Source organism: Musa acuminata, chromosome BXJ2-7 (genome assembly GCF_036884655.1).
Source record: "Musa acuminata AAA Group cultivar baxijiao chromosome BXJ2-7, Cavendish_Baxijiao_AAA, whole genome shotgun sequence".
NCBI classification, from domain to species: domain Eukaryota; kingdom Viridiplantae; phylum Streptophyta; class Magnoliopsida; order Zingiberales; family Musaceae; genus Musa; species Musa acuminata.
The window spans coordinates 998,258-1,138,844 of record NC_088344.1 but is presented as its reverse complement, the minus strand read 5'-3'; the positions used below and the strand labels follow the sequence as shown (position 1 = coordinate 1,138,844).

Below are 140,587 nucleotides of genomic sequence, written 5' to 3'. Positions count from 1 at the left end.
AAGAATTTGGTTTGATCAGGCTAGCTTTTGGTTTGGGGATTAAGCAGAGCACCAGAATTGGCTGTAACCAACAAGTATATAGTCACGTAGAAAGCATGCATTCATGTAACTAAACCAAAGTACTATATGCTCTCCAATATACTATATTTTATAATCACCAAAAAAAATTCATGCAGAGCACCAGAATTGACGGAGACCAACTAGTATATAATCATGTAGAAAGCGTGTATTCATATTGCTAAAACAAAGTACATTGTGTCTCAAATACAACATCTATTATAATCAGAAAAAGATGTAACATTTTATTGATAATAAAGAGGAGGACCCAATCAAAGTTAATTGCACACATTTGACCATTACTATTTTCCGAAGGTGCCAAAGATGAAGATGAGAATTTTATACTTCTCCACACAGTGGTTTTTTCCTTTACACTGGATGCAATCAAGTGCTTGGATTTATTTTGGTGAATGAATACATGAACCCAACTGAAATGAAGATGACCAATTAGTTTTTCAGGAGTAATTGGGACATGAATTCATGTACTGTCCGCAAGGAGGATGGCCTCCAAGTGCCCATGTCACACTAGTGCTAGGATGGGTACCTATAGACAAAGGCAATGGACTTAGAAGCAGCAGGGTGGGTGCTGGTGCCACTGAACTTGATGAACAGTTGACAGTGTCAGTGTTTGATCATTTAAAGGATAATGGAAAGAGTGGCAGGTGACTAAGAATCCTGGCTTAGTGTCTCAGGCAAGTAACAACTGCAGTAATACCTATCACAATATTATGTGCCATAACTAATAGTTTAAAGTTGCCATCCCCTCTGAATAATTATCCTCTTGTAGCTTCACAGCTTTGAATAAATGATGGCAGACAAATGCAACGTATCAGGATCGTCGAGGGAGAGCGGCGTCAAATCTCTAGGTTTCCCTTTTCTTCTCCCTCTTCTTTCTTCTCCCTCGGCTACTATCACTCGGTAACGAGCGACGACGGCCGAAATCAACCATCACCGATCGATTTAAGATGGTAACAGAGCGGAAACAGCTCCAATCGACGATATCGTCCGATAGTGAGCAGTCTGCGTACCAGTATGCTGGCGGACCGATACGTAGCGCCCGGTACGGATGGTATTATTCGAAATTAAAAACCTTGATCAGAAGACAGTATTAATTGTTCAAATAACAACCACAACATTCCAATATCAATTGATCAGGATTATGAAGTAAATAGAGCTATGAGGTTGCAATAAATTTTCACTAATTCAAATGATATAAGATGTGCATGTAGAAACTCAGGAAAGTAGAGAATGCAACATTTAGCACCAAAAGTGAAACAAAAAAGTACCTGCAATGTCCTGCCCATCATAAGTTCCTCTATACACAATACCATATGTCCCCTGAGCTATAACATAGCGAATCTCCAGCTTAGATAGATCAATCTCCCATTCCTCCTTCGGCCCTTTGGCACCACCATTCTCTTTGCTCCATGCTTTGTTTATTTGCTTCTCCAACTCGATATCTAAGCTCTTCAAATCAATCTTGTCTGCTCTGAAGAACATATCGTTACTCCCAAAGCTTCTGAATCCCTTTAGTTTTGGTTTATCCCCCAAATCTTTCACTTCAGGACCCTTCTCTTTCTTTCTGCTGCCCAAATCCATGACGACAGATCAACCCAACAGTCCCAATGTCAAGACAGATGCAAAGGTACAGACGATCCGATCTTTTTGTACCCTTCAGTGGCTCCACATCACAACGCAAACGGATAAAGAATCGAAATAAACTCCCCTCAAAATCGCTCCTTTATCCCTCGATTACACGCTCTCCTACGCAGAATTTCCCCAACCAAACGCAATATCAATCAACTTAACCACCTCAGCTGAATTCGGCAACAACTCTCTTCAAGATCCGATCTTTACAGTTCTACTACCAGCGAGAAAAACGCAAGAAACACCGATCCGGCCGGAAGGAGGCAGGAAAGGGCAGCCAATTCAGCAAAGGTCAGCAACTCAGTTGGAAAACGAATCAACGACAACAACGCGAGCCTACAAGGAGGAGGAGGAGGCGGAGGAGTCAAAACAGGCGCAAGAAGAAAAAAGGACGAAGAAACAGCCGAATTCGTTGACGGAGGGCCGATCAAAAAGCCTCGGATGTGGCTTCCGATTGGCTCCTCCAATGCCTTTGCTTTGGCGGAAAGAGAAAGAGCGTGACATCACCTGGGGCGTCACCAGCAGCGCGCGACAAGGGGAGATGGCCGTGAGGTTGGAAATACTATGCGCCACGCAACCCGACTGCTTCCACGCACATCAGCAAGGAAAGAGGGAGAGGGAGAGGGAGAAGAGAGAAAAAGAAAACAAGGGCGAACCCACGAGACGAGAGAGGAGAGAGGAGTGGACAAGAGGGGGAAGCCATAAAGAGGTACGAATTAAGCCCTAATTCGACTCGGATTCTGATCATCTCAAACTACCTTAGAACAATGAGTCCACTTGGCAGCTCCCTATTGGCCCAAAGGTTGAGGCTCAACCTCTTTATAACAAAAACAAATCAAATCTTTGGTCGATCAAAAAAAGGAATCAATGTTTGTAATCTTATCCACACAATCAAATAGAGTGAATGAAATTTATTACCCTATCATTCTTGATCTCACAAGGGATATACGCCAAAAAAAAATTGGTAATGTAGATCCAAAATTCAAAACCTAAAAACCATGCACATCAAAGCCTAAAAATAAAATACTTATATAATAACCAAGACATCTCCTTAGACTTGGTCAAGTCAACTTTTTGAGACTAGTAATTTAATTGGCAGAATAGTTGACCAAATAATCACCAAAAAAAATGCACATAAATTATATGCAAGCGAAACCATTTACATTTACCATTATGAGGCCTTCAAAGTAGATGGACAAACACAAGACTTCTTCATTTATTTTTAAATAATAAATTATGATAACAAGATTTTATCATTGATTCTGGTCAAAAGATGAGATCTCAAGCCCTCAATCTAACCTAAATAAGTTAGGCAGCCCAACACTAAGTAATTTGTCCATGGGCAGACAATTGTGCACGGAAAGTATCATACTTTTAAAAGTATGGGACCTTTAAATGCAAGAAATATTTACCGAATTCAACTCAACAGGTAATATAAGAAGACTATAGAGGATGACATGATGATGATGACTTAGAATGAGTCTTGTGGCTCTCTGCTGATGTCTCAGCTAAAACGGGCAAGCACATCAGCCATGATGGACAAATGACTGTGCCAGGTTCTTGAGTCAAGCCTGAACCCTGGTTTTTCAACAGATTTGGTGGCATGGCAAGGAAACTTCTGGGACACAAGGAGATTTGATTATTCTGGTCTTGAAAGTTTCAGTCCAAATTGTACTCGAGAATAAGAGACTTACCATCTGAACCAAGATGGAGAAATGTGAAGAGAAACCCTGCAAAGACATGGAAGTAGATGTTAAGGTCTTTGATCATGCTCACAATATCTTGAGCAATCTCTTGAGGAATACACTTAGCACAACAATTTGTGCTTTTAGATTATTTTTCTTTCAACTTTATTTTCAATTCCTCACAATTTTACCTGCTATTTGCATTAATCGGAACATTAAATTAATATTATTATTAACACTTACATCACTTCTTGTGCAAGAAAGCTAGAGAAGATTTATGCTGGTAGGTAATTCTGCAACCTGCAAAAGCACGGGGATCCTGGTATTCAGAATATATTCTAGTATGAACCATAGGAAAAAAGACAACTGAGCATATTATTATTAACAATGACTCCGCTACAGTAAATTGAAGGTGAGCATATTCAGTCAACTTGTCAGTACAAAGTAGCCAAAAATCCATTGTTTGTAGATATGCATTTTCAACTGAAAAGGTGAGCATGGGATAAATGGCAGCATGAATTAAAGAATGCTGCATGAATCATGGTGTAGACTTCGATAAATTTTTTTTTGAATCAAAGAACTAGTCTGGATTATACAGATCGTTGAGGAAATTTTGTTAAACTCAAAGAATGCTGCATGTTCACTTATATTAGTGAAAACACATTAGTGGGTGGTACAAAAGAAAAAGGCAGGTAACCATTGCAGAAAAGATGGTGTGATCTTAAGTACACCATGAATGCAGTTTAGTGATACGGCATAGATAGTTTTATACAAAAATGATACCTGTACTTCCACATGCCTGGGATGACTTATGTGTTTCTCTGATAAGAGAGCATTTGTGCCACAGGAATCAGCAGCTTCATGTTGTGCTCCCACAAAAGATTCAACAAATTCATCTGGACCTTGGTATGTTCTCATACCTTGAAAAAAAGCAATCAGTGAACAAAAGAAAGGGGGGAAATTTTTTAGATTCTATAAATGTATTTTCAACAGACAATTTTCAATGAAATTTCCTAATTCAGAACTAATCCATACTCTAGCTGCATTGAAGCAGCAGCACAAGAATAGTTTGATGGATGGTAATGTTTTAATTTTTTTAGAAAAAAAGTATACGGAAAAAGCGTAAATATATATATCTCTCCGTGTATGAGAAGAAGATTTTGTTGGTTGTGCTTCCTAAGACAAAGCAAATATCCATCTTCCAAAAAAAAGGTAACCAGCTCTAAGATGATGGTAACATATGTAACAAACCTGAGATCTTCATTCAATTTGTGACCTTCTATCATGAAGGTACAGAATAAGAGTTGACCACCGAGCAGCAATTCTCACTAAAAACAGATGGCATTAAATATCATAATTAAACTGTGAAGTTAGTGTCATATGCATAATGCACATGTCTGCATGACAAAAAGATTAAGTATCAGCTATAATGCTGGAAAAGACCATTTGTCACCCATGGTAGACAATGGTACAGTTTACCTGGGTGGATGATCTAAAACATGGGGACATCAGGAATTGGAAATAGTTCCTGAAACATCATAGCTTGCACAGTTTACCTAGCACTACAGCATGACTGACAGCTTAAATACACTTTATAAGCCTTGAAAAGAGCCTATATTGATCTTTTTTAGTTTTTTATATTAACTGAACACTTTTATCTTCATATTAACCTAACATCAAATTTCCTTTTTTATGTAGAGACTCAAACAAATGAAAGAAAACAATGGTGCTGGATATTTCTGATGTAACATGAGTCCTGACTTTGTTTATGGAGAAGGCCAAACTACTCCCAAGACCTTCATAAGAAAAAGCAGAATGAAACCTCTCATTTCAAGTTTCTCCATTTCGCACTTTACAGTGTCATCACTAACTTCCAAATGACAATTTTTGCCAACTCCTATTAGGTTCGCATAATGTGAAATCAAAGATTGAATTTGTGGAACCTGCTCCTACTACTAAAATGAAAATTTAGATGTTTCAGGAACCTAAACATCTTTACTCACCTAAAGTCCACACACTTTTTGGCTAAGCTTGCAACAGCTAGATTCTCACATTCAAAAGAAATCGGAGGTTCGTCCATCACCCAATCCCTACCTACTTCAACACATAACTACAAGCAACAACAAGAGATCCGAAGAGCACCAAAACACACGAACAAAATAAGGATCAGTGACTTGTTGTTCGAGACATAAGGAACCTTTTAGGGCCAATCTATCCACCAATCCGGTGGGCGGCCTCGATGATGTCGGAGGCGTCGAGGTAGCTGGCCTATGCAGACGGCGGCAAGATACGGACGCTCTCATCGGCGAATCTAAGGTTCGAACTGGGAATTTGCGACGAGTTATGGACGCCATGAACGCCATCTTCTTCCTTCGCGTGCTCGTCTGGTCGGCGGCGATGTGTGGGCGAAGGGGAAGCGTAAAGGTGATCTCGGCCGTTGATTCATTACTGAGGGATTTGTTCCAGAGACATAAATACGTTTCCCATGCGTGACGCTACGCGTTTCCGTACCTGTCTTGTCATTGGATATAAAGAGTGGGATACTGAAGAAGCGGACCCACAAGTGGGTCGTGGTGGTTTCGAGGAAACGCTGAGATAAAGCCACGTGTGAAACTGACCCAAATGGATCCAATGATATAAGGCCACGCGAGTCTAACCAAGTGATGCGTTGACCTACGTGTGGGGCACACCCACAGTGGGTTCCATGAGCAAAGCCAACCATCGTCTTCCCCTATAAAAATCGACCATTCGTTGAGAGGAATATTTTATTATGTGTTGAATGTTTTGGATGACAGATATAAGAAAACTGAGAAGATAATAATAATTTCTACCAAACATCTACTTTAAATCTTTAAGCTGTGGAGGCGGCTGACCATTTCAATACGAAGACCCTTCAGTTGGCATTAGGCGTGGAGAAAGAGAATGGCCAACAACAGCTCCTTGTTCCGATCATGTCAACAATCAAATAACCATTGAATAGTCTCCCAGTCTGCGGTACAGAACAGGCTGTCACCCTTGAGACATTGACGGAGGAAAGGCCAAGCACTCTGTTAGGTGACCCCTGCTACATGATCATGCTGAGTATAATGTAACGATGTCTCAGGTCTGTCACATTGTTATCTGTTCTTTTAAGGTTTGATCAATGTGGTTTTTGGAGTAGGATCATGACAAATCTTCTACAGGGCATCGATTCAAGGAAAAAGCATTCATATAGCACTGCATGTCCCTGTCAATGGTAGCTACAATGTCATTTATTCTGCAATCACCGTGTGCAAAAGGAAGAAGAAGGATTCTAAGAAGCTTACGAGTCCTTATTCTCTGTTCAACGAACCTAAAAGTCCACAAATCATTGCAGTTTTTCCATCCAATTTGACATATGATAATCGTAAACACATGTAGCGGTCACCCACCGGTGGGTCTCAGTAGTGATGATGAACGGGCGGCGGCGGCGGTGGCGGAGGAGGTGGTGGTGGAGGCGGTGGGGGGTGCGCGATGCACCCGTTGGAGTCGCAGTACCTCGGCTTGGACAGGAAGGCCATGCACTGCTCCTCGGGCCTCTGGTCCGGACGGAACGGGAAGCAGTTCTTGCGATCGTCGTGGGTCTTGATCTTCAGGCAACTCGGTGGCTCCTCGCAGAAGTAGTTGTAGGAGTAGGTGAAGTTCTTCAGCCTCGGCAGGTCGCAGATGCTGCATGGTATCTTCCCCGAGAGCTTGTTGTGCGCCACGTCCAGCTGCTCCAGCTTCTTCATCTCCCCGATGCTCTCCGGCAGCGGGCCGACCAGGTGGTTGTAGCTCAGGTCGAGCACCCTCAGCTTCCTCAGCATCCCGATCTCCGGCGGTATGCACGCTCGGAGGCCGGTGTTCAGGATGATCAGCTCTCGGAGGGTCTCGTGCATGTTGCCGATGCTCTTGGGGAAGCAGCCACTGATCTGGTTGTTGGCGAAGACGAGCACCGACACGGGGGAGTTGCCGATGTTGTCGGGAATCGAGAAGGTGAAGTCGTTGTTGTTGATGAACAAGGCGTCGAGCTTGAGGTTGTAGACGCAGGAGGGGACGTCGCCGCAGAACCGGTTGTAGCGGATGTCGAGGTACTTGAGGCTGGGCAGCTCCAAGACGACGGAGGGGAACGACCCCTCCAACTGGTTGTTGCTCACGTCGAGCTCGTACAGGAGCTTCAAGCACTTGAAGGACGACGGCAGGGCGCCGCGGAACTTGTTGGAGTTGAGGTGGAAGAGCGCGAGGTCGGAGAGGAGGCCGAGCTCCTCCGGTAGCGTCCCCTCGAGGGTGCCGTGGTTGAGGTCGATGCCGGCGACGGTGAACTCGTGGGGGTTATCGAGGGCCGGCGCGCAGTACACGCCGGTGTAGTTGCAGACGTGCGGACCGCACCAATCGTGGGTCAAGTTCTTGGGGTCAGCCGTGATGGCGTGCTTCCATGCCTGCAGAGCCACGTAGGCCTTCTCCAGCCTCGGGTTGGGTGGGGGATAGTTCTCGGCCAGCGAGAGGAGGGGGAGAGAGAGGAAGAGGATGCATAACAAGCACCCGTGAAACCCTGTGCTGCTCATGGTTCCCCGATGAAGGAGATATGATGCCTGTCTTAGAGATTGGCTACGCTTATATACATGAGTCTTCCACTCTCTCATTGTCTGTGTTTCGGTGGAATGGTCGGGTATTGTATTCAGGAAATGAAGGTTGACCGACTTCTCCCTCCCATGGATAACAATATCTGGAGGAGAATGGGTGGGAGAAGGAACAGGAATCGGTCTCATGTCTTCCTTTGATGTGATGTGATACAACGACAGTCGTTGCATCATTCATTACCTTTGATGCATTCTATGGATCCAGGAAATTTCTTCTTGCCTTGCACCATGAAAGCAGAAACCAAACCCGAATATTTCATGTCAGTTTGTGCGATCTTGCCTGAGACAAATGGCCATGAATGAAAAGGAAGTAGCGTTTGTTCTTATGTTCGAAATGGATTATCGACATCTGAGTGCATTTTGGTAGCCATAGTCGTGAGCCTCCGATTTGTTTATGCGATACGATATGATCTCCAACAACAAAGATTACAAACATAGGACACTATAGTATATATATATATCTACCTACCAATGATTGAGTAGACGTTTCATACACGCATTAGACAGCAATCGAAGCCATCCCATGCCAGTTTAATCCATCGTCAGCAAGCCATCTACTAACTCTTCTTCTTCTTCCTTTTGTTCTTAGCTTATGATCTTGACTCAAACCTACCATGCATCAAATATGCTCCAATAGCATGAACATAAAATAGCAGACTCGGTAAGCTTGGGCATGTCGACAGATCAGTAATCATCGTTGGGTAACCCAATCGGGGAAGGTCTCTTCTTATCAGGCTTAATCGTTGGATGATGTCGCAAATCATGCTGAGGATGAGTTCAGCCATCAAATATATATATGTATGCTTTGGGGGATAAAGTGGATGCTAGCTATCATCAAATATATGCTTAGGATGGTAGCTCTGAAGAGATCAATTCAATCAAATCACCGAGTCATCACCTCACTTCCAGAATGATTCTTTTCGACGGTCAGACCAATTCAAGTTTCTTGTTATCGCCTTTCTAGCCGATGATGAAGACACTGACCATAGTTAACGTACGTCCCACAAAGTTAGTATTCGATTAACGATTGTGGTTAATCGATCATTGTCACGAATATATCAGCATCATCAGCCGTCACGAATCATGGAGTGGGAGGAGGAGGAGGAGTTCTTCCTGGAAGAATAGTTTATGTGGAATCAATCGGGTCTGGAGTAGTTGTCAGTCTTCCTGTTTATAGTGGGTGGTCGTGTTCATGCATTTACAGGGTTGGTAGCCGATCCTTGTTGCATGCTGTGGTCAGTGAGATCCGTGCATCTGTTGTTGATGCCCAATATGAGTCATGATGATGCGATCATAGTAACTTTCTTGGTTGGACTGACTCTATGTGGTTTGTCACTCACCACAAACCATTTATAATGTTTTTTTTTATCCATTTAAGTTGAATATTCTTAAATATAAGAAATATTTTTTATATATATTAATCGTATTTAAAAGTATTTTACTTTGTGTTATTTTTAGATGATAGTGGATTAGAACTTTTCTTAGGTGTATGCCTTTTATCATTTGTAGATGATACTATAATAAATTATAATGTGCAGAATACATTTTTATGAACTGATTATATATATATATATATATATATTCATCCCAAACACTAACTTAAGTATCGAAGAGACTATATCAAAATCTCATCCGACCTCAATCTTCTTGTAAATCAGTATCATATCGAGCATCCGAACACTCGTTAATCGAGAGCTTTTTACACTTACGTACCGGTCCGAACCAAATATGAGTAATTCAAAAGATGATCGACATCTACCCTAACAATTATCATCGTCATCGATAAGACTGGTTTAATTAGGATGGTAAGTAAAGATGCTATGCATCATCAAGCCTTTAATCTACGAGCAATCCAACTCAATCATCTTTAATTCTTTCAACTATTTTCTACAGTAAATCTTTTAAAATTGCTATAAGAGTCTGCCATAACTCTTGGATGTGTCAACGTTGATATCATTTCATGGCAAACATGGATTATGGTACTTCCACGTTTCATGCGTGCCATCATTCGGACGAACGGCACAAATGTTACTTTCACGTCACCGACGACACATCAACAAAATCACCAGCTTTATTCATCTAATTTTGATCGATGTGATTTCATGATCAATAGTTGGAAGCGGTTGGTGTGCAATTGCATCATAAATACGAGGACAAGAAGTTCTATAAAGCCTTCATTTCATGCGAGCCGAAGAGGAGGGCCCAAAGCCACCATTTTGGGTTGACTTTCCATCAAACACCTTTGCTCATCCAATTATTTTGTGATAGCAACTGTTCAACAATATACAAAAAGATACCTTTTTCTTTTTATCATTTTCATTTGATTTGGACTGACATTACTCCGTAGGAGAACGATTAATATCATATAAATTTTGATATTTACGAGACATATGAGTTAGAAAAACTCAATTAATGTAAAAAAAAATCAACTAATCATCGTCCATCCGACATATGCATTTTATGTGCCATCAAGTTAAAAAAATTGAAATAGAAGTTTACACCGTTAATTTGCCACAAGAGTCTAAAATAGTAAATTGTAGACCGTATGAAAAAAAGAACGATTGAGAGCTACCTCCTTGTATAATATTTTATAAGATATTCTCCCTCTTTATGATCAATACAAGAGCTCATTTTAACATAATATTAAAGAATTATTTTTTTTCACCACTCAGCATCCACATGAACTTATCTTAGCTTACTAATTCAAAAAATCTCTCATAGTCTTAGTCTTCATACAAGTAATATATCAAGAGCTAAACTTTTTTTTTTAATCTTGGAGACGCCTTAGATAATTATTCTCACTTGTGCAAGTATATTGGTAATATAATTAGAATCTCTCTCCTTGTGTCCTTAGTGAGTGAGTAGATTTGATTTAGACATCTTTGAATTATTTTTAATATTAGAATTTAAGAAAAAGATTTCAGAGATGATTTATGAAATATTTTTCAAATTAAAACTTTGACTTCAACTATATTACAACATAGAATCATTTTCAAGAACTGTTTTTTTATTTTTTTTATTTTTGTGGCATTCATAATTCTAATAAAAGCTTGTTGCATTGGATAGGAATAACTCATAGTTGATGAATTAAAGCATCACTAGAAGCTAAACAAATATTTTATTTTCAATTTATAATTTTATAGTGATTAAATGGCATTAATCCACATAAATTAATCTAAAATTTATAAAGACATTCATGATATCTATAAATTAAAAAAAAATATATAAGTGAAACATATTTCATAATGTATTAATGAAATTGTTCCTTAAATAACAAGATTTTTTTTTGAGGAGAAAAGAAATTTATATCATTGTTTAGATAATCCTAAATGGATTTGGAAACATTATTTAGGATTGCCGCTTGGGTTTGGGTTTCTACAAACTCTTTAGACCCACTCTCAGCGACTTACCGATGTCTATGAGCCGGACTATTAAGTTTGTGGGCCCCAACTTATTCGCAAATGGTACATAAGTAGGTACAAAACACAAGTACCGAAACATTATCCTTAATGTAAATCAAACGATTGAAACCCTAACCCTAAGGGGGTCGAGTGAGACTGGTGGCCGAAGCCGGTGGTGGTACGTCGTCCGGTGGAATCGCCGGAGGAGGAGCGACTTTGAGTATAACGGGAACACGGTCTTAAAAGCCGGTGAATACTTTATGGTACGGTCGTCAACCTGGAACCCGGCAATCCCACTCTCTACAGGTTCGAAATCGATCTTCCCTTGTTTGGGCCCTCACTTGTTGTTTTGCTTCCTGATGTACCACGAGGAAAGAGAGAATCTTGGAACTGCTAGGCTCTCTTTAGATTCGGGATTTGTTACATTCGTTGAAGACGGCTCGTTTTTGGTCAATGTTTTGCTCTTTATGTCATGTCGATGCCTTGTTATGTTCGATGCCAGACTTAAATTTGGATCTTGGATGCAACATTTTCAGAAAGATCGTTTATTTTATTTTCTAGTAGCCAATAGTTTATTCGGACATCCATTCCAGGAAAGGATATGTTTTGGAAGCATTGGAGCGTTATGGTTATGAGATGGGGCATCAAAATTATGATTCGAAAGCGCTTTTCCGTGAAGCTTGCATCTCACATCAAAATTATCTTTTAATTGTTACAAAATGTTAGACCAATGGTCTCTGGAAGACGTAGTTTGTTCATGAATTAGATAAACTACTAATTTTGCCTTTGCCATATGCGTGTAGTTTTTCTAGACCTCTCTCTGCATTTTGCTTTTTGCATCTACGGTAGGGTTTAAATACTAGTCTGATACTGGTTTTTGTAACCAATTGGACCAGTTGGTACTAGTATGTAATTGTATACAATAAAGTATTTAAAAATGAATGAGACATATATCGATATCCAGCTATATGCCTCGCTGCCAAGATTCGGATGGACTGGTGAACATCATTGCTTGTACAAAAGGATCCTTAATAGTGCGTGATTTAGAAGACATATTTTTCAGGTCCTCAATTACATTTTTTTTGAAAAAGTTTTAAGATGCCATCTTATCGTAGATATGTGAGAGATGCCTTCATTAGTCATTCTTGCACTGCCTTGGATTGTTTGATCGAAGCTTCTTCAGAATAATCTTTTTTTTTCGATGTGAAATCCTTTGAAATAAAAAGCAAGTAACAAACTGGTGACACTGTAGGAGCTTTTGAAGATCTGGTTCTAGATTTATGCCATTTCTAGAAGTGACAATTTTGTATCAGATTAAGTTATCCAGTGATAATTCAGACAGCATGGAAGAAGTGACAATTCGATAAGGAAGCTTTGAAGTCTGAGGTGACTGTCTTTTGAGAGTAGTCAGTTCCTATACTTGTCTCTCATTTTTATAGGACAGTTTAGTGGTCACGGAAGATCTCAGTGCCACTATCAGCTTATGGAACATGAGACTGGTAGGTATTAGTGCCTTCTTCTATTGCTTCACAGATGAATTTTGTGGCAGTAACGGTCTATTCCAATTGTCTGCAGACAACAGTTCATGAGTTCTTGTCATAGATTACTGCTGGTCAAAAAGTCTGGACCTTCAGAAACAAGTAACCATTGTGTTCTGTTGGAAACAGACCATCTATTTCAACTATTTGGATTCTTTGTTTATTCTTCTTTCCTTTCTTTAGTTCTTTCTTACTACTGCAAGTCACCATTCTAAGGACTCACAATGTTTAATATTGTGGTAGGTCAAAAACTTTGGGAGTTTCCATTCGGAACATAGTTCAAGGACTCTACATTCTGGGTGTTCCCAGTGCAGATAATTAATATCTTCCAAGTAAGGTACTTGCTGTGTGCAGTTTGGAAATTGTCTCATTATGCATCGATATATCAAGTTGTGTCTTCAAGTGATCTGCATCCTCATAAGAAATTAAACACTGAAGAATGTAGAGCTAGTGATGAAGATTCTCAGTGCATCAATGTATGATAAATAAATTGTTCCAGCATTTTCTATTTTATGCTGATTATGATTGTTCTTGTCCAACAAACCAGGTTATTTGATCTCCTCCTTTGAGTTGAGTTGACTCCTCTTTCAATGTTCACTGGTAAGGAAATTGTTGCACTTCTCTTGAAGCTCTGCATAACCTTTATTTTGGATCCTCTTCACTTAAATAAGGTTATTGGATTCTTACATGCAGGAACCAGCACTGCAACCATGCCTCACTATTTTGATAGGCAGATGCAAGAAGCTTGTTTGAAATAGCTTTGTTCATCTTCTCAATAGCTCAGTTCAAACTTCCATGCATTGGCAAGCACTTGATGAAAATTATAAAACTCTGTTCAGGTTCTAACACATGTTGGTAGGCAGACTGAGAGGAGTTATTATATGTTTTGTGGATACTATATGTAAGTTATTTATATAATTTATTTCATACACATTTCATAAGCTGGAATAGCTCAGTTGGTTAGAGCGTGTGGCTGTTAACCACAAGGTCGGAGGTTCAAGCCCTCCTTCTAGCGAATAAAGTATTTTACCATATTAATAAATATAAAATTTATATTAAAAAAATAATTTTGATATGAAAAATGTATCCATAAACTTCAGATGTTGTTTTTGTAAAATATAATTGAGAATTATTTTCCTTCTAACAAATTATCTAATAAAAGTTATAGAAGCAGATTAAAAAAATATATAAATTTTGATATGAAAACATATAGGTATCAATTTATTATTTTTTTTTTGTAAAACATGATTGTGAACTATTTTGCCTCTAAAAATATTTTCATGATTTAATAAATATCAAAGTTACAGAAGCATGTAAAAATAAGTATAACATATTCATTATATATGAAAATATGTTCATAAATATCAGATGTTGTCTTGACAAAACCTAATTGTGAATTAATTTTTAGAAATGACTTTGATATTACTTCATTAGATACAAAAAAAAAAAACTATTGCATGTTAATTTTATATGAAAACATATTCATAAATATCATATCTTGTTTTGGTAAAACATAACTTGCATTATTTTTCAGACATGACTTTGATATGATCCATCAAGAATTAGGGCTCAATGGATGGGTTTGGGAACCCCATGTGATCAGCTCCATCAAAAACTTGAAAGGCATCCATCCTAAAGTTGTGTGATTCTGATGTTTGTACTCTCAAATCTGAATACAAACATGCAATTTATCATCTGAAGTTTTTGGGCATACATACATACAATTGTGCAATATCCATCACACACACAAGATTTAGAGATCACTTCACAGGACAAGGATGATCTATGGATGGACACTGACACTTGCCTCTTGCAGCCACCAAAGCTTGGCTCACTTGCACTCTTGGTTTCTCCTTTTGCATGCCATGTGTGACACACACACAATGACTGTGCCATTTGCATGTCTTTGCTCTGTGCTTCCCACATCAGCTTCAAGTTCTTTCCATGCCAAATTAGTGCAGTTTGTATCCATGAATCCTTGTTGAGTGTCAAAGATTTAATGACACTTAATTCCTCCAGAAGAACTTCACAGACCTTAACCTTTACTAGCAAATCAAGGCTTTTACATCTTTTTGATATCACCATTATGTCTTTGAAATCAAGAAATGATTTGTGAATCCAATACTTGTAAAATCTAAGCTCTCTTCAGTTGTAAAATGGATCATAATTGAATTTATTATAGCATCCTCTGACTCATAATTGAAAATGTGTATATATTTCACCATCAGTATTCAGTACATCTGACTTCTCATGCTTCAGTAGAATCTCAGTTCTCACTAGCTTTCCATGCTATTTTCCTCTGCATATTATCGATTGCCTCAAGTGCATCATCAACCTATGAAATCAATCACCTTACACAAATCCTTGAGTGACCAGACTGAAAATTTAAATGACAACATATCGATCGGTATGCTTTCTTCTTTAATCAGCATCTGTAAAACTTTTTCGTATAAAGCTGAAAGAAAATGGATATTGGATTTCTTGTGCCTGTTGTTGGAGGTCAGTATTGTTTTGAATGGGGGAGTGTAGAACTGGACCACAGCAATTCAATGATCATGAAGCAAGAAAAAGGGAAGGCCACTGCACTGATCATGAAGCAAGAACTGGACCACAGCAAGTCAGGTTTTGCTGATTCTAGGGTTCCTAATGGCATGCATCCTTTTGAAATGAGCTCACAGTTGATGCATCACCTCCATTTTGGCTTGTTTGGCCCTTCCTCTATAGAAACATTATGTTTTCTCGATCAAAAGCTAAGCAAATAGAGGAGACAAATTGATGGAGCTTGTTCTTAATTAATCGATCAATCAAGCTAGATGTAATGACGCATGTATTGCACGATAAACTAAGATATACGCATGCACGCTGCACTAGAAAATTAACCATGCGCCCATCCTTGTACAAGAAGCCAAAAAAATTTGAAGAGGGAGGGAGGAGGAGCACACTCCATTTGATCCCCTCTTGGAAGCCATAAACTATATTGATCTCAACCTAGGTTAATTTGCTATCCATCTTGGAGTAATATACTTACATGTAGAAGCTATTACGTGCAGTACAATATCCATTAGTCTCAGCTACTTTGGGCTTTGGCTTAAATATATTTATTTTGTGTACCACCACCATCAACACTTGAGTTCTTTCCTTGTGAGAGATTTCTATTGCACCATCACTCTCAACACCTCATCCTCTATAAATCCAGATGGTGGGGGTGAGTGCTATGGGTGTGGCATACTCCTATCATGCTTCTTTCACTAGCTAGGGCATGATGTTTTACCTTTGTACTTTTGGTTTAGTCTGTTCCTCATGTGCTTTATGATGTGTTCATTCTTGGCTTTCTCCTATCCCCTTCATCTGGTCTAGGTTTCTTCTGGTTTGGTAGTTGCACCCACGCATCTTTTTCTTTCCTTTCTGATCTTTTTCTTGTTATCTCTCTTGAGATATAGTTTTCGGTAGAGTGATTGTTCTTGTGGTTGTATCCGATTAGATGTTTGTGAGATTTTAGTGTGTTTGTGGCAGGAGTGTAAAGGTCATAAAGCTTTAAATTTGTTTATTCTTTCTTTGTTTGTGTCTTTCAAGAATTCACATGGTTCTGCAACATCAATCTATCTTCACCTAAGATATGATTCATGCTAGCTTTCAATGATTCAGTCCTTGGCCCACCCTCCTTTTCCTTTCTGAATGGCTGGCATAAGTATCATAACATATGCCCTTGATCACAAGGCCTTTTCCTCTCTCTCTCTCTCTCTCTCTCTCTCTCTCTCTCTCTCTCTCTCTCATGCAACTATACTCCATACTTGTTTTGTGCCTGAGAAGTGCCCAAGGGAATGAGTGAAGCTGCCAGGCAAATCCTCATCAAGTAGAAAAGTTTATCAGGCAAATCTCACACTCCATAACTCACTATCACTATGACCTAACCCATGTATGTCTGGTCATAGTAATCATTTTAACACTTGCCCAACTAAACATTGGATATGATATATATATATATATATATATATATATATATATATATATATATATATATACCATAATTAATCTATTTGGGATATGACAGACATATACAAGGAAAATATGACTAACATTGTTTCAACCATACAGCTATGATCAGATTATTTATGAGGATATAATTTGTTGAAAACTATGTGAAGAATGTGTAGACTGTCATCTTAAACAAGTGAAAAGAATAGCTACTTGCTGTTTCTTTGTGACTTGCACTCAGCATATAGTAGCATATACTACCAAACTAATGATTTTTAGTTCATACAAACGAGTTCATGCTCTAACTTCAGCTGTATTGGTAGCATATACTACCAAACTAATGATTTTTAGTTCAGCTGCATGGATCAAAAGTCTTAACTTTTTCCAAGTTCGAGGCATAATCTTACATTTCTGTGGCCCATTTTTACACCAAGCAGATGCTGAAAGTTCCTCATCTAGTAATTTTCTTATTGCCAAGTTTATTCTTCTTTTTTTTTTTAATCTTGCAAGGATAGTAAAACGACCGCAGTTAGTATGAGGAAGAGATTAATCATAGCCCATGGCAAAGTATATGTACATTTTCATCAAAAAATCATGCTAATTTTGGTTGACTTTTCTGAAATGAAATAGAAAGCAAAAGACACCTGAAAGAAACCTGAGTGTACAACTGTATGAGCTTAGAACAAGTGCAAATCTTTTGCCGACATGTTTTCTTGTCTCTAACAACTCTCTCATTCCCTTTAATCTTTTTGTAGATTATAATTTCCTTGTTCCCAAAAGCAGATTCTCATCGGACACATCACTTTCTCAATTGCTCGAATTAGGCTGTTGATGGTGTGTACTGATTTCAGTATGCTGCCGTATAGGAAATCTGCACCAGGCAGCTGCTTTAAGCAATTGATAGAACAGCAGCAGCATCATATGAGGATGATGCTGCATAGTATAATGCGTAATGGGAATTGGGAAAGAACATGATGGATTAAGATGTAAAAATTATGTGTAATAAATCAAATTGGTGCATACATACATACATACCAACCAGACTCAAGTCCTTTAATGAATATTTTCTAAAGCAAATTTATCTTTATTCACTCAATTTTTTTGTTTTTTTTGTGAATGATCAACTCAAGTAAATCGAGTCGATCCAACAAGAATTGGTGAAGTATTTAGCAATTGAATTGGTGAATACTAATTTCTTTTGCATTGAAATTGTTATCAGTATGAAGTCTACCTCTTAACTATTGACTACTATATGTGCATAAAATCATAATGAGTTGACCGACCCATTGATTACAAAAGTTGTAATAGACAACAAAATGCAATGTTCATTGTAACCTATGAATTGTTTAGGAAAGCAAAGATTCCAAAGATGAATGAGTTTATTCTCTCCCATTCCCACCCAAGAGAGATCACATGTACTCGTTGATATGCTCTCCTCATCCTTAACCTAGTGAAGTGTGAAGCTCTGTGAGAACCACATGCAGGCCCAGGCAAGATGGTCCCATGCATCTCTCTCTCTCTCTCTCTCTCTCTCCAAGTTAATAAGCCCCAACATGCATGACATTATTCATTGTTGTCTTTTGATTCTGGACCACACTTTTGCACTATTCATAGTCTTCCTTTAGCCTTTAAAGCTAAACCAGACTACCAATGACAAGCATATACGATAATAAGCCTTTCCCCTTCCTTTGTCCTATATATTTTCCCTCATCACCTTCTTCCTCCTCCACAGCCGCCTTAGAGAAGAGCCATCCATCTTTCTATCTTGTGTGAGAGGGCCATGAGTTTTGATGGTGAGGGTGGTGCACCACGAGAAGCTCAAGCTGCCAGCATGATCTGATAACTCCATCCTCTTTTATCTTCCAGATCATGGATGAGGACATGCAGATCATGTTGCAGCTTCATCTACTGGTGGGGGCACCAAAACTATGTTTCGATCCCCAATTTCTTTCTCCCTCTAAACCTATTAATCGAGCTTTCATGAGAAACCTAACTTTAACCTCTCTCTCTCTCTCTCTCTCTCTCTCTCTCTCTCTCTCTCTCTCTCTCTGTGATCTGTGAGAGAGAGAGACAGAGAGAAGAGGTCGCTAAATTGGAATCCATCACTCTTGCTTTTTATTATTCTTTATGCTGATCTTGTTGATTCTTTGTGACGCAAAGATGACCCACCCGCAAGTTTGAGAGGTCGGCCTTGAGAGCTGAACCTACAAATTATCCTCTGTGAGTGCTTATTATATTTCATGCTCTGATGAATTGATTTGACCACCATATTTTGCACTATATATTCTCTTAGACAAAGATTTGTTATTCCTCCAGTAGTTTCTTTGAATTGCAACAGGTACAGAGTAAAACCCTAAGTTTCATTTATCAACAACATATGTCAGAAATCTCATTTACCATAGCATGTATTTTTCCATGTCTTCTCACCTTTTAATTTGCTCTCCTCAGCACCAACATTTGCATGCAAATTTTGTATTGTGACTTCATGAATATACTATAATCTGAATGATATGATCCATTTGTTGCACTTTGTGCTCATATTATCTGTTGCAGATGCTGCAGTCCCACAGGTTCTCAATTTGATTGCCTGACCTAATTTATGATGAACAACATGGACTTAGTATAGTTGCAGTTAATCTATTAGAACTGGGATTTGTTACTGCAAACTACATGCTTCAACCTAGCACTTACCAGTTACCATTTTTTTTCCCTCTTCTTTCTGAAGCCTTACATGATCACTAGTTTGATAGATCAGAAAGAGGACAGATATTGTACAGCTCTCTCTCTCTCTCTTCTGCATTCATTTTCCTGAGGTACATACAAATATGTGGTTTTGTTCTCTAGTACTCATTCAATGAGCTTGTCTCTCATCTCAAAGGTGCTCATTGATGTTAATTTGTTGCTTCTCTGACAACCTTGGATCTCTATTCTCTTGCTTGCTACAAGTGTGCCAAGGAGTCCATCAATCTCTGCATGATTTATTTGTCTGATGTCCACGCATCAGTCACTGCATGCTAATTTACCAGTGGGAGATAAATGCTGATTAGGTATATATATATCCTGCTCTCATGTAGTGTTGTTCGCTTCCTGCAGCTGAGTTTTGCTTCCATGCAATCCAAAAAGCCTGTGAAACCTCCCTTGAGCTCATCACCAAAATGGTATGGCTATATTCATATGCCTGCACAAGTTTCTTCTCATGGCTTCTCATTACTTTTAGTTCCCTGTGAGATGGTAGTGACTCGAGCATCAAAACATAAGAGGAATGCCGAAAGCCAAACACGAATGCCAAAGGTAAGAGGATCAGATAAAATGTGACATGCATGCATGTCATACTTTAGAGCCAAAATATCCAATTTCCTGATATCATTTTTCAGCCTGATGGATGCATATTGCACCGGCATTTTTCTTTGTAAGGGTTAAAAGAAATCAGTAACTAATGACGGTCGTATCTCATATAAACTTCATGCGAGATGGTTTGGATCATAATCTAGCTTTGCTATCGATCTCGGCTTGTTTAAGAGTTACTTAGTTGTCGACGGAGTAAAATTCGATTCGAGAAATCATGTGAAGTGATTACCATCTTTAACCATTAGAAAGGATCCTTGGCTTGGTGTTTGTACGTTTATCGATCCAAGTAGGAGGCCAACATTAGATTCAAACAAGACACCGAAGAAGGCCATTCATTCATATGATACCTAAATTCGAACAAAGTTTCACTCCACTTGTTTAAGAGGGCTTTTCTTCAGCTCACAACAGCTATGAACTTAAGATTTGGTATTTGTTCTTACCGAATAAACATTTTTTAGTTGGCTGGCTCGATCATAGTCGAACTCAATTCGAAGAAACATGTACGATAAGATCGGAACTTGATGTGTTTGCAGCACAACAATGTGATTTATTGTATTGTCAACAAATATAAGGCAGTATGATTGATTGTAGGTGGATATCTCAAATGCTCGAGGTAGGTAGGTGATCGATCATGCTTCATAGGTTTCGATCCCTCCATGTTCCAAGCATGATTCCTGCTATTGAAATTTGCAGTGAGTATCAAAAGAATTCTTTTCTCTCCTTATAGTCACGAAGTAGATAACGCGCACGAAGCATGTTGATCTTCATCAACACTAAACGAAAAGAATAAAATGGTATCTACTTTAATGTAAATAATATTGAAACGATTGGTTCGTCCGATAACTAAGAATTTGAACACATAAAATGATGAAATTATCCTCTGAACAAAAAATAATCCAAAATTTATGGAACTTTGAATAGATAGATCCGTGTGTCGGTAGTGAGTTAAGGAGATGAACCAAATAAGTAGGATAAAAATACTAAATGAAAGAAAGTAGCTCAATTGACATCATGAACACATTGTGATGGAAATTCTACTTACAGAACTCCACCATCTACCTTAAGACATCACAGGGTGTTGTGAAAGGAAAAGGATGAAGTTGAATATGATATCTAGGAAATAGTTCCTAAAGAATTTGATAGCATTTTTACTGACCTTTTAGGTCAACACAGGTGATTATTCTGTTATCAATTTGTGGGGAGGGGAGAGTATTGGTTGTAAGAATTAATTCTAAACCACTCTAATCAAGTCTGCATTGAAAGATTTGCATGGTTCACTGTGGACTCAGTAAATATGTTTTGTGTTACTTTGGCTTGAACAACAAATTGAGGGACTTATTGCAAAATCTAACCACTTGACTTTGTTCTTTTTTAGGATTTCTAACTCAATTGAAGGTATGATATCCAACTGAACTAAAGTTATTCTTCTTTGTCAACAAATTTTTCCTGTTGAAGGTGAATCAGGAGTACTTCCAAGAGTTCCATTGATGATTGAGCTCCCATGAGACTGCTCATAGTTAAAGTAGTGGTTGGACCCAAGAAAATGTGGTTTATATATGTCTGTGAAAGATTAAGTTTATGAGGCTGTCTTCTTCTCTATTGCCCCTTTCTTTTCTGATATGTAGTGAAATGATAAATTGAACCACTCCATGAAGTGTCAAAACCATGAACTCAAACAAATGCATTGTTTATTTTAGTTATTAGAGGGATTCTCTTAGATTGGATTGCATACAAATCTCAACCTAGATAAAGTGGCAGAAGTGAATTAAGGACTGACCATAGCTTCGAAATGGTTTCGATGTTGATAATTATAGATTTGTTCTACATCAGGTTTTTCTTCAACTACAATGGAAACATTTTAGATCAGATTCATATATATGGTGAAAGATATGCAACCTCTTGTGCTTAAATCTTTGAGATTTCACAGGTTCACAAAATTCAGAAGTCTCTGCATTTTCCAGCAGTTTATCCTGTCATTACAGAATCACAAATTTCAAATCTTACTCTTATCCTTAGCTGCTAGATGAAGGCCACACAAACTAGTTATGAAATCATGTCATATCTTAAAAGTGATCAAGGTTGCATTCATCATTAGCCTTCAATCAAAACAGTAAGTACACTTACTGCTAGCCATTCCACTCCAACTACTTTGAACCTTAACCGGCAAATGCACTAATAAGAAGAAAAAAAAAAAAGAGTATCACTAATAGAATTTGTGAAGAGCACACTATAAACTATGTCCAAGTAGGAGGATAAAAGAAATGAGTGAGTGAGAGAGAGAGAGAGAGAGAGAGGTGTTGCAGGAATGGGCCAATTTTGCATGCATGGATAATTTAAGCTTGGTTGGTGTTCGTGTAAACAATCTTAAGTCGTGGCTTCGAGGCCGACGCGATTGGGTTCGGGTCCGAATGATAGGGATCTTCTTGAGACAGTCTTCGAGTCCACCAAGGTGGTCGGGATGATGTCGTTGTCTCCTCCGAGCAAGAACTCCTCGGCTTCGCGTCTCGTGGGGACCTTCGGCTTCGCCCCTGCATAAAGGTTGGGTCAGGGTGCTCGACCCGACCCATCCGATGATCAAGTTAGTTGATGTGAAGGGGGATTCAGATAAAGAAGTCTTTTTGTGTGCCTATTTTTTTTCTCCCTTCCTCCCGACAAACGAGGGGGTATTTATAGGGAAGCTTACTGCTTCTTGAGCTACCCGTTTGCAGGGGGCAGGCTGGTAGTGTCTGACACTGGTGTTGGCGTGACGTGAATAACCGAGCCTGAGCAGGCATTAATGCGCCTCGACCGACGTTATGGTCTGTTTGACCAGGTACTGTCACGTCAATCGAGGCATGAGACGTATCTGACGTCAACATAGTCTTATCATAATTACTATCGTCATCCGTTGCTATATAGCAATCTCACAATCTCCCTTCCAAATCCTTCCAAAGAAGACATTGAGAACAATCAATTCATGTGCCACACCCTATTTTGGACTCTTTGGGCTCAATGCAATTAATTGAGCAAATCAAATGCCAAAAGTTGATGATATAGTTTTTCTTTTTTCTTTTTTTTGGTAATAGGTAGAGTAACATGATCCCAAACTCTACAAACTATTACTTCTCTATCCAAAGTAGTTTGATGTCTGAATCCTATTTGGATATTTATTTATTTTTAATTGATATATATATATATATATATATATATATATATATATATATATATATATATATATATATATATATATATATATATATATATATATATATATATATATATATATATATATATATATATATATATATATATATATATATAGAGAGAGAGAGAGAGAGAGAGAGAGAGAGAGAGAGAGAGAGAGAGAGAGAGAGAGAGAGAGAACTTATGTTCTTCTCAATATAGTAGCCCTTGTTCTAAGGAACAAACCCATGCAACTGTCAGAATTTTAAGCTGAGGAGACATAAAAATCAATCATGCAGAGAAAGAAAAATAAAATAAAATCCTAGAGTTGAGTTCAACCCCCACCAACAAGCAAGCAAGCATGCATGCATACATACCACAAATACACTGGTCTTCCATTCAAAAGTTTGCCTGGGTCTCTTCCACAACCTCCTACCTAGTCCACACAACATCTGACCTGACTTAGCCCATTTGACTCTCCTGGTTGAACTCTCCAAACGCATCTCAATCACTGCAACCAGTAGTGCAGGTCACACTCGATCCATGTATTTTACTCTAGGATCGAAGTCTTTGCTTTAGTAATTACCCACTGCACTTCTTTTTTCATCCCATAAACATGATGGAAGTTAACATCCACAGAGCATGGTCTGATCTCTATTTCCTGTTGCAAGAAGAAGAAGAAGAAGAAGAAGAAAAGGTGTAAACAAGCAGATGTGGAGACTCCTACAACTTGCACACCAAGTCTCGGGTTCTGATCCGAGCTTGGCCGCTGTCGATCGGTCACCATCGTTTCGAATGATGCCAGAGTCGATTGCCATCAGCAAAGCTTCTGATAAAGTTGATCAGAACAGAGATGCAGTTTTGATCACTCCACACACACAGTTCATCTATTTGTTGGAAGAAGTAGTCATCAGATTAAACTTGCAGTGGTCATCTGCTTTGATCACAAATATAAAACTCAGCAAATTGTGTTTGTGATTCTGAGAGCACCTCCTCTGGCACACATCTCCTTCGCGCAAAGGATTCTCGATCAGATCACAAGAAAATATCACTTGTCCGATGAATAAATGGGAAGAAAAGAATCGACAAATAGGACTGGACTTGCTACTACGACAAAACAGCGTTAATAGACTGTGGTTCCTTGAGACACAAGGAGTGAATTCGGATGTGCATCAGACAGCCATCATCATTCGCACGAATTCCTCGTAATTCACTTGCCCATCTCCGTCCAAGTCGGCCTCTCTGATCATCTGATCCACCTCCTCGTCTGTTAACTTCTCTCCCAGATTCATCATCACATTCCTCAGCTGCGCAAGCAAGAACAGGAAAAGATTAGATGGCGGGCGAAAGGGGAGACGGAAGCGTCTTAACTATTACCTCGCTAGCTGAAATATAGCCATTTTGATCTTTGTCGAAGACCTTGAATGCTTCCTTCAGTTCTTCCTCCACATTAGTCTCCTGCAGAGAAGAACATGATCGATCGAACTGGCCACCGTATTCAAGAACATGACTTGCTGGTGACTTACCTTCACTTTTCTGGACATCAGATTCAAGAACTCCCCGAACTCTATGGTTCCATTGCCGTCCGAGTCTACTTCCCGGATCATTTCATGCAACTCCTCTTCGCTCGGGTTCTGACCCAATGATTTGATGACCGTGCCAAGCTCTTCCAGCGTGATGCACCCTGCGAAACCAACCAAAGGCAAAGGAACCATTGAGGAGCAGGTAAAACACGATGAGGTTGACACGTTAAGGATTCTTTTGATGGTCATAATTCTCTCCAGTGTTTATGTTGGAACAGGTCAAAGCAAAAGACTCCGGTGTTCCATGAGATTGGATTTTTGGACTCTGACCAGTTCATGAGCATGCGTTCCAGACAAAGGAACAATCCACATCGACTGCTACTTTTCCAAGATGAAACTTGCATGTTAATAATGTACACAACACTGGGGATCAAGATCTTCATTTTTCACAGCATCACAGAAAAATAGCTGCAGCATTATGTATGCACTGATCCATCTTATATCACTCAGGAAAAGACCAGAGGAAGCCAAAAACATGCATGCACACACCTTAAGCTCATAAGATTTGCAATCTATTCGACATAAACTGATTAATCATGAGACACAAAGAGAACAGAGGATCAAAAGAGCAAACCGTCTCCATCTTTGTCGAAGAGGCAGAAAGCTTCTTGGAACTCACTGATCTGCTCCTCTGTCAGAAGATCCATACCAGAAACTCTCTACGAAGAAGAAGAAGAAGAAGAGGAGGAGGATGATGAGTGGGGAAGTCCTCCGGGAGCTTTGGATGTTGGAATGGGATGAGTAGAGCCAACACCGTCTGCTGGCCTCTTTATAGGCCAAGGAGTCATTTTGACCCTGTCAAACCCGCGCAGTGATCGACAAGTCAAAGAAATGATCTTTTTCTTCTCACACAACTGATTCAAAAAGATTAAGATGAACAAGCAAAAAGGATCACATCGAACTCAAGGCAGTGGTGGTTCTCATTGAATGACCACCCTCTTTGTTTCCTTCCCTTCGTCCCCTTCTCTCCTGTTTCCATCTCAGGCATCTCTGCCATTGTTTAGGGGTCTGTCATCCTTCATGTCCAACTGTGAACAGCTGGAGTTTCGGGCACCGAGAAGACGGCAAGTGGAGGGGGGAAGACGTAACACAGTCCCAGCTTCGTTTACCGGTTATCGTTTGACAGAAATGCCATCCATGACCTCGTGAGCATCAAAGTTTGAATTGGCTTTCGGGAGTTCATAGATTCGACGGTCGCCGTCCATCAAAGATCTATACGCGAATATCAAAGCACGGGTGAGGACAAGATGGTCATTTTTGAGTGCGCAGTACGATGTCGTCGCTGACAGCAGCCGCCCACACGCGCTTTCGTTCCGGTCTCACGCGTCGCTTCGAGTTCGCCCATCACGCGCACGTGCGAAGCCACGCGTGTGAAGAGGCTGATCGGGGTTTGATCCGTGCCGCCCGGGGGCGGGGGACGTGGCCGTAACGTAATAACCGGAAACCCGATACCGAGATGGGAACTTTGGCAGGTACCGATCGTGTTTCGGGATCCGATAAGGATCCCGACCGAATCCGACCTAAAGCTATATGGATCCGACCCGTACGTGGATACCATCAATGACGACATAAATATCTCGATATATATTAAGAAAAATCTGAACTAATTTGAAACATATGAATATTTAGAATGCTTAATATATCGTTGATGTTCAACTATTTCCATCACATCGATTAATTAAGATGCACTTAATATACTTTTTTCTAGTTAATATTGGATGAGAAATTTTGGGTTAATCAGCACGAACTAATTTGAAATATACAAATATTTAAAGTATATAATTTTTTGAATGGATGTGAAAGTACCCAATATAAGGAGAGATCGGTTTGACGACAAAACTTATTTCATCGAAAATCTCATGCTTGTCGAGATAATTTTTTTTGTTATCGATCGTTAAATCTTCGAAAAGAATAGTGGTCTTTAATTCTCAATCTTGATAAGTTTATTGGTATACTATTGTCAAACAAAAAATTTTAGATATCAAATGTATGGTTGATGTTTCCAACCCTCTTAACTTTTTTTGATCTTTAGTGACTAGATGGCAATAATATTTTAGGTATGGAATAACAACAAAAAGGTATAGAAAGAAGGAAAGAGAGGATAATAAAATTGTAGTGCAAGATGAATCTGAATGGATTAATCCATGATTGTTGGTGATATGGGAAACAATCTGACTCTCAGCATAATCTCTCAGGCAAAATAATAAGATTTATTAAGCTGTTTTATATTGGAGTGAATCAAAGAGATGTATCAGTGTCCATCACAGAGAGAGACCTAAAACTCATTGTCCAATCAGATAATCTAAGCCTTCACATAACAATATTCCAGAATGAGCTTCTTCTTTTTGCTCTTCCTTTGTTGTGTGCATGCAAAAAGATGATCCAGAATAAGCCTCTCTTTTCTTCTTCTTCTCCTCTCCTCTTTTTCTATGTGGCAGAAATGAAATAGTTCCCTTCTTTTTTCTCCTAAACTGAAACCACATGATACCCAACATGAAGGTGATTATTTTTTTGTATCAGTAACTAGTTAAATATAACCTCAAGATGACAAATGCATTTGTATCAGTAAGAAAATATGAAGGCATGACACAGAGACCTACCACTAGCTGGCTGACATGGTAGAGCTTAAGAAAGCAGGGCATTAACTGTTTTATGCATGAAAATATGTTTTATAAACTTAGATAATATAATTATCAAAAAGCATAAAATGCATAATAATGACCAAGAAGACTGCATATTCTGTAAGAGGTTAAATTTGCATACCACACTGTCAAATCTGATGTGTTTTGAAGCTTTGTAAAATTGATGTCAGTCAGTGTCATATATTAAAATGAATAACACCGGCATGGCAAGTCATAGAACAATCTGTACCATTTCCTAATCATGACTCCCTCAGAGCAGTTCAACCTTGGCGACAAAGATCATAGAAACTCTGCGTCTGTGGATTATGAAAACATGGTGCTTATTTCTCTCATACAATGATATAAAAGCATGTACATGTCTTCTAGGTGAACAAAAATAAAATCTGCTAGCTGAGCACTGCCCTATTAATTCGCTAGAGATAATTACTTGAAATGGTATCACTGGAATCACATAAACAAACCAAAAGCCACTGTCAAATGAATCCAAAGAGAATCCACTTCCTCAAACCATGCAAAGTCAAGAGCTAATTAGAAAGGAAGCATAGCTAAGAAGAATTTAGGTACCTCTGCATTGAGAAGTTAAACCATATTTACTTGAAAAACATTTCACTATTTTAGAAGATCGTTAGTACCAGCTCATACACCGTGCCGTGAACAGCTCAGGTTCATTTATAGTCACAAAATGTTCAATTGATTTCAGGAAAACTACTCAATTTCATTCAAAAAGTTTAATCATATTGCATATAAAAGAAAACAAGATTAAAGCTATCTAAAAATTGCAGGGTATGATGAATTCGCCTGCCATTACAATAATTCTTTCTCGATAACAAATGATAAACTCTATAAAGTTGATCAGGAGGTGATCTTCCGAAAGATAGAGATGTACCTAACATTGTTCAACCTTGTAGCAGTATGACGGTAAGTAGTTAGGGCTCAAAGAACTTCAGTAGATAATAGCTGCCTCAAGTGAAGTAAATGCTCTTCGTTAGAAATATTTAGTGAGAGACGAAGATTTGTTAGAAGTGACTCCTGTTCCCAACTCAAAGGACCGGATGCATATAACGCTTGCATGGTAGATTGATATGCATGTAGCTCTAATTCGTGAATACTGGCAGCTAACTTGTCTCCAGAAATCCTTTGGCTCTCTCGCCCACCTTCATGTGGGCACAAAGACATGACATGATCAAAAGTATTTCTGGCAATATCCTTGGTATGTCTTCTACTATTTTGATTAGCGGTTTCTATTATATCATTACCACTACAACTAGCAACAGAGCATTCAGCAATCTCTTCAGTAACCTTTGTAGGTACTGCAGATGAATTTCTGAAATGCGCATCTGATGACACCTTATCAGCTTCTATCTGAGTATACATATTTATTCTGTCTCTAGCAGATTTAAGGAGTGTAGCATTTTCACGAACTGTAGATTTTGAGAATGTAACACCATCTAATTTTCGTTGCAGTGTTCTTCTGTCAAGCAGGTTATAAACTTCATTTTTTGAACTAGCCTTCCTTTTCTTGCCGGTGCCTCTTATCTCATCATCATGAATTGAGACATGCTGGGGTTTGAGATGCCCCTGCAGAGTTCTCTGAGGATAAATACAGCCAAAATGATTTCCATTAGTTTTTAGTGCAAAGTTAGGTTATTGACAAACAACTTAGTGTATTACAATGTATTTGGAGATAGAAGGCATATAACAACAGTGAAACTGTTCATAAAGTATCTACCAAGAGAAGGTAAACATAAATGGATAAAAAACAGATATAGTTGTTACATAATGAAAGAAGCACATAAAGAGAGGAATAAATTGTTCAAGCATAAAGAGCTACTAAAATCTACCATCAAGTCTATACCATCAAATATAATTGCTATCTATCTCTCAAAAGACAAAAAAGTTCAATTGCTCTCTCATGCATTAATATAATTTGGATGAGGGACTGTTCTTAGTTGAGCATAAAAAGAACAGATACTTCGTCTTCTTCCAGAAAGAAGAAGTATTTAAGATAGCAAGGATCCACAAAATGACCTGTTTAGCTGGTGGGATATTTTCCAACCACAAAATATCAGTTTTAGTTACCCTAGCTCGAGACATCAGAGTGACCAAAGCAATCCAACATTGTATTCAGGATATCCATAATCCAGAGTAACATACTCATGGCAGTTGGCAACGTCAGTATAACCAGGTGGTCTTCTTCACTAAGGAAGAGCACTCAGTATCTCATAGTCATGAGTTCCAAGCCACTAATCATGATTCCACTTATCCAGCTTTAAGTAAAACCAAGAATCACACTTCAACCCTTGTTTATGTCATAATGGACGAAGTTACTAAACATATTTAAGACGAAGTCTTGTGACACATGCTATTTGTTGCTGTCAACATTTTGAGGCACAAGTCTTATTTATAATTGCACCAAGGATCACCCTTAAGCAAATTCCTATCTACTACATCAAGTTTAGTATAAATAGGTCTGAACATATGTACAACTTTACAAGCACAAAGAAAAAAAACGAAATTAAAAGTTAGCTGAAATAGAAGGTTAAGAAGAAATTGCAAAATAAAACACTCAATATTTTGTCAAACAGGATGATGGTTAGCAAATACCCTCTCAGATCACAAGGAAAGCTTTATGAGGCATAAGATCATTATACTTGATGGATTGTAGGTGCTAGTTAGTTAGGAAAGAACATACTTAAAAAAGTGGTGTATTAGATGTATAGCTGTTCATATGAAGGTCCAACATTATCAAGAAATGTAGAACTAGAAATCGTATTCACAAAACATAAGGTCTGTTCTACAAATAAAAAGAGGGAAATTCATTTATAGCGGGTTTGACATATTCAAAGAAGACTTGATTAGATATGAGTCAGTTTATACTCAAGGTAACACAAGAGATAAAGAAGAAACCAAAAGGAACTTGATTTTGCAATTGAATCTTCTAGTGACAACGGATTAACAGAGCTCATATGAAGTAAATTATCCAATTAGACATCAAATAGCTGGTATTAAGACATGTTAGGAAGCTTGCCTTCTTTCTTTCAGATGGCAAGCATATGACCTACAGAAATTCAAGATAATACACTTTAATGAGGAAATGCAGAACATGAAGATGTACCTTGAGTTCACTGTGCTAATATTTTGGAAGTAAAAAAAGATAGAAAGATTAAAAAATGTATATTTTATAAACACCATCTAGGATGCTATTAACTTCAAAGCAACCAAGTTGATAACGCCATGAAGTTTAATTCAAAGTTACAAGAAAAGCAAAGAGCATGCAAACTATGTAGATATCACAAGAACCTCTTGCTCTCATATATTAGAATTGTATCTAACCATAAAGGCAAACCAAAAAGTGAAGGGAATAAAATAACATAAAAACAAATGACTAGTTAACTTTATGCAATTGAAGCGTGAACTTAAATCAGTGAATTGTATCATATCACAAATTCACATGAAAAGCTCAAAGGAAGGGAATAATAACAGGCCTGAAAGAAAAAGTTGATCAGAGGTAGGTGCAAATCATTTACCTTGTTGATCATAACCCAGTGGTTGTTCTGCCAAGCTCGTCGAGACCTCAGATTAGATACATGGAACTCTTTAAGCTGGATCGAACCAAAGATTTTGGTCACAACATAATCATCACTGAGGACCTTAGCAATCTTTCCCACCCTCCAAGAATGTCCATCAAACACCTCAACAATGTCGCCAACCATCCAATGCTCCGTGCCAGGAGCATGGGGAGGGCAAGGCCTGACATCTCTTTCATGCACCTTTTCTATTATGGGCCTTCCATCTGGAGTTGCAGATAGCTCACATCTTACAGCACACTTATCAACATCAACCGATAGAACTTTTGAAGGGAACCAGGAGCCATATGGCTCCTCATTTCTTCTAAAGACCTCCACCCAATCACCTTCTTTGAACTTCATTACTCCCTGCAAGATCCAGAATGATCAGTCAGAGATGGAATCAACAAATAACTCGAGCACCGAAAGCAATCAAATCAAGCAGAATACCGTAGCATTCCAATGTCGTGACACGGAAATCTTTTTATCCAGACGAACAGCACAGAACATATATCAGCATGCCATCCTCGCCTTTCATCTAAAGATGCCAATAAAAACAACCAAATAAGCAGAGTATTTCACTAGTATCCCCGCTAATGTAAATCCTCAAAAAAGACAGTCGATGATGCAAGAAAGTTGATTCCGGAAACTGAGAAAAACCTTCAGAAAGAAAGGATTCCAAGAATTGAGACAATCTTGGAGATGTAAAACCTAGGAACCACGAAGTTGGGACCTAAAAACAATTCAAATTAAATGAGTATTCGCCAAAGATGTCAACTAGAAACGAATGAGAGAAGTGAAAAAGGCTATGAGCTAGCATCGAACTACCAGCACTAAGAAAAAGGAAACGGGGAGCATCAAAGCCTACCAAATTCCCAAACCCAGTAGAAACAATCCGTCCAAGAAAAGATCTTTAGGGGCTTCGAGGAAATAACAACAAAAACCCATCACCTTTGCCGGATGAAAAAAACCCGCAGAATCGCATCAAAGGCATCACCTTTCCGCCAAACAAAACATACCAAGTTCGGATTTTGGACTGGGAAACAAGAAGGGGAGCAGGATTGGGAGCGACAGAGGGGAAAAGACGGAATCTTTTGCGCATTGTGGGTCGCCCCGGAACAGGAACAGATTTGAGGATTATCCAGGAGAGCGATCGGAGACTGACCTACGGCGGTTGAGGACGGATACCAGCGCTTGAATTCGGGGGACCACGACCGCTTATTCGACGGCGTGCTGGTTTGATCCAAAGATAGCTGTTTCTGATCACATCAGAGATCAAGAGAGAGAATGAGAGAGAGAGAGAGAGAATGGGAGAGAGAGATTGCCTCTTATTTTCTTCCTCTACAATAATCTTTTGTGTTACTTTTATCTGCGGTTCTTTATATAGTTCGAACACACAGTATCATTTAAATATTTTTTTTGCATGATGAATTCTCAGGAAAATTATTGAACTTTCTTTGTTTTTGGCAAAATACTCTTATTTTTTTCCTTTTTCCCTTTCGGTGCGTTGTTAATTGTCTTCTTCCTTTCATTGAATAAGTTCATACCATATTTTAGACCAATTCACGATAATTTTATGTTAATAAAAAAATAAAATAATATATATATATAATTAAATTCTTTGAAATTATTTTTATTTTTATTTTTTTTTATTTTAAGATGACAAAGCAAAAGGAGAGAGAGAGAGAGAGAGAGAGAGAGAGAGAGAAAGAGGTTTTGTTGGGTAGTGCAATAAATCAAATTGAAATAAAACAATGATATTGATTTTTTGAGGTCAATAATAGGAAGGGAAGAAAAATTGAGGTAGAAGATGTGAGTTAGTTGGTCCAGTGCGTGATCAATCAATGAATGCACTACCACTGGAATAAGACCCTGTGATTAGGTTCAAACCAATTTTTTCTGTCGTCGATGTGATCAGATCCCCACCAAAAAAAAGTTTAGAGACTAAAGAATTCCACTTGTTCAAGCCTCCACGTTAATCTCTTCCCACCACAAAAGAAAAGGTTTCTATAAGAAACATTTAACCAATCATATGATGATGATGATGATGTTGATAAATCATCAATCCTGTCATATCATCAACGAACCTGTCACATCATCATCAAGTTCCAATCCGGTACGCCATTAACATTCGGATCGTAAGGCCCAATCTATGGTCCTTGAAAGTGGGTCGGTCTGATCAAATTTGACCTTATAATCATCATGATTAGATTCGTACGTGACGATGAAACCAATTCAAAACATTAAGGATGTGGAGTGCAACAAAAATTCGCAAGCTCACTGTTCATCATAGCTAATGTAGATTCAAAGAAACTCTATTTTCAAATCAAGAGAACTAATTTAGATTAGTCATGGTAATCTCAACTAAGTTCGAAAAGTTAATGCAACAATACTTCAGGATTTAAACAACTCTAAGACAAAGACTTTGTCGGGTGCCTCACGACTTAGATAATTTTAGTACTAATTGCTTTTAATACCACCCTATAGGCAAAGAATAGATCATAACTTCAAAATCCCAATGAGATTGACATTGACGAATTGGAACTGAAAACATCATGATAATATTGTGTGCTATGAATGAATGAATTGTGGTCACAATAAAATGTTGCCAAAGAACAAGCTAAACATTTCATGTGGTCCGGGAGATGGAAGAAGAATAGACCTGAAGCCAACCAAGGAAATGCAGTAAGTAGACAATAGGGATAGGATGCTAGCAGATTGTGCAGCAAGAGAGTCTCAAAAAGATAGATATGCAAATCTTGTAGATTGGATAGGATGTCTTGTTCAGACAAAGGCTTCTAATATTCTGAGTACCAAAAATATTTATTTTACCTCCAGCCAAGCGTGACTCATCTGACATGCCAGATGCTGTTATCAACACAGATTAAAAGAAGAAAACATAAAGATCAGTGTCTTAAGGAAAATTAAAGCTAGCAAAAAAATGAGCAGGAAGTTTTCTTTTTATTTAGTATTAAAAGGAAATGAAAACTCGTTTCCTTCTCTTTGTTTGTATTGTTGGAAATGCACAACTTATTTTTGAACAGATATATCTTGAAAAGAGATAAGAAGTTAGCTTTTTTGTAAGGAAAATAAAATCCAAAAAGAAAAAGAAAGCTAAGTTGTGTTAGCACTATGAAAAAGTAAACACAGGTAATATTCATGGGAAAAAAAGTTATCATAATTCTCATTTCTTCTATCAAACAAAGTATTTTTCTACATGAGAAGTTCTATAGGAGATCCAAGTATTTTGGCTGAAATATTGTTCTGGTCCCAAGATTAGACATACATTCATAGGAAGATGAGGAGGAAATGATACCTTGAAAGTAGAAAGAAAGAGAATGGAAGAGGAAGGGATGGCAAGAACTCTCTCTCTCTCTCTCTCACAGCCATCATTTTGTTCTGGCGAGGAATACAAACTTCACAGGAGGAATAGGCTGAGCAACCGACACTCAACTTTAAGGGTAATATACAATGGCAAATTGACAAACACTAGTTGGGATTAACAAGTAACTCATTCATGCCCCCTCTACCATCCTCCGGCAAAGAAGAAACAATACAGGCATGTAGTTCCACAATGGTAGGAACTAAAAATCAATCACCTGGAAATGAAGCAAACCATAACCAAATCAAGCTTTACATTTGATTACCTTCACTTTGCAGATGGCATTATTACCCTATCAATATCACCAAAACGATTTTTTCCACCCGAGTGGTGATCATGAAAACTTGTGTATTTTATTTAACCAACTCTTTATGCATGAATAGTTCAACAAAGAAATTATCTGCTACCAATAGAAAATTTTAGAATCTATCAAACCCAAGCTCTAGCAAAGCAAGAAACCTAAGGCCTAAATGACCCAACAATCATGTCCATAGGTGTTCTTACTCGATGCCATGATTAAGCCGATAAAAAAGAAAAACAGAATTTGATTCAAAATTTCTTGTAAATAAATGCCTAATGCTGATCGCCAAATACTCACTGTGTCACACCTAGCCACTTGGAGAAGTTGTCAAACTCTGCATAATCACTATCTGAGATCATGGTCTTGTACCATGCCCGTCCAGCAGCCTTGACTGCAGCAGCTTCTTCCTGAGAGAGGGAAAAGAATCATAAGGTTATGGAGTTATACCGAGGTAGAAGCCAAAGGTATATAATCTTTATCAACAATTGACTATCCAGCTACAATCGTATCCTAACAAGATTCTGACATCACCAAGAGCATTTCATCGTGCATCGAGTCGTCCCATACTCTCCAGTTCAATGTTCCCAACTGTAGCCAATCATCAGTGAAATATTGAGTCACAGCTAAATACCATGACGCACACAGGGACATACCTGTTGATTAATTCGGCATTAAACCCTTCACCTGTCCAAGTAACTACCTCCCTAGAAAGGCATTCTTGAACGTCTCGACACCAAAAATAGGAAAGGTACCAATCACTTACCAAGCATATTTCACCTTATAAAAATTCTCAGGGTTACTGCCTGTGCTATAAAGAGGGATCAACTCAAAACTCATGACCACAATATTTCAATCTCTATCTATTCCACAAGTAAACTAAAAATAAAAAGGAATGTCAAAAGCAATTTCTACTTAATATCCCCTTCTCTCCATTACCTTTTTTTTCCTGAGTCCCATAAACAAGAATCTTTAAAAAACAGTCCATGGAAAAAAAAGTATTTACTGCTATTTATTACTAATACACAACCAGAATGACCAGGGGCAAACAATAAACTGAAGCCTAGCAAATCAAGCAAAGTTAAGACAGATTTAATCTGATTGTATAACTTATTGGTCAGGCTTAAACTTCATCAAGCAACAACTATTTTATGACCAAAACATAAAAATCGATTGTCTAAAGCCTGTTGAATGGTTATACCATGCGCTAGTTGCAAGAGGTGACCCAGATAGTATTCATGCTGCAAGGAAAGTTAGAGAACCCTAGGAAAATTGTCCTTAAAGTAATGACAAGCTAACAGCCTGCTTTTAGTTTAACTAAAAATATTATCCTGCATGGCTTAATGGTGAAAAAGAAGCATACAGCTCCACTCAACTAGGCTCTTAATTTAGCTGGGATCACTGCCTTACACAACTCAATGGTAAAAAAATATACACGTCTGACCCCATATAGTTGGGCATATAACAGCTTGTAAAAAATGCATGATATCCAAATACCTACGTCACAATTAAAATGCAATCTCTACTAGCAATCAGCCTGTCATCATGGTACTCTGTGCTATCAACGTGCCGACATAAATATAACAGCATTTGTCTAGGATCTCTACTAGCAATCAGCCTGTCATCATGGTACTCTGTGCTATCAACGTGCCGACATAAATATAACAGCATTTGTCTAGGATCTCTACTAGCAATCAGCCTGTCATCATGGTACTCTGTGCTACCAACGTGCCGACATAAATATAACAGCATTTGTCTAGGCTAGGAAATGTCAGCCTTAAAAACACTATAATAAAATTTGACATGTTTGAGGTTTGACATATCCACGAATGCATGAGTGGTAAAAATTAGCTACTCCAATCATAGTGAATCAGGCTTATATCTTGCAATTCAGTGGCAATGAAATTTTGTTTTAGAAAATGAAAAGGCAAGAAGCAAAGAGCATATGTAGAAATTGCTTCCACACAATAAGCAGAAAACATGAAGTAAAAGAGCTACTATATTTTCCAAAAATTCAGATCTTAAAAATGAGTTGGTCAGATCAAAGTTGATCAAGAGAATATGTAGGCACGAAAAGATTAGAGAGTATATCAACATAATTGAAAATAAAAAGGATCACATACAAAGGATTCAAAAAATATATCCACAAAACACTAGGCCGACGCATGCAAGTTGAGGCATCATATAGAACGAGTTCTCGATCAAACTTTTCTCTCTTATCCTACCAACGAACATATAAGTTTGTTAATCACAGCTGTGAATTCAACCTGGTATTTTCTAATTAGTCCCAAAAGCATGTTGTCATTAGCATCTCCTAATTTTCCTCCACCTTATCAATTGATGTTGATTCTAACTGCTTCAGCTACAAGGATATCCTTGTAGAAAAATATGATAATCAAAGATCATCCCAGACTAACTACAACATAAAAAGATATGACCCACGTGTCAAAGTACTGTCCAGTCTTTGAGCCTCCCAAGTGTCAATAAGAATTAAGAGATAAAGATATACCTAACCCAATTATGTTATTGCATTAAAAAAAATTCAAAACAATACAACCTTTATACACCAAATAGCCTAAAAAAAATACTCTGCCAAACAGTTCATAAGACAGAAACCAAGATCAGAATTAGCTAACAAGGATATATGATCAAAATTGACAGTATCAACATATCAGATCAACAAAATATGAATCAAATAAGATAATATTTGACACTGAACATTCTTACAAATAATTAAATATAAATTTTTAAAACAAGAAGTATAAAAAATAACATTTTGTAAGAAATACATTTAAAAGCATATATAAAATCTCAAATTGTCTAATCAAAATTTTGAAACAAATTTTAAATCTAAAAAATTAAATAATCTTCCTCCATTTATTTTTAAAAAATATCTAAAAACTCAAAGCATATAATCACAATTTTAAAATAATTTTAACATTTAAATTTTTCATCAAAACAATATTTTTTTAACATTTCAACAAATTTTGTAATTCACTTCTAATTAATTTAGCAATAAAACATTTTAAAAATATCATTGCAACAAAAATTTCTAAAAAAATTAAAAAAGGATATTTTTCAGTCAGTTGCTTCCCCAAAACTTTCTGATTCTGACTCTCTCATCATGTTTGTTTTTTTATTTATTTCGTTCAAGCATTGACATAAAGCTCAAAGGAGGATGCATAGTCTGCTAGAATTGGAAGATTTTAAAGGATTCTTTTGTAAACACTGTTATAGAGAATGTAATCAAGCAGTTCATTTGGACACTAGACAGAATCGGGTAGATCTGATGTATTCGGAAGAATAGGTTTCCTTCAGAGTCAGTCTCCATTTTGTATGCTGACCTCGACAGGTCACTTTTGAGATGAAGGCCTAAAAATGTTATTTTGGAAGCCAAAAAAGAACTCCAGTCCACATACTGTGCTCTAAGTAACTAGGTTTTGAACTCCTAATCTCTAGACTATGCCCATTGCAGTCTTTGAGGAATCTCCAAGAAATTTTTTGAAAGCTCATTTTAAGACTTATAAGGGAGATGTCAGGAAACCCCCCCCAAATACCCCTTTGTCAGCAACAGCTTTCTCGCCTCTTCTTGATGGCGTGAGTTAAAGATGATGGAATCAAATGCTTCAGACAAGGATTTTTTATGTAAGCATTCAACGGGACCATCTGATAAGGCAATCTCTCCCTTCTTTTTTCCCCCTCCTGCTCACCTTCCCCTTTTCATCTTCTTTCGAAGTTTCCCACTCTTCATTTTCACCCAGAATCCAGCCACAATATGTGGGAATGATGAGAAATCAGCCAAAACTGGATTAGATCAGACACGACTGATCTCGCAAATAAAGGGCTAATAAAACAGCTACTACAACTAACCAAAAACACAAAACAAACCGAAATTTACTAAAAATTAATAATAAGCATATCCTATGTTACTGTCCTCTTCTTCTATTAGATCTAGGACTTCTTTCTCCATTAGACAATCACCACAAAAACTTTCCAAATTCATCACAATAAATTTCTGATCCAAATTGTACACAATACATGATGTTGTTAGTGAAAATTGGACGGCACCCTACAGGATGGACAATTTGGTCATGATGAAGATCAGCCAATGCGGGTTTTATGCCAGAATACACCCACAGGTCTACTAGGACTGATCTCACTCAAGCAAGGTGAAACTCCCATCAAAACACAAACTAGGAGGAAGACACTGAAAACATACAAGAATAAGCTCCACAATAAAGCATAAAATAAAAGAATTAAGCAAAATAAATAGCTGTAGTAAAAATATGCAGTATATCAGAATATAATAGCAAAGCACCACCAAATAGAACAGATCCCAACAAATTAGATCATATCAGAAGATAACACTTGAATTTTAGTACCTTGGGGAGCTGAGTCCTCTTCTTGTCGAGCTTCTCCTTCTTGGCCTTGACGCGCTGCGCCTCAGCAAGCAGAGCCATCCTCCTGGCAGTCTTCGCATATGGGTTCAGTTTCAGCAGCGTGTAGAGATTCTTCAGCGGGTTCTTCTTCAGAGTGCGCCTCTTCACCTCCTTCTTGATCGGCCGCACCACAGACTGCACCTCGTCTGAGTTGATGATCCTCGACAGATCAGCATTCAACATCTTTGGCCGTGGTAGCACGTACCCCTTCTTCTTCTCGGATGGCTTATCGAAGGTACCGAACACCGAGTCCAGCTTCTCGAAGGCTGATTTGGTCCAGATGATGAACCGGCCGATGTGGCCTCCGGAAGCCAACTTCAGCAGGTTGAGGCGCTCGACATTGGCCACATCGACTCCAGGAATGTTGCGGAAGGCTTTGACGATCTTGGAACCCTCGGTGCCATAGACGATCAGGGGGCCTTTACGCGAGATGTAGCGTCGGTTACGCATCTTCCCCTTGCCAGGACGGATTCCTTGGCTGTCCTTGGCCTTCTCGGCATCTGGGAGGGCGCCGATCTGCTTGAGAATCTTGATGGCCGAGGCAGTCTTCTCGACGCCCTCAGCGGAATCAGAGACCACGAGGGGCAGCTCGGGGACAGACTCAATGCGGTGACCGCGGGCGAGAACAAGGGAGGGGACAGCGGAAGCGGCGAGGGCGGAGGCGACGGCGTAGCGGCGCATGTTGACGTTCACGCGGCGGTGCCAGCGGCGCCAGGTCTTGGTGGGGGCGAACATGCGGCCGCCGCGGCACATGTTGCCGAAGGCACCCTGGCCAGCGCGGTGGGTTCCGCCGCCTGGCACACGGGGGATACGGGAGACGGCGCGGCCAGTGCCCCAGGACTCGGCCGAGGTCTGGTGACCGGCGAGCTTAGAGACAGCGTAAGGCTGACGTCTGTTCTTAGAGAGGTTGTCGTGCACGAAGCGAACGACGTCCGGGCGAATCGGCACCTTGAAGGCGTCAGGGAGGGGGACGGCGGCGGGCGCGTCGGTGGCCATGTCGCCCTCGAGGGGCTGCACGGTTACGAGCGGCCGGACTGCGGCAGCCATAGGACGAGGGTGGCGACGGGTACTGGGGTTAGGAGGAGGCCCGAAATAGGGTTCGGAGCTGGAAAGGGAGACGACCGCACGCGGCGGGAGAGTGTTAACCAGTTTATATAGGAAGGTGGTGTAGGGTAGGGTTTTGATCTCGACCGTAGGTTGGGTTCTGATCGATGATGCAGCCTCATCCACCGATGTGCTAGTGCAAATGGTTACGTGGGCCCGGCTGAGGGCCATGTACGCTTATGCCACGTAGGCTCATGTACACATCTATAGGTTTAAAATAACATGTTTGCCCCTCCATATTTTAGTGTGTGTGTATATATATATATATATATATATATATATATATATATATAATATAATGTATAATTTGAAATATTTAAATCCTCAATATATGTCATTCTCCTTAGTATCTGTCCAGTAAACTCAAGTTAACCACAATTAATAGTAGCTTGCAATGAGTTCAAAAAAGTACCAAAATTTCAAACATACCTTGTCATTTTCACAAATTATTTGACTCTTTGCTTCCTAAATTTAAATTTAGAGAAGCTGACACAAAAATGATCAATATATGAGAGAAACATATGTGATAATTTCAAGGGGATATTACTGTCAATTGGATTATATTCAATACATCAGGAGAACTTGTTCATATTTTACAATTCTATACCACTGTATAACTGGTATGAAACTTGAAACAACTGCAATATTATGAATACAACAACCTTGGAGCCTCAGTTACAAGCTATCAGATTCTATATGACAATTCTATGAATGTTAATTACACACAAAAAAAAAAAAAGAACAAGAATCATCAACCCAGCTTCAAAGCCTCCCTAAAACCCATACTGAAGGTAGTCTGCATCCCTTTCTTGCCAAATCCATCGTTTCCATTTTGCATCATGGCCACAAATTCATTGTAATCTACACGTCCATCCTGCGGAAAAGGAAAAAGATTTGAAAAATGAGCAGATTTTTCATCTCTTGATGTAAGTTTGGAACAAAAAACAAACAACAGATATGTTCAAATATATAAAGTTTACATTATTTTGATCCACTTCTTTGATCATGTCATCTAGGTGCACGGCTTCTACACCTAATTCTTCACAAGCCTGCTGCAGCTCATCTTGAGTTATGTAACCACTTCCATCCTTGTCGAAGTATGAGAAAGCAGCAAACAAGTGATCCTCCCTCTCTATCTTGTTTAGATGTAAAGTGGCAGCAATAAATTCACCATAATCGATTGTCCCGCTGTTATCAACATCTGCCTATAATTTTCAATTTTGCAGCCAACAAAGGAATAAGCAAAGATGAGAAAAAAACAATACTAAGCTCAGACACTGAATGAACTCCTCCCTCCACAAGGTTTGCACGAGAAATTAATTATTTTCTTTAGAGAAGGAAGTGCCCATCCACAGGGCAAATCAACATCTTAAATTTTGGTTTTATTCTCCATAAAAAAGAAGATTACAGTGAATGACATAATGTAAATCATCTTCTGAAGAATCTAAACTATTAGTGCACCATATAGTCATCTTATCTCAGCCAGTATTAAGCATGTTGGTTAAAACTGCAATATATTTGGATGTTGTGATAATTGCAATTCTAAAAATACCATGAATATCATATCAACAACTCTTGGTGGGAGTAAACAAAATTGCATTTGTTACCTGTGCTTAAAGGTTGTTTATGCTTGGTAGAGTTCAATATACCTATATAATTGTCTACAAGTATTGCAGATTGTATCATACTGGATGAATTGAATATCATTTAGCATAAAAGTTCTTGTAGCCTTGTTTAATCCAACGATTAAATTACTAAAAGAATGAAATTTTTGACAGTAAATTTCAGCTATTAAAAACACATTATGCCAGCTTGCAGATTTTAAGAATACCTACCGCCTGCATAAGAGCATAAACTTCTGACTCCTTGAGACAAGCACCAACCCTTTCAAATCCAGCCTTGAGTTCTTCAAAGGTAATATGTCCACTATTGTCTGTATCTATCATCTTAAACATCTCTTTAAGGCCAGCAATTTCATCCTCAGAAAGATGTTCAGCAATAACCTATAGAAGGGGCATATTTAGAGAGAAGCAATGGATAGGAGGAAAAAAAAGGGGAGGAAAACAGATTGTATGTAGCATAAAACAATTAAATCATTGTAGACAAGATAATAGAAACCAAAAGACTAACAGAATTAAGCATATGAGTTAGATTTTATAGTTCGGTATAAACAAAAAGTTAGAGGGCAGACTTTGGTACAATGGTAGATTGCTCCTTTATGACTTAGAAAATCTGAGTTGAAGGTACGAAAACAACCTCTTAGACATGAGGCTGAATACATTGACCATCCCCACGAATGCATCCTTTATAGAGAAAAGGTTGAGCCAAAAGCTAAAGGAGAATGTATTAACAAATTATCAAACAGGTAGGCCCAAAACAAAACATGTCAGGAAAGACTAACAATTTTCAATAGAATGCTTATATACTTCTACAAGTTTCTTTTAACACAAGCCAGGCATCTAAAACCTTACTACAGAAAAATCAGCATCAGTTACCGGTGGTCATTCTTAAAGAGGAGGGTGAAGATCTCAAGATGACAAGCGTGATTCATCAATCTGGACCAAGGGCATGATTATTGAGCCCACTTATGACCAATTCAAAAATACTAGACTTGTAAAAACATATAGCAAGTTGCAAAATTCAGCAGCCTTAGCCAGTGTGACAGTAAGCATGCATAATAAGTCCATCTAATCATCACAGCCAACTTCAAGCAAAAGGTTTGTCTTTATCAGAGTTAAAGACAAATTTGTTCTGCCGATCTGTTCAGCAATTCATAACTATGCATCTAAAGTAGTATCAAATTATTTTCCAAGATCATGACTTCTAAAGCTTACTCTGATAGCCATCTTTTTGAGTTTGTTCATTGCAGAGAATTGTTTCAAGCGAGAGAGAACTGCAGAATCCAGAGGCTTATCAGGAGCCACTCCATCAATCTGAACCCAGGGATGACCTGGAAGGAACAGCTTCAGTAATTTAAATCACCACAGAGCTGAACCATCAAAATTTTTTAACAAACAATACATTTCATGATAGGCCAACTAGTTGGCAAGTCCATTAGAGCTTTCCAGCTTCTTTACAAATCTGGGTAATGATATTAATTCGAGTACCAAATTAGGAAAGATCAAATGGATAATCAGAGTCAAAACCTAGGTTCACCCATTAAACTTCAGGGCAAGTGATTGTTTCGGTCATGTTACACTGTCACCTCTGAGATATGTTAATGCAATAAAAAAGAGACCATGCTAAAGGCACATCATGAATTTTCTCTCTTGGAACTGTTTCCGAAAGTTCTGAGTCCTCTGATAACAGTGAATACTGTCTAAACTGAAGTAAGAGGAACTTACATAGAACTTGATGGGCAGTCAACCGCCTCCTGGGGTCCTTAACAAGCATTTTTCTTACCAGATCTTTGGCACTTTCTGAGATGCTAGGCCATGGATCTGACTGAAAGTCGAGTGAGCCATGTAAAACCTCCTCAAATATGCCTTGCTCAGTCTCTGGGCATTATGTAAATTACAGTGCATATTATTTGAGGAGGTCATAGATAAATAAGTTCTTAGACAGTATTAACTAGATTTGTCTGTATAAACAAACAAATATATATGGTAATTTATACAAATATATAGTTACAAACTATAAGCTAACATAAGTAAAATGTAAAATCCTCACCAGCCCAAAATGGAGGGACGCCACTAAGAAGAATATAAATGATCACCCCGGCACTCCAGACATCAGCAGCTGGACCATACATTTTCTTCAGGACTTCTGGTGCAACATAGTAAGGGCTACCAACCACATCAGTGAATATTTCTCCTGAAAAAGACGATCTGTCAATTAGTAGTTTCTCCCAAAAAAAGTCCAATCTCTTAAGAAAGAAGCAAATAACATATGCAGCTCATAAAATTAAAGCAGAGTGGAAGTGATTTTCCTATATGGTCACATATCCTGCTTTCTGCTACTGCAAGACATGCCATATTCAAGCATTTAATACAACAGAGATTCACTTACTTGTATCTGAATTCTAGAAATTGAATTATGTTGGGACACACATGATGCTGTCATACTTTTGGAAATGCCACATTAGCAGAAACTTGAAATTTTGTATAACACGCTGGAATAGAGGCTGATATGCAGTCACGGCCAGTACAAACTACTATAAAGCTAAAATGATGATGTTTAAGAACTTATTGATTCCATTGGATTGTTGTTATAGACAATAGACTAGATCAAGTATGTGACTGGAAAGAGTATTCAAAACACATACAGTGTGATATATCGACATTTCATGCTTGAAACCAGAGTCTAGATGCATGGTGTGTTAATTCACAGTTTTGCTAGACATGTGTCATGTCTAATTGAAAAAGGATGGCACAATGAAGAAGGTCCCTACCAATGTGAGTCTGTGAAGAGTCAATTTACACAATCTCATCCTTATGATAGAAAGGTTGTTCTAATGGCACAAACTTTGGTCACCCAAAATGTGAAAAGAGCAACCTTCTCTTCAGCTCCATTCAGGTACCTTGGTCTAATCTAACATAACGGAAAAGTAGTATATCACAGTCTGCATGGATGATGAAGCGAAGCCATCTAAATCTAAATTTAGTGGAGTTAACACAATCTTGCATCTGGACTTTCTGATTGATGTCACATGCAGCTGTGTTCATTCATGGCTTATTTAGAAATGTATAATTTTCTAAAAGCTAAATCTTCAAGAAAAACCAAGTGTCTCACAATTCAAGATGTATCCTCATACAAAAGCTTCTGTGTTAACTTTCAGAGGATCTAACTCGATCCTTCCTTCCACATTTCAAAAAAAAAATTCAGGAGTCCCTTCCATAAAAAACATTCAAATCTTACAGAACCATGCTGCTAGCACGACCAATGACTCTTCATATCCATGCATCCCTTCAAACCTACACTAGCTTACAAATTCTTTTCACACTGCTTTTGTCCTCTTAATGCCAGATTATGATGCATATGAATTTCTAGTGCAGATAAAATTTAAACTTTAAAATAAAGAAGCCACAGGCCAGAATATTACACTGCAATAAGTGTTCCACATTTAATAAGTTAATTAACTATTGAATATCGTTTGTTCTCCACTGAAATGCTGAAAAGAAAGTTAAATCACATGCTTTACTAGACAAATTTTCTGTTCTTGCCATTGATTTGCATTAAGATCCCCACAATATTACCCAAATGGATGATTCTACACAAACTCCTCCAATCATTCACTTATGATGGTGGTCATTCTTGAAAGAAGAAATATGCTCTGCTTAGTCAAGACCTAGCCGGACTATGCTACACTAAGGGAAGCCTCACTGGAATTTAATTACAGTAGTCGTCACATGCAGGCACTGACATTCGTCTAATGTTTAAAAAATCAAATTTCCAATAAACACTTTAAACAGTACATATAGTAGAAGGGAAATACAAGATGCCTAATAGAAGGGAAATACATGTTGCCTAAGAGAGAAATCAGTTTGCTCTCTTTGATTATTCCATTGTAACCAAAATGAAGCTTTTGGTTTTCCAGTTACTTGAAGCAAAATCTAACCAAATGAAATAAAGAAAATGAGTCACAAACTGAAATTCTCAAAGGAGTTCAAGCTTGAAATGCCAGTTTGACAAATCCTTTCACAATAAATATGCAACAATGAAAGACATATATTTTCTGAAGGTAAAAAGAATTACATGAAGTTGTAAATATATCAAGAAAGTGAAGGTAAGGAGGCTACACTAGGAAATATCAAATTGAGGTAAATATTTATATTTAGCCACTGAATCAAAATTTCAAAATATTGTATTAAGCTTATTAACGTGAAAAGACCTATGCAGTCAATCCCGAATAGTTAGACATTATGGCTGAAGGAAGAAGATCCTTAACACTTGAAAGAAAGGATATACATGGAAGAACCATACAACAAATAGGACAGAGAGAAGAGAAAAAAAGATTACCAAAGTTCACTAATTGTTTTTTCACTAAGTTATATAGATAAATTCATGTCGAAGACTCCTCTGATATTCAGCAAAGGAGAATGCTTTTGTGTCTCCATCCCCAATCTAACTACGTTCATAAATTTGTTGATACCCCTAGTTGTGCCCAAGAAGGTGTGCCAAAGAAAGAGGCAGCATTCCATACCAAAGATCCACATTTATTTGTAACAAGTGTGTACGAGAGAGAGAAAGAGAGAGAGAAAGGTGGGGAGGGAAAACAAGGGAGAAAAACAAACACGGCCGAAATCTGCTTGTTGTCCCTATCCTATATTTCACCAAGCATTGTTTATATAGTTCAGATAGAAGTCTTGAGCAGTACAAATGTGCAAAAGGTATCCCCAACTAAGCCTAAAGCAAGTTAAGCTGATAAGCAAATGCTGTAAATGAGATATATGTTAACGACCATGGTTAAATAGGGTTTGTCAGAGAATTTTCAACTTCTTGCTTTGCAGCTTACCTATTTAATTAGGTTTATAGCATCTAGCCTTATTCTCCATTTCGACCAACGCTGACCATCAAGCAAGCTCCTAACTACTGTCATAAAGGAGCCATTAAATTTTGAAACTAGAGAACTCTTGACCTTTTAAGTTTTAAATGAGTTTCCTAAGGTTTCAATAGTTACCAATTGCAGAGTGGAAGTGGTCTGAAACTTCTCATATTGCATGAAAAGATGAACAAAATAAAATGCAGACAAATCTAAAAAATATTTAGTCGTTATTTTCTCCCCACAACTTGGCCCATGGTTTTGCACATCCATTGTACCGAATCACAAAAGGCCATGAACTAAAACAATAACAGATATTGAGGATCACAGTGTTCTTTGGTACAATGAGGTGTCAATTAAATTATCAAATATTTCAAGAGCAAGAACATTTAAAAAAGATGCATCTGGAGCTTCATATCTAAAGACAAAAGAAACAAAGATCAGAAGAAGAAGAGTGCCTGGTTTGAAGAAAATTGACAATCCAAAATCAATAGTCTTAAGAGGTGCATCCTCCATTTGGTTGACAAAAAGAAAATTTTCAGGCTTGAGATCACGATGCATGACTCCCATCGAATGACAAGCTTCCACGACTCCCACGATCACCCTTGCAAGCTCTGCAGCCTTTCTTTCTGTGTAATGCCCCTTCTGGATTATCCTATCAAATAACTCACCCCCAGCACACAACTCCATAACTACATGAACAGCCACGGCATCTTCGTAGGCCTCTTTGATGGAAATAACATTCGGGTGACCAGACAGATGATGCATTATCTGGATCTCCCTCCTAACATCCTCCACATCCTCCTCTGTCGTCAACTTCCACTTCAAGATGGATTTGCAAGCATATTCCTTTCCGGTTGCCTTCTCGACACAGAGATACGTTGTCCCGAACTGCCCCTGCCCAAGCTTGCGTCCTAAGCTGTAAATCTCCTTCAAATTCTCAGTTTTGCTCTTCAATACAAAGTCTGCCTGAAGTCCAGCCGCACTAGAGGCTCTCCTGATATGGGTGGGCTTCTTGGGTTGGTCCGTAGGATTTCCATGAGGTGCCGGGTTGGCATCTGCTTCAGGGACTTTGGACGGCTTTGTCTCTTCAATCAAAACCGGTTGGGGAGCATCGGTAACCGGTTTAGATGGTGTAGCTGCTAGAATAGCTGAGGTTCCCTCGCCAGTGGCCTTGCCATGCTCAGCTGGAAGAGGATCCTTGTTCGTTCGGTTACGCCAGAGAGTAGCCGATACTGATTGAAAGAAGCCATTCTTCGAGAGCCTCGGCCCAACGCATATATTCCCCATCCGATTCCACAATCAAATCTCCCGTGGATCCCTCTTCGACATTGGCTCGAACATCTCCCGGACGTATTCACACGTCTAAATTCCAAATGCTGCGCCAATCGAAATCTCCATCTAGAGCTGCAACTCCGACGGAAACACACATAAAAATCGGATCGTGCGCACAAATACACATGCAAAATTCGATTTTTACACAATGCAAACAAAGGACGAGGAACACGAACGAAGGGGAGTTGCAGGGAAGCTGACGCCTTTGGGAAAGAAACAACGAGACAACGGATCCAAAAACAAGGGAGCGAAACTCCAACAGAATCCTAAATATCCCTCGGCCAGTGGAAATGGGCCTGATCCTGCATCGAGTCTTGATGATTCGATGCGAGGTGGAGGCGGTGTCTCGTCGGAGAGAGAGATGGGAAGGAGGAGAGAGGGCGCCTAACGGTCCACGAACGGTCCGGAAACCGCCGGTTCTCCGTCTCTTGGACTGCCTCGTTTTGGTACCCATAACAACAACGCCTGGTTGAGTAAATTTTCATATATATATATATATATATATATATATATATATATATATATATATATATATATATATATATATATATATATATATATATATATATATATATATATAATATTATTTTGTTATGAGAAAAAGAATTAATTTTGATTTCAGGATATTTTGGATATGATTCGAAACACATCTTACAAAAGAAACTCAAAATGTAGGGTTTTTCTTGATAAATCGTCCATTTTTTTCTTAGAAGTATCTTTGAATGGTATATTTATATTATTAAGTAAAAAAACATTGTTTTGATAAATAATAACAACTTCTAAAATAATAAAATTATATATCTGTTATATTGCATGTGACAGTCTATTTAAATTTAATTATTTTTTAAACTTTTCCTTTTTGTTTCAATCTCATGATATTTAAATATTCAATCATATATATATATATATATATATAATTGAATATTGAGGGAAAATAACAAATTACTTGATTGAAAGGCTTCCTAAATGTCCAAACTAAGCATGCCTTAGTTCCGAACTTAGTAAGTGAATATTAAACAAACGATTAGCTGAGTCTCAAATTTGACAAGACCATCCTATTTTAAGAATTAATACCATATCCTTACCAGTCTAAAGCCAATATTTTTGGTATTACAAATCTTGATTTAGCACATATACATACTTTCGAATAAGAGAATCTCCACATAATGTTATTGCCATCAACCTACATTCAAAATTAACATCAATCATATAGTTTTAATAATGAGAGTCAATAAATAAATATTATATATATATATATATATATATATTATATGAACGAACATATTATTATTATCATGAATTATAAAATATTAATTCAATGAAAGAAATATTCTATTTAGATGTCATACAAATACGATATACTCGGTTCATGAGGTTTGAGTCCCGTAAAGCTAAAAATAATGATTATACAAGTAAATATTTCTTGATATCTTCTATTCTAATTAAGCCCACATTTCACGATCGGCAAAGGCGGGCCGTCGAATTTCTCATCGCCCGCCATCCCCCAAATCCGATCCATCTTCCGAATCACGAGGAACTCGTGGAGCGGTACCGCCCGATGACTCGTATTCTCCCGCCCCCGCTTCCATCGCCGCCGCCTCTCTTTTCCCGTTTGCCCGTTCGCTAATTGAAGATTAGTCGGGATGTGGTGGGACCCATCAGCAGCGTCCGAATCCCCGTCCGTGTATGAGAGTGGGTTTCCGACGAGGCAAGCGACAAAGACTTGGAGCAGTGCTACCTACGTGGTGTGGGCTCCACATTTTCACCAATCTCCCGATGGGTTTGTGCTACGAACCGACACCTAGAAAGATACCAAGCGACAAACCCATGTTGTCAATTCGGTGGAAGATGGTTGGTTGACTCGTGTGGGTCCCTCCCTATATGGGTCTTGTTCATTGGTGACGGTAAAGTTGTACCATGAGGGCCCAAAAATCTAGTATACAGACCTACATGCATACGGAGACACGATACGAGTATAAAGACACATACCACGGCGGAGACGTTAACCTAAAGCGCCTTTTTTCCCTCCCCTCTCCTCCGCTCCCTTCCCTCCCTCTTTCTACCGCGACAAAACCCCCAAAGCTTCGACTTTTTCTCCCTGGTTCGCGTCCTCTATCTCGCCGTCGCCCTCATCTCCTCTGTCGCGGCTCCATTGCGATTCTCCTTATGGAAACGCCGGGCTACGAGGGCGGAATCGGGGGGAAAATCCGGCGGCGGCCGCTCCGGAGGGCCGCCGCGACGCCATACGATCGACCCCCCACCCCCGCCCGCGGTCTCGTGGTGCGGCCTTCGGAGCCCGGGTGGCTGTCGAAGCTCGTCGATCCCGCGTCTCGGCTCATCACCAGCAGCGCGTCCAAGCTCTTCTCCTGTGTGTTACGCAAGCGTCTCCCCGCGCCGTCGGTCGACGGAGCTCTAGGTTTTGCTAATCTTGCTTCTTTTTTCTTGGATTTTGGGTTTCTCTGCTATTCTTGTTCGTGTTGTGCTTGGATGGTCGCCTAGGGTTTTGGTTGTACTTCGTGTTCTTTGTTTGGATGTCATAAAGTTGGGAAGCTATAATTTTTTCCATTAACTAGGATCAGGCATGGCATGTGATCCTGTGAATATGCAATGCCTGCATTGATGCTTGCAGGTCGTCAGGGCTTTTCTTTGCTTTTCTTTAATATTATGGTTTTGTTCAACTAATTTTTTTTTTCTCCTTACATGATTTATTTGTTTTTTTTATAAATCTAGTAATATGCTGTAGCGTATTTTTTATTGGTAATTTGCATGTGACTGATGTATATGCTATTTGAAAATGCATTTTGTTAGTTGATATTCCGTTTGTTTTTGTGTAACTAAATGCATGGTTGATGTTAGTGACTTTTGAATATGTATGCAAATATTGTTGGTTGTCCTGTTTTAAAATTGGACTTTTTTTTTTCATGGCAAATTTTCTCGGTGTTTTCTTTGATACCTTTTTTGTGCTATAGTTTACTTCTTTACCTTGTCCACAAAGTTCATGACACTACTACCGGGTGGTGTTCTGCTTCTGATTTCTGATTTTGTTGCCCAGAAATATGTTTTCTTCTTTTAACAGTAGAAGGAGCTTTTAAAAGTCACGTAGGTCTTGTAACTGATATTTTGACATGTTAGATTAAAGTGATTGTGTGATGCTCCTTTACAACTTTTAATTTGCAGTGTTATAATGCATTTACATGTTCTTTTTGTTAACTTTTCTAATAAGCACTTTGTGGATTTAAACTTTTAGCAAGCATCTCGTGCTGCAAAATTAAGTCAAGTAATCGTACCACTTTAAGCATCCCAAATGGTAGTGTTTAAAACATTTCCTATACCTATTTATGATTTGTCATGTTCATGACAAAAACTTACTGTTTTGTGCAAGTGTAAAGTGCAGGGTTCTAGGTTTATTGCCAACTGTTCTATTGATTTACTTCATTTATTGGCTAGCTATTACATCATTCATCTGAACAAATGCATCGATCAAAATCTAGTTTAGCTGCAGCTGTTCAGGTTTTAAACTGCAATAATAAGCAAAGTCCAAAATGCTAACCTCAGTCATTACAGGGTACATATCATGACATGCGACTGTAACATGCTTTATGGTTCTTGTGCTGGCACATGCATGAATTGTAATAACATGTAAGGGTCTTGCAGCACTGATGCCATATGCCAGTCCAGTATTCGCTGCAGTATGGCAATGCTTTAATCCTTGATAAAAAAGTTCACCATTTTTTTGATATGATTGGAGCTCTACCCATTGAGATCCAATTCTTTGTTTTGATTTTGATGAAGATGGGAATTTTCAGTTTGTTTTAATAACTCTTAATAGTACAAATCAAGGATTGAAATTTCATATCGTATTGGAATTTCGAGATTTGCTTGGTACGATACTATATACCGAGCGGTATATTTTGGTATACCGTTCGGTATATATATATATATATATATATATATATATATATATATATATATATATAAAAGAGAGGTAAATCGCTCGGTATACCTCTCTTCGCCTCGGCGACGACGCCTTTCTTCTCGGGTGACGTCGTAGAAAAAAAAAAAACAAATTTGGCGATGTTGCAGAAAAAAAGAAAAAATTGCGACATTGCCTTAGGCGATGTATTAGGAAAAAAAAATTTCACTAAGGCGTTGCCTCTCTTCGCCTTGAGACGTCGATACTCTTATCCTCACTTGTGGATGAGAAGTCGTCGCAAACGAGGAGTGGTGCTGATCTCATGATCTTTTTTTTTTTTTTCTTATTTCTTTCCTCCCCTTTTGCCTCTTATTTCACCTTCTCCCTCTTTCTTTTCCCTCGGTCACCGTCGACGATAACGGCCTCAATCGACGGTATTGCTCAGTTGCGGGTGGTCCGTGTACTGGTTTGCTGACGGACCAATACATACCGCTCGGTACGAGTGGTATCATTTGGTATTGCAAAACTTGGTACAAATATGGCCGCTTGTTGTCTTTTTATGGGTTAATTGCTTGTATAGTGTAATTCTTCTTGTTATGGTTGTTATGGATTAATTGCTTGTTATATTTATAAAAAAGTTTGATATTCGATGTACTAGTTATCAATTTTATTCCGAACACAATGTTTCTTATTTTAGACTACTGTTGATCGCTTTTCTTGGTTACCCATACTCCTATTAGGGTTAATATCTTTATCATGTTCAAGCCTTTACATACTACTTGTAGTGATTCATCACTTGCTGAATAACTTATATTTGATATTTTTTTTATTTGGACGATTGTATTTTATGTTAGTGCTTAAGTGTTTTACTATTCTATAACTTGTATTTTTTTTAACTTGTAGATGTTTGTAGAATAAACCTATGAACTAAACAACCATAGAAACGTGAATATGTGCAGGTGAAGAAGGCTTTCAATCTGGACAAGAAGGTGCTGAAGCAGCTTTTGTTGTAAGTAGCAGTAAAATATCATTCTTGATAGATATCTACTTTTTAGGTTACAAGGTTCTTATGATGTAATCACTATTATACTATTGCTTTTATGTCTACATAAAAAATTGCTTTTACTTTGGACATCAAGGGCTAACATTTTTTTAGTAGCATCTACTTTTTTTTATTTCTGGACATGGATAATTGCTTGATATTTTCATGTTTATGCTTTATTCTTATAATGCAACTTATGGATCTTGCAAAAGTAAATTTGCTACTATCATTGAAACTTTTAAATTTTCTTATTTGATAATGATATGATCATGTATTACTCTCTGCAAAACTCATACAGTTATTGTTGCATGATTGATTGATATGATTGTTTTGGGGAGAAACTCTTTGCCAAACATACCATTTATTGAGTTCACATCAAAATGTTCCAGTAACATTTCCAGTGAACTTCTTGGATGCCACAACCACATGGCTATCTTTAATATAAGTCTCCTAGTCCACTAGAACCATGTTGTGTAGTTATCTTCTTTCTAAAATATCAGGGGGCTAGATTCTTATACAATTTCTTGATTATGTATTCTAAATTTCAATAGAGAGAATTGGGCATCTTTTGGTTTTTGACGTTTCTTTGGAGTCCTTTTTTAGCATTCTTATGCTAATTGTATATATGTATAAAAATATCACAACAATCATTAAAAGGTATTATTCTCCTTCGCTTCTAGATTCCTGAATTCCACTTTATGCCTGCTTTTGTTATTGTAGCTCTAAATCAATGTTTATTTTGGAAAAGATATGGAACCACATAGAATAAGTTCTATGATAGAATGTTCTTACGGAATAACATGTTTAGGTTTTGTATCATGAGGCAACTACGAATCTAGGTGCTTCTCTGGTCTTCTCCTATGCATTTGTTATTTGAATGTCTACATTGCTCTTAATGTCGTAGTTGTGCAGTTGAACTGTTATTTGAATGTATTTTAGGATTAGGTCTTGCATTAGGGAGTCACACACGTTCTCTCTGTTGGGAAATCTTGGGCGACATCACATGCGTAACGAAAGAACAGAAAAACAAAATCCCAGAATTTTCGTAGAAAAGAAGGTTTCATCGTCGTGCAAAAGTTGATGCGTAAAAACTCGCGAAATCAAAAAATTACGTGTAAGAGAATTACCTAGGGAGATCGTATATCCCTGAAAATCTGCATATCTGTAGGAGAGGATGAAGGAGGTCAACTGTCCTCTCTAGCAGTGATTCACACGGCAGGGGCTGCGAAGATGCTCATCATATCGTTGCTCAAAACTCTTCTTTGCGTGCACCACGTAATTAAGAAGGGGGTGCCCTTTCTTATTGTCCACACGCCTCAAATAGGAGCTGTAGTACAAAGAGGAGAGGGAGAGAAGAATAAGATGAGTCAGTCAAAAAGAACCTCTAGCCTATGGGTTTTTGGTTCCCTCCTATTTATAGATGTCCCATTGTCAATTTAACCTTAATGGTCCTGCCATATTGGGTATTGGATCTTTATCCAATTACTTAAGCCTCTTCGATTAGTAGGGCTTATTGGATATCTAATAAGATAGGGGTTACAGTGAATATCTTATATTCGAACATTTACTCGTCGCAGTGCCTACCATATGTGTGACCATCTAGGCCTAATATCGAGCTTACCATGAGTCATACATATCAGAACTCCTTCTGTTTCAGTGAATTATTATCTCCATAATAATTCACTCGACTTATCGACTACGGATGTACTAGATCATTACGCTATAATCCCTAGACGATATAGGGGAATCTAATTATTTGGACCTATCTATCCTCAGTTATCATGTACTTATAATTCCTCATCAATTTAATATCCTAAAGGTCGTATATCGGATATGGTGCTGTTAGGCTCATATAATTTCTACACGAGTCTCGCTCTAATCAGATTTTCCTAGAGAACTCTTTCTCTCAATCCGAATGACCCTGGCCAAGTATTTGTCTGAGCAAGAACATATGAGATAATCCTCTCATGACACCGAGAGCGGATGATCTTCTATCGACACTCAATAGTCCTCGTAAGGTTGGTTACCACTCCCGATTGGTTGTTCTAGATCTGGAATCTCTAAGCCTGTTCGGTATCAAAGAGTGGAGTACTCATACAGAATATCCTTGGTGTCTCAAGTCTAAGGATCAGATACACTACTGGGATGACGAAATCACTGTCTGGCAATAAGGCATTATCAACTATTCAACATTTTGTGAGCAGATTAATCAATGAATGCATTCTCCAATAAGCACTTGCACTGTATCCCTAGTATCCCTACACGAGTAGTTATGAGACTAGCTACATCTATCATATGAATGGGTATACAGCACACCAATCTGTCTGGTTATCTCGATGTCCTTATCAAGCAATCTATGATCAGATTATTTAGGATCTGTGTTTAAAGGCAAATCGGTCTAATTATCGTGATCTTATCACGATCCGATTCTCCTTGCACTGATCCATGGACATCACAATATATTCATGCAACAGACAATATAAAGTGATAAAATATCAAATAATAATAATAAGCAAAAATACTGCGTGTCAAGTCACACATATCATCACTCACGTGATTGACTTGTAGGGTACCTATGACTAGCACTCTCGTCCTCACTACTAAAAGTCACATGAATCCTTTCTGCTTCACATCTTTACTAGTATTGTTGGTAATGATAATGGCTAACGAATGGTGGTAGCAGATGGTTGTGAAGGAAGAGGGGGTAACTGTTTGCTAACTTTTTATTTTTCCTTGTTTGGGTTTGATGGTTATTAGCACAATTCCAGGCCAGCAGGCAGACAGCACTATAGAGTCTGTGCACGCACTGGTGCATGCTTGTGCATGTGGCGAGTGTTTATGCATGTGTGGCGAATGCATGTGTATGTGAATTTCTTCACTTCAAGTTCTTGATCCGTTTTATGTGATACATCGCAATGGGTAGACATGAAGAGTTGGAGATGTCTGGGTAGATACAAAGAGTTGAAGATGTCCTAATAAATAAGATTCCCTTATCGCTAGCTGTGTTATCAACTTAACATTTATTAAAAAGGTAGATCACTATACATGAGTTCAGGGTCTGTATGTACATGCAAAATACACGTGCTATTTTGACATGAATTAAGTCTTTGTTGTGTTCAGCCAGATTGTTTGTATTCCTATGATACTGTTGAATAAAGTATTTACTTTCCCCCATATAAATCTAGGTTCTGCTGTTCTCCCAAAAGATGCTGGTAAACCTGAGTCTCGTGGACTCATATTAATATTGCAAGAGACTCGACACTGCATCTAATACATTGCTCTAATGTTTCTAATGTTTTTAAGAACAACTATGTTTTGATACTTCGCAAACCACTATATGGACGACTAATAACATATTTGAAGTTGTTCTTTTGTTGATAATTTTTTTACTCTTTCTTGTTTGTGTTCCATATCTTTATATATATTACTTGGTGACATATCTTTATCGATTACCTTCTACACCATAGACAATTGCATCTTATTTTATGTTGTTTTGGTTTGCTATGCAGGAACTATCAGCTGAATTGCAGGAAAATAAAGCTGACTGTGAAAATAATGCAACAAATAATTCTGACAGCAATAAAGTTATGGAGTTCGAACAACTTATAAAGCAGAAGACTTTCACAAGGAAAGTATTTTTTTTCTGATGCTGCTCATATACTTAAAATATGATTTTTGTACCATTGGTTGTGCATCAAAGTACCCATAATTGGTAGGTATTAGGGTCTCCATGGGTGCCTGGCTTCTAAATCGTGTTTTATCTTTCTCATGCTTAGAAGTATGTGATCATACATTTTGTTGATGCAACAATTATTGATAAAAAAAATGTCCACAACAATCATTTGATTGTTGTGGATGATTTTTTTTAGATCGTTTCAATTCATATTTTGATTAGAATAAATAATCTGAAGAATCTGGCCTTCTGGAGATTGCAGGGTCAAGGAACTTGAGCTCTCTATGATCCTTCTCTCATTAATCTTTGCCTTCTTAATTTAATGGCATGGTTACTTCATTTTTGTTTCCTATGACCAGGCATACATGCCAAATTATTTCTGTTTCATCTACTTGATCAGCTACTGAAGTTTATTTCTTTGTGAAAATTGAGCCATTTCTGTTTTTATGTTGTTGTCCATATCAAAAATCTGTTTTTCTTCGTTTGGCTTATCTAATTATAGAAGAAGCAGGCTTGGAGTTCAAGAATCTGAACAAAAGCATTTTTACCTTTTGTTTTAGCTTCCTTCATCTAAAGCAATTTTTTTAGATTGTTTTGCCAATCACTTAATTATAATACTAACAATCTCTAATTTTGACAGGGATCAGTTTGAGCATTTGACAGGGATACTGCATTCAAGAACTCTTGATTCAGATTTGCCAAAACCTGACAAGAAATTAGTTGAAATGACTGTTCCCCTACCTGCAAAAGATATAGAAAGCTCCAGACCACACGAGGATATCACAACTCCTGCAAATGTTCAAGCTGTATGAAAACCTAATACTTTTCAGCACATCATTTTCAGTCTCTGTCAAATGCAATTGGAATGTGACATTACTCCATCATCATTATTTTTCTTATTATTCCCCTGTATTTATAGCTTAGGGTAAATGTCATTGTAGTTTTAGAATTTATGCCTATGCCCCTCAAATAATCTATAGATGCTCATGTTCTTGTTTGTCCTTGCTGTAATTTTTTAATGTTGCCCATCAGATTTAACCTGACAGTACCTCTTATATGTTATCCTGTTTTCCTCGTAAGTTGTGACATTGGTTAACATTTTACAGATCGACGATCAAACTGCTTCACCAGTGGAACTTGCAAAAGCATATATGGGTTCTAAATTTCCAAGTGTATCCCCTTCATCTCTAAGGTGGCATAGAAGACATATCTTCCAAGAGCATAAAACAGTGCCATGTAACTCAACCTATGCAACAAAGCCATTTGATCTGAAAGGTCCACGATCTGTTGTTCGATTTTCTGGATCTGCTGAGATTCCTGATAGTGTGACACCAACATCTCATGATATATCAGCAATGTATGGAATGTCCTGTTCTCCCTATTATAAGGTTAGTGATGTTGTTTATGATGTGGCTGGAAATAGTGGCTAGATCTATCTTTATGTATGAAAAAGATTTTTCATACCTTTTTAGGGTTGTTGGTCTTTTTTCAATAATGTATTTTTGCTATCATTTAGGGCGAGGGATCTTCCAAAAAAGGCAATGCTGGATTATTACCTTTCCAGACGCCAGAAACCACTAGGCAATTAGGGGGCAGACAGGTGGCTTATTGATCTTATTCTAGTAGCACCATTTTATTATGTTGTTATGGTGTGTATTCCTGTGTTATTTGTTTCAAGGATTTGCATGGTTACTTATTCTTCTATTCTGGGAATTTGGAGATGGTTTTTTTGTATGTAGTCAACTTGATTACAATACCAGTTGGATTCCTTCCTGTCCGATCAGTCCTGGTGATTTGGATATATTTTTAAGTTGAGCAAGGAGCCATGAAGAGTATGTTTAAAGTTTTGCAAGTACAAATTGTGCTTTTTAGGTCTTTCAAGTTCTCATTACAAAGCCTGATTGGCTGATATGACACCGTTTGGGTTAGTTAGGAATGACCCATGGTCTGTCATCTTCTAAGACATTTTTGCTCCATTGCCAATTTGTGTATCATCTATTACATCTGAACGATCCAACTTAGTAGTGCACCTAGGTGTTTATTGATTAATTTCAGGAGTTACTTTGATAAATCAACAAAACCCAATGTTGCATAGGTTTATTAATTAATTTCAGGAGTTACTTTGATAAATCAACAAAACCCAATGTTTAGTAGTGCACCTAGGTGTTTATTAATTAATTTCAGGTGTCTATTACATCTGACCAGTTACTTTGATAAATCAAAAAAACCTAATGTGACCGCTTTTTGCCGTTATCCCAAAACATTTTGTAAATATCATATTTTTTAATTTAAGTTTCTGAAATGATCGGTAGTTAATTTGTAAAGCTGAGAGCGATCTTACCGCATTCGGTTACCTTCTGTTAAGCATAAAGAATAGCAACCATCAAAGGAACAAATAACACTAATAGTGTAACTAAATTTTACCTGTAAAACTTTCCTATTGCTAATGTACCACTAATGTGCAGGCTTCATATTAGGTTGATCTCCCTTGCTTATTTTAGAGTAATTTTACTCCAGAAAGGCATTCCACCTTGTTCCTATTTTTCTTCATTGCGAATGAGTAAAGGAACTATTTCTTTACTTCCTTTAAGAGCCATTTGTCTGATCATTGAAACCATCTTGTTCTTGATACAGGCGCTCAAACGGAGAAGTTCAGTATTAGACGATGATTTTGGATCTTATGGGTCTATACGCAGAATTCGTCAGAAGGTAGCCACAATGACTCCTTCGAAAAAAGTTAGGCATCTGTTTCTTTCTGGAAATCGTTGTCTTGTTCCCTCGACTCCATTCAAGAAGGATGTTCAAGATGATTCATCACTGAATCAAGAGCCTAATTGCTTGGATCAACAGCAAGGAGGCAACAGAATATCTGACAGTGCTGTTGCTTCTGTTTTACCTCAGTCAAAACAAATTGAGAACAAAATATTCCAACAGCTAGATAAGCTAGTGCCTTTATCAAAGGAAAAATCACCTAAAATAAAGGATTATCCCCTGGATGGATCACCTGCTAATAAGCATGCATTCTCAAAAGGTCAGTCTCTTGGGAACTTGAAGGACATATTCTCCAACTAGTATAAAATTATTCAAAAAAATAATTTGGTTTGCCTCATGCCAGGCATCAGTAATTCTTCATTTTATAAACAAGAGACAGTTAATGTCCTTGGGGAGAATGGACCCTCAACTTCTATTTCAGGAGTCAAATCGGTACCTGAGGCTGATACCATGCAGAAGCCAGCTATTAAGATGAGCGCACCAGAGGTATGAACTTGCTTCTTTTACAATGAACTGAATTTTTTATGCTAACTAGAAAATTCTGATTTATGCTTCACGTACCACTATTTCCATTGCCAACTAATCTGGCTTATCCTTTTTGAGTACATTGAAGAGTTTACATTTGCTGTTTTTTTAAGGATACACAAGTGAATAATATGGATGCATTGATGGATGATCCTTCCTGTCAATTGAAGAATGGAGATGAGCTGAAGAAGTCACCAGAGAAACCTGTCAGATCTTCAGTAATAAGAACAGAGGAGTTTCCTCCAAGGACATCTGCAAGCATACCTTCATCTTCTTCTGACTTTTCCAAGGCAGCTGACGTGAAGCCTTTGAATGATATTGTTGTCAATAATGGCAAGGGTTTCACTTTTCCTTTTGCGTCTGCCCCCAGTATATCTCAACCACCTTCAACACCTACAATTGCAACCCCGTTGGCTGAGAAGACAGTGGCACAAAAAGGAGAAAGTGTTTTCCCCTTGTTTTCCTTTGGCTCCGAGGACTCTAATAGATTGGAGTTTTCATCAGCCACAACCATGGGCAGTTCTAATGCCACTTCTGGCCTAAAACACAGCACAAGGTTAGGTCTAGAGTATATATATTGTCTGTCCTTTTTCATCATTGCAGTAATTATATCCATTCAAAGTTTGACCCTTTTTTCAATTTCTCGAAAGATTATTTTCTTGTTTAACTATATCCATACAATTTGGAGAATTGTGTATAACTATTTCAGAAACCTTTTGTTAGCATAGTTTAATCTAAGCATTCTCATTTCATTCTTCAGTATGGACAAAGGACTCAGAATGATGGGCAAAGGGCCTAATGGTAGACCTCTCTAGACCATAGTTGGTGATACATCTATTGAATTCATGTAAAGCCCACAAAGTCCTTAGAGGGCAGTCGAGGACTCACAAAGAGAAGATAGTGTGAATATTGATCACCGATAAAGCTTGCATGTAGTAGGGACTAGGGAGTATTGTACATATGAGGGAGCAAACTACTAACACGTATATTTAATATGAGGAAACCAATTAAGTGAGGTTGGTGTAATCTTTGTTGTGATTAAGATGAATAAAAACTCTGGGTTTCTGAGTGATCTTTTAGTGTCGATTTATATTTGAAAATCTGATGAGAATTTGTAGCATTTTGCAGCAATGTGGACATGAATATGCCTAGTGACACTGCCAATTGCTGAAATATGAAGATACCTGATAAATTCTCTTACAGGATTTTATCCATCTATAGCTAGCATGTGTAGTTTGATTATTTTAAGTGTAATTATGTCTTCTATGTTATATTTACTTGAAACAGAATGAGCTTTCATGCTTCTCTTTCTGGTTTTAGCTATCTGTGCAAAGTATTTTAATAAATAATTTGCAGTATCAAAATATGGTTGCAAACACCCTGTTTATTGTTGTTTGTGCATGTGCATTACATCTGTAACCTTTTGCCTATGAACCCTTTTTTGGTTATATAATATCTTCTGCAAGAACCCTGTGATACAAATGCATTTTTACACATCCATCAAAAGGGTATCTGCAAGAGAAAGAAGTTTTACGTAGACGTAGAGTCTGTAAGCATGCATGCAAGAAAACCCTAGTTGAGTATTAAATTACTTATTTAGTATTCAAATATGTATTACATAATCAAGAATGATTCAACTTCTAGATTACGTGTCCTAATTGCTGATGAAGTCTTTGTCCTAATCAAGAATGATGCAACATATAAAATAATCTTAGATTGTCTCTTTTGCTGATGAAGTCTTTGTTATATAATTTGGAATTTTCTGTAAATAAACATTTTAGCCTTGAGACCACATTCTAGCGCTGCCTATTTATTTGACCTTATGTATTCTTGGAATGTTAATGATTTCCATATTATTATTCTGCAGCAATGCCACAACATCAGCACTGAAGGGTTCAAAATCAGGTAGAGTTGAAGGCCAGATAACAGGAAATTTGTCCAGATCAGTTGGGCTTGTTGATTCCTCGGATAAATCAACAATGAACAATTCTATTGTATTTTCTTTTGGCAATTCCTGCAATGAAAGCTTTCCTAATGGTTCACTAAGTTCATCTTCTACATCTGCTTCAGTCATGACACTTCCTGGAAGGACTGCTGGCTTGATTTTCTCTACCACTGCTTCTGCCTTGGCCAGTTCCAGCAGTTCATCTTCTTCATCTGTGGCACAGATTTTTTCCACTGTTCCCTCACTTCTGTTTGGGTCTACATCTTCAATGGTTTCTACCACATCAGTGCCTCAATCATTAGCTGAATCTAATGCAACAAATTTGGAAGGATCACCATTGAGCATAAATTGTGCCTCTCCAGGTGCAACTGCAAATTTTAAATTTGGAGGCAACTCTTCCACCATACTGACAGCAGATTACCAGTTCTCAAGAGCTGACAGCAACCCTGTTTTGGCAGCATCAACTGTTCCGAGTATTAGCAGTACTGTTTCTGCTGCATCAACTCTGTTTTCAGGTTCCAACAGCAACCAGTCTGCTGTTGCACCAACATCTACATTTTCAGGTGCAAGCAACAGCAACCAGTCTGCTGTTGTGCCAACATCAACATTATCAAGTGCAAGCAACAGCAGCCAGTCTGCTGTTGCTCCAACATCGACATTTTCAGGTGCAAGCAACAGCAATTGCAATCTTAGTTTAACACAGTCGAATAGTTTGGTCTCATCAGTTGTGGACAACGGTACCACGATGTCTGGTAGTGTTACTGGATTTATTGGCATCCAAGCAACTCAAGCTAAAAGTGGAACCTCACCTTTTTCCAAGAGTTCAGGAAGTCAGTTTGGGTCCTGTTCATCTCCCACATTTGGGATGAATGTTTCTTCGTCCTTTAGTCCAAGCGGCTCACATTTTGGGGAAGCAACTACAAGTTCCAAGCCATTCAGTTCGAGTTCTATGTTTTCTTTTTCAGGAGGTGCTGGTTTTTCCAGCCTTGGTGCTTCCTCTTCCTTTGCACCGGCTGCAAGCTCCAGCATATTTGGTTCTACTTTTCAACCATCAACAACGCCTGCCTTTGATACTGTTGGTTCATCTCCATTTTCAGGACTTGCATTTGGAGCTCCAACCTCTGGCAGTTCACCTTTTGTGTTTGGTTCATCATCACCACCAGTATTCTCTTTCGGTTCTGCTGGTGCTAATAGTTCATCGATCTCTTCTGCACGTACTGCATTTGGCTCGCAAAACTCAGCTGTTGGTTTCAGCCCTGGAACTCCTGGAAATGATCAGATGAACATTAAGGATAGCATGGCCGAAGACCCCAACCAGTCAGCAGTTGGTACCATTCCACCATTTGGTCAACCAGACACTTCATCCTCTTTACCAGTATTTGGTGCTCCAGCGACTCAGTCTGCTTCGTCAGTGTTTCAGTTTGGTGGCCAACAGAATTCCTCTCTTCCTCCAGGGCCTTCCCCATTTCAAGCAGCTGGCAGTCATGAGTTTCCTCAAGGAGGAAGCTTTTCTTTGGGTACTGGTGGTGGCGACAAGTCTGGCCGCAGAATAGTGAGGGTTAAACGAGATAGATCACGAAAAAAATAGCTTATATGTCCTACAACAGTGTTCTAATTGCTTGTGGAGAAAATCGAAGTCGCATGCTGCTGCCTGGGCAATTCTTGTTTGCTTTATGTGCAGGTTTCTGGAGGCAAGAATCAAGGCTTTAACAATTGCTGGATTTTATATCAAAGTTTGCCTTTGCATTCTAAGCCATCGGTCAATTTCTCAGTTTTGGTCTACTTGTAGTGATTGATGAATGTAGGGATGTGCTTCTCCTCTCTTCCGTGTGTACTTTTAACTGTTGTAACATAGAACTCGTGTGCTTCATTTTGTATGACTGGTGCAGTCAAATGTGTTCCTTGATGTCTTCATCGATGCTGGAGAAGAATTTCTACCTCGAGAGTGAGCAAAAAAGATTTAGACAAGCAAGAATTTGGATAATTTATGAGCCCATGCTAGGTTCTTATTATTTAGAATATTTTTTCTAATGTGAAGATAATGTATAAAATGGTTCTATTACCTTTCTCTTTTTGATGATGCGATTGCTCGTGTGGAGAAAATGTACAAATGGTGGGCATGTTTATGATGATATGAATAGACTTGCCATATGCTGGTGTCAAACTATGACATCAAAACTGAGCCTCAATTCCCATGTAAAAACATGTTTGAGAGAGAAATTTGTGGGTTTATAGGTTACTATTAATTATTCTATTTGTTTTCTTGTCGTATAATCCTGATTGTTGCAATCCATTTGGGCGTGGTTTGTCGGGCATGGCTTTTGTTCAATGTGTGCTTGCAATGGCATTTGTTGGGCTGATCCATTATAGGCTTTTACACGTCTTTGTTGAAAGCAAGATCATATTGTCGCAATGAGCATCTCAACTATTGTAACAATACATCCTACAAGCAAAGCACATGGAATCGAACTTTGTTTTCGAGTCATCATGATCATGGTAGCAGTAGAAAACACCTAAGATGAGTAGAAGCATCAAATCTTTCATATGAAACAATTTAATGCAGTCTTTTCTCTTCCCATTGGCTGTTGTGATCACTTGATGAGCATGTGAGAGACCCTACAAATTGCAGGATGGCAGAACAAAAAGATGCCTCGGAATCTACGCAGTCAAGTTAGTGTAGCTGTGCACAGTCTTTGACATGAAGTGACGTCTCAGATTTTGTTGCAGAAGCTAGGTAGAGAGATGGAATATATATCTCTCTCTCTCTCTCTTTCTTATGGTGACTTTGTCGAGACAAAGGGAGCACGAGAAATGTGGAGCTGCCTTCGGCGCAGGCAGATATCAGTTGGTGTCCATTACTCTCTCGACGTGAAGTGACGTTTCAGATAATGAGGCAGAAAGATGGGAGCAGATGCAGTCCATTTGGTGCTTCTCGATATGACGTGACGTTTCAGATTTGGTTGGCTAGATCGACAGAGAGAGATGAAGTTATCATATCTGCCTGCTCTCTCTCTCTCTCTCTCTCTCTCTCTCCTCTCTCTTGGCTCGGGAGACATAAATCACGTTTGTGTGGAGGAGAGAGAGAGAGAGAGAGAGAGGTGTGGGCACAGAATCATTATGGACGTGATGAAGAACCAAGGAATGCTATGTGGTAAAGCACTACCTATGATTGATGAATGAAGCAATAGCGTCGGACCACATCTGCAGTAAACAGCTGTGTAAGATGAAAGCGGAAATATTCCAAGTACTGTACTATGGACTGACGCCGGTACTAATTCTGACATATACACACCGGAGGGCTTGAAAAAGGCAGAAAGATATGAGTTGGTGGCCAGCCTTTACTGCTCCCCTCTCTCTCTCTCTCTCTCTCTCTCTGCGCCTGTTCATGCGAGAGACGGCATTAACACAGTTGGCCAACCAAAGTAGAGAGCGCGCGAGTTTCACCTCTCTCTCTCTCTCTCTCTCTCTCTCTCTCCGTATGTCTGTTCATATATGACAAGGCATTCACATGGCCGGACAAAAGGAGAGGGAGAGAGAGAGCGCGAGCTTCATGGCGGAGAAGAAGGGGAGGTGAGAAGAACGCACCCTCGCTTACTGTCTTCATCGTTTCCGACAAGGACGACAGCAACACCAACCCCAAATCATATCACGCATCATTGCATCGGAGATGACCGCTCCTTGGTTTCATCACTACTCGCTATACAATGATCTCTTTCGTTCATCATCATCATCATCATCTTCTTTGTGGTCTTTCTCTTGATTCAAAGCCTTTTGACTCTAAAGACAAGTCCAAGACATCATGAAATTACAACTTAGTATGTATGCATTGCAATTATGTGTGCTTCATCAGACGCATCGTATGCTTTTGTCTATGTGGAGCGCGGCGCAGATGCGCTTCCCACGTCGCACGTTTTGCTAAGTTAGAATGCATCGACGCAGATTCCATGCATCAAATAATGAGTGACTCAGAATATTGTTTAACGCTCTATGACAATCTTATTTCCAATCTTTTGAAAGGATAGGAACCGATACAGTTCAGCTTCATCCATGGCTAGCTTTCATTTTAGCAGACCTGCCGCTCTGCCATCGATGGAGACATAAAACATCTTTCGCTGAATCCAAGGAAAGAGAAGAGAGAGAAAGAGAGAGAGAGATGTTTAAGGGAGGGAGTGTTCTCGGCGCGGAGTGACTTGCAGACGCTTAAATATTCCGAATCACTGTTGAGGGCGACACTTCATTTGCCTCACCAACACATTCTGAATCACTGTTGACAGGACACTTCATTGTTTCACCAATCTTCCTCCTCCTCCTAACCCTCTCTCTCTCTCTCTCTCTCTCTCTCTCTCTCTCTCTCTCTCTCTCTCTCTCTCTCATGCATTATGAGCTTTTACTATACTCATTACTCACACCCTACGAGGCAGCACTTCAGACTCGTATGTTGATTCTTGTCATCATCAAGGTCTTTATGTTTCACCTGCACCTTTTATATTTGTACTCGAAAGTAGGTCTGAAACTTCTCTCGTGATGCAGTATCTCATTCTTTGGATGTTATGATGCTAATCTTCAAGTGGGATGAACTATCGACTCCATGTATGACCAAGGTGCTTGCAATGCATCCTTGTTGTTCTTAGAACACTCAGCTACTTGTTCTTTTTATTCATTGTATGAAATATACTTTCAAACTATAATTGCATTCACATTCTTTGGTATATAAACTGATTTAAAAGAAGAGAAGCTTTGCATCTCAATCGATGCGGCATCTTGTTTTTAACATAGAACATAAATGACAAAAAGTCTACTATGTATTTGTCTAGAATTATGACTTTGCCAAAATAATAATAATAATAAAGGTTTGACTCAAGATGGTGTCTTAAAGAGTGATGTCTTTTTATTTATTGTATGAAATAGCACATAAAGAAAGTTAAGAGAAGGATAAGAAAAATCATAATATCTTATTCTAAATTCTTGTATCACTTGATGCTTTTGATTAACAAAATAGAGAACACACAATATTTGCCTTTATTTTTCATTAATAAATTTAGGTCCAAAAGAAAGTTAATTATCAATCAGCCATGTAAATACAGTGCTCCCATGTTTATATGTTTAAAACCTAGTGAGGATCTAATTAAGACCTTTAATCTATAGGTAGCTAATTTCTATAGTGTGGATTTGAATATGTTCAGACTATTTGTTGTGTTTTTAGTCCCATTTGCTGCTGCATTTTAGAGGAGAATCAGCTGATGGCATGTAGATGATAGTAAATGATCAGATCATTGTGAGAAGCAATTCAATTATTCTATGAGATTCCCTAAACATTCCATATCACAAGTCAAACCCTATGAAAATAGACAAAAGCACATGTAGGCTGAAGTAGTATCTTTGCTCCATTATTGGATTATGACTGACCTACTCTCTGTACAACCCTTGATGAACATAGTGTCATAATCCATGAGGCCACCTTAGTTGCAGCTATTAATAAGCTCAGTGCCCAAGAAACTAAGATATCAGAAAACAAAAGGAACATATAACTCACCACACAGTAGATTTTGTTGCCATCAAAGAATTTTGTAATTCATGAGAGACTCGTCAAAACCGGATTCGGAGAGGGTCAATATATATGTACGCGGTTCACTCTAGACTAACGTAGCGATATACGTCGGTGAATAAAACTAAACTTACTAGGTTTGCCACAGAATATAGGATTGATTTAAGTGAGCAGTAAATAATAGCCAGAGTGCTTAGGAGTTCTTTCTATTATGTTTAAGCATCCACAAATCAAAGGTAATTAAGATGGTCTTCATAGCCACCTGAAGACTGCAAGTTTAATTACTGCAGCATACTCACTCTTCGGATTAATAATACTCAGAAGAAGCTCTGAGCTTTTTGGCCTCCCGGTGCACTGACTGTAGCAGCAACTGGTTCATCATTCTTGGCTTGCTTACTGCCATCAATGGTGAGTCCAAAATGGATGTGAGGGAAGTGTGCCCACTGCAAGAAAACAGAAGATGAGGGTAAGTAGTAGATGTGATTAGTGGAGAAGAAAGAGGGGAAAACACAATAAGTGCCATTAGAAATAAATCAAAAGATGCACAAGTATTTGCAGAGAAGGATTAGTTGAAAGGATAAAGACTCGAGATGGAGATATAATTAACTAACAAAAAAATATTGGAATAAATGCAATCGGCTCGATTTAATGTCTAGAATCAAAAGATCGGATCGAACCAATCTATATTCGAATTTTTTTTTCTCCATTCCAATAGTTTAATTGGATTAGGCTTTTCACTTTTCATGCTCGGTCCTAAGCGTAGTTTAGGAGAGTGCCTCCTACATGTAGCATATTAAGCAGGACTTAAACCGGCATACATAAATCTTTGGTTTTTGTTGCATTACATTTGTATAGTTAGCAAGATTAAGTGCATAGGGAGGCAGTCTTTATGAACAATGTATACTTGTAACATGCCTGCCATATTGAAGAAAGAGAATGAGCCATGCCATAGCATTGGTTGTTAATTCTACAACCCTACACAGTTCAAACACCTAGCAGAACTGGTTTTAGGGATGGATAAGTAAACTTGAGCCAAAAGTGCTAACAAAAAGAAGAGACAAGGCAAAAGGGTAGGGTGAGAAAAGCATGAAAGAATCTCAGAAGACAATTCCCTTAAACAAGATTAAACTTCAATGATTTGGGTGGCAATGAACATCATTTGCAATAAATTTGGTAGAAATTAAAGGGTAATGAAATCTTTAAAATGTAACAAATTAATCACAACCTTAACATCCTCCAAAAGCTTCATTTATGAAAGGGGAGAATGCTACCATTCCAACCAAAAAGATCAAAATATCCCAAACAAAAAAAATATAGCAATTATATATTTTTGGTTTGACAAATAATTGATTTTATTTTTTAATATTCTTTCTTTCCTACTTCAAGCAAACTCTCAGTCAATAGTCATTCATACTCATAGGCCCAACTTGTTGCCTTCATTTTCTTATGCTTATAACTTTGTCATGGCTCATCCATATTATCATAAAAAGATTCTGAAACTAAACTGCCAATTAGGGTGCATCATTTTGCTTTTTTACTTAGAATTTGGCATCTGAAAACTTCCACCATTTTGCTTTCCACTGGCAGGTGCTGACCCCTGATTACAATTTTATTTATGATTGAAGCAATGAGGTGGTATCCATGTCTCATTCATTATATAAGCAGTAGTGCATTTTGATTTCCTAGCAAGTGACAGCCAGCTTATTGCATTCTTAGTTCTAATAACACAGTAATCTAATTTCTACTCACAAATTAATTTCCAACTCTTGGTTCTGATGATACGAATTAATAAATTGTTGTTCAAGACTATCATCTTGGGAAAAGACCTAAAGAATCAAGGTTTATATGTCAAGATATGATGCAAATTTTGCAGAAAGATCAGCAAAACTTAAATGATCATCCCCGACTTAGTCTATTAACCGGTTTTATCTGTCAATTGTGGTATATTAGTTTTATTTATCATCTTTGTAGAAACTTATGAGACATAATTGTGTGATCAATATGCTTATTTACACAAACACATGTGCATGAACAAATTTTGCAGATGCTATTTCAATAAGAAACGATAAAAACGATGTCCTCGAGTCAACTAAATTAAAACATATTTGGCTTGTTATGCCTAATGCAGATCCACAATTCTCATCACATTATGGTGATTTTAGAAAACAAATAGTCTTAGGCTATTTAACAATTGGTGTGATAATTTTTTTTATGGATTTAGTGATTTAGTTGCCTATCAAAGCATGAGAGGTAATCAAGATCTATAATCATACAGCCTTTTTAATATCGAGTTATTCTATTGAGTGAAGAAAAGATAAACTTAATAAAATGCATGTAATGTTAAGTAATGCTTCGTAAATTTTGCGGTGTGATGTGTAACAGAAGAAAAAATATTTTCGATCATAGTTTATCCAAGCTTTCGACGAGTAAAAAAGAAAAAAAGTCATTTTCTGGTGTGCATACACCTTAAGTTAACATCGATCAATTAACCACAGCAGATGAAGATCACAATGTTTAACGAAATCATGTTGAAGTATTCTCAGTCCTGTTTTATCATGGTTTAGCGATATTGATATTCAGCTTATAACTGCTTTCATTTGTACTTGTTCATGCATGCAACCTTAATCTTGAAAGTACCAATGTTTCAACAATCTTAAATTTTCACTGAAAATTTTGTTCTCAGTCAATCTAAGGGGATAGACCACTAAAAGGGAACTTGCTGTAATTGAAGATGGTTTGATGTGGAAGAGCACCATCACACCATGCAATCGAAGAGGTTAAAATCCAGGTGTTAAAAGACTGCTATATATTAGGCTGTACCTGGAAGCAGGCTTGTGGTGCATTAAAGACTCGGAAAGGAGGATGAAACCAAGAAGAAGAAGAAGAAGAAGAAGAAGAAGAAGAAGAAGAAGAAGAAGAGGGTCCAACTTAGATTAATCATGCCAAGTATATACTACTTGCTGTCTTTGTTAGAGCTCACATTTGAGTATGCTGACCTTATATGGATGCCCAAATTACCCTATACTAATAAACAAATGTATGCTCATAGCAATGGAATGGAAAAGCTTCAGCATGTATCTCACAAGTCAGTATAATAATAATAACTTTATGTGCAGCAAAATAGTGTCACACTTACATTCTTTGCCGCGGTGCTGAATGCTTCTCTGTGGCTGATGTCTGGATTGTTAGCCTTAATCCTTTGTATTTCCTCCCTGCATATAGGTGTTAAGTAGTTTGCAGCATGAAACACTGCATCAAAGCTTTTAGCCAATCTAACGAAGGAAGAAGAGCAGAAACTCACTTTATGAACCTGTTATATGCAGACGGCACGCGATGTCTCTTCTCCGGAGCTGCTTAACATTAACAAGAGAAATCAGTAAGCTAATTGGTGTCACTAGTTCTAATGATTCTCATTGATGAAGGCAATCCTAATGGAATAATGATGAGTGCAGACTAATGTGCAGTCAGCTAATCTTTGTCGGACGGATGAGCTTAATAGGCCATTAATTTAGCCAAATTTCCAGACTATTATCAGTGCCCAAAAAAAAAAAGAAGAAGAAGAAGAAAAGAAATTTGGAGGCTTACGACGCATAGGCAGCATAATTTGTTGTTGATCCTTTGGCACACTGTAGAATAAGGAAGTGCTGTTGAACTTGGAAGGTGATCCACATGCCATCGTCCTGCCATCATGAGCTGCTGCTGCGTTGCAGGTCTGCAGTTTTCCTCAAAAATCAATGCTTTCCGATTCAAATACGAAACAAAATCTTGCATCATCTGATCACCTCAATAGCATATATGCTTCATCTACATTTAGCAGTGTACCGAAGTGGTAGAATCCTATATCATCTTCCATTAATGAACTAAACACCAAACTATGTGTACCGTGTGGCATTCATGTCGACAGACAGATCCTGTTAATCTTTACTGCTTCACCCATCATTCATAAATAAGTAGACGGAAGATGTTTGGGAAGCAAGAGTTGAGAGGGAGCTCCAGACCTGGAGATCTTGAAGAGGGAGTTTCTGAAGCAGGTCTCCCATGTTCACAGACAGCAGATTACAACAATGCCCGCATCGCACTGCTACAATGCTGAACAAGCTGTTGCCGGGGACACTCACCTGCAACACCAAGACTATCAAACTCGGGATCAACAAAAATCGCTGCGTTGAGCTGCAGGAGCACAAAAATGTTGTACTGATCGACCAAAAGCATCAATTGTGGCCGAGGTGTTGCACCATTAGTGGTTCTTCCTTCATGAAGGTGAAGCATACTGATGGGAGAGCAAGTATTTGGAGAGATGAAGAGATCAGACAAGAAGAAGCCATAGGAGGAGAGCTGGAAATACATGCATGGAGGAGACAGATTAACAACATCGGGAAGAAGAGTAGCTGCAGAAGGCGAGTGGCCCATCAACAAAAGATGATGGGTCGGTCTCTCCTTTGTTTCTTGGACAGGGATGGGTCTACTTTTGGGATCTACTTTTTCTTTTGTTTATGGATTTGGAGTTTCTTTTCCGATGTCTACTTTTAAGAGATCAATGCCTGGAGGACCTTTAGACTTTCTCTAGGAGGGAAACGAGTGTGCACTGCCTACTCACTCGCTCTAGGAAATCCAAGGGAATCAGAGTTCTGAGGAGTCACAACTGGTGGAACGAAAAAGAAGAGAAAATAAGCCACAAAAAAAGCAGAAGAAGAAACACAAAAGAAAAAGCTGCTCGTTTGAATTGTCATGCCATCTTCTGCACTCCTCTCTCTCTCTCTCTCTCTTCTTTTCTGCTTCAAAGTCATTAGAAAAGCCATGATTACCCAAGGAAGGAGACGAACATTGCATGGCCAGAAACCCATTCTCATGGATAAGATTGGCGTGGGTGAAAGAATCCAGAGTGGAAGAGAACATCCTTAATGACAAGAAAGTGCATGTAAAGAGATAAGAATGTGATGAATCTGCTATCTCGCTGGGGAAACCCAATGATGGAGATGAGGATCCTGGCACTCAAAGTTGGTTGATATCCTCCTCCTCCTCCTCCTCCTAAGCAAGGAACAAAAAGATCTGCTCATCCCAATGAGTTCCATAGAATGGCAGCCATGAAATCTTGAATCCAAGAATCAATTGATGATGCAGATCTCATTCACTATACATCTTTAATGACAGAAAGTATAAATTTTTCTGTTAAAACAAGAAGAAAAAAATGAAGAAGAAGAATACAAGTTCTCAACAATGACAATTGTGGCTTTGCAATGGATCCATAAAGCTGAGAAGCGTAAGCTATCATGCAACCTGTAACCTAACCTTGGCTCTTTTGGTGAAGATAAAGAGGATGGCTGCCATGGGTGGAAGATCCAAAATTGCAAGATACTATGGTTGGAATTCAATTGTCAAAGGCACGTAGACATGTGCCCGATTCTGTATGTTGGCATCATGATTGATTCTGTCGTATCATCTCATCAAGCTTCTGCACCCATATGCCAACATGATGAAATAGTGTTCATTATTTCTTTCCATCTCCTACATGGATCGTTCTTCGAGCGTACTTACACATACTGACTGCCATCATCTTCGAGCTGCAAACTTCCTTAAGCACTAAATATACGATAATAATAGGATAGAGGACGAGGCAGCGGGCAAATCATTGCTGATCTGCTTGATATGATGATACTAAGAAAGTTGTGTCGAAAATGAAGCGCGATGAGACGACAGAAAGAGAAGCTAAGAGAGGAGAGGGAACAAAAGGCCAATTCAGCATGATCTTTACCGCAAGGATGGTGTTGCAGAAGTTGCAGTGGACGTAGCAAATGTGCTCAGGTGGAAGTTGGGCAGACATTCCGGATCAACCCAAGGCTTTCTACATACGATGAGGAAGAGGAAGAAGGAGGAGGAGGAGGAGAAGAAGAAGAAGCTAAGAGATGATTTGAGGAAGAAAGAGTATGGTATGCTTATAGGTGCAAGATATGATAGGGAAGCTTTCCTAATCTTCTTCTTCTTCTTCTTCTTCTTCCTGCTTTATTTTGTTTTTAGCTAGGGTTACAAAACAAAACCATATGGAGTGTGGGTGGGGGCTGCAGATTTGAGAGGAACCTTATGCAGTGTGGTTTGGGGCAGCAGATTTGAGAGGAAGGAGAGGTGGAAGTGCTATGATTGATTCAATGAGTGGGTGAGAGTCCTCTCCATCTCTCTCTCTCTCTCTCTCTCTCTCTGTGTACTCACCACCATGTGGGTGTGACATGGACTTTTAATGCACAGAGATAGAGAGAGAGAGAGAGAGAGAGAGAGAGAGAGAGAGAGAGGTTGCACCTCCTCCTTTTGAGCTTCTTTTTATTATGACCATCTCTTTTGGGTTATGATAAGTTACCATTCTACCAATTGGTAGCAACAAAACAAAAGGTGATTTGCTTTGCCTCTGAAAAGGGTTGCTTAATAAATAAATAAATAAATATATCCTCATTCTAAACTAAAATCTATTGTTAGATACCTTTGACAGCATCAAGGATTTAATGCACCATAATGTGAACAAGTGATACATCTCCAACCCAGCATCATCAATCCATTTCAGTATTTATAATATTTATGCCATCTCATCCTTCTACATACATTTTATCCCTTTTCCAACTACAAAGCACTTTGGGTTCCCATGCAAAAGAAAAAATAATAATACATGTTGAAGACAAAGACAATCTGAAAACAATCACAATGATAACAAAATTTTTAATCATTTGGAATCGACTATATGAATCTTTTATCGTTATTGAGATACATAAAAAGATCATATATTTAGTTAAATTTAGAGAACTTAAATCTTTTTTTTATATATTTTTATCAAAGTCATATATTTTCAAGATGTCGTTAAAAAAAATATAAAATAGCAGTAAATTATAACCCCCCCCCAAAAAAAAGACTTCATTTTTAAGTAAGATGTGGACTTCATTTCACATAACAACATTGAAGCTATTTTACCTACACCTACATTTCTAATGCTCTAACCGATGGGTTAAAGTTCTACTAGAAAGCACATGGTGATTGATTCCAATGCACGAAAAATGCAGCGTCGGTCGTCGTCCTTTCCTTCGCACCGAGGGAATCAGCGTTTGGAGGGGGGTGTACACTTGACATGGACGACTCAGGAGATGCTGCACCCATACACAAAGTTCAGCTAAAGTCGCTCAGCTCAGAAGCATAAGTGTTCGACCGTGACATGTTACCATGGACCATCACTTTGATTCATCTCATGAGCCGGCATCGATCACTCGGTTTGCCATGGTACTGACTGACCGCGTGTGACATGACTTCTACTCTCCTGCTCGTCACTCTGCCTCTTACGGCCAGGTGCCGAAGGAGGACCGAGTGCAGGTACTGATGGAGATGAGCAAAGTCCTCGAGCAAGAATCCAAATGGCATGAGTTAGATATGACCAAAGAGGATGTCCAGAACAGCTAAATGTCGAGTGTGCAGGAATAATTAGGTTTTTGATCTCATGACCTGCGTTGTTTTCTCGTCAAAAAAGCAAGAAATTAATCTACAGTTATATTTTTCTTCTCCTGAGCAGTGGAAATCTGCAGCTATGGAAGGATGTGTCAAGATCATGCCCTTCTGATGACTGCTGTCTGTCTGTCTTCTAATCATTTCTTTGTGCACTCAAGCTTTGCTCGGTCTTCTCTTCTCGTATGGCTGAGTTCTCCCATGTTGTGTCATATAGATTGGACATTTTGGATTCTTTTAGATAGAGCACATGTGGTGATTGAGATGATCGATGTGATCGATTCACATACAGTAGAATGAAATCTTTGTATGCATGTGTGTACATAAATATATAGGTCATGATAGAGATGCAATGTCCAAGAACACATCTCCATCTCCTCCTATATGCACTGCATTTTTGTTCTAGCAAATGTACAACATATATTTATATATAAAAGTCTGCAAAATCTGAAGTCAAGAAATCCACCATGGCATGGGTATTCACTATCATATACTTATGAATCATGCACCATATATTTCCCTGACAACATGTTTGGCCTTAATTTGATGAACATTGTTTATGTGATTGTAAATGATCATGAAAACAGTACTAAAGAAATGAGAGGCTTCATGAACATCCTCTGCATTATTTTCTATGATGTTTTGGTACTTTCCAAGTGATCAAAACTTGAAATAAAATCCAATATTGCTACTTTTTTGTTGTTGGTAATATGCAACCATTAGCCATAGGACTTCAAAATGGTATCCTACACCACAAATAGGACACAAGGCATGCTCAAAACTCATTGGAAAGGGTCCTATTGATCAACACAGTACACACAATGGCACAAGACAAGGGGATGGGTAATACCACCTACTGTTGCTTGCACTTGAAGCTAAGCTGTGTGAATGCATAAACAACCAAACTTCTATCACCTACTCTTTAATGAGCACTGTCGTTTTGGACCAATAAGATTGTAAGAATGGTTAAGATGATGAAAGCAATTGACAGGCGAGTCTAATAGCAAACACACAATTATCATCTATATATTTGAAGTTCTAATGTAATTAATAGGTCTATATGATCCACTTTTCCTTTAATGCAAAGATAATAATGCTTAGTGCAATTACTGGCTACCAAACTTGTGGATGGCATCCCCCACCAAACCGTCAAAACCTTTCATCTTCATCTTCTTCTTCTTCTTTGTTTTCTTTATTTGATTGGGATACATGAAATGTGTATAATGTAAAAGACTGTAAAGGACACTAATTTCTAACAATTTTCCCATCATCATCATCGATGACTTGAATGGTTGATTGGAACCACCATTGAATCTCAATCACCACCATCATCGTCAAAGATATTTTTTTCTTCTTCTTCCTTCATTTTATGTAAAGAAAACAACGTGAACAATATTCATGGATGTGGTTGACCTAATTAGTCGAGCCGATGAAGCATAATCGATCTGATCTCAAAACATAGATGTAGCCAAATTGCTCATCGATCGGGTGCATGCATGCTCCGCACGTAGGTGCAAACACATACATGCATGTGGGCCGAAGCTGTGTCTCTTTCCATCGGGTAAGGTTGAATCTCAATCACCGCCTGTTGCTTCCTCTCCACGGACTGCTTGGTATCAAGACAAAAAAGACAGGGAAGATGAGGGCCGAAGCTGTGTCTCTTTCCATCTTGTAAGGTTGCCGATGACCATTGAAAGGGTTGGAAGAGGCCAATACTGTGGTGCCTGCACTGCATTTGTCCAAATCCTGAGACATCAATTCATGGATCAACCTCACCCTCCTCACTGACACGGTCACGAAGCCACACACCACCATAGACAAGTGATGTTTGATCGAACTTGAGGACTCAATCGTGCAAATGGCAAGTGCTCCAATGGATGGACTGGGAGCACGCTGAAAGGGATGCAGCATGCTTGCTAACCAGGCATGTGCTTGAGCAAGAGATTTAACGTCCATGATTTGTACAGTCAGTAAAGCTATGAACTTTTCACGATCTCTCGATAAGATTGGCAGATTGGCAGATGAAGAACTTGTGGCCCTCACAGAGAGAGAGAGAGAGAGAAGTGTACCTTTTGAAATCACACGACTCTTCGTCCTTAAAGTTGCACTGTCACCATCTCTCTTGCTGCTTTGTTTGCATTTCGAGTGCAAGAGCTGCCACCACCAGCAACACGGGCGGCAGAAAGGTGCACATGGCACGAAAGGTAAGAGTGAAGAAGGGCAGTGGAAGAGAGGTAAATAATGTTGGTTGTCCACAGGATTCACTCCGCATCTACGTGTGGGGGCAAACAAACGGTGCTGAGAACTTTGGCAGGGCTTTAGGGTTTTGCAAAGGGCCAGCGGCAGGCAGGAAGAAGGGACGGGACCTCTGATCCACTTGGATCAAGCTGAGATATCTGGGGACCTCAAAGTTTGGATTCATCGACTTCCTGCACTCTAATGCACTTAAAATTACAGCAGTTTTAGGATCAACCTCTACTTGGACTTTAGAACAACAAAGTACACTTACGAAATTACTTACCCATATATGTCTGGTCCAACTCAACACTTACTTGCACAAGAGTTGAGCGCTAGAGGCTAAATGAAACAGCAGTATCAGAATATAAAAATGCAGTCTTTTGTTAACGACAGATTGTGGCATGTGAACGAACAATAACACTCACTACACATTCCATGAAGCCTTGTCCTATGCAATTGCATGCATGAATGGGAAAAACACAACTGTGCTTCTTGTTCCTTGTTCAACACATATTTGACACCATCAGCTCCATCGACACTCTCTTCAACCTGGCCAAGTGATGCTAATTTAAGATGTTTGATGATAGAAAAAAGCTCGTCCAAGATGAGAAGGAGATCACCTCATTGTTCTCCTGACCTTGTGGGTCTCCCATTGTTGCAAGCATGGCCATGGATTCATGTCTTCTTCAACCATGCCTCGGTCCCATAGAAGACAACTTCAACCTATGCTGTCGATATCATTGGGAAACAAAAGAGAGATAATAAATTCCGACCGACTCAACTATATGGTCCTATACCGATCCTTGATCCAACCGATAAATACTGATCGGTTGGGATGTCGGATCAACATGTGTGCCCAGCTGCAAATTAATTAATTCGAAGAATGCCTCCTTTCGATTGAATCATTCAAGCCAACCATATGAAACGTAAAATGAAATATAGGTGTCCAGAGATATGATAACACTGCAACAAGAAATGCATGTTGTAAATGGTTGTGTTCTACATTATCACAAATGAAGCTATCTTCTGGTGCAATTCTTCCATTTAATCTGCTTTAAGCATTCCAGATCCATGAAAGTCACATTTCATGAACTGGATTAAGGAAACTAAGTTTGTGAACTGCCATCCGTCCAAAGCCAATTCAAAATCTTGTTGCAAATGTACCAAGAACTTCAATTACATCTTATTTGTCAAAAAACTGTCTGCCAAATCATACAACAGTTGTGACATATTTACCACCGATGGTGAAAAAATATATATATCTTGCTACAGTTGTAAAGGAAGAATTGTGCCTGAAACTTAGACACCAATGAGTTATTACAATCTAGAAGATTACTTACAGAAATCGAACAGCTACCGTGACTAGGTCTGTGATATGATCTCCGAGAAGTATCACATTAGTTCTTTTCTTCACCACAACATTACCATGGTTAGACGATTAGGAGCTTCGAATCTGTTATGAATACGAGCAGCCATATCTGAAGGAGGCTCATTCTTCCATGTGACCACTATCAGTTGCAGCAAAGCAGTACATCACGAGAAGTAGAAAAATGCATAGTAAAATTCATGAATGAAATAATTTAAGGATGAACATGGTTCACTTTCCCTTTTTTCAGTTTGTAGTGGGGTTTAGGTATTTTGGGTAATAAGTCCCTGGGTTACCACACTGATAGGAAAATGTTGAGATTGTCAAAACCTACAATGCAAAGAGTAGGTAGGCCACACACCATAACAGACCATGCTCGAAATGCCAACAGCCAAGCCAGTTTTTTGCCTATGCTGATTTGTACATGAACCTGCTGACTAGCACGAACAAACCTGCTGTGAAGGTATTAACACAATCTCATAATATGACATGATAATCTGATAACCACCGGAATCTTATATTTTACCTTTTCCTATTGACCCCAATTTAGTTAAAAAGAAAGATAATTTTTTATGTAACTTCTCAGATTAGTTCATCAATCTTTTTTCTGCATCTTTTATATCCAAGCTTTTTCATAATTAATATGAAATATTTATCAAAATTCATCACAATATTTCCAGCTATGATCAATTTTAAACTTCATTGTGTAGTTATCTTATACGATCTTTGGCGCTTTAAAAAATCCCAACTCTGGAATTGTCATATTGAGATGAAAGGTCAACTGCAAATAGACCTTGAACAAGCAAAAGCATTCGTACGCTTAAAGAATCTAGGCTATGACTTATATGTTCAAAGGAACAAAACCATAAAATATTAGCTTCTGTTTACTGGATATTTTGAAGAACTAAAAAAATAAAGAATTACCTTTATCAGCAACAAGATGACCCTTTTCGTAAAACACCATTCTGTTAGAAACAACCCTAATATTCTCAAAAGATCTATGAAGTTTCTGCCTGAAAACCTGATAATATAAAAAAAAATAAAGAGATTTTTTCTGCACTGTAACACAGTTCATAACTAATAAGTGTAGAAATATTCCCATCAGTCATGAATTAACCTCTTCAATGATGTCTGCAATACCAGCAGAAAGGACGAGAACAGGCACACTTCTTTCCTGCATGATGCAAAAAAAAGTTCTATTAATTTAGCTAGTCTAATAAACACCCAACACAAGTCTGACAACTTTTGGACTGTGGACTAAGAAGCAGATCCCAGAAATTGATGGAGGTCAATTTTTACCAACCAGTTAGAAATGGACAACTTTTCCCTAGTTAATCATAAATTTACCTTGCAGATAATAATTATGGAATCTTTTCTATCATCTCTCCTTTCAGTTCCTTTTCCACTTCCAGCCTTTCCTCATGATCTCGTTTTTCTCTCCTCTATCTTCTCCTTTCTTCTGGGTTAAGGGAGGATGGCGGCAGTGGTTGGGCAGTGATCCCCATTTTCCTTAAAATAAACAGGATAAATGGAAGGCAGTCTCAACAAAGGAATCTGGGCGCACTGTCCGTGATTAGGGCTTACTTTGTCCCAATAAGGGCCATGTGTAGGACAAAACAAAATCAGAAGGCGGCTAATTTTTTCAACCTCTTCAGTGATGGCAACTGCCGAACAAATCAGGGAATTTTCTGACTTCTAAAACCTTAGTATGGAAAATCGAGGTTCTCATAATTCAGGACTTATAAGGAGAAAATTTCTATATTAATCAACACTAGTTGATTTACAAAGATTTGAAAGTTTCAGAGATGTAGTTGCCTGACTATGGCTCAGAGGATAGATAAATTTATACCATAATCTCAAATCTGTGGCGGTTTCAACTGTGGTAAATATATTAGTTTTACAGTAATTAAATTTCTTTAACATAATATAAGCAATCATCAGAGTATAATTTTTTTTAACAAGAAGACCATGATCTATCATACATGGTCTTCAAGTCTTGGAGAATGAAAGTCCTTGACGTGGCCTAATGCTAATATCTGTTTGTCAAACTAGACAGCCCAAGATAACATGATATCAAACTACCAAAGAAATAAAGGAACTCAGAGGAAAAATCCTTTAGAGACCTCTCCAGGAGACCTTCTTATCCATAGTGCCTCTTATAGAAGTTATGAACCATGCAGAACATGGCTCGTCTTATGGCCAAGTCCATGGATCAGTCAGAGTAGGACCAATGGACAAACATCAAGTTGGCTCATCTATCTACAGAAGTTCAGATCTTTACAGGCTATCCAAACTGATACAATTGCAATCTATTATTTGATTTACTACTACACGAGTTTCAATGAGTACAAGAAACAAATTACAAGGTTAATAGTCTCAGGATAGGTGAAAAAGAAAACACCAACTCAGCAACTATGTCATAATGCTAAAACATTTACAACTAGAAGTTAAAAATTCAAGCAGGCATTAAATTGTTTTAACCATTAATAGAGATCAAATAGTACAAAGATTTAATATTATTATAAATTAATATATGATTTAGTTATATAACTTCAAATAAAAATGTGCACAAGTAGTGAGCCGGCACAATCGAACATACAGAATTGAACTAAACAATCAACAAAACTGGGTTGTTATTTTACATTCATGTGGTCTAAGATCATTCCAAGAGCCTATTTAGGACAGCAAGTTAACATAACAGATTTGTAATTGAGCATGATAAAAAAGTTTTGTCCTTCCTCCAGAATAATTTCTGAAAAGTCACCGTTCTGCATGTCTTATTAGACATTCTCATCAAAGGTCAAATATTTTAGACAATTTATAATCAGCATGCAACATCCAACAAACGATATCAGATTGCTTTGAATGGCTATCAGAATTCACATAACAAATGTTTTCTCTTTCTTTTGGAAGAACATTATGATATAAGGTAATATAATCCTATCATATCCTAAAAGAAAATACAAAAATTAATCTAGTTGTACCATATCTTAAAAAGTTCCAAGCATGATTTATTCTATATTACTAGTGTCCAGCTCACATACTCCTCAACTGGACAAACCGAGTGAACCTCACAGAATCTATATAATTTTGGGACAATCTCAACCATATGAGATTCTTATGTGTGGCCACTTGACAAATTTGATCCATAAGATTATATCCTGTCTATCTTCTTTAAAATCAACATTATACAGGAGACAGAGATTTAAGATCAGATGTAGGATAAAGAAAATAAGTTGTTCTTATTCCATCTATTTCATGAGTTTTGTTGTCTTAAAATAACCACAGAGTACAGAGAAATGGCTGGTAATAAAGGTCTGCTGTAATGGCTCCTCTAAATCAACATATTTAATTAACCTACTCCACTGAAGACATCTATTACATAAAGATAGACATTCACATTGGAACATGTAAGTAGGTGTAGCCACATATTAATGCATATAAGGTCAATAAAAGAACAATATATTTTTAGTATTCTACTACCTGAAAAAAATAGTGGTAAGTTGATATAAATGACCAAATTGTAATAAGTGAGAATCCAAACTAATACCACTTGTAGATAGTGCAAAAAATTATTGAATGGGTTGACAAGCATCGAAACTGCCCTCGGCAAGATTCCTACAAATTAAAGATCCTCCTCCTTGATGAATATATTTTAAGCACAATAGTAATTGGATGACATGTAATGTAAAATATGTGATTTTCTCTATACCATATTGTTGGATCCAAGCCCAAAACCATGTCAGCTAAGCCTCCTAAAAAGTACTTACGATGCTTTATAAATCCATATTCCAGCTCAATGTAGGACTTGGGTATTGTAAACCCGATCAATTTAGTAAACAGGTCAAACATAACACAACCCAGCACCTTGAGAGATTTGTAGCCAGGATATGAAGATCCAATACATGCTTTTTACGTTACATGACATCTAATAGTATGATGTCTAAGGGTATTTGCTGCTGACAAATGTGTTTATAGCCAAGAAATGTTGGCGTAGGAAAGGGAAAGGATCAATCCAGGCCAAAATTGTAGGGGCGAGCAATTCTGGGACAACTAAAATAGCCAACAGATGAAAACAAAAAAATCAGTTCAATAATTTCTAGACCTAGGACAAAACTGTGTCGTAAAGATGGACCGGCAACCAAACCAGGACTGTTCTGAAGCAAGTATATTTACGTTCCATTCTTTCATCAGCTTAGTTTTTTCCTCCTGCAGCATTCCCCTGCTATAGCAATCCATGGCTACCCAACCACAACAAACCAAGAATCTAACCGAAACCAACGTCATTTCCCCTTAATAAAAGAGAGGAAGAAATTAAATGCAATCTACTCTGACCACCGCGGCCATAAATCCAGTACGTCGCGAGCGTGCCTGCCATCAAAATCGGCAATCACCTAGCACGAGATCAAACATTTGAAACCTAAAATATTTCGAATAGCAAAATGGAGAAGAGAAGGAAAACGATGGAATCTCTCGGCTGGAGTATACTGGGAGCGGCACTCCTGATCGAGGACTCGTTGTACTCCATCGTCTCCGGGTCTCGGACGGCGACACCCGGCAGCGACACGGTCGCGGAATTCGCCGCCTCTTCTTCGGCTCCCTTCTCTCTTATGAATCTCGATTCCACGTTATTAGATCTAAATTTCATGTGATTTCTTTGTATTTTAGTAACCCTTATATTTCCATCATGATCTCCACGCGTAATTTCAGATCAACCAAGAAGAGCATCGATGTTGGTTCGAGTTGGTCTTTATCGGTCCAATGTCCATAGCAGTCTCAACCGGTCCAATCCAATTTAGTAACACAAAGTATGGTTGGGTTGGTATTTCTCGGTCCAATGTCCTTAGCAGTCCAACCGGCCCAATCCAATTTTGGTCGAACTGGACTGAATCCGATCAGATCAATCGGTTCAAATTCGATAATTCGATATTCGTAATTATATTTCAGATTTAATCGGTTGATTGAAATTCGATTCCTAGTTGACTATTTTGCCCAAAGTCGATTCTAAAAATGACAAGTAGCCACCATTTCTTTCTTCTTTATTTCTGATGGGTGGATAAAGTTGGAAGAAGGGGCAAAAACCCGTGCCACATGGCATATGTTCAAAAGGTGCCCAATTCAACACGTGTCGCTTTCAACTTCCATCATCAACGTCCTCAACCAATCTTTAACGGCGTTAAGCCCGTCGACGTCACCGTCTTCGAACTCACCACCAACCACGCCTCACCGCGTGCCCCTAGGGAAAGTAATCCGCACAACCTAAAAATCCCCTGCACGAGCCATCTCGTTCATCTGATTTTTCTCTAAGCTCCATTGGATAGAATCGGTGGATTCGACTGAGCCCACCATCTCGACCAATTACGGGGAGGAAAGGAAGGATTTGGGGGATGGGGTCGTGCAGGAGATCCGTACTCGGTAGCATCGGACGCGAGAGCTCGTGTTCCAATCCAGCGCTGGGTTCACTCCGAGTTCCGCCGTTTACGGAATGGTGTTCGAAAAGAACGGCGACCCGAGCGTGAGAGACTTTTTGTTGCGGGCTTTAAATACGTTATTTGTTCTTCTCTTTTATGTATATTTATTTTTATTTCCGTTCGCTTGTTTACGGTTGACTTATCTAAGAGCGGGAAGTGGAACCCGAAAAGACGAGCGATGGCGGAGGAGAAGGCCGGCGACGCGAGCGCCGAGAAGGGATCGCCGCCGCCGCAGCCGCCGGAGAAGGCGACGGACGACAAGGGGGACGCCGTCTCCGTCGAGCTCCCGGCGCCCACTGGGTGGAAGAAGAAGGTTCGGTTCCATGGAATTCCTCCTCCGTTTTTGTCCTCTTCTCTTCATATTCGCTTTCTTGTGCTCTGATTTCTTGTTCTCGACTTCTGCTTACGATTGCGAGCTCGGGTAACTGCTTAGCCTGTCTTTACGAAGTTGTGGCGTGGGTTCTAGGGTTTCCGTGCGTTCGCTTCAGTAGGTGAGGATGTGGGTTTGGATTAGGGTCTCGAAGTCGTGTTTGGTGTGGAGCATGGTGAATTGATTCCTTATAGCTGCTGCTCTTTTGAGAATTTTGGTAGTCTCTTGCTTGCTCTGCTATGTTAAGTGCACTGGCACTCTCAGGATGTAGGCTTGGTACGTATTGCTTGTTGAGTGGTGGTTTTTCCTGGATATGTGCCGTCCAAGTTTTGGCTGATACGTTTTGTGAGTCTGTCTTGAAAATTCCATTTGTAGAAATAGGTTCATATTGGCTATTCTGCTTCGAGCCCTGTCAGGAATGTGGATGATGGCGAGTTTCAGGGTATAAAAGAGCCTTCTTCTTGCTAAAAGCATATTACAGTTGGTTTATCATCGTGCTAACATATTACCGACTTCCCGAGGGTCTTTATTGTAGCGTTGGTCCAGGTTACATGAAATCGGACCTACTGTCCAAAGCATACCTTCATTTGTACAGCATTTTATATTCTTTTCTTGTATATGATTAAACAAGAATTTGAAAGCCTTTTAGGTTTTATGGACATTTGAGACTGTAATAATCAGAGTCATAGTCTTCAATTTGGAACATGGGTGATTTAGTTTACAACAAGCTCTTGATTCAAAATGCCAAAGACTCTGGAGAAGGTTTCAAGATGTATTAGTATCTTTAAACCAAATTTCACAAATGGTAATTCTTCAAATTACTTGAGTGGCTCTGGAGCTATTTGAGGTAGCTTTTTTAGGGTAGTCTTTCCTTTTTTGTAATTCAATGTGAATCCACATTAGGAACCAAGCATCATCGCTGGTTCGCTTTTGAGACCTCTGAAAAATCCAGGGATGCTGGGGTCACTTCGCATATGACTGAAGGAGGGTAATGTAGACGTAGACTACAATATTCCCTTATGTCTTTAGTATACAAATGTGCCATGGGCAACCATATCATACTATTTATACATTTTCCAAAAGGAATTTTCTTGGTCCAATCTCATGGCCCTAACTTTTACTAAGCATCTCTCTTGAATTTTATTTTAACAGGTTTCTTGGGTTTATTCTGGTATCAATGTATTCTTTAAAGTGAGATACACAAATGCACCTCTTTTTAGAAATACAACACAGTATTGTCGGTGAGCATTGACTGAATATTCATGCCATTTACTCATTAGTTTATTGTCCTGACAATTGACAAAAAATTATTTTAGTTTTTAGAATTTTTTTTGTTTAATATGTTTATAAACAGATTAGTAGCTCTCAGTCTGAATGATGATGATGCCATCAATGGAGTGGTGGGAAAGATCCTTGTGTCCAACTTGAAATAGTTGGGAACTCATATTTGTTATTGTTGTTGTACATTCAACTATTGTTATTTGGATTTATTTTTTTACATTTCGAATTAGTTTATTAACATCTATGAGATAAAATCATACACCACATTTTTTAATCGACTTTTTTTTTATCTTATGTTTTACTTACATTAATTTGTTTTTAAATTTTTTTATAACCAAATATGGCATCAATAACGCATGCACATAATAATAATAAACATGGGAATATACAAAATGATGCTTGAAAGAAAAGTTTTTAGAACTGAATTTAGTCTGTCCTTCATGACTAATGCTTTTTTATTAACTTTTCTTAGCCTAATTTAGATGGGGAATTTTCTTATCCCATGACAGAAAATGCTGATATAATCAATAATTTCCGCACTGCAATAAATGGTCACATCTTTAGCCTGTTATACTTTTAATCAAGTTTGTTGGGGACTGATAAGGAGCTAGAGCTTTTCTATGTTGTCTCACAGAATCAATCTGATGTTTCATATTTGAACTAGAATTGTGAATTATGAAGACCATTGAGAAGAAACCAAAATAATTTTTTACAATTAAACTTAACCTTCCTGGACCATACATTGCTCCTGAGGACCACCTTTATTTTATGAATCTAGAAGAAGATTTCTGAGTTTCTATTGCTTGATCACTAAGAATACTGCAGAATCCAGCATATGCTTCTTGATGCAGAAACTTCTATTGAATTCCTAGCCTCTTCTGAAAGCCTTGACCCATTTACTCTGTCTTATGAAACATGAGCACAGGTTTCTATTTATGGTTCCATGATAATTTTATTGAACAGCAGATTCATATCATGATTACAAATCCATGCTGATCTTTCATGGCTGAATCTATTATATATGTTTATAACATTTATAGTCCTATATTTTCTATATCTAACTCAAATATGAAAGAAAAGTTTTAGTATTTGTGGCATATAATGAAATCAATTCAAGCAAAAATATACAAGAATGATAAAAATTGCTGAAGAACCTAGCTTCATTTAGCTGGGTTTTTGTCCTCTGTCTGGAGAGAAGAAAAGAAGGCATGTAAGTAGAGCATATGAAGGTGCCTAAAAGTAGAGCAACAATTTGGTGTTGTTTTTGATCTTTTACATTTTGCTAGAAAGTGTACAGCGATGATTGGTTATGATTTTTGAATTATAATATTGGTCTATGAGGAAATATGATACCGATCTTCAACTAAGATGAAGGCCTTGAGTTTGTGGTTTTTAATTGAAAAGTGGAACACAAAATTATGCATGTTGGTGTTGATAACATGTCTAAGGGTGGCCTGGTAATGTACAACAGACCTTGTGTTCCATATTGATGGCATATACTGAAATCAATTCAAGCAAGTGTATGCAAGAATGATAAAAATTGTTGAAGAACCTAGCTTCATTTAGCTGGTTTGTTGTCTTCTGTCTGGAGAGAAGAAAAGAAGGCATTTAAGTAGAGCTTGTGAAGTTGCCTAAAAGTAGAGCAACAATTTGGTGTTGTTTTTTATCATTTACCAGTTGCTAGAAAGTGTATAACGATGATTGGTTATGATTTTTGCATTATAATATTGGTCTATCAGGAAATATGATATTTGATCTTTAGCTAAGATGAAGGTCTTGAATTTGTGGTTTTTAATTGAAAAGTGGAACATGAAATTATGCATGTTGATGGTGATAACATGTGTAAGGGTGGCTGGGTAATGTCCAACCCCAACATGCCTTGTGTTGCATATTGATGACAAGGGAGATGATCATGGTAGGTCACTATGAGATCAAGGGACTGGTGATAGTACTTTTCAGCAGGAAATAATGAGGATACTATGGTGTCCCAGGTTAATTGATGCAATAGAAAAGATATTAAGGTTGAGACATATCAGGTTACTGGACTTTGAATCATTTTTTGTATGTTTAAGGAACTTTAAAGAACATATTAGCCATATTCAAGTAAATCAGGATGCTCTAAAGAATATATTAACCATTCTAGTTACTTATGGATTCCTAATTGGACACTTCGTTGTTCATCTGTTTCTTTGGTAGCTTATTCAATTAAGACTTAGCTTCATTGTTCATCTGTTTTGTTGGCAGGTTTGTGGAATCATGCGTAGATCAGTTCTCAAAGTGAAGTGAAATGTTATTTACTCTTCTTATTCTTCGTAGTATTTTCATCTTGTTTCCGTTGTGTCATTTGTCTCCATTGAAATTTATATTTATCTGCTGAAACTTATTTTCGCTATGCTTCTTGACATTATAGTTGATCCATCCATCAAAATATGATTGAGCTTTTTTTTCTCGTACTCACCATTTTCTGAAGGCAAAAGGTTCATTCTAGATGATGATATGAAGCTTTGGGTTTTGCATGTGAAGTTCAGTATGATTCAAGTCTTTAAATGTAGCCGATCAAGACACACTGGATCAATGAGAAAACTCGAGATCTGCAGAATCCTGGGATTATTTTGTCAAACATCCAGAGTTTTACTTGTCAATTGACTTACGGACACCATTTGATGATCATGAGGGCATGTCAACAATTAGTGGCAACAATTGGCAGATGTAAGCTAAGCAGATCAAATCATTTTAGGTTCAGTTTTGACCTTGATTTACATTCTCCAATCTCTTCGGAATATTGCTAAATTGTTGTTCAGCAAAGCTAGGTGTAAAATGTATAATGGTCAACTGTTAACTGTTATTTCTTGACACAGATTACAGAACCGAGATAAGGAAGCAGATAGGTGGGTGACCAAGGTCTGTGTGCTGTTTGGGTCTATTCAAACACTACCAGATGTCTAATTACTTCTTAAGTTGCTTATATACAAACCATAATCCTTTTACTTCTATTTTAGTATGGTCCTAAAGAAGAAAGTATTCGGTTGTCCTTTTTTACTGGTCTGATATGATTGCAATTTTTCTTGCTGAAAAAGGTGCTTCACGTGGCCTCTAGCCTTCTGTTCTCTTTCATCTTGCTAATAATAGCATTTTTTCCCCTTTTTATATTGGCTTTCTTGACTTTCGGCTTGTGTATGCTAATATATGGTCTTTTTACCACTATCATCTTGTAATAATTTAGTTTATTAATAAAACTCTGATATAAAATGTTACACCAATTCTTGTTGATAACCCTATGATAATGAATGATGTAGCTAACATAGAATCAAATGTAAATAAGTTCTTGGTGGACAATGCAAATACTGAATAACAAGGCATTGGAATTTGGGAGTTCATCAAATTTGTTGGAATCTCTTCCTAAAGAGCATTTGGTGACTGCAATTTTACATGGTATAGGCAATTGGATATGAATGAGCGCATGATGACTTTATTCTCAAAAAGTTGATGATTGATGATTTTCCAAGTGGCATGTTTGTGATAGAGACTGATAACATTAGCAATCAGACCTTAGAATGTGTCTGTAATTAGCTAGAAGTTGTACCAAATAGGACTAGAAGTCCTTGAGAAGAAGTCAAATCAAAACAATCAAGTATCGGTTTAGAGGGAACTTGTGACAATGAATATATTACAATTGGTCATCACGAATGATTTTGGGTGTTCATTGCATGTTTGTTCATATATGGAGCTGTTTTGGAGTTGCAAATCTTATGATAGCTGGAAGCTTTTGTGGAAACAACAGAGCCAGTTCATTTCTCAAAATGAATAAGATAAAGATAGCTGAATATGCCAGTTGCTTTCCGGTGCTGGAGGAGTTCGACTCACTGAATTAGTCTCCAATGATCACATGATTATGGGTGGAAGCATAGAGTTCACTAAAAGGTTAGAGCAGGTCCAGTGTATCTGATATAGATAGATGTGCTATAAGATCTGTTGCAGTTTAGATTGGATACAAATCATTTTTCTTTATATTTGTTGACATAATAGTGACTCAATTCAATGAACCAATTGATGATTAGATCAGTTAGGGATCAAGAATGTATGATCAATTAACTCTTATTTTCTACAATAATTTCATAATTAATTAATGATTATTGACTATCTATGTTAGCTTCTAGTCTATAGGTTGTTGGTGTGTAACCCTCTTGTGTGATGCATACCATAGGGTCATTGTGGCTAAGGTTGTCTCACCTTGCACACATTATATAATCTTCGATGGAGGAGGAAATGGGAGCCCCCAAAAAATGAATTGTTGGCATATGAAGATTGTCTTCATTTGCACAACTACTGCTTGACATCACGTCCATCTTCTTTAGCTTCAAGCTTCAACTGCTTTACTATACCCTGCTTTCAAATCTCTTAACTCTAGGTCCTCAGTACTGGCACTGGAGACTTGGATAATACCAACATCCCCACTGTCGATTTTGAGTATGACATCCCTCCATAGGCCTCTTCCTACTCTTCCCCTTCATCTCCTCTCTTGCATCTTTTCCATGCCAGCAATGAGGTGGAAATTTGTTGTTGATGTTGGTTTTCAGTTTTCCATCTCTAATTCTCTCTCCTTTTCCTCTCTATTTGTTACCAACATGGGCTGCCATCTTGTGCACTATCATTCTTTGAATAACATAAGATAATGGTATTGATGCTTCATCATGTAGTTTCACTTTTTCTAGAAAAAACAATCAGGGGTTTTGAAGCATACCTCTAGCTAATGTGTAAAATTTCTACAGAAGTAGAAATTCTATTTAAGAGTTTATCCAGAAGTCTATTTGTAAATCTAATCTTTAGTATTGCATCTAGCAAATAACAACTTATCTGAATCTGGGTATGGAACAAGAAATGAAAATAATCTATATCCTACTATAAAAGAGCTAAAGTTCCTTCATTGCCTAAACCAATGGGTCTCATCATTTCTCTACTGTAAGTTTTTTTCAGTTTTTTCCTTTTTTTCTGCCTTCATATTGGTTCATGGCTCTTCCAAATATACCACAAGCCCAATGTTTGGGCCTTGCTGAAATCAAGTGGGTTTATTGGTAGTCATTGCATCTCTCTTTCTTTTTTTTTTTCTCAGATATACCACATACTCACTGGCCTCTTTTCAGTGGGTGAAAGAGATGGAATTGGACTCCTCTGAATGTTGGTGGGCCTTGAGATTACCATTTTTTTCTTAAGCTTTTCCCGTCTTAATGTATGGTTCATTGCTATTGAGTTTGTACCAATCCATTGTTTATGTTTGGTAATAGAGTGAGGTCCACTAATCAACTAATCATTTTTTTTATCTTACTGGATTCGAGGAATTTTCAGTAAAATTTCACTTTCTCATGTACATCCTTGTAAAGAAAAAAAAATAATCTATATATTTTATTTTATTTTTAAACTTTTACAATAGCTGACTTTTGGGGGTTGGGATTTCATCTCTTGTTATTGTCATTCCCTTGTAAGTTATTTACTTTTGGGAGAATATTTTACTTATAGAACCTGATAATAAAAATATGTTCTTTAAAATAAAAATATTTCTCTATATACACTTTTCAAATAATCTATATTCTATAATTTTTATATGCAGACCTAATGCTTTGTATATAGGCACATCAATCTTGAATCTTATAATCTGCATTTAAGTTTTTTGACTTAGATCTTAGTCATGCATGCTTCCTTTTGACTATTCAAACCTAAGAGCCAATTGGGATATCCTATTGCATTTTTCTTTTTTTAATGTAAAAATCCTTAGTTTCTTTTAAATTTGCATATATTTCCTTTTGTTTCTTTGTTGGTCCGTTAAATAGTTAAATAAACGAGTTTGGTGTTGAATTGACCAATGAGAAAGATATAATTTTGAGTTACTTTGTAAATCCATCGTTCAAGCTTTTGAATTTGTGCACAACTCTTATTTTTATAGAATATTATGTAGTAGTTCTTTGGATAAAAAAATGTTTTTATGTGAAACTTTATTGTTGAACCAATAAACATAAGTTATTATTTTGAGTTGTGATCTTTTAAATATTTATTTTTGTATATACCTTTTGTTGGTCATTTTATCAATTTTCTTAAGATTAGCCACTTAAATAGAAATATTCATTTCATGTAAAACTTTCATTATTAGAAAACCATTTACGGGTTTACATTTTTTTTGTACCATCTGGGCACAAATTGTTAAACCTATGTAGTTTTTATATAAGTCATTTGGTTTATTTATTTTCTTTCTTCTCCCATGATATGTTGACACTTACTTGACCTCAGAAATAAAATGATTATTTGCTCAGCCTTATGTAATCCTCAATCATTAGATTTGCTTTGCTATTCTTCACAAAGTTGATGATTTTTATATATGTATCCCGCCAAAGGGAAGATCGCCATCAATATTCTCCAAGTCACATTAATGCTCCTTTATTTACGTTTCCTGCTCTCAATCTATTGATATTCATCATTAATTTAAAAATTCATAATTTTTTATTTTTTTTAATAGATCACTCAGAATCTGTACCCTATCCACTATTCTGTTTTCTGTATGACTTAGATAAAATAAATGTATTTATAATTTTAATAGAAATGTGCATCAACACTAGTGGTAGAGGAAGAATAAAGGCACTGATCATTTGTTCATTGTTGTTTAACTTTTGTTATTTAGATAGCTTATGGCTTATAAAATTTCTTTCGTAAATAAATATTCTGGGACCATAAGTACAAATTCATGCTTTTATTTTCTTTTTGGCTGGGGTTGAGAGCTGATACAACAATGTTGGCATATCTGTCTTGATAAGCATTTAATACCAGTCACCAAAAGTTTCTGTTTCTAGAAATCCAAACAAAATTTCCCACATGGCCTTCCATGTATCTTTGAGACATTTTGGCTGATATATGTCAACATGATGATATCACAAATTCACAATTTTGCATACATACATATGGAGTATATCGAGGTTTTCTCTTTCTGTGGCATGAGGCATCAATGTTATGCAACCATTTCACTTCTAAAATGCTACATGCCAGAGAATTTTCTTCTATGCTCATTCCATTTACATTCTGACTTGGTTCTCATGGTATGTTGCTGTTGACAAGAAGACTAGTAGCTTGTTCTGCTGCAAATTAGCCTGCATAGTTTATTAGAACTGACAAGGTTGACTCTTTTGTGAATGGTAGTATATAGTTTTTGGCCGAGTTTCTTTTAGTTTGTTAAGATAAATCAGATAATTTATTTCCAATCTTTGCGCGGCAATCTTTTTGCATGTCCGAGCAGGTAATCTTGATAAATTTCTTACTTAAATCAAATTATTCCTTTATTGTCCTTCTACACACACATACACTGTATGTGTGTGTGTGTGTGTGTTTGTGTATACATTGTCGGGTGTTCATTTGTTCTCATTTTTTTCAGCAATCACTTCAAATTTATAAAAAAAAAATGAAGTTGACTTAGTTATACCTTTATGTATTTTTCATCTTCTTACTCAAAACTGGATGCTTATTCATCAAATGTAGACTATAGAGATTTACTCTACAAAGGACCATTAGGTGACCAGGCTAAAATAAATTTCTTTTGGATTTTAACTATTTCTTTTAAATTTACTCTACAAAGTACCATTAGGTTGCTAAGGTTTCTTGTTTGACATTGCATCAAACAACTTCCTGTTTCTTTCTACGCAATCATATTCTGCCTGATCTGTACCTTCAAAGAATGGAACTTGTGACAATTAAACAAGTCTTATACAAGATTCTGTTGTTTTACAATTTCATGTTGTGGTAGATGTCCTAGAAAAATTAGTTTGTGTTGTTTCATAGACAAATGTATTTTTGTGGGTGGATGGCATTTAGTTAATCATAGTATTGCCATAATGTGATTGTACACTCATCTTCAGCTTGAGATTCCAATGAAAAAATTGTTACCTGTTGTTTCTTTGATGCTTAGTGAGTTGCCTTTTAGTACCTGTTGATTCCTTATGGCAGATTGATAAATGCTTGGTTTTCTCTCTTGGTCAAACGTTATGGAGCCTTAAATATCTCTAGCTTGATGTTCTTGTCCTTAGCATGATTAGGCAAGAAGGCTCATAATCAAAATCTAAGCAACTAGTTGTTTATTTGAAAGATTGCAATTTTGGTAAAGATTGAAATTGATGCAACCATGGAACAACTCTTCAAACTTCCCTTAAAATTGGGAAGTGTCTAGAAAATGGGGGAAATGCTAGGTTTGCTACAGGAAGCTTTTCTTTAATAGAAATGGGAAGTGTCCAGAAAAAGGGTGAATGGTAGGCCTGCTATACGGGGTTCTTTTTAATAAACAAAAAAAAAATCAATGTGCCCATTGAACAGAAACCCCTGCATATCACACACACTATTTAGTGTTAAAGAAAGTAGCCTCGTGTTTATTTGTAGCGGATGCATTCACAATTCTGAAGGCATGTTGTGGTAGACTTCGAGCTAATGTCTTTATCTGCTTATGCAAAATGTGTCTAATAGTGGCTATTATGTACTGTACCATTTTCAGAAAAGGAAAACACACCTTTTTGTAACTTGTGGAATTGTAGATATTGTTCACAAGAAGCTGACTAATATGGTTGCTGTATTTCCCTTTCTAATGCTTACTGAATTGGTGGTTGCTTGTGTAATGTTTTCTCTGATAAGAGCTTAATGTTTCTTGTTTGCCAGCTATTCCTGCTAGGAATCATGCGCAAATTTATTGATCTTCTTTAAATACATAAGAACTTATCATTGTTTTCTTTTCTGCTCCTTTTCCATACAACAGTGTTCTTCTGTCATCCATCATTGAGCTAACTGCCTGGTATCTCTCTCCCATTCTCCTAATATGTTTATCCAAGGGATGCTGTTCTTGCATCTTTGTTTTGTTCAATATTTTCTCAAATTATACTTGTGCTGGAAATATTCTTGTAAGGATAAACAATTCGGTTGATATTGTTTTAAATGGAATATTTTGAAAAATAAGGAAACAGCTAAATGTTCTTGTGAAATAGTTATTGCAAGGTTATTTTATGCATGGTATGCAATTTCGAATGGTATCATCCAGTACGGGCAGTACGTACCGGTCCGACGGCATACCAGTACGCGGACCGCCCATTACCAGACGGACCGTGCATAGTTTACCAATACTTTTTCCTCTGCCCTTCTTTTATTAGACTGGAAAGCTAGTTTTGTATATAGTGTTCTCTGTGGATTATTAAAGTTGAATGTTCTAGATATGCTATACTAATTCTCATATTGCTAAAAGGAATGTTATGCCGGGCTTCTTTCATGTTGATGGTAGTACCCAGCTGCGCCTTGGCTTTTCTTGGACCTGTTAGGAGTTCATGCAATTATAAAAAATTATAGTAGTGGATTAGCATCTTTAGTAAAAGAAAGACAGGAGCCTTTTATTCTGTTTCTTACTCGGGCATTATGCTAATGCTTCATGCCATTACATAGTACAGTCATCTTTCCCTTTTCTTGTTCAGTAAGTCTATAAATTACTCTGACTACATTTTTTTTTAACTGAAAAATAAGCTCTGTTTTCCTTTGGAACAGTAGCTCCATCAGCGTTCAACTAAACACTAGAATAGTTCGTCTATTTCAAATATCTTCAGACACACCCCGATATGTTCATTCTAAAGTGCTAGTACCAGTTGGTGCTTAAAAGGCTTGAAGGTTCCTTAGAATTGTCTATTGATAGCCATTTATTTTTAAGTAAACATGATGGTAAGATTTTTTTTAGAATTGTTATGACTTCTCGCAAAGAGTTTGCACCACTGTACTATTTGGGAATGTTTTTCCTTGTGCAATGAAAGACCTGATCTGCAGTGGACATTCTTCTCCCCATCTTCTTTTATGGTTTAAGTTTTAGATTGCCTTTCATCCCTTCAGCATTGATGTATATCAACAATCTCGATCTTGGTGCACTTGTTACCAGCTTTTTCTTTATCGCAGGCATGATATATTTTTTTTTGGCACTAACAGTTCATGCTGAATGAGGATGGAACTCCAAGAAGGAATGAGATTGTTTTTGTATCACCAACTGGTGAGGAGATCAAGAGTAAGAGACAGTTACAGCAGTACTTGAAGTCTCACCCTGGAGGCCCCCCTTCATCTGAGTTTGACTGGGGAACCGGTATCCTCCCTACCCTCCGTTTGTTTGCTAAGCAAGTAGAGATTTGCAGTTGTGTAGAACTCAGATATTTGAATACTGGATGCATGAATCAATGTATTGTTTGCTTCCTCAAATGACTCGTATGCAGGTGACACCCCGAGGCGTTCAGCGAGAATTAGGGAGAGAGCCAAGGCAATAGAGACCTCAGAAGATGAGAAGCCGAAAAAGAGAGAAAGGAAATCAAGTTCCAAGAAAGCAGCGAAACAGAAGAAAGATGACAGCGATGTAGTGGATGGAACTCCCGGTGCAAAGGAGGATGTCACTGTCGAAGAAACTAAAGTGTTTGCTGATGTCCAAATGAAAGAGGCTGATGATGCAAACAAGGTCAAAGATGGGAACACGGCTACGGAAGCAGCAAACGAGGATGCAGCAGGTGAGCAAGACTCCATCGTCCAAGCCAACGGAAGTGTCGAAGAGAAAACAGAGGCTAGCTCAAAGAACGATGGCACTGAAACAGCAACCGGAGTTGATGCTGTCGTTTCAGACAAACCAGCTGACACCAAGGTATTGCCTTCATCAGGCGACCCTGAAGAAGCATCGACTGGGAAAGAAGGCCATGAGAGAGAGGTTGTACAAGGGAATAGCATCGACGAGGAGAATCCTGACGATGCTGTAGTCACCAAGGAAGTTCCTCCAGCGAACTGCGGTGATGGTCAGCATCTGCCCAAGGCATCTCCTGTGAACTGTTGAAATAATTAAGTGGTCTCAGTTATCTGTGTTGTTGTACTTTGTAGTTTGAACTTGTGGGTCTTGAATTAAGTATTGTAACCATATCCTCACATCCTGTATGTCCTAACTGCAAGCTTTACCCTTTGTCATCGTTAGTATGTAACATTTGAACAGGTTCTGTTACGGTCTTTTAACGTAATAACTCATTTCAATGACATAACAAGTGGTTTGTTGCTGCATCAAGAAATTGCAGGTATTTGCATGCTCGATGGGCTAAATTTGAGATCCTTTGTGACAATTGCCTTCTTCATGCAACGAGTTTTACTTGGGATAGATTTGTGTGGCTTCAGTTCCATTATTATGTAATTCTGAATTAATTACAGTATCTTTGCGGTTAGTTATCTTTAGCATTTCAATCTTTATACTTTAAAAGTTGTATTGTCATTCTTGTAGTTACGAAAGTGAAATATTTAGATCTATTTATTATAACAATATTAATTTTATTGATAAAAAAATAAAAACAAAAGACAAAAGGATAATTTTAACGTTTAATGGTGGATGACGTCATTAGCACCGACACTAATGTAGTTGCCTAGGCGCCTTTGACGATGATAAGGTCCACTCTCAATGTGTCGTTGATCTCATCATCGCCCATCTCATGTTGCTCTATATTTGCGTCGATGTTGACGCAGTTGTCGCTTAGCAACTACGTCAACATCGACGCATATAGCGGTGACCATCGTGATGCCTATGACGAAGATGGTGGCTTCCTCATCGTTGACTTGTTCGGTGGATCCCAACTTTGACTCGAAGCTGGGGTGGCTCCCCCCGCTGTCGCGTCAATTTTGACACCACCTCTCGTCGAGCAGCCCTTTTGCCGCTTGGCATCAACGTCGATGTAGATGCATAGTGGTGTCGTTTTGCATTTGCATCGGTGTCGACGCAACACCTGACTCAGGCTCCGTATCAGGTTGAATGGATCGAACACCTCTGCATCATACAAAAACCTCGATTTAGCATCTCAACGGTAGGGAGAGCGCAAGGGGTTCGAGAGGGAGAACAAAGTTAACACGGAATGAGATGACAACTACCTTAGAGAGAGGGGAATGAGTTAGCATGACAATAGTGAGTAGCGATGGGGGAGTCGAGGCATTGCTCGAGGTCGATGTCACGGTTGTCATCATCCTAGTCTCGGAGGGTACCGGTGTTGAAGAGACGAGTGGTGGTAGATGCCACTGGGCAACAACTAGGGGAGACAAGAAGCATCTCCACGAGCTTGGAGAGGGCACTGCATCTGCATTGGCATCGGCACAGATGCCGAGCAACTCTTTCGCTGCTTGGCAACTGCGTCGACGCCGGCTTAGATGTAGAGCAGGGAAAGTGTCGCTCAGTGAGAGGTGGTGTCAAAACTATGCCACGGTAAGGGAGCGACAAAAGCTCTAGCGACCCTAGCTTCGAGTTGAGGCTAGGATTCGCCCAACGGGTCAGTGGCGAGGCAACCAATCTTTGTCGTAGACATCGTGATGGCTACCACCATTTATGTCGACGCCGACACAATTGTCGAGCGACAACTACATTAGCGTCGACATCAACGCTAATGTAGTTGCCGCTCAAGAACTACGTAAGTGTCTACGCAGATACAAAGTGGGGCGAGCTACGATAAAGTCGACGACGCACTCCTCGTGGAGGCGAGTGGCATCATAGTAAAAGCGTCATAGGCGACCATGCAACTACGTCGACATCATCACCAAGATCGAATGAAATGCTAAAGATAACTACCTACAAGAATTAATCTATAATTAATCCTATAATTTCTATGTGTCGATAAACCCAATTAAATCGAACCGATTGTTTGGGACGCACATCTTGTGTGCGTGTTTGCATCATAAGCTTGCTTAATTATTTATTTAATAAATAATGTATTTATTTAATTTTATTTAATAATGTATTTATTTTATTTATTTAATTAATAATGTTTGCATCATTAATGTTATTTAATGTATTTATTTTGCATCATACGTCGACATCATCATAAGCTTGCTTAATTAATTTTACATCTTGTGTGCGTGTTGACCATCAATTAAATTGAACGATTAGAAAAATAAAAAAAATAAGAACCAAATTTGCTGTGTGCTACTGCAAGTAACGATTGACCATCAACTTTTGACCACAAGTAACGAAAGTCAAAAGTTGACTTTCATGATTGTATAATTCCCCATCAGTTTTAAATAAAAAATAAAAAAAATATTTTTATCATATTAAATAACGTATAATGTTAACAAATCAACTCAACTCAAACCGAGACCTATCACTTGTCCAACAAATCATTAATTTTTCATTGATAGATCCATAGAAAAACCACGGAAACAAATAATGTAAAAATAGAGCGCAAAAACTCGAAGAAGTTTAGGACAACATAAAAATGCACATCAAAACCATAGAAAGCGAGGGGCAATAACGAAACATTAAGCCACTAATGGTCTGGAACTGCAAAACACAAATATTTTTGCCATGAGGTTACCATGGTGAAGATGATTGGTAGTTGTACTTCATCAGCAAACAACCAGCAAAACAACCAGAGGAGAGTCAACCGATAAGGAAAGCTGTAGTTCTGCTTATTGCTGAGCACATTGCAATCTCTGGGCTCGTCCGGAGACATCATCCTCTTCCTCGTAAGCCTCCTGGGCCTGAGCTTGCTTCCTCCGCATCTCTTCCTCGATGTTGACATCATATAATGTTGTTTCCTCGCACTCATCCAGTTCCATGTCCTTCATCTGTGATGCAGGCTTTGGAGGAAGCGCAGCCTCCAGCGCTTTGCACTGGTCCGGCGTCAGCAAGTCTGGGAAGTCCACTGTGAAGTGGATGTAGAGCTTCCCCCTCATGAAGGGCCTCTGGTACATCGGCATGCCCTCGTCATTTATCGCCTTGAATTGATCTGTATCAGTAGCAAGGTCATCAAGTACAATGCCCTACAAAACCCAGTCGGCAAAAGGGTAGTTTGCAACGCGTACCGGGCTTCACAACTTCACCAGGGTTCGACTTGATAAGTAGTTGCCTGTTATCTAAGTGGGTCAAGACAAATTGGAAGCTACAGAGAGCTTCGGTGAGGGATAACGTGTGCTCATAGTAAAGATCATCTCCCTTTCTCTTAAACTTTGGGTGATCCTTCTGTTGAAGGACAAACACAATATCTCCAGTAACAGTTTCAGGCTGCAACACCCATGAGCATGTGTTGTAGGTTAGAACATATCATTAATAACAAGAATGTTATGTGCAAGTACACATCGAGTTCATATGAACTAATGCTTCAAACATCATACCGCCTCGTCTGCCTCTCCGGGGAAGGTAATCTTCTGCTCGTTCTGCATTCCTTTCTCAACCACAACCTCCAGCACTTTCTTCTCCTGAATAACCTTCTCACCTTTACATTGTGGACACCGATCCTTCTCGTTAATGGTCTCCCCAGTGCCCTTGCACTCACTGCAAGGGTGTTGCATTTGCTGGATCATTCCAGGCCCTAACTGACGAATCGTGACCTTCATACCCGATCCTTCACAGCCAGAGCAACTCATCGAAGCACCAGACTTAGAACCCTTCCTGGAAAAGGGTCTAATAATTTTAGAAGCATTCACCATAACAGCGAAGAGAAGCAAACAACTCACCCCTTGCACTTTTGGCAGATGACGTTCTGTGAAAGAGAGAGTTTCTTGGAGATCCCACTGTACAAGTCTTCCAAAGACACCTTAAGAGGATGGATTGCATCCTCCCCTCTCCTCTGCCTTCGTCCCCGGCTGCTTCCACCTACTGTCCGGAACAAGCAACAATTAATATTCACACGACCAATCAATGATTGGCATGTGGTAGGTGGAGAACAAACATATTGGTGGTCAGAAGCTCACCTCCGAAGGGACTTCCACCGAAAAAGGACTCGAAGATATCAAAAGGGTTGTGACCACCTCCACCACCACGCATTCCCTCCTTGAGGGCATCCTCACCATACTGGTCATAGATTTCACGCTTTTCAGGGTCGCTTAGAACCTCATAAGCCTGGGCCAATTCCTTGAACTGAAGAAGGCAGCCAACATATCTTTGTTATCCCCAACCCCCGGAAAAGAGAAATATTTCATGATTCAAGATCTAACCATTCCGCCACAAATCATCCAAACAAAACGAGGCAGCTTATGATAAAGACATGTCCAAATGTTCTTTTCCCAAATTCACATTATCATTGTAAAAAGAGAGAGCTATTCACTCGATCTTCAAATCCGTAAGCCATTTACAATACGCTTGCCGAATTAGATCCAAGTCAAACAACAGTCGACGAAATACTAACGAACACTACAAATGTGGCACATAAGATCTACAATCTTGAATTAGAGGCTAGGAGCATTGGCATGATGAAGTTGGAACATTTGTTTATACAAGTAGAACACACTCCAAACCCGCTAAAGCTGTGACCAAAGAAACAGCATTTCCAAAATGAATTCTCAATAAAAAAAAACAATGAATGATCCAACCTGCTCGACCATAAATCAAACGTAAAAGCAGGACACCGACAAGATACCTTTTCGGGGTCGCCGCCCTTATCGGGGTGGTTCTTGATGGCGGCCTTGCGGTAGGCCTTCTTGAGGTCATCCTGGGAAGCGTTCTTCGACACCCCGAGGATCTCATAGTACCGCGTGCTGTCACTCGTCTTCGGCGCCCGACCGAACATCCTGCCGGCGAAGCCCCAATAAATCTCTCCCGAATCGGACTGCCGAACTCCTCGATCGAGAGGAGGAGGAGACGGTCACAAGAACCCTAACAGAGGCGGGTAGCTCGAGAGAGGGATAAAGCGCGAGGCGGGAAACGTAAATTGCCGAAAGGGCGGAGGACAGGAAGGCTCTCGAAGCCGATGCCTCGGTTCGCCGCGATCGAATTAGGGGCGTTTACGTTCCCCGCCTCGGCACTTTATCCGAGTCATTACATATTAATTACGCATGTACTCACACATCTTTTTAACATCTCGATCGTAGATTTAAAAAATTTATATTAATTTTTTTAATTATAAATGATCTAATTCTATATATCCTAACGTCATCGATTTATCGATGGAAGTACGAAAATAATAAATAAAAAGATAATTTCAACATCTCAATTACGTTTTCGATAGTGACGGACAATGATCTAAATAAAGGTCGTAGGTGATTGTTATGAATATGAAGTAAGAACAATGACGAGAGATTGAGACAAAAGAAGAGGACGACTCAGATGTCGATGCTCTGTATGTGTTGGTGTCGACGCAGATCTCAAATACCAAACAACCCTTTCGTCGAGCAAATGCAATCTGCAACACCGCTCTACATGTGTTGGTGTCGATGTAGATACTTTGCATCTACGTCGGTGCTACCGTAGTTATCATGCGACGCTAATATATATGCAAAGCGTTGGTATCTAAGTTATCCTCTTTCTCTTCCCCCTTTGTATTACCTCTCATCGTTACTCTATCTTCTCATCCACAATAATCATCTATGGCCCCTAATGACATCGTCGTCTGTCACCATCAAAAACGTAATTAAGATACTTATCATTTTTATACTTTCGTTGATAAATGTTAAGGTAAATGAAATTAACTACTTCACTTATAATTACAGATATTCAAATGTAAATTTTTTAAGTCTAAAAATCAAGATATTAAAAAGGTTTACTTTATATTAAAATTTTTATGATTATAAATCATCTAATTCTATTTATTCTAACATCATCGATTTATCGATGGAAGTATAAAAATAATAAACAAAAAAAGATAATTTCAACGTCCTAATTACATTTTCGATAGTGACGAACAACAACACAAATAAGGACCCCGGGTGACTGTTACGAATATGGAGGAAGAGCGATGACGTGAGATAATATGTGTCGATGCTTATACAGATATCGAACAACTCTTTCGTCGGGTAGATGTAGAACGATACCATTTTGCATCTATATCAGTGTCGATGTAGATGCTCTACATCTATGTCTGTGCTGACATAGATGTCATGCGATGTCGACATATATGCAAAGCATTGGCATCTACATTGTCCTCTTTCTCTTCCCTTCTCTTTTATAGAATAAGATATAGCAAAGCACTTTGCTATTCCAGGAGCCTTGATGAGACAAACAGACTACTACTGCAAAGACAAATATATAGAGCTATAATGAGATTAGATGCAAAGTTTCAGCGTCAACAAGCAAGTTCGGACAAGCTTGACAAAAAGATGACCAATTTTATGGAGTTCAAAATGAATTAAGTTCCAGAACAAATCAGCTGAGCAAGGGATCCTATCGATATCGGCGAAGAGACAAGGTCTGGTTTCTCTTCCAGGTTGCCCTACGAGATGGCCTAGCCTTGTGATGAAGGTGGCCTTTACCGCGAAGACCACGGTACTTCTTGCCAGCCGATGTTAGCCCGCGAAGCTCACGGTGCTTGTGAACGCCCTTGCAGATCCAGTTGATCCTAGGGTCGTTGCGAATGGCACTGTGGGATGGATCAATAAGGATGATCTCGTAATATTTGTATGTTGAATCCTGTGTAACATGACATGGAAGACAGTTTTATTTGAGAAGACTTTGACAAAGCATAAAACTATAATATAAAGGATGATCCAACAAGGAATGTCGGCTGACCTCGTTAACCCAGTAAGAGTTTAGCACCCTGAGGCCTCCCAGCTTGCGACCAGCTCTCTCCTCTGCAACTGATCGCTTGTTTCTTTGGAACTTAAGCTGAGTGATACCTTGATGCTTGGGCTTCCCATAAACAATGCCCTTGGGAACTGGTCTCTTCCTGCCACCACGTCTAACACGAACGCGATAAATCACATAACCCTGCATGGTAAGCACATAACACCATAAGCAAGGGTATAGCATAAACACAAATTTGCAATGCTACCCAGTGAGTGCCATTGACAACTGATTAAGTTATACATGAATTGAGAACCACAAGTCATGGCAAATAAGTGTCAAATGCCAACATGATTGCATACAGGGAAGATTTTTTTCTAAATGTGGTCGGTACCCAAAGCACATGGCAATGCTTAACATGTGGCAAGACAACTTGATGTAACTTCATTAGGTCACAGGTCAATTACAAGATACAAATAACTAGTATAGTTCATATTGCATCACTAGGGAGTCAGACCAAAACTAACACAGCACACAGGAGGGAAATTCCTATTACAGCAGTTAAAGAGGGAAGAAAGAAGTCAATTTATGTGATGTTGTGATTGAAAGAAGACAAGCATGAGAACCTTAGATCATCTTCATTATAAAACACAAACTTGTGTCAGATGTTTGAAAAAGGACCTTTAAATTATGGAGAACCCTCAAATGCATACATGCATGTAGGCCAAAGGTGCCAACACATAACGTCCACTACAAGATTACATTATGTTCATTGAACAGGGAGGCTGCAACCTGTGCACATAGACATATCGCTGGAACAATCAAAGAAAAAGTTAACAGCCATTAGGTGCTTACTTTTCTCCTTTGTGTGATGAACCAGCCACTCCAACAACCACCCTAATTGTCCAAGAAAATCACCCTCTTACAGACAAGTAGTAGTGTCTGTAACAACAATAAATTCAATATTTATCTTCGATCAGGCCTATATGATGATACCATCATGATTAATCACCAAAGACGTGAAAAGAAATTTCAAGTTGCAAGTTGTCAAGGACAGAGGAGTTCTGGGACTACATAATATGTTCCTCATAATGTCATAACTGATAACAAGATTGTTTCACTGGGTCTATTTCTTGCTAATTCACCCAGAAAAGAACGAGAATAATCAGAACATCATAATATCTCATTTACCAATAAACTGTTCAAATCAAAGTCACTACTTCGACTTCATAGTCTACGTACATTGTGCCTACCAGTAGAGGTTTAATAGGATGCCACCACATGAATTCTAACTGAGATGCTCTAGCACTGTTTTCTAAGGGCAGCATATCTACAACGACAAACTATCCCTAGCTCACATCTTTGTTGGAGAAAAAAAATTATTCCAAAAAGCTCAGGAATGGATATGTACAGAATAGATTAATGTCACATGCACATTTATATTCACAGATGCAGCATATGCTTTATCTAAGAATTAATGTATACATCTTTAGGAGATTCAGTAGTCATTGAAAAAATGGGGACCCTTGATTACCACTTAAGATATCCAAATAAAGTTTCATCCTCAACCAAAATTATAAAGCAAATTATTTAGAAAATAATAATCAACATCCTTTTTCAATGACATGGAGATAAAGACTATTGTCTCATTTTTAAGAATTAAATCTGGGAACAACTTATCAAAGCTTGGTGCTCCAGCAAATGCAAAGAGCTATGATAGACAACATGGTCATCACAAAGCAAGGATGTTTTTCATGGTTCTCCATTTCACCCGGACCAGTATGAAATGGACAGTACATACTGGTCGACATATCATCCTTTTCGACTGGTCCTATCCGACTCATTTGAAAGAAAAAAAAAACTTAAAGTCTTCCCTGTCCGCAAGGAGTGCAGAGTCGGTCCTGAGCTGCTGTCGTTTGCCACCCCCTACCTTCCAGTAGGATTTCTTCTCATCCTCCTCCATCCTGCCTCCTCTTCTCGCTTCTTCTTCCTTCCTCCTTCCTCTACCACTCCTTACCCCTTTCTCCTCCTCCCTCCTCTTCCTCCACCACCAATCCTCTTCTTCTTCTTCCTTGAGACACTAATACATGTCCACTCTTTCTTGCTTGGCTGCGTTTTTCCCGGGCACCCCTTTCAAGCAAGCAGGGTCCGATGAGAGACTAGTACCGACAGGTACTAACCGGTCTGGCCAGAGACTGAAACAGGTCCGGTACATGAAACCGAGTTACTTGTCATGCTTTATTTCAGGTCAAACTTACTCCAAAGGAAATTTTTTTCTAGTAACTATGGGTTAAATCAAACAGAGATCTCATCTCGTCTTATCAAGCCAATGAAGCTACAGCTTCATCTCTCGTCTTAAATTCCTCCTATGTGTGAAAAACACGAAAGAAGATTAAGCAGATAGAGGAACAGATTACCGTTCATCGATTTAACCAACATAAACCTAACGACACATTCAAAATCATAAATAGATGACAAGAGCAATCCATACAAATTCGTGCAATAATCAAACTAGCCAAAAGTATACTAGCGAGACAAATGTTCAAGAACGCTATATTACCCACAAAATCATGAAAAACCCAACGACGACACGTGAAGATAGCATCGATATGATTCAGGGAAGAACAAAATCATGGGTCAGATCGAACGTCAATCTACCTGTTTGGCCTTGTAACCAAGGCGCCGAGCCCTGTCGGGTCGCGTCGGCCTCGTGACGCGCACGATCGAGGGAAGCTGGCGGTATTCCCAGCACCTCACCCGCTGTAGGAACCGCATCACGTCCGACTGCTTCTTCCTCCATAGCTCAGACACGTACTTGTACGCCCCTGAAACCCCATCAAAAGAACAATGAGATCAACAACATGCCACATATATCAACGAGAGAGAGAGAGAGAGAGAGAGAGAGAGAGGACTGACCCATGGCACGGGAGAAACTCCTCTGCGGCCCTCGGCAGGGGTGAGCGCCCGTCCGCTTAAAAGGGGAGCGCGGTGCGTGCTTAGGGAAGCCTTGGCCGTCGAGATGGAGCGGGTATGATCCCACCCGTCCGTTCGTGTGCTTTTAGGGTTTGAGCGGCGCTTTACATCTCGTGCATGCGTTAAAATAGACGGTGATCGATCAATTACGGACAGGGCTTAGTGGGCCTTCGTAGGCGTGGATCGTTGCCGAGGCCCAAATGTGCTCCATACAACAACAGGCCTTCGCTCCGTGGGCCCCCAAATGTGTCGCCCTTTTCAATCAATGAATATGTTTTAATTTTCTAGAATTAATGTGCCACGGAATGATGATAAAATGAAACACAATAATGCGAATGAGGAATCAGGGACTTGGTAAGCACAAACTATTCAAGATGAATGAATGTTCATCGAACTATTTGATGGGGGACAGCAAAAGTGCATGTAGATGATTGATTCACTGCACTTTGTCAAGCATCAGTGAAAAGGGATACCGCCAAACTCATGAACTTGCCAGAACAGATGTGTGCATTTTTGTTAAGGTGGCATGCTCATCAAGTTACAGTCAGAAAGCAACATAATAATGCATTGCAAACTTTATCACAGATGATTGGTGTTTTGATTGTTTCATAAGAAAACACAAACGCCTTAAACATTATTGACTACTGCTCATGGTTTTTATGCCCACTCCCTCTTTCCACAAAATCAGGTCAATCACTCTGTGTTACATTCAGTTATGAGTAGTACATTTACAAGTTTATCAGCAGAATAAGTAGGAGACCGAGTTGCAGGATAAATACTCCATTAAAGTTCAGGAAGAAGGTAAAGAAGGCATTGCTTAGACACTAATAATAAACACGATTTGAAATATGAAGCTGAATAGAAGAAAGAGAGGAAGCAACAAGGGTGGAGAAGACATGGAGCAGCCCAAAAAAGAGAGAAAAAGACAAGGCAATTGCATGCATAAACAAGAGATATTCGCAATTCCACATGAATTACAAGACAAATTCAGAGAAGAAGAAAACCCAGCAAATGAACCTCACAGAAGTTTGCTAGTCTTTTAACAACAGCAGAAAAATCATAGCTCATTTTCCCAATCTGTTGCTTAGCAAATATTTATTATAAGGATTTGCAACAAGAAAAAGAGTCAAAAGGGATTTGATGGCACAAATTTGATATGAATTTCATCACCTTTTATACTGCAAACTTTAAATTAAAGGCTCCGATTTCTTCAGCAGTAACTGCAGGAATGTTATGTTTGATACAAGTAGAAGGAAACAAATCTATTAATTTCTAAGGAAGATCCGAAATTGCTTGTGAAAAAATGTTGGTAAAACAAAGAAGCATCCATATTTCTGTTTGCCCTTTTCTTCTCCACTTAATATGCTTGTAATTCTTATACAAATATATGGAATGGGAAACCTGGAAGGGAAAAACCCAACAAACTCTGAAACCTAAAACGTTTTTCAACGAAAAAACTCATGACTCCTAAATTTCTAACAGCATCTTTCCTTGCATGCTATAAAACCAAGGAATTTGCAGGGGTCTTGCGAGCTGAAGTACCTTCATGGGCTCCAGGAAACTTGTTTGAGAGCCGACGCTTGTATCGCTTCAACACCGAAGCCAAGTTTTCTTTCCCTTTCGGAAATGCAATATCCCCTGCTGCAGTGCCTGTCCGGCCCTTGCGACCAGCAACTGCAATTTCAACATCTTTAATGATATCGAGAATCATATTTGCTGTCGTAAAGGATCCCTTGATTGGTTTTCCAATTTTGTATGATATATTTGGCAATGAGCAGTTGAAAGTCTTCATATCTTTTAGTTGTTCTTCAAAACATAAACAGTTGGCAAGGGGACGCCGGGGCTTCAGGAATGCAAGATCAAGAATTCCCTGTATTAAATGAGACAAGATACTCAATGTGCAGGGCCTTGTCAAAGAGAATAATGGTGGGAAAACAACAGTGTGCTCCTATGACCGATGATGATTTACTAAGGATACTATGAATGACATTGATTGTTTTTACAGCTATGAAAGTTCACAGCTGACAAACACTCCAAGGTTGGTCTTTTAAATGCAAATAAGGAAAATATTGACTTAATTTACACAAAAGACAATTGAGTGCACATGAAGATGCAAGAGGTAAAATAAGAAATGTTGCAGACTGAGAAAGCGATCATAGAATGGCTTGGTAAAAGATATAATTGGAACTAATAAGTGAACCAAGTGGAGCCCATATGATGACCTCATAACTAAGGATTCAAGTTTCAGCTGGAACAGGGAGTGCCATGTTGAGCTGTGTTGTGCCAGTTCCAGGCATTTTTCACTATACCTAGGCCAATTTTAGCTAGTTCCAGCAGGCATAGGGTGGCATACATAAAAGAGTGGCAGTCTCATCCATAGAGAGATTTAAGCAAGTCATACCTTTTTTACCTTCCAAGTTTGAAACTGAGTGAGAATTTTTCTTGAATCTGCATATCGTGGAAGTACGTTTACCTTCTTATGTGTGTGGGCATGCACATGCTAATTGGTAATCGCTAACAATATCTATGTCCATCTACAAGATAAAGTTAATCCAATGACATGCCAATAGTAGCAACTTACTTCAATTTAGGTGTTACTCATTGATGTTCAATTTGCCATTTCCTCTAGGGTGACATCTTAACTGAATAAATGAATTTAGTCAAAAAAAAAAAAAATCTTACTGGCTTCGATACAAGAGGGGACCGCTCACTTGTATTACTAGCCACTGCATTTTGTGCCAGGAAGCAAAGTGCTTACGAAGGACATCAATGATTGGAATAATTATTTGTTTGAATTAATTAGCAGCAAACACTATTATCTTGTATTTTTGTTACTGTTCAGACCAATTATTTAATTACAGTTTCTTTCCTGTCAGTCAAACAATAGAGACTTTCTAATTAATGTCCTGGGGTAGTTTTACCTGAAGGCGGTTGAGAACATAAGTGTATTTTCCCCAAAGCTCTGGCCGACTCTCCACAAGCGACAGCTCCAAGATGCGCCGAACACACCAAACTCCAAAACTCACAACCAGGGATGCACGCCATATACAACTCTCACCACAATTAGGCAATGACAAAGGAAAAGCAGAATCTGCATCCTCGTTTTTCTGGACCAAAATAGGCTTTCGAACTGAAGACAAGTACTGAATCTCACTGGAGTACAACTGATTAATTTCATGAGTTCCGGATTCTCGCAATGTTTTCACATTCAAAACCACTTGATTAACAAGTTCCTCGTCACAGCCACCGTTTTGTCTAAACAGCCAGTCTGATCCCTCCAAGTTCAGGAGCTTCACAATACAAAATTGGAGAGCTTGGAGTAACTTAGCTTCCAACTCTGAATACGAAAGAGTTTCTCTAGAAGCAATTCTCGTTCTGTCATTAAGTGATTCATCCCCCCTACTCTGCTCTCTATTCATCACACCGAATAATTGTTCGAATGGTTGTCTGGACCAAAGAGACTTAGCACTTTGGTTCAAGTTTGACTGAAGAGAAAAGACATCCTCATGGAGTTTGGGTGGAGAAATTTCATCAAATGCCAAAGGAAATCCAGTCTTGGATAAAGGGTTAAATTGTGACTGTCCAGATGTCATCCGACCCAAGAATGGCTTGGGACCAATAGGTTCGCCCCACTTCATCTCATTCATCAAAGCATTCCTGCTAGCAGCAATAAGTGCAGAAATGTCTGGAGAGCTATGGTATTTCTTTGCATAGGAAGAAGAGTCAACACTCTCTATAGATTCAACAAAGCCGTGATCATAATAAGGGGCTTCTATTTGCACTCCGCTTGCTCTAGACACTGTTGGGTTGTGCAAACCAGATGTTCTAAGTGAGTTCAGTCCAGCCTGCCTATGTGCATACGAGACTGAATCTCTGAGACTTGGAACAAAAGGCACAGCAGATTTGATAGTAGTTGGAGGGTCCAGTGAAGCATATGAGGAATAAGGACTTCTCCCTGCACCAATTCCTTTTAAATTAGATGCAATCTGGTACCCGTGTATTGTTGCTGGCTGGTAATCCCGATTATCAGAATACTGAGGCAGGTGCAAGCTGGAGTAAGTCTTTTGTACAGGCTCAAGTAGGCTGCTAGACGAGCTTTGCAAAGGAGTATTTGATAGATGCATGTCATGAGACCAAGATGTCATTCCCATCTTAGCTCCATAAAGGAACTCTAAACTGGACAAGTTCCTTCCCTTAGGAGAGTTATATTCAATTGAATTGGCTGGGAAAATCGTTGCCCTATCTGTATCTTTAAAGAAACTATTAGAGGACTCTGTTACTGCATCCATTTTCACAGAAAAATTAACTGCTTTTGTATCCATTCCCAATAAAACATCAAACTTTTTAACCATGGCTTCTTGTGTTAGCTTCCCATGAAAATCAAAAAGGTAACCCCAGAATTCATCCAAGATGGCTGCCAACTGACGTCGAGCTGCACGACCTAATCCAGACAGTTTGGACAAGCTTCCGCTGCCATTACCACCATCAAAACCTTGTACTTTGACACAATGAACAGATCCTGAATCCTCAGTTGCTGTTGCTGACATAGGTTCCCTGAGAGACTCCTCAAGCTCCAAAGTCCCTTCGCTATCTTTATCTGTGTAATTATCCCCTTCTAATGCCAAGTCTTTTTGAACTGGTTCCATCTGATCAACTCTTTTTAATACACTGGGATCTGATGAATTACCAGCAGACAACTTATCCACAGTTTCCAAGTCAACTTCATTAATGGGTATTGGTTCCACGGTAGAATAAACAGGGGAAGTGCAAGGACCATTGTCATTGGAATTGTGAGATTGATAATGCTCATCTTCAGGATCCATGGTTGTACCAGACTGCAGAAGATTCACCTCAATAACTGATTTATCATGAAGGCTCTCTGTGGAATTCTCCAAGGTAGGTTCCGCTGGAAACATTTGATCTTCATCAGATGCAATTTTATCCTGATCGTCGTCTTCCCTTACCTCAGACAACTCATGCTGATACTTCCAGGTATGCGAGGTCCATATTTCATTTTCAGGCCCGTCACTCACGGATTTCAATGGTGTAACTGCCAAATACAGCATGAAAACTATTGATGTACAGGCAAGAAGAAGAATAACAGCATATGGGACTCTCGCAGTGGTTCCCATAGTTCCTCCAAGGTTGTTGATCCAACTACTATTTCCAAATAACATTTCTGTTATAAAGATGACATTTGATGCAAGCATTCCAAAAAATGCGAACAGAGCCAAGATTTCCATATGCCATGAGATTTTAAAGGCTCTCATTAGTGATCTTGATGATGCGACTCTAAAAAGGGGAATCACGGAAGATGGAAGAAGCATAGCCTGTATGATTTGACAGAAAATAAGCAACTGATATATCCCTTCAGAACCTGCACATGTTGCGCAGCAGAGAGCTGGAACAACGGAAAGAGCTTTAACAAAGAAATGATGAACCCACGATGAGAGGTTTGCACCAAAAAGATATTGCAAGATCAGTCGCCCTCCAATATTCCAAGTTAGAGAAGTAATCTGACTAGAGAAGAGGAGGACCAGAAAAATTGCGATAGGTGCAATAGGAGTCCCAAAAACCTGCAAAAATACAAATAAATATACAGAAGTTATGAGTCTGCCAATAGATGATATCTATTCATGACCCCTACGCATTTCTCAATCTACCTGTTTTACGAACTTATACTGACAAGATAGACAAAAAGTAAAAGACATCATCATAAACAAATGTTAAAAAATGCATAATTTTAAAGTGCTTTAAAATGCATACTACATGAACTGATGACTTACATAGATCACATTCTTAATAACTCAGGTAATTAAACAATTAAGTAATAGTTTTCCATACAATGAGCAAAGAAGTGAAGCAAGATTGTGTGGAAATTCGATAAGCTGATCGTTACCAAAAAAAAAAATACAGGTCTCACTGGATCAGTGTACCAACCCAGTTGTGATTATTGGATGGCCAAACAATTCAGATGTAAATATGTAATTTGAACTTTCTGCTGGAGTACCAGATTCCTGCTAGCACTGGTTTTGTTCCAGACTGAAAGGCCACGAGATTTCCCAGACACTGTGCACCTGAACGAGGTATTTCCTAGGCATTGTGCAACTGATTGCAGAGAATCCAAGAACTAGCAAGTTAAAAGCAACAAATGTTTCCTCTAGTTGGTGTTCCTTGTGAAGACTGAAAAGAATACTAGTGGCCAAGGCTCTGAGGAAGTTGCATTAGATCATTAAATGAAAGTTTATATAGTACTTAATGAAAATCTAATATTAGATCCACTAGCTCCACATGGTCCATAAATTATAACCAACGGAAGTTCACTTTTGAGTTGTCGAAGTTTTTGGTCGAACCATTACAGTTAATATGTCAATCCTAGTTGCCACCGGTAAGCAAAAGTAGGTTTATCTTCTCTTTGTAATCTTTACTAATACATGGTGGCCTCCAAGACATTTGACAACAAACTTTTGGATGAAACTAGTACCAACTTGGTTGGAACATCTTCAGGAAGTGCTTGCTAGGGTGCTCTATCACTATCAACAAAAGGACCGAGTCTATCAGAATGATGTAGTCATCTTTTTAAGCATGATTTACATCTTTTTAAGCATGATTTTTTTTTTCAGTTTTATCTTGTGCTCCATGTAATAACCCAGTTTCTTAAGATATTTATCATATGTAAATTCAGGATCAAACTCACTTCTGTTCTTCCATGACAACGTAACATAATTATCCAAGCTAGGAATACAAGTACAACAACAGCTAAATATTCATGGTCAATGTACAAGATCTGAAAATGATGAAGAAAACACACGAGAAATGGCAAAAAGGTTTTATAGATAAGTATACTACTACTATGCTACATTTGTGAGCAATACGATCCCTCAGTCAGACCAGTTACCTATGCAACATTATAATCCATGAAATCCATGCTGGTAGGGATCTAGTTTGCAAATCCAACTATTAAATGCATAGCTGCCTAAATCTCAGTGGAGACTTTAATCCAAATTAATCTAGGCTAGATATGTGCAAACCCAACCTTGGTTCACTTGAATCAGTAGTTTCTCATTAATGTATTGAAGTAACAAAAGATATATTAATGATGAAATGAAGAAAAAATTAAGTTCAAACTAACTTTTATCAATGATTTCAATAGGCGCTCGGGCGGCGAGCGCCCGAGCGCCTCGCTTCATTTCTAGGCAGCGCGCTTCAAAGAGGCGCCGCGCCCGAGCGCCTTGCTTCATTTCCAGGCAGTGCGCTTCAAAGAGGCGCCGCCTGGGCGCTCGCCCGAGCCCAGGCACCGAGCGCTTCGGGCGAGCGCCTGGGTTAAACCAGGCGACCGAACCAGCGTTTTAGGTCTAGTTCGGTCTCCGGTGCTTTAGTTGGTTCAATCGAACCAACTAAAGCACCGATATCAGTGCGACTTCCCCAACCCTAACCCCGCTCACCATTCACGCTATCGCTGCCACGGTCGCTGCTCTTGCTACCGCTGCCACTGTCGCTGCTCCAGCTACCGCTGCTACCGTTGCCACTGTCTCCGCTCGTCGCTCCCGCTCCCGCTCCCGCTGCTCACTGCTACCACTGCCACTGTCGCCACTTGCCGCTGTCGCTGCCATTGTTGCCTCTCCCGCTCCCGCTGCTACCGCTGCCACTGTCGTCGCTCGCCGTTGCCGCTCCCGCTTTTCTTAGTCAGCACCCTTGGTCTTCCCTTACACTCTTCTATTCTCTTTCGATAGTATACTGTTAACAGTATACAGGATATTGGTAAATGTATACTAGTAACAATATTTGTATTTATTAGTTTTTCTTAATTTAATAGAATATTTTTATTTAAAATATTAAATAATTAGATTTATTAATTATATTATAAATTTTTATATTTTAGTGCCTCACTTCGTTCAGGCGAGTGCCTAGTGCCTCGGGCGTTTTTGGACATTGACGTCTTTTGGCGCCTAATGCTTTTTAAATCACCGACTTTTATTTGGAAAAGAAATTCCTCTCTTAATTGAGATGTGAAGCTTAGGAGGAAATGAGTGCAAGAGGAAGTGAAGAAAATGCAAACAACAGTTTGAAATGCATCTTTCACTGAAATTTTAACAAAAGACCCATTTTGGATGGGTGGGACTGGAAATGAACCAGGTTAGATTTACTAGTTGATACAGGTTAGGTATGGGGCAAATATTGGACTCCCAATATTTATTGTGTAACCAGTGGTATACTTGGTACCACCACCAGTACACCTAGTCCATGTACCAGTAACTGCCAGTAACTGAACAGACCAGTAAATCTGTGCAACATGTATCAATCAATGTTTAACTGTTGCTAGGCAGCACACTCCTAAACAGTTTTTTTTTTAAGTCATTTCCATAATTTTAAGCATTTCATGACCTAGCACAGTCCTATATGGCTTTTCTCTGTCATCTCCATGTGAAGCATCTGCAATTGGTCCATGTTTCATCTTTCTTCTCACATGCCTTCGCTCCCGTCCTCTATCCTATCCCAGGGCCTCACAATGGAACAAAGCTTCCATGAGTCAGTTCATTCCAAAGCTTCCTCATGGATCAGTTCTGAACCATCCTTCCTCACAAGGAATTATGATAAGAAACTCAATAAAAAGCCTTTTCTTCATAATCAAATAAGTGGCAGTGAGGAGGGCCCTTCAAATAGAATCAACTAGAAGAAAGAAGACATTCTTCATTGGATGTGAAACAATGTTATTTTACAATCACTAATAAAAGTTACAAGTTTTGAGTGAACTAAAATCTTGCATCAAAAGTTAAGCCTTAGAGAAAAGATTCATCTGGATATCGGTGAATAAGTGAAAATACTTAATGAAAACTCTGGACTACTCAATTATAGAATATGGATCAAAAGATTCAGACTTGAGTTATAACAAGCAAAACAATTCACAGCAGAAGATCTCAATTTCGTGAAGCAGACAGTAAGAAAGAATATTAACCTGGTCTATCAGCAAAGAAACATCTTGAAAACTGAACACAATATCTGTACTGTTAAAAAATGCTGCTGCTGAGTTGATCAGGACATAATTCACCAGAAAGATGCTGGTAAAAATGAACACGATCGCGAAAAAATGGTCATGAAATAAGGCACCCATTGTAGCATATGGAAGTACCCTCTGCCGCTGAACACAACTAAATTAGTATTAACATACGGAACCCTCAAGACATTTTAAGTACAAGTAGGAAAAAGTCATTCAAAGGATAATGTAAAGTATTACTACAAAATAAAGCTGTACTTAATTATGGTTACATGAAATAGGATTTTCTGCACAATGTGTTTTACTTCATATCAAGGTTCAAATATTGAACCATATTAATTATACCAAGTAGCATTTACCCGTTCAATACAATAGCAGCCAACCATATCAAAGTAATACCTTCAATATGGACAGGTACTTAGATATTTGCTTCATACCATGTTCTAGTTAATGATACTGCTTAAGTACAAGACCGTTGATAGAAAAGTTGATGAAAACTTTTTTAAAACACAATCTTTTGCCATGCTGAAAAGACCATATGCAAGAACATGAGGAAATTAGTTTTCTCCTACAATGTCAAGTGGCTCAAGTTTTAGAATTATAGGTTCCTTTCTACTTTTACACTGTAGATATGAAAAATACAGCTAACTCCGATGCAATTTTGATGATAAACCAAAAATTCATAGTTACTATTATCTTGAAACTCTATTGGTCATTCTTTTTCTTTATAACCTTCATAATGCAGTAAAAGTTAATAAGCCTCGAGCAGTGAGAATTAGACATGATGGTTATTACCACTTTTCATGTTGGCTTAAGATTATTTCCATAAAGTGGCAAGCAGAATAATGATACAAGATCAAGTGGCACACTGGTAATGATAATTTATAATTTTGGTACCTTTCATAGTCAAAGTGAAAAGAACTTGCAAGTTGCTCTCTACATTTGCAGAGGCCATTTTGGGACTATTTTGTATATATAAATATTATAATAAAAATATGCAAATAATGAAACATTTTTAAATAAAATTTAATAAGAAAACTCTAGCAACTTTACCTGGACAATTGAAGATTGGATATAGAAGTTATGTGCCATTATATTTGAACCAAGAAGAGCCATAAGCAAGTAGGAATTTTCGCCACTCAGCTTGGGAAAAATCACATCCATAACAAGAGGGATTTCTGGTTGACTAATTAGTACACCAAGTACATAAAATAGCAAAGAAAACCCTGCTATGCTTATGTATATTTCTTCATTCAACCTTTTCCCCTGTACCTCCAGCAGTATTTGTACGCTTTAGATTTCTCTCATGTCTCTTCAACATCAAACTGTTGATGGAAAGAAGATTGAGTACAAAACTTACCAACAAGGTGATAAATGGCAGGAAAACAGCACCGACTGCAGCTAAACAGATGCACGCCCATAAGTCAACACTGGTTAAAAGATTGATCCCATATGCAATTCCCAGTATCTGAAACAAACAACATGAGCATCCACAGTGAGAAAACATCAAATTGGACCGATATATCAAAGCAAAATAACAAAAAAATGAAAGAAAAGGAGACAGTCTAAATAGTATAACACAAAAAGTACCATAGTAAGTTCAGAAGTAATCATGGATAATGCTGCTTGAACTCCCAATGCTATGCATGCCGATCTGCAATATTCCTCGCTGCAAATCTTTTGCACAATCAACACAAGAATTCAACAAATTTTAGCATATCTGGTCAACGAATAAGAACTTAACCTTGCCACCATAGAGTAAGGAGAAAACAATAGTAAGCTCATAAAATCTAGGTTGTACATTCAGATTTTGAAAACTGTTCAGATTAGCAGTTTGGAGTTTGTATTTTAGGCAATATATTCAGGATGCGAGGGCAGCTCGAATAGTTATGGTTCAGAGGAATTCCAATCTGGCATCCTCTTTGATTATCTTTCTTTTTATGTGCCAAATTTTATTCATTTTTTCTAATTTTTGGACTTGAAGAAACAAATCAAAAAATTAATATTAGACTCCCAATTCAGCATTATTCTTGAAGGCAATTGTTCTTCCTTAGCACCACCAAAACTGATATGCTATTGATTTAGGAAGAACTGAGGAAATATAAACAGGCTTTAACAAAAGTACACAAAAACCTAGGAGCAAACAGGATTGCAAAATAGTACCTGGGCAAGATTCTTTTGTGTGACCATGCCAACACATGTCGCAAGGTACTGGCAAAAAATTGCAGTTAAATTGAAGAAGAGTACTAAGAACACAAGATCATATCCAAATCGGGCCCCGCCCTCCACAGCTGCCACCCACTTTCCAAGGTCAATATATCCCATAGATATCATAAGTGCAGGACCAAGAGAAGGGAAAAGATTAGATGCTACGTGTCCAGCTGTTTCCATTGCTTAGAAAGAGCTTCTGTAGTAACGGCACTAATGTGTTATGCCTCCAACTAGGAAAAGACCTTTTCACAAAGATCAATTTGAGAACAAGCAATCACTTGATTAGAGACGCTGATGACTCAAGCTAGATACTTCATTCAATTCAAATTCAGCAGAAAGAGCAACAACAGAACTTTCAGTGTTAACCATCCACTATTTTTGTAAGTGTGGAAGGCAAAAAAAATCACTTTCAGTCACTTCTGCACCTTAATCAAGAAATGCAAGCTAAAATTTCATCCACCAGAATATCCACATCTAACAGAAGCATATAATGCTCCTGCAAACAACAGCAAAATTGATGCCAAACTGATGTTGCCTACATGACATCAAGGAAAACCGCCCAACATACAGAAAGATGATAGATTGAGGAAGCTGCAGGCTTCTTTTACATTAGACCCAACAAATCTTAGGTCATGTTAAATTTGTTGGAATACATCACGATAACACATAAGCGTTGATGAGTAAGATTCAGATCAGTGGCCTTCACAATAGCCGATGGGACATCCAGAGCTAATGGCTTTTCACAAATATCACATTCCTTTTCTGACCACCTGCAATAACATCGGTGACCTTGTAATAACATTAAATGACCGGAGAAATGACAGATGTGCAAAACAAAACAAAACAAAAAATCTAAACAACATAATCTTAACACCTCAAACAATATATCAACAAGATCCTCCAAATATGGAGGGGCTAGTTCGTTTCAAAACTACCTCTTTAGGAGGCAAGAACATCTTAAATTAGTAGCTTAATAAATATTAGTGACAACTCTAGAATATATGAAGAGAGGACCGTGTAAAGTTGATTGTCGACAGTCTAACCGCAACAAATCAGACAGCAAAATAGATACCGAATTCATCCAAACCTTCCTTCGAATATACTGATCGCTTAGCTCCTCCTCCTCTGGAAGCTCGTATATCCCAACAATACCCTTCATCTCTATGCCTACACTTCTCACTCCACCGACCCAAGAACGACAACGATTGAACAGCAGTTTGTAAATCAACTAATCCCACTCAAAGAGCACAAGCACAAACAGATCTTCCGCTAAAAGGACCAAATACGAGCCGGCCGAGCTCGAAAAGCCCCAGCGGGAGAGAGCCAATCGGATCGAGCAAGCCAAGGAACAGAACAAGCAAGAAATCCTCCGGTCAGCTGCCCTCGGATCGGGAGACCTTCAAGATCGAGACGAAAAGGACTTGAATCTATTGGCTAGGACGGGGAGAAGAAAATTGTACCTCAAACTCACTCCAAGGGGCGGGATTCTGCACACCACGACGGAACCCTACCCGATCCGCCCTTCTCTTTCACCAAAAGGGAATTAAGAGGAGGAGAGCAAGCGGAAGAGGAACACGAGGAAGAGGAGCCACTCCCAAGCCTTTTTCTTTTTATTCTCTTCTTTTTCTTTTCCGGAAGATTCCTCTGCCCTTCACCTTGCCACTCTACCATCGCCGCTCTACCATCCACTCCACCTGCCTTTCGATTGGATATAACGCAGGAGTCACCCGGGACCCGCTTGAAAATCCAATTAGAGGACCGGTGCGTTGGTTCTGATGTCATCAAAAATTCCACGGGTCGAACCTACGCCACACGTTGCCCAACTACTTTGTCTAGTGGGACCCGCAAATAGAAGCAACCATTTCAAAGGTGGGTTTGCGGGTGGGTAGAAAGTTAGTGGAGTACGAGTTGGATTTTGAGTACAATTAAAATAATGAACGCGGTCCAACAGAGTCCACCCATGGACGGTTGATAGGTCGCGACGTGGGCTTTAATGACGGGGTTGAAGGAGATGATGATGATGATGATGATGATGATGATGATGACGATGATGTGGTCCTCGGTTTGATGATATGTATGGGTGACGACGCAGTGCTTGGAATTCTGTGGCGGGATGAGACCTGTGACTCAGCCGCCCCACGTTTTCTTTCCTTCTGTCTCGTTTGTGCCATGTTTAGAATAATAATGGATATTTTATTTGCGCATATTTCTGTAATGATTTTTAGAAAAAAAATCTCAGGAAAAAAAATATATATAATTAGATTTTTTTTTTAAAGCCTCACATTTTGGATCTTTCCTATGGACCTAAAATTTAATCTGATAAAAAAATATATTTTTTACTCAACCAATTAGATCATTCAAAATTAGATTTATTACGATATTTCTAATTAGGCTTATAATGTTTTCGTACATCAAATTAATTATATAGTAACTAAGAATATTATTAGTATATTTTAAAATAATATATGTATTGATTATCTAAGTCCATTTAAGTAAATATAACTTAAAAATTAAAAGATTTGAGAGTCTGAAAAGATAAACAAAATATAACGATCTAATCTAATGATAAGAGTCGATAACGAAAGAAAAGACATATAATATGAAAGTCTCCCATATGTGAAAAAGAGAGGACAAAATGTGACCTAATCCAAATCTAATTTATTGAACTTAATAAATTAGATCTAAATTCACAGCTAATTTGCTAAAATGCTAATTGGATGGACCAATCTAACCTAGTCTATCTCAATCTAATTCTAAGGTGAAACCTAAGTTCTAATTATAGAGTTAGATTGGATCAAGCCATTGGCATATGTACAACTTGTCCTACTTCAAATTAAATTAATTTACATCCATAAATATTTTATTAAGAATAGGATTTCTTCAGGCAGAAGATTTAGTAACAAGACAAAATCTGATATTGTGTGGTTGACTTTTGATGATCTCATTGATTGCATTGATGGTAGGGATTGATAAGAACAGGTGGTTAGCTGTGAAGTTGAAATGAGGGTGGAGCCTTTTTTTTCTTTCTTTTCCTTCAATAGGAGAACCAAAAAGACAGTATTATTATCTGTACTGAATGAAACAACTCAAAAATTTTATGGTGATGTGATGGGAATGTGTTCACTCACACTGACATCACCTCATTAATACATAAATAGTTTTTTTTGGTTATAGGTCTTAAATCAAACTTGAATTTTTCTATAAGCCAAATTAATTGATGAGCTAACTAGCACTTTTTTAATTTATGAGATGAGATTTTGATTTGTGAGTTTGATGTATTAGTGTTGAACTAAAGTTTTAGGTGTTAAATTTGTAGGATTAGATTTTGATCACTAAATGCAAGATAGGTTAGTCAGGTACACTAAAATTATGGCAGTAAAATGTATAAAATAAATGAGTCTGGAAGCATATACAGCAACCAAATTAATTATTTATAATTAGAAATTTGTAAGATGATATTTAAAAGCTACAACCTACTACTATATAGTAAGTACATTATGGATTCTCTTCAAGTTCTCATTAATATCTCCCTTAGGATGATTGAAGAAAAAGTGGAAGGTGGGGCCAGTGGATGGATCACTTCCATCTTTTGGAATGAGAGCAAACAAAAAGGGTGTGTGTGACTTTTGATCCCTATCTGATTCAGTGGGACATTCTATTTGCACTCTCCCAATGGATATTTTTGCTCTTGCTGCTGTTGGCTTGTTGAGCAATGGAGTGAGGTAGATTTCTCCAATCTGGCCATATAAATCTTATATAAAGGGCTATGCAGTTGAGTGCAGATGGCACAGTTCTTTACAGCATAAAAACTTGGGCATATCTTTGTTATTTACTACCAGTTGAAATTAATTTATATTTATATTCATTAAGAACTCATTAGGATGTTAAAAATTAATTTATGGCTACTCTTAATATTTTATATTATATATAACTCAAATAAATAAATGCTAATCATGTTTAGAAGTGGATACATAGAGATTATTGTGATACAATATAAAAATATTAAGTTTTTTGCACTAACTAATAACTAAATGTTTCCTATGCATGCTTGTGCTGCTCATCCAATTGATGTACAAAAGCTGCTTACTATATAACAATGAGAAGTTCCAAACAATGGTGGAGGGATTTTATTACACCATGTTTGTTCTTTGGGAAGCATTCACAATGAAATCTGAGCCTGTCTTCATGCCAAGATCAGCTAAAACTAGTCTTGGTATCCCTCACCAAGAACAACTGGCTCTTTCTTTGAGGCTTTGTCCACCTACCGACTAATCTTTGTTGGCCAAAGAGGAGGACTTTGGGGAATAAGTAATGGCCGATGGATCACTCCAACGCCACTAGTTTGGTACTACATCATCTAGTCAAAGGATGAAAGCTGAAACAACTGGTAGAGGAATCAAATTGGACTCGAAGGAACCACTTGGCAAGTGCCAAATTAATATGTTTCCACTTCTATCAAGAACATGTTCTGAATTCAGACTTGGATCTATATTATGATGATGTAAGTGGGATAAATGTCTCTTGTGTGCACCTCATTCGGCACGCGATTCGATCGATCGGCCGGTTTATTCTACTTAATGAGTTGGCAGGTTCATGATCTGGAGATGTTTTGATATGCTTCCATGAAGTAAATGTCAAATGAGTTCCAAGCTGTTTGGAGTACTTAAGCCTGTTCTGTCTTCTTTTGGCCAACTTGGTTTTGTGTTGGCTGCAAGAAGATAGAAAAGAAAGTGATGTCTGCCAAGCAACTCTTGATGGAGCAAAGGCAATTGCTGGGAATGAAATGTTAGAAGAAAAGTTTCAGCATTTGGAAACTAAACTTTGTTGTGGAAATATGGGAATTACAGTTCTCGAGGACTTGGGAGTCATCGACTGCCAACAGATGGAGATTAATGGCGGCCTGAAACGTAGCTCGAGGCCATGGCTGCTGCTCTTGCTCTTGCCGACCACCACATGGACAAGCAATTCGCCATCTTCATCAACAGCTAGCCTTGTTGATGAACATGGATGGATTGATCACACATGCCGATACCGTGAATCATTCTCCTTTCGCTTTGAGGTCGAAGAAAACAAAAGGCTGCAAAGTCGACGAGCGATTCATCGACGGCTAGCCTTTTGGAAGATGTTCGAACTCATCGCACATGCAGATCATGTGAATCATTCTTCTCAAGCGTGCATGCTTTTGAGGTCAAAACAAAGCAGACGAGCGATTCAGCATCTCCATCGACAGCCTTTCGGAAGATTCGAGTACTGATCATGCGATGCAGGTAGCGGTCGACTTCGTTGCCGCGGTTGCATGCTGATGAGCTCCTTCTTCTGCGACCTCAAAGTGCCGTGGCATCGATCATTTCTCTTCAGGAAAGAAGAGAAGAAATTGCTGATCCTCTTCGGCAATCGCAATCAGGAGTAGAAGAAATCAATTATAATGAGCCTCATGTGCATCATACCAAGATTTAAGAGTCTGAATTATGTTTGAATCAAGAGGAGGATTTTGATACTAATATTTGATTGTGTGAAAACGAGGATATTAAGGCTAAAGTGTACGAGATTTTGAGCCTATGTTTATCTCATTAATAATCTAGTTGAAGGAGCTTATGATGATTATTATCCCATCAGATCGGATCATGAGAACTCGGATCATAATAACATGATACCTTCAAAAAAGAAATTGTTCCCAAGGATTCATTTTGGCAGTCTCACTTCCGCAAACAAAGATATTATTTTGGACTTTTGACTCCGATAAACTAAATCACAAAGGATATATTCATGCATCAGATAGAAGCCCAGGAAAAAAGACACGTTTGACTGATCCTGTTGATACTAAGGATTCCATCTGCAATAATATACAACTGTATATTCTCCCCAAATAGGCTGCAAAACTGTAAATGGATCACCTCATTCTGGAGTGATTAATCCCAAAGAAGAAATGGAACATTATAATTTCTAGTAAGTTATCACAGCTGATCGAAAAAAAAGAAAAGAAAATATGACAGTTTTCTGTACAAAGTTGGTATTTGGTATATGGTAAAAGAAGCCTCTCCCCAACATGTTTCTAAAGGAAAAGTTCCCTAACCGTAGACACAACCGGCCAAATGATGGATCATGCCAGATAGTTGTAAATCTGGGGATTGTTCTTGTCCCTGTCCAAGTACTCCCTGTCGATCAGGCTCTCTATCCTTTTCTTCAGGTCCACAGGTTTTATTGGAAATTTAAGCTACGAGAGACGACATGCAGAAGAATTAGATAATTTAACAGGCAAAGATACAAGAATGCAGGATGGTCTGTCAGTCACCTGCTGAAATAGTTCAGTTATTAAAAGTGTGTGGCTTAGCACTTTCCTCGTCTTCATAATACGCACAATAGCCGCATCAACCTGCGATGAAAACGGGAGCCCATCAAGGAATATTGCTACTTGGAAGACCTTCTTCTTGATCTAGGTCTCTTGGGACCTACCACCTACTATAGATAACTAAGAAAGTATAGGCATTCAGGTGATAGATCAAACAAAGAAATGCTGACCGGCAAAATTTTCGGCAACTTAAAAAGATATGGATTATCACAAACATCATCCAAGTTGATGACAACAAAAGAATTTTCACTAGATTGGTGCCCAAATTCCAATCTGCCATGTTACCGTAAACATGACTATAACCTCCCACCGACTCTAATCTCTATTCCCTAACTTCCTCCAGTTGCAACTCTACCCTCAATGACCGTGCAATTTTAGATTAATATCCTTTACCATGTGAATGTTTGCTTGCCAGCTATCTTGCCAACCAAATTTCAGACATGAAACCAAGTAACATTACAATATCCAAAATCTTGACACGTTCAGGATCAGTCATGGTCTTATAGACTCCACCAATGGTCTGGACAAATTTGTTGAGTCCCCATCTATTCTGAACATGGCATTGTTTCACTTTGTCAACCACACTTGTAGGCCAGCTTGGCCAGCAATCTAGGTTCAGTCAGTGAACGGACTAACATTTTAACATGTGAACCTCATCTACTTGATCCATATTAGTTCACTGGTGGTTTAATTGAAGATTCAGCTAATGCTCAAAGGAGCATTAACTTGGATATAGCTTGTAAAATAACACATCTATGCAAATAGAACAAGTGGTGGGTAACACTATTGTAGCTACCACTGCCAGATACAGTTGGGAAAGGGGCATTCTCCTAAACATGTACTCCTGGCAACACTATTTTACCCTTTCAATATTCATCTCTTTCTACCCCAGTATTGTTTAAGGCATTCATCTTCAATTTCACCACTCCCATACTCAAAATCTGATAATCTTTCAAGCATGAATGCAAATTGCTAAAGTAAAGTGCCCTTATAATTTTTTTTCCTCCATTACTATGCATTTTTTAATCATAAGGCCATCTTTAGATCTATGATGATTTGTATGAAACCAATTGCAAACACTACCAGCTATTACATAAGAATTATTCATTTGATTCAGGAGCTAAAATCTTCACTCATTTGTTTGGTTAGGAACAGTGAGATGGTTGGCAATCTGCATATAGAACAGACCTGATACTGACGATCCTGGAATACTCTTTCAGTGGTACTTGTGTTCTCCTCCACTGTCTCCTTCATCTGGATTGCATTGACCTGTAAAAAGCACATCTTAGCTCTACTGCTGGTAACCAAAATTTATTTTGATTTCCCAAAGGCAAAGTTTACCTTTATACGATACAGAGGAGCTGTGAATTCTTCATTGAATACAAAACAATCCTCATCTTCTATCTCTCTTCCTTTTGGGATCTGCAGAACAAAGAGCATTTAAAAATAAATAGATGTACCAATAAGAAGGAACATTTGCCACAAGGATTTACCTTCTGTAAAACTCGAACTTTGCCGCATGCAAGTGACTGTAAAGTCCTCCTCAGCTCTCTATCATCAATGCCAGTAGAGTCCTTAATATCTTGCAAACTAAGCCTTTGAGTGTCATTGAAAAGCATTAAAACAACAGCCTGAAGACATGAAAAACCCCAAAAGAAATTCAGGTGCAGGTTAACTTCGATCAGCACTGGAATTTATCAATAAATCAGTGAGAGACCCACCTGGAATAATGATACTGATAATTCTTTTTTACCTCTCGGAAATTCTGCTTTTAGAACACAGTGACCTAATGAATTTTGCCACATCAAACGCCTCCCATGGTACTTACTCAAATAGAACTCTTTAAATATATCCTATTATGATTTAAACAAAAAGAACAATATTACAAGCAATAGGATGCAGGTAAACCTAATTTTATTGTACTAATTGTCATGATCAAACCTGATAAACATTCAGCTCATGCGGAAGCCGGACATCCATAGGTGGATATGTTGGCCAATACCTATACGCACCAGGAGGGGGGAAGTAAATGTTAAACAGCACATTCTAGTCTAACCCAAAGCAGACTCAAAACCTAAATGATTAGACTGAGATAAAAGGAACAGGCAACACCCACCCGGTTGTCAGGACATGAACACTCATTTCGATACCAGTTGGAAGTTTTGTCCTGGCTTGGGACGATTGTTTAAAAGAGTCATTAATTTCTTTGGATAACTCGATATCCTGAACAAAATTCAGCATGAAACGATTACTTGAAACCAAAGAAGAAAGTGATGGATAATTTGTCATACTAAATCAAGAAACTCAAATGCTTAAAAAACTAATCTGTCATCAAGTACTTGCACTTCTTTAACAGGAAAATTTATTAAATTTAATTGCAATAACCATGTACAAATGAAAAATATGCTATGTAACAATTTTCTTCCAAGAATAACAGAATTTAGGGTTTGTATCTTCAAAAACAATTGGAATCACTAAACAATTATATAAATGTGATTACATACCTTAAACATCCCTTCGAGTTTATTTGTAAATTGACTACCACACTCGGTTTTCAGCTGAAAAGGCAAGAAAAATTTTAGATGTAAAATTTTACATGAAATATAGCAGCAAGCTTTGGCAATATTTCTTATTACCTTTGTGATCATTGACTTCTCAGCATCTATTGATGCACTCTTCCCCAACAACAGCCTCTTTGCAAGATCTTTCTTGTAAAATGCCTCAAAAACATCTTTCCCCTGAATCAATATAAAAGAGAAGAATGCTTACAATAGAACTTCTATAAATATTCTCTAACATGTATCCTTAAGCAGAGAACCAAAGAAGAAGAGCATTTACTGGTAGATATGCATAGCTTACTTGTATAAATCTGAATAATACCAAAACTTTGTCAAGCATGCTCTCCAACTCTTCTTCAGATGTACCCTTGTTGCCAGCACGAAGCTTCTCGTCCACAAACTTGGCAATCAATTCGGCTGGTCTATTCTGTTTTTTGACAAATCTATATTAAAAAATCAAGCAGTCTGTTTCTCTCCAACAACATATCCCCCAGATCGAAATCTTATGAAGAAAAAAGGTTTTAAATAAGAACAGTTCATGGAAGAAAGTTTTCTTTTTTCTGGGAACTTGTAATAGCACAAGTACACCTAAAAAAGCATCTGAAACTCATTGAAATTTTTCTAAATAAACTCCCAACCCAAGAAATACTTAAATTTCGGAATCTTATCAAGCCAAAAGATTTAAAATAAGAAAAGTTCATGGAATACAATTTTCCTTTTCAGGGAACTCGCACTAGCACAAGTCCACCAAAAAAAAGCATCCAAAACTCATTGAAATTTTACTAAATAAATCCCAACCCAAGAAATACTTAAATTTCAAAATCTTATCAAGTCAAAAGGTTTAAAATAAGAAAAGTTCATGGAATACAATTTTCTTTTTCAGGGAACTCATAATAGCACAAGTCCACCAAAAAAAGCATCTGAAACTCATTGAAATTTAACTAAATAAACTCCCAACCAAAAAATATTTAAATTAGAAAAAAAGTACTTAAATGAGGACTTATAAGCACCAATAGGACTCCAAAAAACTCACAAAAACAGGTACTAAAAAAGTTTGACCAAAGTTTACTTACCTTGGACTTGTAATCCACACAACATGCATTCTATACAATCACCTTATCTTGGAAAACTTGGTGTTTGTCTTTTGAATTGTGCTATACAATCACCTTTTCTTGATACTTTCAAAATCCCAAATTTGAAATGGTAAAAAAGAGTCCGGTAGACCAAGGACACCAAAAGAAAAAGAAATGCACATCCAGAACCCTTACCATTCTGGGCTGAGACCCGGACTGATCCGGTATCTGAAACTAAAATCCTTGTCTTTAACAGTATCTTCTTCCACAATAATGGAAGTGATCAACCAATAAAACAAAAGACAAATTAATATATTTTACTTATGCACCAATACTGATGGTCTTCAAGATTGACCAAGGTATTTGGGGATTCGAGAATATGCAAATACAATAGTTTCAATAATAAATTTTCATGCCTATAAAGATAAAGCACCTAAATGCTGCAATCAACCTAGAAATTATAGCATTACCTGACGAAGATTAATGAGATGCTCAAACGAATCCTTTATGGTATTTGAAAAAGCTTCATTTTTGAAGAAACTTTCTTCCAATATTTTGTCAAGAGATGCTTTAAACTCTAGGAGAAATGAAACCAGATCTTTGTCTTTCTCTTCATCCATGATAATTACTTGCCCAGTACCACGAATATATGAGCTAAGAGCTTGCCTTATTAGCTCGAGAGCATTAACCCTTTGAAAAAGGGTATACATTCTTTGAAGGTCATCAACACGATTGGCTTCCATGAGCATTGTGAATCCCTGGTCAATGAGATCAGAACAGTACACTAAGTACTGATTAGTGATTATGAGATTAGTAAACAAGATGTTGCAACATAATTAAGCAGGATGTATGAACAAAGTCACCTTGTCAAGAATTGCAGATGTATGGCGCTCAAGAAGTTGCTTTTCTGCAGTTGCTACAAGTGGCTTCCTTGTATTTGCATCCAAGTATAGAAAGCATCTTTCATTCTCCTCGTGTAACCTTGACTGCAAGTTTAAACCAAAGAAAATATGAAAATATAGAAAGAAATCAGAAACGCAAACAAAATAGAACAAATCGTAGTGGAATGCAGGGGAAAAGGATCTCACCTCCACATGTTTCAAATAATCTGGAACATCTGACTGCTGCATATATTTAACACCTTCAGCAGCATAAAACTCAGAAGTGCATTCAAGAAAGAGTTTCTCAAAGCTCTCCATGTAAATTCCAAGTGCAGTAAACATTTTTAAAAGATGGCTTAGGACAGTCTTATCAATAGCTTCACCTTGTCTGGTCAGCAAATAAACAGTTCAATTAAAAAAATTCCATAAAGATCCACATATTTAAGTAGGATGGTACACTATCAAGTATCATCATGAAATTATGCTTTATTTGATATACCTGGGGCTTCCACATAGTAAATTAATTGTTTTGTGTTTCAATCCATGCAAGGATGATACTAGCACAAGGTTATCAGCATATCAGAGCACATCGACACACCCTATGCAATTGTTTTGGCATATGCTGGCCAAGCACGAAAAAAAAAAAAATTTTGTTTCAAGAAAGAAGTATTCTATAGTCATGTTACATGCATGATATCTGCATTCGTGCTATTGTGTAAAAGTTCACAATTTGAAATAGAAAAAGACAGCTATCAAGAAATTAATATGATACTCTAGTCTACAAGATACAATATCCTAGTCTAACTTATGTGATTTACTTTTAAAAAAACAATATAGCATCAAGACAATGCCAGAAAAACATAAAGGGATAACTATATCTCATGTTAGACAACATAAACGGACAACTAAGACCATGTATTCTTATGCTTAATGCCGTTGTAATGCACATTAGCATGATACCTTTGTTCAGGAAAACGCATTCATCTACATCAATTGTCATGTCTACCAGCACTTCCCAATGTCCAAACAACTGCCTTTAACAATGATAAAAGAAGCAATTTTCAATTTTGTGCAAATAACTAGTTAGCTAAATATGAGCCACCAGTTGTGCATCATTAACTACTGTATATTTATAGGACAAAAGAGTATTGAAATCTATCAGAAAATATGACACAAGATTTAAGAGTTCTATAATTAAAATGTGTGGTAAATGGAATCTCTGCCTGCACTTAGATTGTGATGAATTATAAATCTGAGGGTAGAAAACTAACTAGAAAAGGTGCAAATTAATCTAACAACCAAAGATTTAAATTTAGCATGCTGAATACTGACAAAATTGAAAACCGAAAGAAAAAGAATAGTAACTGTAGCAGCAGCTCTGGTAGGGTTTTGAATGTGTTATGATGCAAGCTATGGCTAGTATGAAAGGAAAGGTACAAATTAAAAAGAATTCAAGATTATGTACAAGGGAACAAATGTCTACAAAAGTTTTTCCAATAATCACTTTTTCATCTCTCATAAAAGAAGGAAAAAAAGCAGGGATTTTAAAGAGGTACTTAATTCCTCATTCTACATCACAAATAACGAGTAATCAAAATGTGACCACTCTATGAACAAAACACTAAAAAGAATAACAAGGAACTCATTTAAATTGGAAATAGGAGAAAAAAAGATAGCAAGCAAATTTAGTTTGTTCTCAATTTTGATCAGTATAGGTCGTAGTCTAAATTACTAAAGTATTATCAGTTAGTCTTCATCATTCGTCTTAGTGTGGTTTTGGAGTCATATTCATCTGGAAACCATATGGGTGAACTTATTTTTATTTCAAATGGGGCTAGGATGTTCTAAGTTATTGGGATTTGATTAGGGTATATGTACACGTCTGTAGGATTATGCAGGGCAACAATTTTCTAATTTAAACTAGTCATCAACTTCTCATAGGCTTCATCATTATATGTTAACCAATGTACCTTCAATGCCCGATTTATTCTCTAATCTCTATATACCACTTCCACAATATAATTTGACTGAACTTGCAGGGTCTTCATTGCTATATGTCAATCATTGGATCATGAGTTCAAGAGACGAATTGGCTAATCGCTTTAAAGGGACATGAACTAACTGATCTCTGAAATCTCAGCGACCCAGTTTGCAACCAATTATGGCCAATCCAAGGGTAAATTCATCTCATCCAAATCCAATTGAAGATTCCAGACAGATTCCAGCTGATGCGAGGTGTCTCAAATGCATTAAGTCCAAATAGAGAGATACTGTCAGTCCGGACCGAATTCCACCAATCCAGATAGATAATATGGATCCTAGACCATTTTAGCCAATTCCAATTTGACAATTTGCTTCACATGCTGATATGATCTTATTAATATGGTCCAAGCCTAATACCTGAGTCTTTGAACCTTGTTTTAAACAGAGGGGGATCAGAGATTGAATGTGAATCTCCTTTCTTCAATGGCCCTACCTCTAAATCCTCTTTCTGTTATCTCCTATGCTATTGTTCTTCTGCATACATCAAAATAATGAAAATTCATTCAATGGTTGCTTATCTCCTATTTCAACCAAAATCAAGACACAAATATATTAAGATTAATTTATATCCTTCTGGTATAAACTCCAGATGGTAAGGTTATGTCAAAAATCTTACATGTGCAGGCCTCAGCTATCATTTCTATGTTCCAGAACAATGTCTTTTCTTAAAGCTTAAGTCATCTCCTGAGAATCTCGGAACTAACGCATGAAAAAATCAGGCATTTTATGCCATATACCATGTTTACTCTACTACTGAAGCTAGTATTTTCAAACTTAGTTAATATTTTTCAAATGTTATTCCGAAAACGGTTAAATGTATAACAGATGATTTAAGGCATTAAACAACCTCTGTTCAAACACTCGAGTCCAAATGCAACAGAAAGATACCAACATAGAAATCAACAAGAGCCATTTTCCATTTATAGCTTTAACCCGATATTCTCAGTTGCTGGTTCTCAGTCTTAAGGATGATAAATTGTTGATGCTACACATGGTAAAAGCTAACAGGGAAACTCAAGAAATCAGAACACGAGAAACCAGACACAAAGATGTAAATGAATCAAATAAAAAAAGAATCATAGTGGGTTTCAAACACATCGAAGTAAACAAATGAACATTCTAAAGATAAGAATCTATCATAGTGATTTAAAACACAAAACATAAAACACACCTCTCCTTTTCAATTAGTCTCAGAAGTCCTGTGACAACTTTGTGCTCTACTTCTGAAGATAAAGCAAGATGCTTTCGGAAAAGCTGCAATCCCATGTCCCACAGCGAGCGAACATTTGGAGTTTGCTTAACATATGTTCTATCAAGAACCAAAGCTATACCACGTATTGTTAACATCTGGTCACAAAAATCCTGCCAGCATTTCTCTACCAATGACAAAAATACCACCAAATCAGGGCTCTGGCCAACTAATGATGACAATGCCCTAGATATATGTATTTCACATTCTCTCTGTACATGCTGGTAAAGATTCCCTCCCATCTTGTGCAGGCAAAGATCATCGACAGCCTGTAGGCCAAAAACAATAGTACTCTCATAATCCATCAAATTAATCACAACTGGAGGCACCAAGGCTTAGAAATTGATTAGCAAAAAACACCTGATAGAGCTTTTCAGAGTCACAGGGATCTCGTCGCTTCAAAAATATAGCATTAATAGCAGACTTCAATGTTGCCCATGTATCCTCCTCAAAGTTTGCAGGAACTGAAGGTTTACCTAAGGAAGGAACAGGAGAACAAGTAACATGTAACTGCTTTATTTTAAGAACTAACTTTCTTAATTTTTTCTATGAAGAAAATTCTAAGCCTGTGCTAGAAAAGCAAGATAAAACTTGAAAGTTGATAGTTTATGTAAAAGAACAAGTCCTCAAAATTCTTTTTATCTATAACTTTCTTTGTAAAGTTTGCTTCCTCTGTTACCATCATTGATATAATTGACAGGAAACATCACATGGACAATTGATAAGACAAAAGCCAATTTCTTAGTATATATATCAGTCACAAATGAAAGGTGATGGCCAGTGAACTACACATAAACTCCGGTATTTATGTTTCTTGCAGGACATCAATACTAGGATTCACCGCATCGACAATTGATAAGACAAAAGCCGATTTATTAGTAAATACATCACTTGCTAGTGAAGTACATGTAAATTCTGGAATTTATGTTTCTTGCAGGACATTAGTACTAGGTACATGTATTATATGTGTATATATATGTATGTTTGTTACATGTAGCCATGTAGGTACATTTGAAACTTTTCGAATGTCTAAACTTCACCAGCCATTTTACGTGACTTTCAGTCTTAAGAGAAAAAAAATGCTTTCTCTTATGACTAAATTCAATACCATGTTTCTACATATATAAATAAATATAGAACAATTACGTAAATACCTAGGCAGCATGCCTTACTCCAACATTTTAGGTGGGCTGTGTCGTTCTTTTCTACATATGTTCTTGACATGATATCTTTTCTTTAATAACTTAATTTTGCACTGAAGTAATGCATAATAATCTTTCATATAAAAAAAAATGATAATTGCACAATAAAGGCTAACAATAGTTTACACATATAGGCATTTACATTGGACCCGCAAACCTATTCACAAATATATTATGACATGACCTCAAAAGCCACTGAGCAACTATCTCTAGTTTCTCTAAAAGAATCGTACTTTTTGTGCTTATCTTTGGAGCAGATTATTGAGGTAGGTTACATGCCCATATTCCACATATTAAGATTTGATCTAAGTGTTCTTAAAAATACCCCCTTTCTATGCAAATGTACCAAAAAACTGATAAAAGCATTTTTTTTAAGAAAAAAAAAAGCAAACACATGATGTTACATATCATATATATGTGGGCCTTCTCCAGCTTAAGCTTTAAATGAATTAGTAGCGTTCAAAAATTACATGGTAGTGAAGCAAGTAGTGTTTGAATCCTGGCTCCTTTTTCTCTCACCCCATTCCTTCAAGCTGCATCCAGTGTCTTACCTCATATGCGTCTTTCTGCAGAGACCGTTCAACTTTGGCTTGCACCATGGTCTTAAGCTTAGAACAATGCGCCAAGCACACCACTCTTTCAACAAGCATCACGTGGGTGAGGTAGAGTCATCATAGACCATATCTATTGTTGGGACCCTTCCTACTTGCTTGGTATTTAGATGAGTTAGCAGCCACTAAAAAGTTTAAAACAATAAGTACCATAATTTCACACTTGATCATATTTTAACTATGAAGAGATAGAGTTTGGTCTGATGCACCAAAACTAAAATATTCATACATGATGGTTATCTATAATCTGATAGAGAAAATAATGGTCAGAAGCAAGCACTTGTGCATTGGAATACTTAGGCAGCATGCCTTGCTCCAACATTTTCTTTTCCACACGTGTTTAAAACGATGGCCTAAAGAATGATTATTGATGATATGGAAAAAGGATAAAATAATAGATATTAAAAAAATGAAATGTTTATCATATGTAATATGTAATATATATATGGTGCAGGAACAGGCAGTTGCCTATGCAATGCTTATTGATAACATGGAAAAAAAGATAAAAAAGTAAAATAATAGATTAAAAAAATAAAATAAATAAAATGCAGAAAGATCATATTGAACCATAGGGAACCAGTCAGGACTCGGGATTCATTTCCTAAATTTCAAATTTCCTTATGCAGTTTAGCAAAATTATACTTCCATACTGAGCTTCTTCAGAGTATACTAGAACCACCAAATGGTGCTCTATCAGTATGGCAAGTTACAGCAGTTGGACTTCCCATAAAAGCCCATTCAAAAGAAAAAGCTTATCAATATATATTTTTCCTATCAATTGCATTATCAATTGGGATAGTAATGAAAATAGGATAATCACATGCAATAGCATCATTGATCACAGTGTACAAACAATGACAAGCTACAATAAGGAAAAACTTATTCTCTAGATCTTGAGATTCACAATGGTTGGGTTTGCATTTTCTTTTATTTGGAACTACATTGCCGAAATAAACCTGCTCCCAAAACTTGAGAGACATGTCCTGAAAAGTCCAGTATGAGGATCTGCAACGTTTGTGTTAAGATATCACACCAGATTTAACTGTGAATCATCATAGAGAAAGGGTAATCTGAGTCAAGTTAATTAAATCAACTTATGCACTTGAAGTAACCATAATGGTTGACCTCCTTCGATCCTTCGACCAGTACAATAAGTTCTCTGAATAACCTAAACACTAAGCAAACCATTTTCAACTCCTTTGATTTATTTAAACCAAATTTACATGTTCAGGGAAAACCATTTACATCTGACAATACACATTAGGGCAATAAGCCTGTGCCATAAAAATTTCTCCTAAAATCAACTAATTGAAAATAAATCTAACAGCATCAAGCAAAAGTCCAATCAATTAATCAATTTTATTATTGATATAATGACTTATATCTGGAAGAATGGAACCACTGTTCCTTTGATGAGAAGGATGTAACACTGTTAATAATCCAACCCTAAGGTGGAAAAAGTTTTGACCACTTTTCATGACGTGGGTGGAGTACAGTGAATCAATTTCATTGAATAATATTCTCATTTGCTAAAGAAAGACAGAAGGAAAGGGATGATGAAGATGGCAGTATGATTCTTGATAAACATTGGAAATGAGTCATGCAATCCTCTAAGTGCCGACACAATGATAAATCAGTGATGACAGCGAGACTTTCGGTATCATGATTCCATGACAAATTGGTCTTTAGCCATAAGTGAAAGCATTGAAGGAAACTCAGGAATCAGCCAAAGACTAACCACGATGATATGACCACGAGGGCTACAACCAAGAAATTTGCATATCGTGCCCAACCCAGACAGCAATTTAACAGAGGAAAATTGCAAAACGGAGGTACCTTTAACAAATTTGATGACGAGTTGCTTCTTGGCTGACGGCTGCGGCGGTGTGGCCTTCTTCCTGGACAGGTTGGCAGCAACCCCCGTCATGGCGACGGGGACGGACGCCCCAGGTTTCAGCTCCTCCTGGTCCACGAGCATCGCGTCTTCCTCCTTCCCAGGTCGAGCAGCCACGGCCGCCGCCGCCGCCGCGGTGTCGAAGTGGTGGTGGAGGCCGTTCTTCTCCTTTTCCAAGGAGCAAGCGGCGGCCGGCAGGGGCTTCGCTTTCTTCATGGAGGAGGATGAATCGGGGGAGAGAAGGGTGGATCCTCCGGATGCGCCGCTGCTGTTGCTGTTGGTGGTGGTGGTCCCACCGCCGCCGCCGCCGCCGCTTCTGCTGCAGGAAAAGGGCCGCTTGTGTTGAGTCATCAATCGATATCAATCGGAGAAGTGCATGGCGGAGGCGAAGGGAACTGGGGGGAGATCGGGCGGCGATTGAGAAGGGGCAATGGGAGGAGAGGGAGCGGAGAACGCAGGGCACAGAAGGGGGAAGAGCGAGCGAGAGGCAAGAAGGCGAGATCGAGTCGATCTCGGTTTTATCGGAGGCAATTTAGGGGAAAGCGTCGAAGATTTGAGCCGGCCCGGGTTCACGCCACGGTCCGGCCCAATCGATTCGGATCGTCTCCATCTCCTTCCAGTCGAGCCGTCCATGAGCGCGGGTTCCACCAATCGTTGCGGGGCCTGGACGATACGGGCCATTGATTCATGTCCGGCTCGAGGATATCTGGAAACGGGATGGGTCCAAGGATGGTGATTTGGTTTAGATGACTCAAGACATGATTTTTCTGCGGGTAATTTATTGATGTTAAGACATGGTTGAAGTGCAGGAATTGTCAGGATGAGAAAACGATGCTTATTGCCTTGTAATTACTCTCTATTGGATTATGCTGGATATAAAGACTTTTGTGTTAGTAACTAACAAAAAGTCATAATTAACGAGCAAAACGACATATATTATTTTAATATATTAAAAATACATATATTATTATAGTTAATATTATAATAAAATATAACATAATAATTGGAAAATAATTTAAAAGGGATGAAGCATCATGAAATCTTAACAGAAACTTTATTGTTTATTTCCAACACTATGTTATTTTATTCTATTTTTTTGAAATGATGATAATTCAAGTTTTAAATGAATATAATGAATAGAAAAGTATTCATATCGCAATTTGGACTAAAAATATATTTAAAAAATAGTTGAATTTTCAATCAAATAGGGTGAAATTCGTAATCACATATTCCGCGCCGCGGCCATCACCGCATCCAAGGCAGCGCCAAAGCGAGCGAGGAGGAGGCGAACGAGATGGCGACGATCGGCAAGCGCCGCGATGGTTGCTCCGCTTGCCGAGCCGCATGCACCATCCGCGACCCTCACGGCGGCTTCCGTCCCTTCCCTGCTCAATCCCTCCCCCCAGCCGGTCGGTGATTTCCCCTTTCTCATCCCCTTCCACCCGCCATTTTCTGTTATTCAACGAGGGTCAGACTAGTTTATTTTCTTGATCCAGGGTTTCGATTCCAGCATATCGTCGCCCTAAAAGAGGCTTGGCTCGGATATCCAATCTCGGTTTCAGCAGCGATATTGGCGATGTGTCACTAAGGGGCGATACCTCATTATAAACCAGTTTAGGTGGCTGATGAAGACCCTCTCCGTATTACCTCCCCAGTTGCACAAGGAGATTGTTGGCTCTCTCCCTGAGATCACTGGGGATCAGAGCAATCGCACACTGGTTGCTGCTCTCGTTGCTGTAGGCCTTCGAGGTCACTGTGCCTATGTCGGATTCCTTCTCCAACTTGAACTCGGTGAGTTGAATGGTTACATCGTTTTTTTTCTGTAGTAATTTTTTTAGAGTTTCAAAAATTTTCAAAAAAACATATTATATAATTGCTTAGATCCTCGATAGCATTAATATGTTGCAAGTAATTCTAATTGGAGGGCTCCTTTCATAACATTATAAAATGGATGTGTTTTTAGAGTTGCTCTCATGTAATTGCTTAGATCATAGATAGCACTAATATGTTGCAAGTAATTCTAATTAGAGGGCTCCTTTCATAACATCATACCTAACATTATATAATGGATGCGTTCGTAGAGTTGAGTGGTTGTACCACATGTATTTTTTTTTTTCTGTAGTAATTATCTTTGAGTTATTTTGTTTGCTTCATGTCATATTATGTAAGGTATGTGCTTTTAGAGTTACTCTCATATAATTGCTTAGATCACAGCTGGCATTAATATTTTGCAAGTAATACTAGCTGGAGTGCTCCTTTCATAACATCATATCTAAAAGTACTGCAGCATAATCCTGCTATAAGAGATCTACCGGAGGCTTAGAGTAGCATCAAGAATGTTTTAGGAATAGTTGACAGTGAAGATGTTTCACCTTTGAAACTCTTTGATCTTTTAAAGATAAATCTTCATGCTAGTGGATGATATTATTTTTCCTTTCTTCATTGGTCTTTCAGAAGAGTTTAGAAGAACCACACCTTAGATCAAGTCTACTCCACTAAACATACATTCTTTGCATACTTGCTTTGGACAACTGAACTTTTGAAGATGTTACTGAAATTGATAATGTTGATTTTTTTTCACTTTAAATTTTCTCCAACAATATAAATGTATGGCCCTTAAAAATAAATTCACATCAAATGATGGTCAGGGCTAGAATTTAATGGGTAGAGAAAGGGGATGAAAATGCTTAATATGGTCAGAGTGAGGAAAAGATTAAACACGATTAGGATCCTAAAATTGGACAAGGCTACATGTTTTTCTATTAAAATAGAGTGCTTCACTCAGTCATATCTTCACTTTTGGGATGGAATTTTAACTTCACTTTTGCCCAACTCTCAGGAAGTCTATGTTGTATGATTTTGATAATTTTCATAAGAATGTCTTTCTCAGAGTTGGAACAAAACTAATTTTATCTTATCCTCCAGATAATCCTTATCCATCTATTCTACCCATAAGCATGTCATATACAAGCTACTGACCAAAGTTCTTTCCTTGTGTGACTTGAACCATCTCTACATTTTGGGACGGAATTTTGAGATGTTTTTCTATTAAAATAGAGTACTGCACTTGGCCTTATCTTCAGTTTTGAGATGAAATTCTATCTTCAGTTTTGGTAAACTCTTAGCCTGTCTTTGTCGTACGATTTTGATAATTTCCATGAAAATGTCTTTCTGAGATTTGGAAGAAACCACTCTTATCTTACTGATTATAGATCTCCAGTTTTTCTTTAAACTAGCTGTCATGAAACATTGAAAATAAATAGGTTATGCATTTTTCCTAAACTAGAGATGGATACATGTGTTTTTCTATCAGATTACAGGACTGCACTCGGTCTTTCATGCAACGAGAACAGATGGAAGTGTTTGCATTTTCCTTCGTATGAAGTTTGTTGTTTTATATGTTCATAAGATTGATGCATCTACTAATTTTTTTGGAGCCTTTTCCTAACAACTGGTCTTAAAAGGTCCAAATGTATGATTAGAGGTTCCATCTAATGATATTTCATTACCGATAAGCTCCATCTAAGTTCGTTTCTGGTTGACTTAAATCAATCTTCTATTGTAAGTTCTCTTATTAACTCCTAATTATTGATCAACTTAGATTGACCAATAATTACTCTCCATTTTGACCAATTAACTCCTCGTTGTTTAGGGTTTATGGATTGCTTCTTGTTCCATGCTAATGCTCTTCTTAACATTAGGTGCTTTGTGCTTCTCAAGAACTCCAGTAATATGTCTTCCTCAGTGGACTTTCTCTGCCGAGTTCGAGTAAGCTGCTGCAGCTTGACCGTTCTAAATCCTAACAGGATCTGAAACACAGGGAACTTGGATCTTGGAGAGGATGACATGGGTCGAGAACTCAGCGCACAAACCCTTGGAAGGTTGAAGATGTTGATGAGTGCCGACCGCGGTGTGCTTTGTTCTGCTCCAGGTACAAATCTATCCAAATAATTGCTCACTATACATGCTGGGCCTTAACCACTGGAATTTCTCCTTAGAGATGAAACCCATGGATTGATAGGGATATAGAAATCCTTGGCACTCCAATGGGAACCCTGGTGATGCCAAATGGATTTCAAGGAAAAAGAATCTCGTCTTTAACATAGTTTTCTAAAGTAGAAAGAAGATTTCGAAGAGATACACCCACACAATAAAAACACAATCTTGGATTCTTTCTTGTGCGCCAGCAACACCGTGTTTCTTAATACAAACACATAGGAAATAGTGACAGATCAAATTCAGAATAGAGAACAAGGATAAAAGAAGAAGAAGATAGATCAACACCCAGCTATTATAATTCATTAGGCAGAACGCCTGTCAATCCTCGAGAAGAAAGAAAAGGGGCAACAAACATGTAGAACAGATGGGTACAAAGACGGTCATCCAAAGATCGATCGGCAACGTTACCCGGTCAAGAAGGAGAGGCGAGGCGCGGATCACTTGATACTCGAGGCGGGCGTGGCGGAAGGGGCGGGACCGAGGAGGGGTTCTTCGGTGGCGGCGGTGGGGCGGTTCTGAGACACGAGGGAGGAGTCCGGATCGTAGTTGGGGTCGAGGGCGCGGTCGATGGCTTCGCGGCCCTGCTCGAGGCAGGGCTTGCAGGCGATCTCGATGGTGATCCACCCCAGGATCACCACCACCATGGCCACCACCGCGCTCGTTATTGCTCCCATCTCAACCCTCTGCTGCTTTCCCTTGCGAACTGGGAATATGAGAAAGGAAGCTATTGGGTCGGATCGAAAACAGCTAGGTCATGATCCTGTCATATGTTTGATGGATCCCATTCTTATGGCAACCGGGAATATACATCTAAGAAAGGTACCCTCGTCCACGATCAATGATTTCGGTTTTTATTTCGACAGTTAATTAAATTAGAATTATTTATTTTAATTTTAAAAAATTAGGAATCATAATTGAATTGTCTAGATTCAGATCCGATTCGATTTGAAATCGTCAGATTAATTCAATTTTGGTTCAAGATTAATTCGGTTTGATTCTAATTCGAATCGAACCTTGGTTCGACAAGTCTTAAATCATAATCGGAGAGAATCCTCGAACCTGGACCTTAATGAAAAGTGCAACATTGACATGTGTGCTATTTAATTCTTTTTTAATAGTTGTTTCGCATCTTATGTCCCTACCTAATAAATTTTATTTTTTATTTTAAAAATAAAA

At 38.2% G+C, this 140,587-nt stretch overlaps 13 protein-coding genes, 1 long non-coding RNA gene and 1 other non-coding gene across 34 annotated transcripts in view; 3 read left to right on the top strand and 12 right to left on the bottom strand.

Annotated features, from left to right (window-relative positions):
• Positions 1–2,575, bottom strand: part of LOC135616518 (serine/threonine-protein kinase 52-like) — a 5,070-nt gene extending 2,495 nt beyond the window's left edge. Inside the window, exons 1-2 of the mRNA XM_065115792.1 lie at positions 2,212–2,575; positions 1,344–2,040 (exon numbers count right to left, since the gene is read on the bottom strand). Coding sequence (XP_064971864.1) covers positions 1,344–1,656 — 313 coding nt within the window. The 5' untranslated portion in view covers positions 1,657–2,040; positions 2,212–2,575. The remainder of the gene's footprint in view (positions 1–1,343; positions 2,041–2,211) is intronic.
• Positions 2,576–6,579: 4,004 nt separating this feature from the next.
• Positions 6,580–8,027, bottom strand: LOC135616517 (leucine-rich repeat extensin-like protein 6). The gene has a single exon (XM_065115791.1). The coding sequence runs from the start codon at positions 7,949–7,951 to the stop codon at positions 6,809–6,811; it is 1,143 nt and encodes a 380-aa protein (XP_064971863.1). The 5' UTR covers positions 7,952–8,027; the 3' UTR covers positions 6,580–6,808.
• Positions 8,028–13,906: 5,879 nt separating this feature from the next.
• TRNAN-GUU (transfer RNA asparagine (anticodon GUU)) lies at positions 13,907–13,980 on the top strand. The gene has a single exon. It is a non-coding gene; the product is annotated as a tRNA-Asn (tRNA).
• A 10,360-nt stretch (positions 13,981–24,340) lies between these two features.
• On the bottom strand, positions 24,341–25,969 carry LOC135616515 (calmodulin-like protein 11). The gene is made up of 4 exons (XM_065115785.1): positions 25,608–25,969; positions 24,977–25,134; positions 24,828–24,908; positions 24,341–24,757 (listed from the first exon to the last, which is right to left on the bottom strand). The coding sequence occupies exons 1-4, from the start codon at positions 25,678–25,680 to the stop codon at positions 24,623–24,625; spliced, it is 447 nt and encodes a 148-aa protein (XP_064971857.1). The 5' UTR covers positions 25,681–25,969; the 3' UTR covers positions 24,341–24,622.
• A 1,253-nt stretch (positions 25,970–27,222) lies between these two features.
• LOC135616514 (uncharacterized) lies at positions 27,223–32,599 on the bottom strand. Of its 7 annotated transcripts, XR_010488359.1 has the most exons (7): positions 32,110–32,400; positions 31,902–31,974; positions 31,692–31,779; positions 31,203–31,610; positions 28,562–29,265; positions 27,797–27,971; positions 27,223–27,504 (listed from the first exon to the last, which is right to left on the bottom strand). XR_010488359.1 is itself a non-coding variant. In XM_065115784.1 (5 exons), the coding sequence occupies exons 2-4, from the start codon at positions 31,749–31,751 to the stop codon at positions 28,609–28,611; spliced, it is 1,125 nt and encodes a 374-aa protein (XP_064971856.1). In that variant the 5' UTR covers positions 31,752–31,779; positions 32,407–32,599; the 3' UTR covers positions 27,226–27,504; positions 28,562–28,608. The 7 variants fall into 7 exon arrangements, 2 of the variants coding, with proteins under 2 accessions (XP_064971856.1, XP_064971855.1); XR_010488360.1 differs by lacking the exon at positions 31,902–31,974 and having other exon boundaries at positions 32,193–32,400; XR_010488362.1 differs by lacking the exon at positions 31,902–31,974 and having other exon boundaries at positions 32,261–32,400.
• A 1,259-nt stretch (positions 32,600–33,858) lies between these two features.
• Positions 33,859–40,479, bottom strand: LOC103990933 (large ribosomal subunit protein uL4). Of its 3 annotated transcripts, none has more exons than XM_065115779.1 (3): positions 39,304–40,479; positions 35,222–35,331; positions 33,859–34,109 (listed from the first exon to the last, which is right to left on the bottom strand). In XM_065115779.1, exons 1-3 carry the CDS (start codon positions 40,405–40,407, stop codon positions 34,091–34,093), a joined length of 1,233 nt encoding a protein of 410 aa, XP_064971851.1. In that variant the 5' UTR covers positions 40,408–40,479; the 3' UTR covers positions 33,859–34,090. The 3 variants fall into 3 exon arrangements, with proteins under 3 accessions (XP_064971851.1, XP_064971853.1, XP_064971852.1); XM_065115781.1 differs by lacking the exon at positions 33,859–34,109 and adding an exon at positions 34,402–34,840; XM_065115780.1 differs by lacking the exon at positions 33,859–34,109 and having other exon boundaries at positions 34,955–35,331.
• Positions 40,480–40,972: 493 nt separating this feature from the next.
• Positions 40,973–48,721, bottom strand: LOC135616512 (calcium-dependent protein kinase 10-like). Its single transcript, XM_065115778.1, has 8 exons — positions 48,457–48,721; positions 47,404–48,352; positions 44,134–44,277; positions 43,809–43,961; positions 43,299–43,414; positions 42,300–42,467; positions 41,445–41,669; positions 40,973–41,338 (listed from the first exon to the last, which is right to left on the bottom strand). The coding sequence occupies exons 2-8, from the start codon at positions 48,233–48,235 to the stop codon at positions 41,216–41,218; spliced, it is 1,761 nt and encodes a 586-aa protein (XP_064971850.1). The 5' UTR covers positions 48,236–48,352; positions 48,457–48,721; the 3' UTR covers positions 40,973–41,215.
• Positions 48,722–50,287: 1,566 nt separating this feature from the next.
• On the top strand, positions 50,288–64,227 carry LOC135616511 (nuclear pore complex protein NUP1-like). Its single transcript, XM_065115777.1, has 10 exons — positions 50,288–50,696; positions 53,153–53,202; positions 56,745–56,864; positions 57,550–57,714; positions 58,015–58,296; positions 58,425–58,508; positions 59,543–59,939; positions 60,024–60,166; positions 60,319–60,761; positions 62,073–64,227. The coding sequence occupies exons 1-10, from the start codon at positions 50,447–50,449 to the stop codon at positions 63,736–63,738; spliced, it is 3,600 nt and encodes a 1,199-aa protein (XP_064971849.1). The 5' UTR covers positions 50,288–50,446; the 3' UTR covers positions 63,739–64,227.
• A 3,635-nt stretch (positions 64,228–67,862) lies between these two features.
• LOC135583684 (axial regulator YABBY 5-like) lies at positions 67,863–73,811 on the bottom strand. 4 transcript variants are annotated; one of them, XM_065115775.1, is made up of 6 exons: positions 73,448–73,811; positions 71,694–71,813; positions 71,281–71,407; positions 70,997–71,048; positions 70,832–70,907; positions 67,863–68,138 (listed from the first exon to the last, which is right to left on the bottom strand). In XM_065115775.1, exons 1-6 carry the CDS (start codon positions 73,514–73,516, stop codon positions 68,013–68,015), a joined length of 570 nt encoding a protein of 189 aa, XP_064971847.1. In that variant the 5' UTR covers positions 73,517–73,811; the 3' UTR covers positions 67,863–68,012. The 4 variants fall into 4 exon arrangements, with proteins under 4 accessions (XP_064971847.1, XP_064971848.1, XP_064971845.1 ...); XM_065115776.1 differs by lacking the exon at positions 73,448–73,811 and adding an exon at positions 72,985–73,410; XM_065115773.1 differs by lacking the exon at positions 73,448–73,811 and adding an exon at positions 71,899–72,911.
• Positions 73,812–78,565: 4,754 nt separating this feature from the next.
• Positions 78,566–83,410, bottom strand: LOC135616510 (uncharacterized). Its single transcript, XR_010488357.1, has 2 exons — positions 79,890–83,410; positions 78,566–79,793 (listed from the first exon to the last, which is right to left on the bottom strand). It is a non-coding gene; the product is annotated as an uncharacterized LOC135616510 (long non-coding RNA).
• A 940-nt stretch (positions 83,411–84,350) lies between these two features.
• Positions 84,351–96,970, top strand: LOC135616509 (methyl-CpG-binding domain-containing protein 11-like). 3 transcript variants are annotated; one of them, XM_065115772.1, is made up of 4 exons: positions 84,425–84,556; positions 88,423–88,603; positions 95,873–96,023; positions 96,151–96,970. In XM_065115772.1, the coding sequence occupies exons 3-4, from the start codon at positions 95,876–95,878 to the stop codon at positions 96,750–96,752; spliced, it is 750 nt and encodes a 249-aa protein (XP_064971844.1). In that variant the 5' UTR covers positions 84,425–84,556; positions 88,423–88,603; positions 95,873–95,875; the 3' UTR covers positions 96,753–96,970. The 3 variants fall into 3 exon arrangements, with proteins under 3 accessions (XP_064971841.1, XP_064971844.1, XP_064971843.1); XM_065115769.1 differs by lacking the exon at positions 88,423–88,603 and having other exon boundaries at positions 84,351–84,556; XM_065115771.1 differs by lacking the exon at positions 84,425–84,556 and having other exon boundaries at positions 88,408–88,603.
• Positions 96,971–99,186: 2,216 nt separating this feature from the next.
• LOC135616508 (dnaJ protein homolog) lies at positions 99,187–101,667 on the bottom strand. 4 transcript variants are annotated; one of them, XM_065115765.1, is made up of 6 exons: positions 101,296–101,667; positions 100,631–100,796; positions 100,394–100,535; positions 100,052–100,340; positions 99,743–99,941; positions 99,187–99,666 (listed from the first exon to the last, which is right to left on the bottom strand). In XM_065115765.1, exons 1-6 carry the CDS (start codon positions 101,443–101,445, stop codon positions 99,347–99,349), a joined length of 1,266 nt encoding a protein of 421 aa, XP_064971837.1. In that variant the 5' UTR covers positions 101,446–101,667; the 3' UTR covers positions 99,187–99,346. The 4 variants fall into 4 exon arrangements, with proteins under 4 accessions (XP_064971837.1, XP_064971838.1, XP_064971839.1 ...); XM_065115766.1 differs by having other exon boundaries at positions 100,394–100,532; XM_065115767.1 differs by having other exon boundaries at positions 100,052–100,328; positions 101,296–101,666.
• Positions 101,668–102,900: 1,233 nt separating this feature from the next.
• On the bottom strand, positions 102,901–106,445 carry LOC135616507 (large ribosomal subunit protein eL15z-like). The gene is made up of 4 exons (XM_065115764.1): positions 106,290–106,445; positions 106,032–106,198; positions 103,380–103,577; positions 102,901–103,280 (listed from the first exon to the last, which is right to left on the bottom strand). Exons 1-4 carry the CDS (start codon positions 106,291–106,293, stop codon positions 103,035–103,037), a joined length of 615 nt encoding a protein of 204 aa, XP_064971836.1. The 5' UTR covers positions 106,294–106,445; the 3' UTR covers positions 102,901–103,034.
• Positions 106,446–107,611: 1,166 nt separating this feature from the next.
• LOC135616506 (protein ETHYLENE-INSENSITIVE 2-like) lies at positions 107,612–119,168 on the bottom strand. Of its 4 annotated transcripts, none has more exons than XM_065115759.1 (8): positions 119,013–119,168; positions 117,505–118,322; positions 116,932–117,018; positions 116,702–116,809; positions 116,395–116,607; positions 115,303–115,485; positions 109,268–111,922; positions 107,612–108,216 (listed from the first exon to the last, which is right to left on the bottom strand). In XM_065115759.1, the coding sequence occupies exons 2-8, from the start codon at positions 117,730–117,732 to the stop codon at positions 107,845–107,847; spliced, it is 3,846 nt and encodes a 1,281-aa protein (XP_064971831.1). In that variant the 5' UTR covers positions 117,733–118,322; positions 119,013–119,168; the 3' UTR covers positions 107,612–107,844. The 4 variants fall into 4 exon arrangements, with proteins under 4 accessions (XP_064971831.1, XP_064971832.1, XP_064971834.1 ...); XM_065115760.1 differs by having other exon boundaries at positions 115,303–115,479; XM_065115762.1 differs by lacking the exon at positions 115,303–115,485.
• Positions 119,169–123,338: 4,170 nt separating this feature from the next.
• Positions 123,339–135,909, bottom strand: LOC135616505 (cullin-4-like). Its single transcript, XM_065115758.1, has 17 exons — positions 135,355–135,909; positions 132,066–132,181; positions 131,628–131,974; positions 128,621–128,801; positions 128,396–128,518; positions 128,003–128,290; positions 126,761–126,886; positions 126,538–126,639; positions 126,406–126,459; positions 126,018–126,124; positions 125,843–125,903; positions 125,623–125,754; positions 125,395–125,532; positions 125,243–125,323; positions 125,090–125,170; positions 123,845–123,925; positions 123,339–123,766 (listed from the first exon to the last, which is right to left on the bottom strand). The coding sequence occupies exons 1-17, from the start codon at positions 135,761–135,763 to the stop codon at positions 123,653–123,655; spliced, it is 2,541 nt and encodes an 846-aa protein (XP_064971830.1). The 5' UTR covers positions 135,764–135,909; the 3' UTR covers positions 123,339–123,652.
• Positions 135,910–140,587: the final 4,678 nt, after the last annotated feature.

What these genes read in the sequence shown, in the direction of transcription:
- LOC135616514 (XM_065115784.1), bottom strand. Translation starts at nt 31,751, where the DNA reads ATGTTCTGTGCTGTTCGTCTGGATAAAAAGATTTCCGTGTCACGACAT. An exon ending in CACGACATTGGAATGCTACG is followed by an intron (nt 31,611 to 31,691) that starts GTATTCTGCTTG and finishes TGGATCTTGCAG; the next exon opens with GGAGTAATGAAGTTCAAAGA. An exon ending in ACTGGGTTATGATCAACAAG is followed by an intron (nt 29,266 to 31,202) that starts GTAAATGATTTG and finishes ATTTATCCTCAG; the next exon opens with AGAACTCTGCAGGGGCATCT.
- LOC135616509 (XM_065115769.1), top strand. Translation starts at nt 84,422, where the DNA reads ATGGCGGAGGAGAAGGCCGGCGACGCGAGCGCCGAGAAGGGATCGCCG. An exon ending in CCACTGGGTGGAAGAAGAAG is followed by an intron (nt 84,557 to 95,872) that starts GTTCGGTTCCAT and finishes TGGCACTAACAG; the next exon opens with TTCATGCTGAATGAGGATGG. An exon ending in TGAGTTTGACTGGGGAACCG is followed by an intron (nt 96,024 to 96,150) that starts GTATCCTCCCTA and finishes ACTCGTATGCAG; the next exon opens with GTGACACCCCGAGGCGTTCA.
- LOC103990933 (XM_065115779.1), bottom strand. Translation starts at nt 40,407, where the DNA reads ATGGCTGCCGCAGTCCGGCCGCTCGTAACCGTGCAGCCCCTCGAGGGC. An exon ending in AGAGGACTCAGCTCCCCAAG is followed by an intron (nt 35,332 to 39,303) that starts GTACTAAAATTC and finishes TCCCTCTCTCAG; the next exon opens with GAAGAAGCTGCTGCAGTCAA.
- LOC135616507 (XM_065115764.1), bottom strand. An exon ending in TTGGTTACAAGGCCAAACAG is followed by an intron (nt 103,578 to 106,031) that starts GTAGATTGACGT and finishes CTTACCATGCAG; the next exon opens with GGTTATGTGATTTATCGCGT. An exon ending in ACTCTTACTGGGTTAACGAG is followed by an intron (nt 103,281 to 103,379) that starts GTCAGCCGACAT and finishes CATGTTACACAG; the next exon opens with GATTCAACATACAAATATTA.
- LOC135616505 (XM_065115758.1), bottom strand. Translation starts at nt 135,763, where the DNA reads ATGACTCAACACAAGCGGCCCTTTTCCTGCAGCAGAAGCGGCGGCGGC. An exon ending in ACTCTGAAAAGCTCTATCAG is followed by an intron (nt 131,975 to 132,065) that starts GTGTTTTTTGCT and finishes TTTGGCCTACAG; the next exon opens with GCTGTCGATGATCTTTGCCT. An exon ending in CATCTGCAATTCTTGACAAG is followed by an intron (nt 128,291 to 128,395) that starts GTGACTTTGTTC and finishes CTCATTGACCAG; the next exon opens with GGATTCACAATGCTCATGGA.
- LOC135616511 (XM_065115777.1), top strand. Translation starts at nt 50,447, where the DNA reads ATGGAAACGCCGGGCTACGAGGGCGGAATCGGGGGGAAAATCCGGCGG. An exon ending in GTGCTGAAGCAGCTTTTGTT is followed by an intron (nt 53,203 to 56,744) that starts GTAAGTAGCAGT and finishes TTTGCTATGCAG; the next exon opens with GAACTATCAGCTGAATTGCA. An exon ending in GGCCTAAAACACAGCACAAG is followed by an intron (nt 60,762 to 62,072) that starts GTTAGGTCTAGA and finishes ATTATTCTGCAG; the next exon opens with CAATGCCACAACATCAGCAC.
- LOC135616512 (XM_065115778.1), bottom strand. Translation starts at nt 48,235, where the DNA reads ATGGGGAATATATGCGTTGGGCCGAGGCTCTCGAAGAATGGCTTCTTT. An exon ending in GACTGCCCATCAAGTTCTAT is followed by an intron (nt 43,415 to 43,808) that starts GTAAGTTCCTCT and finishes TGTTCCTTCCAG; the next exon opens with GTCATCCCTGGGTTCAGATT. An exon ending in AAGAAGTGGATCAAAATAAT is followed by an intron (nt 41,339 to 41,444) that starts GTAAACTTTATA and finishes CCTTTTCCGCAG; the next exon opens with GATGGACGTGTAGATTACAA.
- LOC135583684 (XM_065115773.1), bottom strand. Translation starts at nt 72,105, where the DNA reads ATGGGCCACTCGCCTTCTGCAGCTACTCTTCTTCCCGATGTTGTTAAT. An exon ending in TCCCTCTTCAAGATCTCCAG is followed by an intron (nt 71,408 to 71,693) that starts GTCTGGAGCTCC and finishes GGAAAACTGCAG; the next exon opens with ACCTGCAACGCAGCAGCAGC. An exon ending in AATTATGCTGCCTATGCGTC is followed by an intron (nt 71,049 to 71,280) that starts GTAAGCCTCCAA and finishes GTTAATGTTAAG; the next exon opens with CAGCTCCGGAGAAGAGACAT.
- LOC135616517 (XM_065115791.1), bottom strand. Translation starts at nt 7,951, where the DNA reads ATGAGCAGCACAGGGTTTCACGGGTGCTTGTTATGCATCCTCTTCCTC.
- LOC135616506 (XM_065115759.1), bottom strand. Translation starts at nt 117,732, where the DNA reads ATGGAAACAGCTGGACACGTAGCATCTAATCTTTTCCCTTCTCTTGGT. An exon ending in TTTCTTTGCTGATAGACCAG is followed by an intron (nt 111,923 to 115,302) that starts GTTAATATTCTT and finishes GTATTTTTGCAG; the next exon opens with GTTTTTGGGACTCCTATTGC. An exon ending in ATGTTCTCAACCGCCTTCAG is followed by an intron (nt 108,217 to 109,267) that starts GTAAAACTACCC and finishes CATTTAATACAG; the next exon opens with GGAATTCTTGATCTTGCATT.
- LOC135616515 (XM_065115785.1), bottom strand. Translation starts at nt 25,680, where the DNA reads ATGGATCTTCTGACAGAGGAGCAGATCAGTGAGTTCCAAGAAGCTTTC. An exon ending in CTTCGACAAAGATGGAGACG is followed by an intron (nt 25,135 to 25,607) that starts GTTTGCTCTTTT and finishes TTGGTTTCGCAG; the next exon opens with GGTGCATCACGCTGGAAGAG. An exon ending in TGATGTCCAGAAAAGTGAAG is followed by an intron (nt 24,909 to 24,976) that starts GTAAGTCACCAG and finishes TCTTCTCTGCAG; the next exon opens with GAGACTAATGTGGAGGAAGA.
- LOC135616508 (XM_065115765.1), bottom strand. Translation starts at nt 101,445, where the DNA reads ATGTTCGGTCGGGCGCCGAAGACGAGTGACAGCACGCGGTACTATGAG. An exon ending in ATCTGCCAAAAGTGCAAGGG is followed by an intron (nt 100,341 to 100,393) that starts GTGAGTTGTTTG and finishes TAAAATTATTAG; the next exon opens with ACCCTTTTCCAGGAAGGGTT. An exon ending in TGGTGAAGTTGTGAAGCCCG is followed by an intron (nt 99,667 to 99,742) that starts GTACGCGTTGCA and finishes CTACTGATACAG; the next exon opens with ATCAATTCAAGGCGATAAAT.